Consider the following 137,893-nt stretch of genomic DNA (forward strand, 5'->3'; position numbering starts at 1 on the left):
GAGAGGGGCCAGAAGGGAGAGAGATGGCAGATGAGGGAGATGGGAGAATCTGCAATATGTTAGATGTTACGTTCCACTTAGCCAGGAGAGGGACTGGGGGAGGACAGTGAAGGAGAGGGGGCTGGCATTCATTCATTCATTCATTCATTCAACAAATGTTTACTGAGCCCCTAGCTGCTGGGAATATGAGATGCACAGGGTCTGAAGCCAGGTCTTCTTTGAACTGCTGAAGGGTAATTTCCAGGGGTCCAGGAGCCTGGGTCTGGAGACTGACACCAGAGCCCTAACAGATATCTTTCACCTAATCTTGCTCATAAAGTTCCTGTTTTTGTCTTCAAGAAGGCTCCCTGCTGCCCACACAAAAAGTCTAGATTCCTGCCTTGCATTCAAGGCTCCTAGCAATGTGATGCCAATCTCTTCCTCTCCCCTGCCCTCTTCACCTTCCACCTCCAGGGACACAGAACTCATCCCCATGGACCCAGGTTCCTGGTCTCTGGGTCTGTGAACGCCCACTTCCTCTGCACCCAGGGCTTGCCCCGTCTCTGCCAGGGAAACCTGCCTGTTCAAAATGCCATCTCCTCTAAAAACTTACCTTGGGCTCTCAGCAGCCCTGAGTTCCTGGCACTTGGTCACACCCTTCCTGGTGACAAGCATCTGGCTCCTCGAACGACAACCTCACCTCACCTGGAGGCGGCATCCGGGTCTCACCTGCTCAGTGACTAATGTGTGCTTGCCACCTGTGTGGTGCCAGTTGGAGCTTGTTGAATAATAATCTCTAGGTGAGTGGACTCTTTCCTGTTCTGGCCTCAGAGCCAGCTGGAAGGAGAGAGCAGAGCACCCGGGGTGGCGGGGCAGCGAGGTGCAGTGGGAAGACGTGGAGGGGCCAGGCCAACCCTTTTGTCATCCCAGCTCTGTCACTAGTGTGGCCTTGGATGGGCCATTTCACCTCTACATCTCAGCTTGTTTATCAGCATGATGGGCGAAGTACTCCTGCCTCCCTGGACTGTTAAGGATTAGAATTTAGTCAAGTGCCTACACATGGTAGGTATTCAACAGATCACAGCTATCATTACAGTTAATATATTAAATTCAAAAAGAATGCCAAACGTCCACCAAGGGGTGAGTGGAGAAATAAAATGTGATAGAGCCGTTCAATGGAACATTATGCAGCAACACACAGGAATGGGGGACTGATACAAGCTAAGACATGGATCAGCCTTGAAAACCCTATGCCAAGTGGAAGAAGCCAGTCAAGAGAGATGCCTAGTCTATGGTTCATTTGGCTGTGAAATGTCCAGAATAGGCACATCTCTAGAGGCAGAAAGTAGAGTAGGCATTGCCCGGGGCTGGGGGAGAAGGTGATGATGGCTAATGGGGAAGGGGCTCCCTTGTAGGGTGACGAAAATTTTTAAAAATTGATAGTGATTGTAACAAGTCTGAAATATACTAAAAACTATTGAATTAAATACTTTAAGTGGGTGAATTGTGTGATATGTGCATTTTATCTCAATAGAGATGCCATATATATATATATGAGAGAGAAAGAGAGAGAGAGCGAGAGCGCCTGGATTCCTCAGGAAGCACCAAGAACACATATCCAGAGAGAGTCAGAGATGAGTAAGCGAGGGAAGCAGCCACGTGCACAGCATCCTATTTCTGTCCTGAGAGCCTACCTCCTGTAACCTCTTCCTCAAATGGGACAAACCGCTCTTTCAAAGGAGGAAGGAGGCAACCCATGAATTTCACAAGTTTTCATTTCACTCAGCAACAGGGTCCCAGCCCAACCCTCCTCTCCCCTACCAGCCTCAGCAGAGAGAATGGGGCAAATCTGTCCCCTCCAGAGGCCGCCTGCCCAGTGGAGCGGGCCTTCTCTGGAAGCAGAGGACTCTTCATGTGTTGGAGAGCACCTGCCATTTAAAGGACAGCTGAGTCCAGGCTGGTGTGGCTCAGTTGATAGAATATCATCCCTTGCACTGAAAGGTCATTGGTTTGATCCCTGATCAGGGCACATGCCCAGGTGGCAGGCTTCATCTCAGGTTGGGGTGCATGCAGGAGGCAGTCGATTAATATTCCTCACATCCATGTTTCTCTCTCCCTCTCTCTCCAAAATCAATTAAAAATATCCTATATAATAAAGATGTAATATGCAAATGGTCGTTATGCTGTGAAGTGTAACAACAGACCACATAACGGATCAGCAGGAGGGTGGGGCAGTGAGCTACAAGCAGAGCGGTGGGCGGTGGAGAGCTACAGGAGGGGGCAGGGCAGCAAGCCATGGAGGGGGGAGGGGGGAGGGGGAGAGGGCGGGGGAGCTACAGGAGGGCGGGGCAGAGGGTGGAGAGCTACTGGAGGTCGGCAGCAAGCTACTGGTGAGCTACTGGCATACACAGATTTGTGCGCAGGGCTACTAGTTAAAAAATAAAAGGACAGCTGACAACATGAGTGAGGGACTTTGTGTGACCATCTCTGTCATCAGCGCCAGTTTGCGGATGAGGAAAGTCAGGCTCTGGATGGCACATTTTGTCCAAGATCATCCGACCATCGCGTTGTGCAGCTGCTATTTAAACTCGGATTTGTCTGACTCCTAAGGTCACATTCGTTTTTGCCATTCCCTTTCTTTACGTTCATTCTTATGTAAGATACACATGGTGGTTGTAAAACAGAGCAGGACACAAAGAACTGCTTGAAAAACAAGTCCCGAGGCTCAGAAACGAGGGTGGTGCTTGTGCTGGCATGTGTCTTGCAGAGTCATGCCATTGTGCGTGTGCCAATGGAGAGGATCCCATAGGCTTTTCTATGTCGTCAAAGAGTCCTCAAACCTGTGATGGTAAACGACTGATTACAACCACACCCCATGGCCACATCACACCTCGTTTATCCCCCACCCACCCGCTCTGAGGTCTTCTTCACATACATCTTGGGACACTGTGTCCCCACTCCCTTGCTGTTCCCCCGCTGCTGCCTGAGCAGGGGTCCCAGATGACAGGAGCTGTGGGAGCAGCTCAGGTCAGCAGATGGGAGAATATAAGTGATAATAGAATTCAGGGGGCCCGCTGTTGCCAAAGAGGCACTTTAGAAGTTTCTAGGGAATGACAGCGTAGCCATTAATCATTGATTGTGAATCTACTCTTTAGCCAAAGGTGTTGGCTGCTGGCTTCCCGGGGGCTCTGGACCCTTGCCCCCAAATTCAAAGCTTGGGGCAAGGACTCCAGTTTTTGTTCTGGAGCTCCTTTTGCCAGCCCTCAGCCTCTAAATGTGTTGGGTGTTGGGTGTGACCCGGGCATAGCAGGGACTGCGTGCTCTAATAATCTCTGCGAAGGACCCTTCCCTCCAGCTCTAGGAACAGGCTATGGTCCTTGGCTCGGCCATGGGGTGTCCCCAGGTGAGACATGTCTGTGGCTCCTGGGCTCATGGGAGGTCACTGCCCACAAAGGAGTTGAGTCACTGGCAGGCAGGGTGGTCCCGTGGGCCTGACACCAGGGAGTTGGATTATTTATTTTCTAACTACAGATGTCTGCTCCAAGGCCCCTCCGCGGTGAGTTTTCTGCGAGCAGTGTTACCTCCCAGGCCTGAACGAGGCAGGTACCTGGGAAAGGCTCTGGGCTTCGCAGGTGCCGACCAGTTGAGTGACCTTGAAGAAAACCTTAATTCCGAGCAGCCTTGGTTTCCTTGCCTGTAACGGGGCTTGTGGGGGAGACTAGAGAGAACCTTTGAGAACAAAAGCTAGAGGATCTTGGGCTCTGCCATTGGACTGTCCAAGACCAGCTCCCAGCTCTTCCCCACGCAGGCTCTGGGGTCTAGGTGCCTCCGCTTCTTCACCTGTAAAATGGGAATAGCAATAGGAACACATCATGGAGCTGCAAGAATTGGGTGAGTTCATGAACATGAGGCACTTCAAACCTGGCACACACCCCACCGGGCCCGCAGCAGGTGTGCATGCTACAGATGTTGTCAGTACTGTAACAGCTGTGACTGCAGGGGGGTGGGGGAGAGCAGAGAGAGGTGTGCCCACATTTCACCCCCTGAGGAATGTCACTGCCTTGGTTCAGGATGAAACCAACCTGTGAGCATTTGCTCCAGCTTGTTTCTGCCTAACAAAGCGACACAGATTCTCTTGTATTGTTTATAATGGGAAATCTTCAAAGGAGGAAGAAAGAGAGGAAGAAAGAAAGAGAGAGAGAAAGAAAGGAAAACAGAAAATAAAGGAAGGAAGAGAAGGAGCCTCTTTAACTCCCCCACCACCCTGAGATCTCTGGTCCCTCCCTCCCAGGGTCTGGCTTGCAGAGACTGCAGGGAGACTTGAGCCAGGAGGCCTTGCAGAAGGTTGGGTATTTCTGGGGTGTCATGTTGGGGAAGAGATGGAAGGATGGACGGTTTGAGTCAGAATGCTGTCCCCCTACACCTGGCCAAGAGAGAATGCCCTATTGAGGAGGAAGACCCCGAGCCACCCCGCCCCTCCTCTGGGCCCCCTCAGTCATCTCTCGGAGTCTTCTGGTGGTCTGGCGGAGCTGCCTAGAGATGGTGTGTGTGGCCAGCATGGTGCTGAGACCAACAAGCCTGAAAGTCCAGTCCACTAATAACCATGGCCTCCCGCCTTTCCCATTCACTTCCTCCTGCCTCTGCCAAATGGGAACCAGCGAGTCAGCTGAAATCCATGGGCCCTCACTGAGCAGACACAAACCTCCCTGCTGTGTCTGTGTGAGCCCTATGCCTGGGCCCTTCCCATGGATCCAACCTCCAATCTCGTTGCTGAGCTTCCAGGGGGGTGGGGGGGAGGGGCAGACATAATTCCAGGTGCTCATGACTCGGCTCCTCTTGTGGGGGCTGTGAATTGCCCCATGCAGTGATGCCTACGTAGAACATGCTCAGAAATCTCTTCTCGTGGATGACGGATGCCTTTTCAAGCTCCACCATTTACTAGCACGTGAAATCCGGAGCATCACTTAACCTTTCTGGGCCTCGCTTTCTACAACGGGGATAATATTCAGGAGAGTCTGTTGAGGACCCACCACGTGTCATAGATCACTGCACTACCAGCTTCCCAGTGCATCCTTCTCAAACCCCCTGAGGTTGTCATCCTTAACTAAACTCACAGACGGGCAAGTAGAGCCTGGGAGGTGAGGTGCCCGCCTAGCCAGAGTCCTTTTAATTCCAAGAAGCACGATCTCCAAGCTTCCCGTGTCATCACCTGTCCCAGTCACTTCCAGGGTCCCCGTGGGTGCTCTGTGCCATTTATTCACCCCCCTGGGGATTGTGGTGTGGAGGGTAAGAGGGCAGGCTCTCCACTCATCCTGCCTTTGACCTTTACCTGGCAAGTACCTTAACCGGTCTGAGCCCCATTCTTTTTGTAATTCACGGGTGACAGTGGTATGTGCCTTAGCATTGCTGAGAAGATTAAATGATATGGAGCCCCAGAAACACTTAGCACGCAGAAAGTGCTTCCTGAACACTGGCTGCTGCTGTGATTGTCGTGACATTCCTTCCTGAGATCTCGTTTCGGGGCGCATCTGCTCGGCTATCCAGCTCTCCGTGGCAATCTTAAACAAGGATTGCTTTCTTCCATCACTCCCTCACCTGTGGGACTCCGGAGCATGCTCTTTTAACTGTTAGGTTCCGAGGTGGAAGCCTTGGCTGCCTCTAGGACATGATCGCGTGGGGATGGAGCACCACGGGGAGGCAGGCAAACTCCCTTACCCTGGGGTACATCTTGGGGCACAGGACTCCAGCTCAGTTGGAGATGAGGAATTCCCAATCGCAGGGGAGGAAGGCAGGCATCCCGGACCCTGTCTGCACTGGGGAGGTGAGCCGAAAGTCAATGCCCAAAGCCCTTTTCCTCCGAGACTCCTCAAATTCAGAGGATTAGAGATGGGACCAGGGTCTTAGAGAGGCAAATGAAGAACTTTACTTTTTTTTTAGTGTGGCCCATATCGGAGAAGCTACTTGCTCAACGTTTCACAGTAAGTTGGGAAAGAGATAGAAATCAAACTGAAGCTGGTGTTCTGAAACCTGTGCCGGGGAGGGGGGTGGGGGGCGGAGTGCTGAAGTTCTGCTGCCATCTTGAACTCAAGGACTTCACATCCTAGTGTGGTAAGGCATTGCTTCCCTTTATTCAAATATTCCTAATAAAAAGCAAGAAAAACTCTCTTTTATTAAGCATTTACCAGGTACCAGGCTCCGTACTAAGTGGTGGGTGAATGTTGCCTTGTCCCTCATAAACCTTCTGTTGGGGGGCTGGAGTGGGGGGGTTGTGACAGAAGTGTGGTGTCCAGTCTGTAAGGACTCCTTGGGGTATTAATGTCAAAAAGGGGGCAAGAAGGAGGCATCTGGGCCCCTGGTAACACTCAGCACCTTGATTTGGGCACGGTTATGTGGGTGCACTCTTTCTGTAAAAATTCCCCAAGCAGCTCATCTACTTTACCAGATGCCTATTATATGTCCACAAGTAAAGTTTTAAAACTGTAAAATTAGCCCTAGCCAGTTTGGCTCAGTGGATACAGTATACACCTGCGGACTGAAGAGTGCCGGGTTCAATTCCAGTTAAGGCACCTACCTTGGTTGCAGGCTCCTCCCGGCTCTGACCAGGGCTCTGGCCACATGCAGGAGTCAACCAAAGGATGTGTTTCTCTCACATCAATATTTCTCTGTCTTTCCCCTTCTCTCTTCCACTCTTTCCAAAAATCAAGGAAAAATATCCTCAGGTGAGGATTAAAAAAAGAAAAGTAAAATGAAATAAGAGGACTGTCCTTCATCCAAAATATGGGCTTTCCCATTTCCAACAAGGTGCTAGCTAAGCTCTGTGAAGCTAAGGAACCCCTGGAGTTCCATCCATGGCACCAACACAGAGCAGGAGCACAATCCAGCCAGTGCTCTCTGTGAATTCGGGTCCCAGTTCCAGTCCTAGTTCCCTGACAGCCCCAGGTGCCAGGCACTCTCCTGAGAGATTTACTGGAGCTGATCTCATTAGAGGCAGATTCTGTCATAGCCTCAGCTCCCAGATGAGAAAAGTGACACTCTGGGACTTGCCAATCATTTGCATCACACTACACTTAGGACCCACCCAATGCCTAATGTGGGACTGGGCTGACCCTTGAGACAAAAGGCAGAGTGTGAAACCCCTTGGAACATAAATGCAAACATAAGCCAGACAGTCAGAGTTTCACGGATGCTGAAAACGTTGGCAGCATTGGATGGACTGTCTGGGAGTAATGCAGAATGTCTGGGGGAATCAAAGAAGCAAGGACCTAGGAGTCAGCCGTGCCACTCCTTTCTAGTTGTATGAACTTGGGCAGGTCATTGAACCTCTCTGAGCTTCTGTAGTAGGTGTGTAGACTAGAGATGGCAATACTTATTTCATAGGATGATTATAAAGATTAAGTGGGACAATGAATGTCAGAGTCTTCATAGCAAAGTGTTTGGTCTGTGATGGGCCTTCAAAAATGATATTTCCAGTTTTAAATCAGATACTACTGTGGTCGCTGAAGCCATTGGAATGTCTTTGCTTGGCAATGGAGTGCAAACAAGACTGGGGTGATGGAGCAGGCTGTGGAGAAAAGAGGTAAGTGAGAGGAGGCAGAGGGCAGGCAGCCATGGGGGACAAGGAGCTGGAAGACCTGCCCATAGGCCTGTCTCTGACTTGCTGTGTGATCTTGGGCAACTTGCTCAAACTCTTTGAGGTGCCATTTCCACATCTGTAACACAGGGCTGTTCAAGGGAAAGTGTGTGTAAAGCTCATCATGAGTCTGGCTCTTGGAGGCAGCTGAGCATCCCAACCAGCCAATGATATGATGCCCCTGGCCTGAGCTCCCAGAGGGAGGAGAATGCTGGGGAGGGGTCTACCTCTTCCATCTGCCCCCCCCCCACACACAACCTAGGGTGGACTCAAACTTTAAATCCAAGACCAGGTTCTTGGGCCCCACAATTGGTCAATCCCTCTACTACCACCACCCCATGTCGTTAGATAAGGTGAGGACCTGGTCTGTTGGGTCAGAGAGATAACAGCCAAGACTGTTACCCTGCAATCAGGCCCAGGAGTGACCTTCAGACACTTCTCCATTTGTAGGTCTCCTGGGACATCAGAGGCAGGGAAGGCCTCTTCACCCCGTGGGCTACCTGTCCCTGGTGCCCTGAGGCCTGGAGGGCTGAGCTGGGGTCTGAGGAAGAAATATGACTGCCCAGAGGAATGTCACAGAGTGGTCACCCACCCTGCCAAGGGCACTAGCTCCCGGCAGGGATATCCAGCAGCGCCAGGGCTCGGCACTTGGCCTCTCATTGGACTGCAGTGAATGTGGCTGGAGCTGGGTTCATTAAAGTTTTTATATTTTACTCATCAGAGATGTTTTCGCATTTTTTTTTATTTCCTGGAAAGGTTGTATAAAAGCATTATTTATCTTGACTACTGAATTCTTTAGTGCCCCCTTAAACTTTGCACCTGAGATGAGTGCCTCACTCACTGCCCCCTAGTCCTGACCCTGGTGGTGACAGAGGGCTGGTGGGAGATGAGGATGGGGGTGGGGAGGGTAGCCCCCAGGGTGTCTGAAAGATTCTACATGAAGCTTTTCATGGCATCTGTCCCCTCTTGGCCTGAAGATATGCCTTGAAGTTGGACTAAATGGTGTTTTCTAGATCAGTGATTCTCAATGGACGCAACTTTTCTCCCCAGAGGACATTTGGAAATAGGTGGAGATGTTTTTGATAATCTTGGGGGACAATCAGATTGATGGGGGAAGGTACCCCTGACATCCAGTGAGTAGAGACCAGGGATGCTGCTAAACTTCTATAGTCCCCCCTCCCCAACACACAACAAAGAATTACTTTACTCCAAATAGTAACAGTGCAATTGTTGAGAACCTTGATCTAGATCTATAGCATAGAAGAAAGAGCATAAGTTTTTCACACATTAAAGATGAAAAAAAGGGAAGAGGGAGAATTAGAGTGAGAACCAGAAACAGAGGGAAGCAGGGGAGAAGGGAGGGAGGGGGAGGAGAGAGAGAGAGAGAGAGAGAAATAGAGAGATAGATAGATAGATAGATAGATAGATAGATAGATAGATAGAAGGTGTGGGAGCTAGAGGCACTAGAAATCCCAGATCCCTCACTTTCTGTACACACTTGCAAGGGACTTTCTCTCTCTGAATCTTATTTTTCACACCTGAGAAGTTAGGGTCATCATACATTCTCATGGGAATGAGGAGAAGGTGAGGATTCTGGAATGGGATGCATATGAAGTCCCTGGTTTAGACAAGCAATCAGGAGGTAGGCATCTCCTCCCTCCTTGCCTCCTGGTCCCCCAGCATCCTAGGATGCTCCACTTATTGGCTGGGATATTGACCATAGGATGCTCCACTTATTGGCTGGGATATTGACCAGAAGAAGGCTGCTCCTGGGGTTAGGACTGGGACACTTTAGGGGTGCTAATAGTAAGTACATCTGGGCAGTAGACATTTAGGTTCTTCTCCAGCACATCTGGGTGTTTGAACACCCATATGTGTCAGTGGACCCCCGGAGGCAGGTCCCTGCAGTCCCAGCAGGGAGCAGGTGAGAGAATTGAGCAAATGCCTTATTATCAGCTCCCCTGCCCAGCACCCCAGCCTGGGGCAATCGTTCTGGCCTCTTCCTACTTCCCCAAAAGCCCAATATAAGGACTGCCTCTGGGACCCAGCAAAGACACCAAGAGTGGAGGTCTCTGACACTTGAACGGTGAGTGCTTCCCCAGCTGTCCAGGGAGGAGGGGTCCAAGACTTGAGAGGAAGCAGAAACCTATATGGCAAACACCAAGGAGGCCCGTCCTTAGGACTCTGATGGCCACTATCCTTCTATTCCGTCCTCAGTGTAGTAAAATGGTCCCTGACCCTGAGCAGACCTGCTCCTGCAGGGGCAGGATCTGGGCTAAGTGCCGTCCCAGGGGCCAGTGATGGAGCCTTCAGGTAAAAGGGACTTTTCCTGCTTCTCCAGGTCAGCATGTGTTCTCTGGGGGAGACGGAAGCTCTCTAGTTTGCCTTTTATCAGCTACTCAAACAAACATTGCATCTCTGTTGTGTGACAGGCCGTGCAGACACACAGGACAGCCCCAGGGCGGGAAGTGAAGCTGTGTCCCTGCCACAAAAACCAGTGACCATGAAACTCCCCCTGCTCCTGCTGTTCCTCCTGCTGGGGACAGTTGCTGCTTTTCATCTGAGTAAGTCCTCCCTTCCCTTCTCATCTAGCTTGACCCCTTCTCCTTTTCTGACACCTCTTTGGCTCTCTCTGGGCCAGGCCACAGCTTTTCCTTCTTCAGTGGCCCCAAATCCTCTCAGGTAAGATCTCTCCTGGACTCAGATATGTGACCTGAACATTCTGTCAGGCCTCCTCCTCAAACAAAAACCACCCACTTTCTCAGAGAAGCTTCTTCCTACTCCCAAAAGTCACACCTGTCAGCCAGCACCAGGTGCTCACCCCTTTGTGTGAGTTCTCACCTCACCCAACAGGGAGGAGATCCTTCTGGCCTAGGCTCCAGAAGGAGGCACTAGGAAGGCTTGAGTGGGGCGGTCAGAGCTGTCCGTGGTCCTGGAAGAAGGGAACCCCTGACCTGATGGCAGGTTACCTCTTCTTCCCAGGGAATGATGCCCCCTATCTGGACAGCCAAGAGTCACAGGCAGACCTGAGCCAGGATCTGGAAAGCCCAGGGGAGCAGAAGGGAGAGTCAGTCCTGACTGAGGAGGGGATTCAGTCTGAAAAAGAGCACGTGCAGGTTTCCAGCTACCAAGATGCCTTTGAGGACGACAAGAAGGCCATGGAGTCGCACCCAGGTGCCCTAGACAAGAACTTGCAGTGCCCCAGGGCAGAGGACACAGTGGAAATAAGCGGCAGTCCTGGGTGCAAGACCTGCCGCTACGTGTTGGTGCAGACTCTGCTAACTTTTGCAGACGCTCAGGTAAGAGGCAGGGAGGCTACTGTGGAAGGAGGTCCAGGGGCAGGAGAAGAGAGTGGGTTCCACCTCCTGTTCCCTATTCATTTAGACTAGTGGTTCTCAAAACCTAGTGTGCAGCAGACTCTCCTAGAGGTCTTGTTGAAGCATAGATTTCAGGGTGAGCAAGTCTGGGGTGGGGCCTAAGCGTTTGCATTTAGGACCAAGTGCCAGGTGACGATGATATTGTTGGTCTGGAGACACTACTTTGAGAATCACTGATTTGGACACAAGGGTTTGGTATTAGGTATACTTGTGTTAAACCCCGGCTCCACCCATCATTGGCATGTTACCTGGGCAAGTCACCTCACCTTTTCAAGCTTCAGGATCCTCACTTGTACAATGGAAATATATACTGAGTGGCCAGATTATTATGATCTCTGAATGCATAATAATCTGGCCACTCAGTGTATTTGTATCTCAAATTTGTATCTCTAATTTTGTACCAAAATTATTCTAGACTTTTTCTGGAGATCAACCACCTCTTTGCCCTGAGCTTTCTATCAGCCAGTGCAAAGGGGAAAACTAATCAAGTGCACAGTTTATAGTATCTTTGATATCAAATAAATGAGGTACTCAAGAGAAATACACTGAGTGGCCAGATTATTATGCATTCAGAGATCATAATAATCTGGGCACTCAGTGTATATTAGAGGCCCAGTGCATGAATTCGTGCATGGGTGGGGTCCGGCCAGCCTGGCCAGGGAAAGGAGACATGGGCAGTTGACTGGCCTGCCTGCTGGTCGAACTCTTGGTCGAGGGGAAAATTTGCATGTTAGCCTTTTATTATATAAGATGTACACTGAGTGGCCAGATTATTATGCATTCAGAGATCATAATAATCTGGCCACTCAGTGTATAGTACCAACCTCTTATGTTGTGGTGAGGATTAAATGAGATAATACATGGAAAGCATTTGAAATAGTCCTTGTGTCATTGTAAACGTACAGTAAATGGTGGCTAAGATTATTCTCAGTATTATTATTATTTCCTGCAAGAAGTTCCCAGTGACAGAGCAAGAGGTAGGATTGAAGCAGCAAGGAGATCCCTGATTTCTGACCTGACCAGGGATAGAGAACTCTCCCCTGGAGACTCAGAAACTTGAGAGGAAAAAACCAGTGAATTCCCTATTCCACCTCTTCTTTCTGCAGGGCACCTGCAGGAGGTGCTACAGAGGCAACCTCGTCTCTGTCCATAACCTCAGCATCAACTATCAAATCCAGGCCTTGGCCAGGCTACTTCAGGTCTGGATTGGAGGCGCCATCGGGGGCTGGGTAAGTGAGGGGCCACCTCCCAGGTACAGGAAGCTCTCTCTGGCATCAGGCTTCTTCCAGCACCCAAGTGACCTTCATATGAGAGGCAGTGGGGGAGCTGGTTGGTGCTGGCTAAGGAGAACTGGTGATTGTGCAGCTCTCTTCCCAAGTCCATGTCCAGGGACTTCATGCCTGTGGTATGAAATCTGCCATGGCAGGTGTATTTACCCCAAGGAAATAGGCTATTGTTACAAATCAGGGTTCCTCCCTCGCTCTGCCTTTTCAGCTTCCCCCAGAGCTGGTTGATAAACAGTTACCTGCACACTACTGGAGTCAGGAGATCCTTTACTTTCCCAGTTTGGTCACTTACAAGCTGAATGGCTTGCTCATGTCTAAAATGAGGTCCTTCTATCAGAGTGGTTCTGGAATAGTGGGTGAATAGTGTTATTATATATACTACTCATATGTAACCAAGCAGTATTAGCATCACCTAGTAGCTTGTTAGAGATGCACAGTCTTGTGCCCCATCTGAGACTCCTGAATCAGCATCTGCATTTAAAAAACATCCGCAGGAGACTTGTATTCACAGAAAGTTTGAGAAGCCCGGCTGTGTGAGGCAGAGAGGGATCACTACTCTTCCATTGTGATTGCCTGGGAACCCTGAGGGGTGGGTCTCCTGGATATCTGGCTCTTAGCTGGGTGGGCAGTGCCCAGAAAGGGACACTCAGTGGGCATTTTCTGGAACGTCTAGATCTGTCCGTGTTCCTGGACCTCAGCCTCTGACCCAGCCTAACCCCTCTCTCGTTCTAGTGCTCCGGGTTTCACTGGATTGATGGGAGCAGTGTAAATTTTAATTACTGGGCACATCATCATGGGCATGGCCACTGTGTGTCCCTATGGAGAGGTGAGGAGGACTGGGCACCAGGGCAAAGGGAAGTGGTGGCAAGGTGGACTCTTACACACTGTCCCTTTGAGCTGCCTGAGCACACCTCCTCAAGCTCACAGCTAACCCACAACTGGAGAACCAAAGTCCAGTCTGAGGAGGGCTGTGAAGTAGGGAGAGGAGGTGCCCTGTGTGAGGGCTGCAAGGGAGCTCTGCATCCTCACAGAGGAAGCTTGGCGGGGGGCCTGGGGACTCCTTTCCTTCCTCTGCTACTGAGGTGACAAATGAGAGTAATTGAGGTGAATGAAAGGTGTGGGTGAGGGACAAGGGAGAGATGTGGGAATTAGGAATGGCTGAATGCCAGATGTGAGGGACTCAGGACTATGGCTAAGGCCATATACGCTAGAGAAAGGCTGCCACAATTCCCATCCCAGCTCTGCCACCTGCCCACTGGCATATAGGCAAGTGTCCCCGCTGAGCCTCGGGTACCTCATCTGTGCAGTGGGGATGATGCCAGAACGTCCCTCTGGGAGTCATTGTGAGGAGCCCACAGAAAGCACTCAGCACCCTGTCTTCCTGGGGTGAAAACTTAACAAACACAAGCTATTGGGGGTGTGTGGCAAACATATAATGATAATTGGAGGGCAAGGAGGGCACAGGCCACACTCTGCTCGCAGCTGACCTCACCGTGTTCTCTATTGCTAGGGGGTTACTGGCAACAATCAAGTTGCGCAACACATCTGCCCTTCATCTGCTCCTACTAAGCCAGTGGCTCAGAAGAGATCCTGCCTGGAGTCCCCTCCCTACACCCCTCCTGGCCGCCCCTGGCTCACCCTGGGCACTGGGCTGGACTCCCCGCCTCTCCTGGTCATAAAGCCATGTTTCCCACCGCATTTCCTGACTCTTGATTCTTCATTGCTCATTGGAGGACTCACTGGGGTTGGAAACACTGGGAGCCCTCACTCCTGCAGAGTGGGGCTTTGAGGAAAGTAAAGGATGGCTAGCAGCCCACATGGGTGTGGGAATGGGGGTGGGGTGTAGAGGGGTTGGGCTGCAGCGCCATCTAGGGGCGGAGCCAGGGCTGGGTAGCTCTCCCAAGACCCTTCTCAGACCAGGCTGGGGGATTCCACCCCTTCCCCCACCCACTTGCACTGGGGGAAGTTCTCATTGGGTGGGGACTGGGGAGTAGGGAACTGGCCCTCCTGCTTTGTTTGGATTCAATATAGGGTGCGGGGTGTGGTGGGAGTGGGGTGGCTTTCAAAATGAGGGTGATATCACTCATTCAAGCACTGGAGGACTGTTAAAAATCTAACTGAGTACATTTAAAGATGAAATTGGCTTTATTAATCGATTCATGAATAAGGCAGCATTCCATCCAGCAAATAGAAAGAAGCTCTGAGAAGCTGTAAAAATGGAACGCCTTTATAGGCAGAAGGGAGCAGAAGGAAGGTTCTACCAAAGAATGCATTGCTTCAGGGAAGGTCACCTTTCTTTGGAAGGGGTCTATCAAGAGGATTACCAGCCCTAGCTGGTTTGGCTCAGTGGATAGAGCTTTGGCCTGCATACTGAAGTGTTCTGGGTTCCATTCTGGTCAAGGGCAAGTACCTAGGTTGCAGGCTTCTCCTGAGTCCCAGGATCTGGGCCACGTGCAATGAGGCAACCAATTTATGTGTTTCTCTTACATCAATATTTCTGTCTTTCCCTCTCACTTCCACTCTCTCTAAAACTCCCTGGAAAGTTATCCTTAGATGAGGATGAAAAAGAAAAAAGTAAAAGTAATAAAATAAAAGGACTGGTTTTACTTCCCAAAATATAGGCTTTCCCATTCCAACAAGGTGCTAGCTAAGCTTCGTCTTTAGGGTGGAACTCCTGGCGTTCTGTCCACCGAGCCAGCACAGAGCCGGAGCGCAATCCAGACAGTGCTTATCTGTGGACACAGGTACCAGTTCCAATCCTGACTTCCTGACAGCCCCAGGTCCAAGCCCTGAACTGAGAGCCTTATTGGAGCTGATCTCATTAGAGGCAGATTCTGTCATAGCCTCAGCTCCCAGATGAGAAAAGTGACACTCTGGGACTTGCCATTCATTTGCATCACACTACACTTAGGACCCACCCAATGCCTAATGTGGGACTGGGCTGACCTTTGAGACAAAAGGCAGAGTTTGAAACCCCTTGGAACATAAATGCAAACATAAGCCAGACAGTCAGAGTTTCACGGATGCTGAAAACGTTGGCAGCATTGGATGGACTGATGGGGAGTAATGCAGACTGTCTGGGGGAATCAAAGAAGCAAGGACCTAGGAGTCAGCCGTGCCACTCTTTTCTAGTTGTATGAACTTGGGCAGGTCATTGAACCTCTCTGAGCTTCTGTAGTAGGTGTGTAGACTAGAGACGGCAATACCTATTTTATAGAGTGATTGTAAAGAGTAAGTGGGGTAATAGATGTCACAGCCCTCATGTAGCAAAGTGTTTGATCTGTGATGGACCTTCAAAAATGTTATTTCCAGTTTTAAATCCAACATTACTCTGGTCACTGAAGCCATTGGAATGTCTTTGCCTGAGGTTTGAGTTCTAAGAAGACAGGGGGATGGGGCAGGCTGTAGAGAAGGGAGGTGAGTGAGAGGAGGCAGAGGGCAGGCAGCCATGGGGGACAAGGAGCCGGAAGACCTGCCCATAGGCCTGTCTCTGACTTGCTGTGTGATCTTGGGCAACATGTTCAAGCTCTCTGAGGTGCCGTTTCCACATCTGTAACACAGGGCTGTTCAAGGGAAAGTGTGTGTAAAGCTCATCATGAGTCTGGCTCTTGAGAGCAGCTGAGCATCCCAACCAGCCAATGTTATAATGCCTCTGGCCTGGACCACTGGAGGAGGGATAATGCTGGGGAAGGGTTAGCCCTTTCCTCTCCCCAACTAGGGTGGGCTCAAACTTTAAATCCAAGACCAGGTTTTGGGGCCCCAGAATTGGCCAATCACACCACCACCACCACCCCATGTCAGTAGATAAGCTGAGGATCTGATCTGTTGGGTCAGAGAAATAACAGCAAATTACCTCCTTACCCTGCAATTAGGCCCCGAAGTGACCTCTCAGAGATTTCTCCATTTGTAAGTCGCCTGGGACATCAGAGGCAGGGAAGGTCTTTTCACCCCGTGGGCTACCTGTCCCTGGTGCCCTGAGGACTGGAGGGCTGGGCTGGGGTTGGAGGAAGAAATATGACTGCCCAGAGGAATGTCACAGTGTGGGTCACCCTCCCTGCCAAGGACACTAGCTCCCGGGAGGGATAACCAGCAGCGCCAGGGCTCAGCACTCTTTGGCCTCTCATTGGACTGCGGTGAATGAGGCTGGAGCTGGGTTCATTAAAGTTTTTTTTTAATATTTTTATTGATTTTTCACAGAGAGGAAGGGAGAGGGATAGAGAGCTAGAAACATCGATGAGAGAGAAACATCGACCAGCTGCCTCCTGCACACCCTCTACTGGGGATGTGCCAGAAACCAAGGTACATGCCCTTGACCGGAATCGAACCTGGGACCTTTCAGTCCGCAGGCTGATGCTCTATCCACTGAGCCAAACTGGTTTCGGCCATTAAAGTTTTTATATTTTACTCACCAGAGATGTTTTTGCATTTATTTTTATTTCCTGGAAAGATTGCATAAAAGCATTATTTATCTTGACTACTGAATTCTTTAGTGCCCCCTTAAACTTTGCCCCTGAGATGAGTGCCTCACTCACTGCCCTCTAGTCCTGACCCTGGTGGTGACAGAGGGCTGGTGGGAGATGAGGATGGGGGCGGGGAGGGTAGCCCCCAGGGTCTCTGAAAGATTCTACACGAAGTTTTCATGGCAGCTGTCCCCTCTTGGCCTGAAGATATGCCTTGAAGTTGGACTAAATGGCACTTTCTAGATCAGTGTTTCTCAATGGACACAACTTTTCTCCCCAGAGGACATTTGGAAATAGGTGGCGATGTTTTTGATAATCTTGGGGGACAATCAGATTGATGGGGGAAGGGACCCCTGACATGCAGTGAGTAGAGACCAGGGATGCGGCTAAACTCTCTACAGCCCCCTCCCCAACACACAACAAAGAATTACTTTACTCCAAACTGTAAGTGCAAAGACTGAGAACTGTGATCTAGATCTATAGCATAGAAGAAAGAGCATAAGTTTTTCACACATTAAAGATGTAAAAAGGGGAAGAGGGAGAACTAGAGTGAGAATCAGAAACATTGGGAAGCAGGGGAGAAGGAAGGGAGGAAGGGGGAGAGAGAGAGAGAGAGAGAGAGAGAGAGAGAGAGAGAGAGAGAGAGAGAGAAAGAGAGAGAAGGTGTGGGAGCTAGAGGCACTAGAAATACCAGATCCCCCACTTTCTGTACACACTTGCAAGGGACATTCTTTCTCAGAATCTCATTTTTCACACCTGAGAAGTTAGGGTCATTATACATTCTCATGGGAATGAGGAGAAGGTGAGGATTCTGGAATGGGATGCATATGAAGTCCCTTGTCTAGACAAGCAATCAGGAGGTGAGCACCTCCTCCCTACTTGCCTCATGGTCCTCAAGCATCCTAGGATTCTCTACTTCATTGGCTGGGATATTGACCAGAAGAAGGCTGCTCCTGGGGTTAAGACCGGGGCACTTTAGGGGTGCTAATAGTAAGTACATCTGGGCAGTAGAAATCTGGAGACTTCTCCAGCACACATGGGTGTTTGGACACCCATATGTGTCAGTGGACCCCATGAGGCAGGTCCCTGCAGTCCTGGCAGGAAGCAGATGAAAGAATTGAACAAATGTCTAACGATCAGTTCCCCTGCCCAGCACCCCAGCCTGGGGCAATCGTTCTGGCCTCTTCCACTTCCCCAAAAGCCCAATATAAGGACTGCCTCTGGGACCCAGCAGTCAGAGACACCAAGAATGGAGGTCTGAGATTCTTGAGAGGTGAGTGCTCCCCCAGCTGTTTTGGGAGGAGCGGTCCGAGGCTTGGGTGGAAGCAGAAACCTATATGGCAAACACCAAGGAGGCCCGTCCTTCGGACCCTGATGGCCACTGTCCTTCCACTCTATCCTCAGTGTAGTAAAATGGGCCTAGACCCTAAGCAGACCTGCTCCTGCAGGGGCAGAGTCTGGGCTAAATGCTGTCCCAGGGGTCAGTGATGGAGTCCTTAGGGACCTTTCCTGCTTTTCCAGGTCAGCTGGGCACCAGGGCAAAAGGAAGGGATGGCAAGGTGGATTCTTACACACTGACCCTTTGAGCTGCCTGAGCACATCTCCTCCCCAAACTCACAGCCTCCCCACAACTGGAGAACCAACGTCCTGACTGTGAGGAGGGTTGTGAAGTAAGGAGAGGGGGTGCCCTGTGTGAGGGCTGCAAGGGAGCTCTGCATTCTCATAGATGAAACTCGGCTGGGGGTGCCTGGGGACTCCTTTCCTTCCTTTGCTACTGAGGTGACAAATGAGAGTAGCTGAGGAGAATGAAAGGTGTGAATGAGGGACAGGGAGAGATGTGCAAATTAGGAATGGCTGAATGCCGGACTTGAAGGACTCAGGACTATGGCTAAGGCCATACACGCTAGAGAGAGGCTGCCACAATTCCCATCCCAGCTCTGCCACCTGCCCACTGGCATACAGGCAAGTGGTTTCCCCGCTGAGCCTCGGGTTCCTCATCTGTGCAGTGGGGGGAATGCCAGCACCTCCTTCTGGGAGTGATTGTGAGGATTAGCCAGGAGCCCACAGAAAGCACTCAGCACCCTGTCTTCCTGGGGTGAAAACTCAACAAACACAAGCTATTGGGTGGGTGTGTGGCAAACATATCATGACAATTGAAGGACAAGGGGGGCACGGGCCACACTCTGCTGGCAGCTGACATCACTGTGCTCTCTACTGCCAGGGAGTCATTGGCGACAATCATGTTGTGAAAGATGTCTGCCCTTCCTCTGCTCCATCTAAGCCAGTGGCTTGGAAGCGATCCTGCCTGGAGCCCCCTCCCTACACCCTTCCTGCCCCCCCCCCCTGGGAACTGGGCTGGACTCCCAGCCTCTCCTGGTCATAAAACCATGTTTCCCACCACATTTCCTGACTCTTGATTCTTCATTGCTCATTGGAGGACTCCCTGGGGTCGGAAATCCTGGAAGCCCTCACTCCTGCAAGGGTGGGGTGGGGTGGAGGGCTTTGAGGAAAGTAAAGAATGGCCAGCAGCCCACTGGGGTGTGGGAATGGGGTTGGGGCGCTGAGGGGTTGTGCTGCAGCGCCACCTAGGTGCAGATCCAGGGCTGGGTGGCTCTCCCAAAACCTTTCTCAGCCCAGGCTGAGGTATTCCACCTCTTCCCTCCCCCACACACCACAACACCCCTGCCGTTCTGGGGGAAGTTCTCATTGGGTGGGGACTGGGGAGTGGGGAACTGGCCCTCCTGCTTTGTTTGGATTCTGTATAGCGTGCGGGGTGGGGTGGGAGTGGGGCGGCTTTCCAAAATGAGGGTGATATCACTGATTCAAGCACTGGAGGACTGTTAAAAATCTGAGTACATTTAAAGATGAAATTGGCTTTAACATCGATTCATGAATCAGACAGCACCCCATCCAGCAAATAGAAAGAAACTCTGAGAAGCTGTAAAAATGGAAGGCGTTTATAGGCAGAAGGGAGCAGAGGAAGGTTCTACCAAAGAATGCATTGCTTCAGGGAAGGTCACCTATCTTTGGAAGGGGTCTATCAAGAGGATTACCAGCCCTAGCTGGTTTGTCTCAGTGGATAGAGCACTGGCCTGAGGACTGAAGTGTCCCGGGTTGGATTCAGGTCAAGGGCAGGTACCATGGTGGCAGGCTCCTTCCGAGTCGCAGGACCCTGGACACATGCGGAAGTCAACCAATAAATCTGTTCCTGTCTCATCAATATTTCTCTCTGTCTTTCCCTCTCACTTCCACTCTCTCTAAAACTCCCTGGAAAATTATCCTCGGGTGAGGATGAAAAATAAAAAAGTAAAAGTAATGAAATAAGAGGACACACCTTACATGCCAAAATATGGGCTTTCCCATCCCAACAAGGTGCTAGCTAAGCTCTGTGAAGCTAAGCTCCATCTTTAGGGTGGAACCCCTGGAATGGCTGTCCACTGAGCCAGCACAGAGCGGGAGCGCAATCCAGACAGTGCTTATCTGTGGACACAGGTACCAGTTCCAGTCCTGACTTCCTGACAGCCCCAGGTCCAAGCCCTGAACTGAGAGCCTTATTGGAGCTGATCTCATTAGAGGCAGATTCTGTTATAGCCTCAGCTCCCAGATGAGAAAAGTGACACTCTGGGACTTGCCATTCATTTGCATCACACTACACTTAGGACCCACCCAATGCCTAATGTGGGACTGGGCTGACCTTTGAGACAAAAGACAAAGTGTGAAACCCCTTGGAACATAAATGCAAACATAAGCCAGACAGAGTTTCACGGATGCTGAAAACGTTGGCAGCATTGGATGGACTGATGGGGAGTAATGCAGACTGTCTGGGGGAATCAAAGAAGCAAGGACCTAGAAGTCAGCCGTGCCACTCCTTTCTAGTTGTATGAACTTGGGCAGGTCATTGAACCTCTCTGAGCTTCTGTAGTAGGTGTGTAGACTAGAGACGGCAATACCTATTTTGTAGGGTGATTGTAAAGATTAAGTGGGGTAATAGATGTCACAGCCCTCATGTAGCAAAGTGTTTGATCTGTGATGGGCCTTCAAAAATGTTATTTCCTGTTTTAAATCCAACATTACTCTGGTTACTGAAGCCATTGGAATGTCTTTGCTTGGGGTTTGAGTTCTAAGAAGACAGGGGGAGGGGCAGGCTGTAGAGAAGGGAGGTGAGTGAGAGGAGGCAGAGGGCAGGCAGCCATGGGGGACAAGGAGCTGGAAGACCTGCCATTAGGCCTGTCTCTGACTTGCTGTGTGATGTTGGGCAACATGTTCAAGCTCTCTGAGGTGCCGTTTCCACATCTGTAACACAGGGCTGTTCAAGGGAAAGTGTGTGTAAAGCTCATCATGAGTCTGGCTCTTGAGAGCAGCTGAACATCCCAACCAGCCAATGATATGATGCTTCTGGCCTGGGCTCCCAGAGGGAGGAGAATGCTGGGGAGGGGTCTACCTCTTCCATCTGCACCCCCACCCAACCTAGGGTGGACTCAAACTTTAAATCCAAGACCAGGTTCTTGGGCCCCACAATTGGTCAATCCCTCTACTACCACTACCCCATGTCGTTAGATAAGGTGAGGACCTGGTCTGTTGGGTCAGAGAGATAACAGCCAAGACTGTTACCCTGCAATCAGGCCCAGGAGTGACCTCTCAGACACTTCTCCATTTGTAGGTCGCTTGGGACAGCAGAGGCAGGGAAGGCCTTTTCACCCTCTGGGCTACCTGCCCCTGGTGCCCTCAGGCCTGGAGGGCTGTGCTGGGGTCTGAGGAAGAAATATGACTGCCCAGGGGGAATGTCACAGCATGGGTCACCCACCCTGTCAAGGGCACTAGCTCCCGGCAGGGATATCCAGCAACGCCAGGGCTCGACACTTGTTGGCCTCTCATTGGACTGCGGTGAATGAGGCTGGATCTGGATTGATTAAAGTTTTTATATTTTACTCATCAGAGATGTTTTCGCATTTATTTTTCTTTCCTGGAAAGATTGTATAAAAGCATTTTTATCTTGACTACTGAATTCTTTAGTGCCCCCTTAAACTTTGCCCCCGAGATGAGTGTCTCACTCACTGTCCCCCACTCTTGACCCTGGTGGTGACAGAGGGCTGGTGGGAGATGAGGATGGGGGGTAGGAAGGGTGGCCCCCAGGGTGTCTGAAAGATTCTACATGAAACTTTTCATGACAGCTGTCTCCTATTTGCTTGAAGATATGCCTTGAAGTTGGAGTAAATGGCATTTTCTAGATCAGTGATTCTCAATGGAGGCAGCTTTGCTCCCCAGAGGACATTTGGAAATAGGTGGCGATGTTTTTTATAATCTTGGGAGACAATCAGATTGATGGGGGAAGGTACCCCTGACATCTAGTGAATACAGACCAGGGATGCTGCTAAACTCTCTACAGCCCCCTCCCCAACACACAACAAAGAATTACTTTACTCCAAATAGTAACAGTGCAAAGGTTAAGAACCTTGATCTAGATCTATTGCATAGAAGAAAGAGCATAAGTTTTTCACACATTAAAGATGAAAAAAGAGGAAGAGGTAGAACTAGAGTGAGAAAGACAAAAAGAGGGGGGGATGGGAGAAGGGAGAAAGGAGAGAGAGAAAGAGGTGATAGATAGATAGATAGATAGATAGATAGATAGATAGATAGATAGAATGTTTGGGAGCCAAAGGGACTAGAAATTCCATTCCCCCCACTTCCTGTGCACACTTGCAAGGGACTTTCCCTCTCAGAATCTCATTTTTCACACCTGTGAAGTTAGGGTCATCATACATTTTCATGGGAATGAAAAGATGAAGATTCTGGGATGGGATGCATATGATGTCCCTGGTCTAGACAAGCAATCAGGAGGTGGGCACCTCCTACCATCATGGTCCTCAGCATCCTAGGATGCTCCACTTATTGGCTGGGATATTGACCAGAAGAAGGCTGCTCTTGGGGTTAAGACTGGGTCACTTTAGAGGTGCTAATAGTAAGTACATCTGGGCAGTACACATCTGGGGACTTCTCCAGCACACATGGGTGTTTGGACACCCATATGTGTCAGTGGACCCCAGGAGGCAGGTCCCTGCAGTCCCAGCAGGGAGCAGGTGAGAGAATTGAGCAAATGCCTTATTATCAGTTCCCCTGCCCAGCACCCCAGACTGGGGCAATCATCCTGGCCTCTTCCCACTTCCCCAAAAGCCCAATATAAGAACTGCCTCTGGGACCCAGTAGTCAGAGACACCAAGAGTGAAGACTTCAGACTCTTGAGAGGTGAGTGCTCCCCCAGCTTCCCAGGGAGGAGGGGTCAAATTCTTGAGAGGAAGCAGAAGCCTATATGGCAAACACTTCGGACCTTGATGGCAACTATTCTTGCACTTTGTCCTGACTCTGAGCAGACCTGTTCCTGTAGGGGCCAGTGATGGAGCCCTCAGGTAAAAGGGACTTTTCCTGCTTCTCCAGGTCAGCTTCTGTTCACTGGGGGAGAAGCAAGCTCTCTGTTTTGCCCTTTAATCAGCTGCTCCAACAAACATTGCATCTCTGTTGTGTGACAGGGGCTGTGCAGACACAGTGAGCAGACCCACAACCTGAAGTGAATCTGTGTCCCTGCCACAAGAACCAGTGATTATGAAACTCCACCTGTTCCTGCTGCTCCTCCTGCTGGGGACAGTTGCTGCTCTTCATGTGGGTAAGTCCTCCATACCCTCCTCATCCAGCTTGACCCCTTCTCCTTTCCTGGCACCCCTTTGGCTCTCTGGGCCAGGCCACAGCTTTTCCTTCTGCAGTGGTCCCAGATCCCCTCAGGTAAGATCTTTCATGGACTCAGACATGTGACTTGAACATTCTGTCAGTCCTCCTCCTCAAGCAAACACTACCCACCTTCTCAGAGGTGTTTCTTTCTACCCCTAAAATACACACCTGTCAGCCAGTGCCCGGTGCTCTCCCCTTTGTGTGAGTTCTCACCTCACCCAAAAGGGAGGAGATCCTTCTGGCCTAGGCTCCAGAAGGAGGCACTAGGAAGGCTTGAGTGGGGCTGTTGGAGCTGTCCATGGTCCTGGAAGAAGGGAGCCCCTGACCTGATGGCAGGTTACCTCTTCTTCCCAGGTAATGATGCCCCCAATCTGGACAGCCAAGAGTCACAGGCAGACCTGAGCCAGGATCTGGAAGGCTCAGGGGAACAGGAGGGAGAGCTGGTCCTGACTGAGGAGGCGATTCAGTCTGAAGGAGAGCAGGTGGAGGCTTCCAGCTGCCAAGATGCCTTTGAGGACGACAAGAAGGCCATGGAGTCGCACCCAGGTGCCCTAGACAAGAACTTTCAGTGCCCCAGGGCAGAGGACACAGTGGAAATAAGCGGCAGTCCTGGGTGCAAGTTCTGCCGCTACAAGTTGGTGCAGACTCCCCGTGTATTTGCAGTCGCTCGGGTAAGTGGCAGGGAGACTACTATGGAAGGAGGCTCAGGAGCAGGAGAAGAGAGTGGGTTCCACCTCCTGTTCCTTATTCATTTAGACTAGTGGTTCTCAAACCTTAGTGTGCAGCAGACTCTCCTAGAGGTCTTGTTGAAGCATAGATTTCAGGGTGAGCAAGTCTGGGGTGGGGCCCAAGAGTTTGCATTTAAGACCAAATGCCAGGTGATGATGATATTGTTGGTCTGGGGACAATACTTTGAGACTCACTGATTTGGACAAAAGGCTTTGGTATTCGATATACCTGTGTTAAACCCTGGCTCCACCCATCATTGGCATGTTACCTGGGCAAGTTACTTTACCTTTATAGCTTCAGGTTCCTCACTTGTACCATGGAGATTATATAGTACCAACATCTTAGGTTTGGTGAGGATTAAATGAGGTAATACATGGAAAGTCCTCAAGTCATTGTAAACTCCCAGTAAACAGTGGCTAAGATTATTTTCAGTATTATTATTATTTTCTGCAAGAAGTTCCCGATGACAGATAAAGGAGCAAGAGGTAGGATTGAAGGAGCAAGTAGATCCCTGATTTCTGACCTGAACAGGGATGCAGAACTCTCCCCTGGAGACTCAGAAACTTGAGGGGGAAAAAACCAGTGAATTCTCTATTCCACCTCTTCTTTCTGCAGGAAACCTGCAGGAGGTGCTACAGTGGCAACCTCGTCTCTATCCACAACCTCAGTGTCAACAATAAACTCCACTGCTTGTCCAGTCAGCTGAATGAGTTCTGGGTCTGGATTGGAGGAATCATCAGGCCCAAGGTAAGTGAGGGACCAGCTCCCAGGTACAGGAAGTTTTCTCTGGCATTAGGTCTCATTTCAGCAGCCAAGTGACCTCCCTGTGGGAGGCTGGTGCTGGCTAAAGAGAACTAGTGATAGTGTGCATCTCTTCCCAAGTCCATGTTCAGCGATTTGATGCCATAGCAGGTGTGTATATCCCAAGGAAATTGGCTATTATGACAAATCAGGCTTCCTCCCATCTTCTGCCTTCTAAGCTTCCCCAGAGCTGGTTGATAAACAGTTACCAGCACACTGCTGGAGTCAGGAGATCCTTTACTTTCCCAGTTTGGACATTTACAAGCTGAATGGCTTGCTCATGTCTAAAATGGGGTCCTTCTATCAGAGTGGTTCTCGGATAGTGGGTGAATAGTGTTATTATATATACTACTCATATGTAACCAAGCAGTATTAGCATCACCTAGTAGCTTATTAGAAATGCACAGTCTTGTGCCCCATCTGAGACTCCTGAATCAGCATCTGCATTTTAAAAAGATCTGCAGGAGACTTGTATTCACAGAAAGTTTGAGAAGCCCAGCTGTGTGAGGTGGGGGAGGCACCAGTACTCTTCCATTGTGATCACCTGGGAACCCAGAGGGGTGGGTCTCCTGGATATCTGGCTCTTAACTGGGTGGGCAGTGCCCAGAAAGGGACACTCAGTGGGCATTTTCTGGAACCTCTGAATCTGTCTGTGTTCCTGGACCTCAGCCTCTGACCCAGCCTATCCCCTCTCTCGTTCTAGTGTTCCACGTTACAGTGGATTGATGGGACTGCTGTAGATTTTCGTCACTGGGCTCATCAGCGTGGGTGCGGCCACTGTGTGAGCCTATCCACCAGAGGTGAGGGAGACTGGGCACCAGGGCAAAGGCAAGGGATGGCAAGGTGGACTCTTACACACTGTCCCTTTGAGCTGCCTGAGCACATCTCCTCCTCAAACTCACAGCCTCCCCACAACTGGAGAACCAATGTCCTGTCTGTGAGGAGGGTTGAGAAGTAAGGAGAGGGGTGCCCTGTGTGAGGGATGGATGGGGGCTCTCCATCCTCACAGACGAAGCTCTCGCCTGGAAGCCTGGGGGCTCCTTTCCTTCCTCTGCTACTGAGGTGACCAATGAGAGTAGCTGAGGAGAATGAAAGGTATGGATGAGGGACAAGGGAGAGATGTGCGAATTAGGAATGGCTGAATGCCAGACGTGAGGGACTCAGGACTATGGCTAAGGCCATACACGCTAGAGAGAGGCTGCCACAATTCCCATCCCAGCTCTGCCACCTGCCCACTGGCATACAGGCAAGTGATTTCCCTGCTGAGCCTCAGGTACCTCATCTGTGCAGTGGGGATGACGCCAGCAAGTCCCTCTGGGAGTGATTGTGAGGATTAGCCAGGAGCCCACAGAAAGCACTCAGCACCCTGTTTTCCTGGGGTGAACACTCAACAAACACAAGCTATTGGGTGGGTGTGTGGCAAACATATCATGACAATGGGAGGGCAAGGGGGGCACGGGCCACACTCTGTCTGCTGCTGACATCACCGTGTTCTCTACTGCCAGGGGGTCATTGGCGACAAACATGTTGTGAACGACGTCTGCCCTTCATCTGCTCCATCTAAGCCAGTGGCTTGGAAGAGATCCTGCCTGGAGTCCCCTCCCTACACCCCTCCTGTCCGACCCTGGCCCACCCTGGGCACTGGGCTGGACTCCCAGCCTCTCCTGGTCATAAAGCCATGTTTCCCACTGCATTTACTGACTCTTGATTCTTCATTGCTCATTGGAGGACTCCCTGGGGTCAGAAATCCTGGAAGCCCTCACTCCTGCTGGGGTGTGTGTAGGGGGGGTGCCTTTGAGGAAAGTAAAGAATGGCCAGCAGCCCACTGGGGTGTGGGAATGGGGTTGGGGCGCTGAGGGGTTGTGCTGCAGCGCCACCTAGGTGCAGATCCAGGGCTGGGTGGCTCTCCCAAAACCTTTCTCAGCCCAAGCTGGGGTATTCCACCTCTTCCCTCCCCCACACACCACAACACCCCTGCCGTTCTGGGGAAAGTTCTCATTGGGTGGGGACTGGGGAGTGGGGAACTGGCCCTCCTGCTTTGTTTGGATTCAGTATAGGGTGCGGGGTGGGGTGGGAGTGGGGCGGCTTTCCAAAATGAGGGTGATATCACTGATTCAAGCACTGGAGGACTATTAAAAATCTAACTGAGTACGTTTAAAGATGAAATTGGCTTTAACATCGATTCATGAATCAGGCAGCATTCCATCAAGCAAATAGAAAGAAACTCTGAGAAGCTGTAAAAATGGAAGGCGTTTATAGGCAGAAGGGAGCAGAAGGAAGGTTCTTCCAAAGAATGCATTGCTTCAGGGGAGGTCACCTTTCTTTGGAAGGGGTCTATCAAGAGGATTACCAGTCCTAGCTGGTTTGTCTCAGTGGATAGAGCACTGGCCTGCGGACTGAAGTGTCCCGGGTTGGATTCAGGTCAAGGGCAGGTACCATGGTGGCAGGCTCCTTCCGAGTCGCAGGACCCTGGACACATGCGGAAGTCAACCAATGGATCTGTTCCTGTCTCATCAATATTTCTCTCTGTCTTTCCCTCTCACTTCCACTCCCTCTGAAACTTCCTAAAAATTATCCTCGGGTGAGGATAAAAAATAAAAAAGTAAAAGTAATGAAATAAGAGGAAAGGGCTTACATCCCAAAATATGGGCTTCACCATCCCAACGAGGTGAAGATTCAGAGAGGGAAAGTCCCTTGCAAGTGTGCACAAGAGAGAGAAAGAGGTGATAGATAGATAGATAGATAGATAGATAGATAGATAGATAGATAGATGATAGATAGAATATGTGGGAGCCAGAAGGACTAGAAATCCCAGATCCCACACTTCCTGTGAAGCTAAGCTCCATCTTTAGGGCGGAACCCCTGGAATGGCTGTCCACTGTGCCAGCACAGAGCGGGAGCACAATCCAGACAGTGCTTATCTGTGGACACAGGTACCAGTTCCAGTCCTGACTTCCTGACAGCCCCAGGTCCAAGCCCTGAACTGAGAGCCTTATTGGAGCTGATCTCATTAGAGGCAGATTCTGTCATAGCCTCAGCTCCCAGATGAGAAAAGTGACACTCTGGGACTTGCCATTCATTTGCATCACACTGCTCTTAGGACCCACCCAATGCCTAATGTGGGACTGGACTGACCCTTGAGACAAAAGGCAGAGTGTGAAACCCCTTGCAACATAAATGCAAACATAAGCCAGACAGTCGGAGTTTCACGGATGCTGAAAACGTTGGCAGCATCGGATGGACTGATGGGGAGTAATGCAGACTGTCTGGGGGAATCAAAGGAGCAAGGACCTAGGAGTCAGCCGTGTCGCTCCTTTCTAGTTGTATGAACTTGGGCAGGTCATTGAACCTCTCTGAGCTTCTGTAGTAGGTGTGTAGACTAGAGACGGCAATACCTATTTTGTAGGGTGATTGTAAAGATTAAGTGGGGTAACAGATGTCACAGCCCTCATGTAGCAAAGTGTTTGGTCTGTGGTGGGCCTTCAAAAATGTTATTTCCTGTTTTAAATACAACATTACTCTGGTCACTGAAGCCATTGGAATGTCTTTGCTTGGGTTTTGAGTTCTAAGAAGACAGGGGGAGGGGCAGGCTATAGAGAAGGGAGCTGAGTGAGAGGAGGCAGAGCATAGGCAGCCATGTGGGACAAGGAGCTGGAAGATCTGCCATTAGGCCTGTCTCTGACTTGCTGTGTGATGTTGGGCAACATGTTCAAGCTCTCTGAGGTTCCGTTTCCACATCTGTAACACAGGGCTGTTCAAGGGAAAGTGTGTGTAAAGCTCATCATGAGTCTGGCTCTTGGAGGCAGCTGAGCATCCCAACCAGCCAATGATATGAAGCCCCTGGCCTGGGCTCCGACAAGGAGGAGAATGCTGGGGAGGGGTCTACCTCTTCCATCTCCCCCCCACACACCTAGGGTGGACTCAAACTTTAAATCCAAGACCAGGTTCTTGGGCCCCACAATTGGTCAATCCCTCCACTACTACCACCCCATGTCGTTAGATAAGGTGAGGACCTGGTCTGTTGGGTCAGAGAGATAACAGCCAAGACCGTTACCCTGCAATCAGGCCCAGGAGTGACCTCTCAGACACTTCTCCATTTGTAGGTCTCCTGGGACATCAGAGGCAGGGAAGGCCTCTTCACCCCGTGGACTACCTGTCCCTGGTGCCCTGAGGCCTGGAGGGCTGAGCTTGGGTCTGAGGAAGAAATATGACTGCCCAGGGGGAATGTCATAGAGTGGGTCACCCATTCTGCCAAGGGCACTAGCTCCCAGCAGGGATATCCAGCAGCACTAGGGCTCGGCACTTGTTGGCCTCTTTTTGGACTGCAGTGAATGTGGCTGGAGCTGGGTTCATTAAAGTTTTTATATTTTACTCATCAGAGATGTTTCTGCTTTTTTTTTTATTTCCAGGAAATATTGCAAGAAAGCATTTCATTTATCTTGACTACTGAATTCTTTAGTGCCCCCTTAAACTTTGCACCTGAGATGAGTGCCTCACTCACTGCCCCCCAAGTCTTGACCCTGGTGGTGACAGAGGGCTGGTGGGAGATGGGGATGTGGGTGGGGAGGGTTACCCCCAGAGTTTCTGAAATATTTTACATGAAGCTTTTCATGGCAGCTGTCCCCTCTTGGCCTGAAGAAAATGCCTTGAGGTTGGACTAAATGCCATTTTCTAGATCAATGATTCTCAATGGAGGCAACTTTGCTTCCCAAAGGACATTTGGAAATATGTGAAAATGTTTTTGATAATCTTGGGGGACAACCAGATTGATGGGGGAAGGTACCCCTGACATCTAGTGAGTACAGACCAGGGATGCTGCTAAACTCTCTACAGCCCCCTCCCCCAACACACAACAAAGAATTACTTTACTCCAAATAGTAACAGTGCAAAGGTTGAGAACCTTGATCTAGATCTATCGCATAGAAGAAAGAGCATAAGTTTTTCACACATTAAAGATGAAAAAAGAGGAAGAGGGAGAACTATAGTGAGAATGAGAAAGAGAGGGAAGGAGGGGAGTAGGGAGGAAAGGAGGGAGAGAGAAAAAGAGGTAGATAGATAGATAGATAGATAGATAATCGATAGGAGGTTTTGGAGCCAAAACACACACACACACACACACACACACACAAAAAAAAAAAACCCAAGGAATCCCATTTCCCCACTTCCTGTGCACACTTGCAAGGGACTTTCCTTCTTTGAATCTCATTTTTCACACCTGTGAAGTTAGGGTCATCATACATTCTCATGGGAATGAGGAGAAGATGAAGCTACTGGGATGGGATGCATATGAAGTCCCACTCAGTTGTGTGGGACTCCCTTAGCCTTCTCCCTCCTCTCCTGGTGGTGTCCAGCATCCTAGGATGCTCCACTTAATTGGCTGGGATATTGACCAGAAGAAGGCTTCTCCTGGGGTTAGGACTGGGGCACTTTAGGGATGCTAATAGTAAGTACATGTGGGCAGTACACATCTGGGGTCTTCTCCAGCACCACTGGGTGTTTGGACACCCATATGTGTCAGTGGACCCTAGGAGGAGGTCCCTGCAGTCCTGGCAGGGAGCAGGTGAGAGAATTGAGCAAATGCCTTATTATCAGCCCTCCTACCCAGCACCCCAGACTGGGGCAATCATCCTGGCCTCTTCCCACTTCCCCAAAAGCCCAATATAAGAACTTCCTCTGGGACCCAGCAGTCAGAGACACCAAGAGTGAAGGCCTTGTACTCCTGAGAGGTGAGTGCTCACCCAGCTGCCCAGGGAAGAGCGGTCCAAGGCTTGGGAGGAAGCAGAAGGGATATATGGCAAACACCTTGGAGGCCTGTCCTTCGGACCCTGATGGCCACTGTCCTTGCACTTTGTCCTGACCCTGAGCAGACCTGTTCCTGCAGGGGCAGGGTCTGGGCTAAGTGCTGTCTCAGGGCCCAGTGATGAAGCCCTCAGGTAAAAGGGACTTTTCCTGCTTCTCCAGGTCAGCATGTGTTCACTGGGGGAGAAGGAAGCTCTCTAGTTTGCCCTTTAATCAGCTACTCAAAGAAACATTGCATCTCTGTGTGTGACAGGGGCTGTGTGGACACAGAGAGCAGATCCACGGCCTGAAGTGAATCTGTGTCTCTGCCACAAGAACCAGTGACTATGAAACTCCCCCTGCTCCTGCTGCTCCTCCTGCTGGGGACAGTTGCTGCTCTTCATGTGGGTAAGTCCTCTGTTCCCTTCTCATCCAGCTTGACCCCTTCTCCTCTTTCTGGAACCTCTTTGGCTCTCTGGGCCAGGCCACAGTTTTTCCTTCTGCAGTGGCCCCAGCTCCCCTCAGGTAAGATCTCTCCTGGGCTTAGAAATGTGACCTGAACATTCTGTCAGGCCTCCTCCTCAAACAAAAACCACCCACCTTCTCAGAGCAGCTTCTTCCTACCCCTTATACACACCTGTCAGCCAGCACCAGGTGCTCTCCCCTTTGTGTGAGTTCTCTCCTTACCCAACAGGGAGGAGATCCTTCTGGCCTAGACTCCAGAAGGAGGCACTAGGAAGGTTTGAGTGGGGCGATCAGAGCTGTCCGTGGTCCCGGAAGAAGGGAGACCCTGACCTGATGGCAGGTTACCTCTTCTTCCCAGGTAATGATGCCCCCTATCTGGACAGCCAAGAGTCACAGGCAGACATGAGCCAGGATCTGGAAGGCTCAGGGGAACAGGAGGGAGAGTCATGCCTGACTGAGGAGGGGATTCAGTCTGAAGGAGAGCAGGTGGAGGCTTCCAGCTGCCAAGATGCCTTTGAGGACGACGAGAAGGCCATGGAGTCAGACCCAGGTGCCCTAGATGAGAACTTGCAGTGCCCCAGGGCAGAGGACACAGTGGAAATAAGCGGCAGTCCTGGGTGCAAGACCTGCCGCTACGTGTTGGTGCGGAAGTGTAAAAGATTTGCGGCCGCTCGGGTAAGTGGCAGGGAGGCTACTGTGGAAGGAGGTCCAGGGGCAGGAGAAGAGAGTGGGTTCCACCTCCTGTTCCCTATTCATTTAGACTAGTGGTTCTCAAACCCTAGTGTGCAGCAGACTCTCCTAGAGGTCTTGTTGAAGCATAGATTTCAGGGTGAGCAAGTCTGGGGTGGGGCCTAAGAGTTTGCATTTAGGACCAAGGGTAGTGGAACGGGCCCTGACTCTGAGCATATATGTGCAATGGGGATGATGACGATGATGTAGTAACTACATTGTAGTTGGTCTGGAGACAGTACTTTGAGAATCACTGATTTAGACAAAGAGCTTCGGTATGAGATATACCTGTGTTAAACCCTGCCTCCACCTGTCATTCGCATGTTACTTGGGCAAGTCACTTCACCTTTCAGAGCTTCAGGATCTGTACTTGTGCCATGGAGATATAGAGTACCAATCTCTTAGGTTGTGGTGAGGACTAAATGAGGTAATACATGGAAAGCATTTGGAACAGTCCTTGAGTCATTGTGAACTCCCAGTAAACAGTGGCTAAGATTATTCTCAGTATTATTATTTCCTGCATGAAGTTCCTAGTGACAGATAAAGGAGCAAGAAATAGGCTTCAAGGAATAAGTACATCCCTGATTTCTGACCTCACCAGGGATGGAGAGTTCTCTCTTGGAGTCTCAGGAACTTGAGGGGGAAAAAAACGCGCAGTGAATTATCTACCCCACCTCTTCTTTCTGCAGAGAATTTGCAGGAGGTGCTACAACGGCAACCTTGTCTCTATCCACAACAAATGCGTCAACAATCAACTCAGGTCCTTGGCCAGTCAGGTCAACCAACCCCGGGTCTGGATTGGAGGCAAAATTAGGGGCTGGGTAAGTGAGGGGCCACCTCCCAGGTACGGGAAGGTCTCTCTGGCATCAGGCCTCATTCCAACACCCAAGTAACCTTCATGTGGGAGGCAGTGGGGGAGCTGGTTGGTGCTGGCTAAGGAGAACTGGTGATTGTGCAGCTCTCTTCCCAAGTCCATGTCCAGGGACTTCATGCCTGTGGCATGAAATCTGCCATGGCAGGTGTATTTACCCCAAGGAAATAGGCTATTGTTACAAATCAGGGTTCCTCCCTCACTCTGCCTGCTCAGCTTCCCCCAGAGCTGGTTGATAAACAGTTTCCAGCACACCACTGGAGTCAGGAGATCTCTTTCTTGCCCAGCGTGGTCACTTACCAGCTGAATGGATTTCTCATGTCTAGTAAAATGGGGTCCTTCTCTCAGAGTGGTTCTGGGATAGTGGGTGAATAAGTGCTATTATATTTGCTACTCAAGTGTGGTCCATGGACCAAGCAGTATTAGTATCGCCTAGTAGCTTGTTAGGAATGCACAAGCCTTGGGCCCCATCTGAGCCTCCTGAATCAGCATCTGCATTTTACAAACATCCGCAGGAGACTTGTATTCACAGAAAGTTAGAGAAGCCCGGCTGTGTGAGGCGGGGAAGGACCACTGCTCTTCCATTGTGATCGCCTGGGAACCCTGAGGGGTGGGTCTCCTGGATATCTGGCTCTTAGCTGGGTGGGCAGTGCCCAGAAAGGGTCACTCAGTGGGCATTTTCTGGAACCTCTGGATCTGTCTGTGTTCCTAGACCTCAGCCTTTGACCCAGCCTACCCCTCTCTTGTTCTAGTGCTCCAGGTTTCACTGGATTGATGGGAGCAGTGTAAATTTTAGAAACTGGGCTCATCCACGTGGGTGCGGCCGCTGTGTGAGCCTATGCACCAGAGGTGAGGGGGACTGGGCACCAGGGCAAAGGGAAGGGATGGCAGGGTGGACTCTTACACACTGTCCCTTTGAGCTGCCTGAGCACATCTCCTCCTCAAACTCACAGCCTCCCCACAATTGGAGAACCAACGTCCTTTCTGTGAGGTAGGGCTGTGATGTAGGAAGATGGGGTGCCCTGTGTGAGGGCTGGATGGGGGCTCTCCATCCTCACAGACGAAGCTCAGCTGGGGGCCTGGGAGCTCCTTTCCTTCCTCTGCTACTGAGGTGACAAATGAGAGTAATTGAGGTGAATGAAAGGTGTGGGTGAGGGACAAGGGAGAGATGTGCGAATTAGGAATGGCTGAATGCCAGACGTGAGGGACTCAGGACTATGGCTAAGGCCATACACGCTGGAGGAAAGCTGCCACAATTCCCATCCCAGCTCTGCCACCTGCCCACTGGCATACAGGCAAGTGGTTTCCCCGCTGAGCCTCAGGTTCCTCATCTGTGCAGTGGGGATGACGCCAGCACGTCCCTCTGGGAGTCATTGTGAGGATTAGCCAGGAGCCCACAGAAAGCACTCAGCACCCTGTCTTCCTGGGGTGAACACTCAACAAACACAAGCTATTGGGTGGGTGTGTGGCAAACATATCATGACAATGGGAGGGCAAGGGGGGCACGGGCCACACTCTGCTGGCAGCTGACATCACTGTGCTCTCTACTGCTAGGGGGTCAATGGCGACGAACACGTTGCAGAAGACGTCTGCCCTTCATCTGCTCCATCTAAGCCAGTGGCTTGGAAGAGATCCTGCCTGGAGTCCCCTCCCTACACCCCTCCTGTCCGCCCCTGGCCCACCCTGGGCACTGGGCTGGACTCCCTGCCTCTCTTGGTCATAAAGCCATGTTTCCCACTGCATTTCCTGACTCTTGTTTCTTCATTGCTCATTGGAGGACTCCCTGGGGTCAGAAATCCTGGAAGCCCTCACTCCTGGGAGGGGGGGGTACCTTTGAGGAAAGTAAAGAATGGCCAGCAGCCCACAGGGGTGTGGGAATTGGTGTGAGGCACTGAGGGGTTTAGCTCCAGCGCTACCTAGGGGCAGAGCCAGGGCTGGGTGGCTCTCCCAAGACCCTTCTCAGCCCAGGCTGGGGATTCCACCCCTTCCCCACCCCCCACCCCTACCCCGCACCTACTCCCGAACTGGGGGAAGTTCTCATTGGGTCGGGGCTGGGGGTGGGGTGGGGAACTGGCCCTCCTGCTTTGTTTGGATTCAGTATAGGGTGCGGGGTGGGGTGGGAGTGGGGCGGCTTTCCAAATGAGGGTGATATCACTGATTCAAGAACTGGAAGACTGTTCAAAATCTGAGTACATTTAAAGATGAAATTGGCTTTATTCATCGATTCATGAATCAGGCAGCATCCCATCCAGCAAAGAGAAAGAAGCTCTGAGAAGCTGTAAAAATGCAAGGCGTTTATAGGCAAAAGGGAGCAGAAGGAAGGTTCTAGCAAATAATGCATTGCTTCAGGGGAGGTCACCTTTCTTTGGAAGGGGTCTATCAAGAGGATTACCAGCCCTAGCTGGTTTGGCTCAGTGGATAGTGCGTCAGCCCTAGGTCAAGGGCATGTACCTCAGTTGCAGCCTCCATCCCTGTCCCCCAACCCCCACTCCTGTTGGAGAGTGCATGTGTGGGAGGCAACCAACACATCTCTCACATTGATGTTTCTTTCTCTCTTTCTCTCCCCCTCCCTCCACGCTCTCTGTCTCTCTAAAAGAAAGAAAGAAAGAAAGAAAGAAAGAAAGAAAGAAAGAAAGAAAGAAAGAAAGAAAATTAAATTAAATAAGAATTTATGGAAAAATATCCCCAGGTGAGGATTTTTTAAAAAAGAATGACCTCACTAGTGCTGACCAGGCAATTTCAGATTGACTGGTTAAGGGTGACATTTCAGATTGACTGGTTAAGGGTGACATTCCTTGGGGAGGCTGAGACTGCACTAGGTTAGGTATTACTTCTTGGTTTGGGTGGGCTTAGCACAAGTGACCCCATTTGGGGCCTGTTGTTTAACAGTTGTGAGATCCCACCTGCTGTAACCACATGGGAGGGAGGGGAGGGTAGCCTTGTCTAGCCCTGTGCCTTTTTGGCCTGATCCTGCCCCTTACTTTCCATTCTCCCAGCCACGTGTGGGTGAGTCCAAAGGCCCCAACTTCTTCTGATATGTATTCCCCATTCCCAGGAGGGTGGCTCCTGTCCCAATCCTTCTCCCTCTCCCCAAACCCCACCCTCCTTCCCTGGAGGTGCACATTCTCAGGAGGGAGTACCTCCCACCGGGAGAGCCTTGGGGCCAACATCAGGGCATCTGATGGCAGTGTGGGTCCCATTCCAGCTCTCTAGCCCCAGGCCTCTGCTTCTGCCCCCACTTTCTCAGACCCTGGGGACATTGAGAGGGAGGACTGTTGCTATTCTTTGTTCCAGGTGGATTCCTAGGGTCCAGGAAGTCTCTGGAGTTGATGAAGAGGGAAGCTGGACCTGAGACTCGGTTTTTAGAGGGCAGGGAGCCCTGGGTTGTAGTTCTACATGAGGCTCAGGGAGAATGTACAAGTATTTCTGTAGATGTACATGTGCATGTGTGTATATGTATCTTGGTGTGCACATGAGTCATTTTTTAATACCTGTGTATATACATACCTGTGTATGTATACCAGTGTACATGGAAATCTTTATTGGTCAATGTGCACTATCTATGTGTCAGTGTGTTGTTTGAGATGTGAATATTTTATACATCTCTGGGTATTTATGGATAGGCCTATATGTTTGTGTACATCTCTGAATGTGTATGTCTGTGTAGCTTTGCTTCCATACATACCTGAATCTCTGTGTTCATGCATCTGTCATGTACCTGTGTGTCTTTAGTCGGTATGTTTGGGAGTATGTTTACAGGCCAGTGTGTGCCTGAGTACAGCTGTGTACAGGTCTATGTTTGTGTGTGTACGTGTGTGTATCTATCTACAGGCATCTGAGGGGATGTGGAGTTTCAGGAACAAAAAGAACAAAAAGGAACAAAGGACCAGATGTGCTTTGTTTCTAAAGGTGCTGGAGTTGATGGAACAGGACGGGATCGGAGCACCCCCGGGTGCGCGGGTGGTGAAGAAGCAACAGGGACAAACCCCTTGAACGTGACCAGGCCTCTGGCGACAGGATAATGGGCCTTGGCATTGCCAACATTCCTTGTAGTGTTGTTGGGCTCTGCACCCCAGGGAATGCCTCCAGATGGAGACCTGCCCTCTGTAGAGGGGTTTTTCCATCTTCCTTGGATGAAGATGGGGTCAGGAAGCTCCTAATCACAGCATGTTGGTCTCCCCAACAGCATGAAAGGGGAGCTGCCTGGAGGGTCAGCCCCATCCCCCAGGTCCCTGGATTGTGTACTGTTACAAACTAATCCTTGATGCTCTGCTTCTAAAAGAACAGTCAAACCTTGCTGTGGGGGGTGGGGGAGGGGGAGGGAAGGATAAGCAGTAAGGGAAGCTCTGCATAGGTAGCTCAGGGACTGGAATTTCAGCTGATGGCAAACCCCCTTTTATCAGCCTCCACTTTTCTCCTTGATGGGAAATGGGCTCTAGCCAACCCCAGATGCTCAGTATCCTGCCAATCAAGACTAGAGGTAGAGGGAGGGAGGGGAAAGGGTGATGGTGGTGGCTCAGAGCCCTTCAGTCTGAAGCTTGCTCCAGGCAAGTCAGCGTAGATAAGATGTTCCTCAAATATCAAATATTGTTTGTTATTGGGCCTCAACTTCAACCATTATATATTCACTAGAGGCCTGATGCACGAATTCGTGCACGGGTGGGGTCCCTAGGCCTGGCCAGAGGTCAGAGCTGATCTGTGGGGCGACCAGTGGGGTGATTGGGGCTCCCGCTGGCACCCGCCTTGGCCAACCTGGTACTGCCCACTCACCAGCCCTGCCCCCTGCTGCCACCACCACCCGTCGCCTCCTGCAGAGGGAGGCAACTGGCAGGGCGATCGGCAGTGGGGGACGGGGGCTTTGCTGGCACCTGCCTTGGCTGGCTTGGGGCAGCTCCTGCATTGAGCGCCTGCCCCCTGGTGGTCAGTGTGCATCATAGCAACCGCTCATTCTGCTGGTTGGTCAATTTGCATATTAGGCTTTTATTATATAGGACTAGAGGCCCGGTGAGCGAAATTCGTGCACAGAGGGGGGTTGTCCCTCAGCTCAGCCTGTACCCTCTCCAATCTGGGACCCCTCGAGGGATGTCCGACTGCCCAGTGCGATCGGGCCTAAACGGGCAGTCGGACATCCCTCTCACAATCCAGGACTGCTGGCTACCAACTGCTTGCCTGCCTGCCTTCCTGATCACCCCCTAACCACCCTGCTGCCAGCCTGTTTGCCTCCAACTTCCCTCCTCTGCCAGCCTGGTCACTCCTAACTGCCCTCTCCTGCAGGGTTGATCACCTCCAACTGCCCTCCCTTGCAAGCCTGGTCCCTCTCAACTGCCCTCCCTTGTAGGCCAGGTGCCTCCCAACTGCCCTCTCCTGTTGGCCATCTTGTGGTGGCCATCTTGTGTCCACATGGGGGCAGGATCTTTGACCACATGGGGGCAGCTATATTGTGTGTTGCAGTGATGATCAATCTGCATATTACTCTTTTATTAGATAGGATAGAGGCCTGGTACAGGGGTGGGGGCCAGCTGGTTTGCCCTGAAGGGTGTCCCTGATCAGGGTGGTGGCTCCCTTGGGGAGTGGGGCAGCCTGAGTGAGGGGCCTGTGGTGGTTTGCAGGCCTGGCAACCCAAGCGGAGGCCCTGGTATCTGGAATTTATTTTCCTTCTACAATTGAAACTTTGTAGCCTGGAGCGGAGCCAAGCCTGGGGCTCCCTCAGTGGCCAGCAGCCATTTCTGTTGGGGTTATAATTGAAACTTTGTTGCCTTAAGCGGGTGGGCCTGGTCAGGGTGTGCGGAAAGCTTTGTTTCCCCTGTTGCCGGGAGCAACCCTGGCCTGCTCTCTCAAGCTCCATTCTGCCGCCATTTCTGTTTGAATTTGTTTACCTTCTATAATTGAAACTTTGTAGCTTGAGTGGAGGCTTAGGCCTGGCAAGGGCAGGCGGAAAGCTTGGCTTCCTCTATTACCTAGGAAACCTTGCTCTCTGTGGCTGTAGCCATCTTAGTTGGGTTAATTTGCATATTCACTCTGATTGGATGGTGGGTGTGGCTTGTGGGTGTGTCGGAGGTACGGCCAATTTGCATATTTGTCTATTATTAGGTAGGATTCCTTTGGCTGTTTACTGCCTTTTGGTATTGAATAGCTCTTGATTAAAAAGCAAATACTCTTAGGAGAAAAAACTCCTGAGTATGTTATTTATTAACTAGAGGCCTGGTCACGAAATTCGTGCACTGGAGGGGGTCCCTCAGCTCAGCCTGCGCCCTCTTGCAGTCCAGGACCTCTTGACCACAGTCAGACATCCCTTTCCCAGTCTGGGACTCTTGCAGGCCGGGACCCCTTGCTTCTTACCGCTTGCCTGCAGTGGAGGCGTGAGAGGAGGCGGGAGCTGTGCTTGCCAGCCATGAGCCCACTGGTGAGCCTGGCTTCTGGCTGAGCGGCGCTCCCCCTGTGGGTGCGCACTGACCACCAGTGCTCCTGCGTTGAGTGTCTGCCCCCTGGTGGTCAGTGTGCATCATAGCGACTGGTTGTTCCACCGTTTGGTCAATTTGCATATTAGCCTTTTATTATATAGGATACCTCTGGGAGATTGATTGGTAATTTGCCAAGAACAAGGTTTTGTGAGAAGGAGCACAGAAGGGACACATGGAACGGTCAGTGGGCATGGGGGTTGAGGGTGGGGCTAGTTGTGGAGACGAAGAGCCATTGAAAAGGAGATGATGAAGCAGAGAGTGCTGTGTTCACTATTTTCCCTTCATGGGGACCCAGGAAGACCCTATTTCCTGGGATTCCTTGTAGTGTTGTTGGGCTCTGCACCATGCGACTGAGTCTGGCCAGGGCCATGTGGTTGGAAGTGATGCAAGCAACTTCCAGGACTGGCCTTTAATGACCACCTACAGTCAACCCATTCTCACTTTGCTTGCTATGTGCCTCTGATGGTATACTACCCGATGGAGGGGGCTGCCTGACTGACTTTGTCATGTTAAACCTTGAGATTTTGCAGTTTATTTGTTACTGTGGCAAAACTTGGTTTAGCCTAACTGAAACTTAGAGGGAAGAAGGTGCCAACAAATTTCCTAACTTTTCCCCAGGCAGATGTAGCACAGAAGTCAAGATCCCAGACTCTGGAGTCCTAAAGTCCCACTTCCCCTCCATCTTGGATAAAAACTGCTGTTTAAAATTTTAACCCTGATATTCTGGCTTCTGTAAATGTTTGCTTGCTTAAATAATAGGGAAAAATAAGACTACTCCCATTCCAGAGAGGCCATAAACTATGCCCCAGACAGAGTTGTCATTGCTGGTTCCAGGCCAGGCCTTAAGATGTGGTCTCATGGCCCCTTCCCAGCACACAGGACCTCTTTCTCAGAAGGTCCAGAAGTCTCATTCCAAATTTGGAAGACAAAGAGCTGAAAAACATATAAGTAGGAAAGACTTCCTCTATTTTGACCCTAGAATTTGAGAAGCAATATTTCCTCTGGGCCCACTAGCGCCAGTGAAATGAAAAAGACTCCAAATAAATTTGGCTTATTGGTGAAGGCGTCCTTTGATTTACATTATAACACCCCCATTTCAGTTTCTTAACCTTACTAAGCCTTTGTTTCTTCTGTAAAATGCGGGTTGAATTAGACAAACCCTCTAACGTATGTAGCCCATTGCTTGGCCATGGCAAGTTCTCACTAACTGTTAGCTTTTATGCTGAGTAAATAAAGAAGCGATGTAGAGTTAGGAATGAGCATGGGTCCCAGTTCCAATTTCCATATATTGTACGTTTCTTTTTCTATTACACAGGATTAATAACAGAACACAGCAGCCTCACCAGGTTGGTGTGTGATTTATGTTGGTGATTGTGTGGAGGACACCATGAGGCAGCAGAGAGGAGCTTGCTGTTGTTGTTACTGCTGATACACCCCTAAGTCCAGCACACAGAAGTGGCCACTTAGCTCAGCTGTGGGAAGGACAAGGTCAGGCTCACACTCATGAGTTCACACACTTGCTGGCAGGCTCAGGACCACCCAGCCTGGAGGAAAGAGAGGGGTTGGGGGAAAGGGTTCCCTCAGGATATAGCTGTCTGGATCTCCTACTCAGAGAACATCCCTGTGACCCCAGCTTTCTGAGAGCTGGGTGCATGGGGGTGGGAAGGTGGGGTGCCTATGGGCCTCCGGGTGGAGAACACGATGCTGCCTTCCACTGAGGTCTTCTGGCCAGATCTCCAGACACTGCCGATTCCCAAGGCCATCCCTGGGGAGGTGTCATCCCACCTTCCTGAGGATGGGGCTGGGATGAGGCAGAGTGGGGGGAGGGGGAAAGGACCTCATGTGGGAGAATCTTACCCCTTCGCCCCCTGGGGTGGGGGGGTCACTGGGGTGGGGCCTTTGCAAGTGCCCATGGCTTGATCCTCTCAAACTACTCCCAAAGCTGCCTCTCCCCCCATCCCGCCCACCCTGTCCCCTGCACCACTGAGGAGGGGCCGGCCCTCCACCTACAGTTCAGCTCCTTTCTGCTCAGCCCTCAAGGTCATGCCCACACTCCAGCTCCTCCAGAGGTGGTTTGCCCGGAAGCTCTGGAACATACTTCAGGGCTGCTCACTTGCACGAGCCCCTTCTATTACCCAATTGTGTATTATTTTTTTTTAAGATGCCCCAAGAGGTATATACTTCAGGCTTCATCAAACCGAGATCTGCCCTTGAGCTCTGCATGGGAGGGGAAGTGGAGGCAGGGTGGACCTGGCGCCCTCTCACAGCCCTGCCAGTGCCCTGTCTTTCCTCCTTCCCTGAGTGCCAGGGCACTAACCACGAGACAGTCAAACCATGAGACAGTCATTTTCTGTCTCCCACCTCAGTTCGCTGTCAGTAAATAGGAGAGTCAGGCGAGATGGTTTCTAAGACCCTTTAGTTTCTGGCATTAGGAGACTGACCACCTTATCAGGACCCTGTGGGGACAGGCCTGGCTGACCAGCAGCTCGCAGGGCACAGGGGCTCACTGGGGCCTTTTCACCAGCATTTTCGAGGAGGATGCTGACTTCCTGGAGCAGGGCCTCAGGTCCGGGAATCCCCTCCCACCCGGGGTGGCCAAACCGGCTCCTGCAGTGAAGGGCCCAGATGTGTGTGGATACATCTAGAGTCCCGGAGAGAGAACAAGAATGGCCCTGGTGTGGGGACAGAGCTGTGGGGTGAGGTAAGAAAAATTCACTGACAGTCAGTCAGGCCTCCTGTTTCCTTCTCATTTGGGGACCCACCTGAGTCAGAGAAAGAGAACTCACATCAGTCTCACTGGTCTCCCCTCAAATAGGGCCCAAGTTCCCGGGGCGGGGCCAGCCTGGGGCTTACTCTTTATTTTTTTATTTTTATTGATTTCAGAGAGGAATGGAGAGGGAGAGAGAGATAGAAACATCAATGATGAGAGAGAATCATCAATTGGCTGACTCCTGCAGGCCCCTCACTGGGGATCGAGGCAGCAGGCATCAAGCCGGCAACCTGGGCATGTGCCCTTGACCGGAATTGAATCTGGGACCTTTCAGTCCACAGGCTGATGCTCTATCCACTGAGCCAAACTGGGTAGGGCGGGGATTACTCTTTATTAAGCTGAACCTAATCTTGGTCAGGGTGGAGGAGGCTGAAGCAGCAGCGGACACCTGTAGGAGTGCCCTTTCTCTTGTGAGGTGTGGGCAATGGAGACCTGGGTTCAAATCCCAGCTCTCTCGCTGCCTGGCTGTGTAATCTTGGGCAAATGATTCAGTCTCTCTGAGCCTCAGTTTATCTTCAAAATGGGGAACCTAACATCTATGTTATAGGATTATTCTAAGGATTAAATGAGATAGTGTGTGTGAAGTGCCGGGCACTTGGCAGGCACTCATTATTACTATTATTATCTCTATTCTTTGGAAAGGGGAAGACTCAGGTGCTGCTGCCCCGGGGGTCCTGGGAAGCAGGCAGGGCCCAGGCAAGGGGTGAAGGTGAGAGTGAAGTCTCAGTGGGGGGCACTGGGATGCCCAGACGCCTTCCAGCTGTGGCCCCATGGGGTGAGCAGCAGAAAGGAGAGCCCTCCCTCTCCCATCCCCCTTGCCCAGTGGGGTCCTCTGTTGGGAGGTCTGGAGCCCAGCAGTGAGTGTGGGGCCCTGGGTGGAGGCCCTAGTGGCCGATGGAGAAGGCCCCCGAATCAGTGGACTGCTTCTCCTCTGGGGTCTGGTCGCTGGGGAACACTGGGTTGGCCGAGGCAGCGACCTTCAGCGTCGTCTCGTTCACCTGCAGGCAGAAGGCTGGCATGAGGGTGCTCTGACTATGGGCCAGGACCCCACTGGACAGACTCAGCAGTCGGGGCACGCAGCCTGGTCTTTGGGGAGCTACAGCGCATCTGTGTGATCCCAGGACTCCACCCAGGCATCTCAAGGGCAGACAGAACCCAGAGCCAGCCCATAGCAGGATTAGTCCTGCCCCAGAAATGGAGAGGGGACGATGAACGGATGGGGTGGCAACAGCGACCACCCACAGAGCCCCTATGGTTCTCACAGAGCCCCCATGGTTCTCACAGAGCCCCCATGGTTCTCACAGAGCCCGCTCTTGGCCAAATACCCTCTGGTGGGGACCCCCAGTATGCACTGAGGCCCAGTGAACTTCCCTTCAGAAGCCCCTGGAAGGTGAGCCCCTGGGGCTGCTGAGAGTCCCTGGGGCCCAGTGGCCCTCCCTGCCCTGTCTCGATGCCTCTCCTGGGCCTCACTCACCTCCTCAAACTTCTTGGCTTTGTATTGGTCGGCCCCCTTAAGGAAGTTGAGCAGGATGATGTCACAGAGGACAGTCCCCTGGAGGAGGAAAGGAGGAGAGTGGGGCAGGCCCTGAGCTGCCGGGCACTGGGCAGGACTGGCCTGGGGGTGGGGCTGTGTCTGAGTCTCCACCACCACCTTCATGGGGAGGCTCAGGAACCTTGTACCAGGCCAGCCTCCTGCAGATGGGAGGCTGCTGAGGAGGCAGTGAGCTCCCATGACTGCAGGTGACACAGCAGGGCCCCGCTGAGCTGGGAGGTGGTGCAGGAGACTGAAGCACCTGGCAAGAGGCTGGGCTTTCCATTCTAGGCTGAAGCAGGGCTTACCTGGGTTCAGTGCCCTGTCCACACCTGCCAGCAGGGGCCTCACCCTGATTGGCCACCAGTCAGAGCCTGGCGGGGCTGAACTCACCACTCCCACAGAGGTGAAGGCTGCCACGGAGCTGATGATGGTGGGGATGATGTTGAACTTGCCTGCCTGTATGCACAAAGACCAAGGCGAGTGGGCAGAGTCCAGCAGGGCAGGGGTGAGGCCAGAGAGACCTTGGAGCAGCAGGCCCCACCCCTTTATGGTGCAGGTATAGAGACGGGAGTTAAGAGTCTCAGAGCTGGTCAGCAGCAGAACCCTGCCCCTCACCCTTCCCCAGGAGCCTTCTCCGGGCCCAGGGTTGGTCTGAATTTCCTCCCCCGTCCACCCACCTGCCCAGCCTAAGGACTCACGTTCCCGTACACCAGCACGTCGAAGCGGATGCCAAAAGCCTTTAGGAGCGTGCGGTACTCGCTGCCATTCTCCAACTTGTAGTACTTGGCAAACCTGGAGGTCAGAGGCAAAGGTGGGTCCCACTGTGGGCTCCTGCCTGAACCTACGGGGTCCTCTGGAGCCTACGACCGTCACTTACTGCGCAGCCCGTACAGATGGTTTGGTGGGACACCTGCCACGGTCCAACCTGTGTGGTTGGCCAACCCCCTTCACAGGCAGCATCTTGGGGGGCTGGTTAAAAAGACAGCTTCCCCGGCCCCACCCTGAACCCATGGAATCAGCATCCCAGTGGGTGGGGCTCAGGACTCTTCCTTTTAAATAATTTCCCTCAATAATTCTGAGGTGTGCGAACGTTTGAGCCAGGACTCCAGGCTTCCTCAGTTCTACCTGCTTGGGTGGCCCAGGGCCTGGCCTACTCCGCTCTCCGCAGGTTTCTCAGCCTGCCTGGGTTCGAAGCCTGGCTCTGCCGCTTAGCAACTCCCCACTCCTAAGACACAAAGGCTTGGAAGAGTGGGGCTAGACCATCTTCATGAACAGGATCAATTAGGGTCTGGGGGTGGCGGCAGGGAGGTCACAGACCAAGGCTACGTGGTCTGAATTCAAGTTGCACCAGCAGGGGAAGGGGGTGGACCCCAGAAAGGAAGTCGTTTCTAGAAAGATGAGGAGGTCCAAGAACACGACACTCCAAGGAGGCCTCGCAGGAGATTTTAAGGAAGTTTGCAAAAGCAGCGTCAGGCCCGGGCGGGCGGAAGACTGGGGGAAGCCCTCACTGGCTTTCAGGTTGGCCTGAGGCTAAGGATGGCCCATCACCACCTCCACACCCACCGTGGACAGAGCACCAACAAGATGCAAACCCACGAGCATCTCCTCCGTGTCAGGGAGCAGACACCGGTGCCCCAATTTACAGATGAGGAGACTGGCGAGAGGCAACACTGACAGCTCCAAAGGCCCTGCTCTTTTATTTTTTATTTTTTACTGATTTCAGAGAGGAAGGGAGAGAAAGAAGGAAACATCAATGATGACAGCCTGCAAGCTGGGCATGTACCCTGATGAGGAATCAAACCGTGACCTCCTGGTTCACAGGCCAACACGCAACCATTGAGCCACACTGGCTGGGCAAAGGCCCTGCTCTTAACCCGAACCGTCCTGCCTCTGGTGCCCAGGGGCGGCCCCAGCTAGATGCAAGGGGGCTAGACCACAAGGTCCTTCTGCGCTCTGTGCCCTGCCTCCCACCGCTGGAGCATCCAGGCCTGGACGAAGATCACGTGTGGGGAAGAGTCACCGCTGTCTGAGATGTGGCAACGGAAGCCCATGGGCCCTGGGCAGGGGTGGGAGGGCGAGCCGCTGAGGTCTGGGGCAGGGCGGAGGCCGGGACGGCGCCCTGTCCTGAGGTCTGCATTCCCGGCCACAGGCTGCAGCCATGAGAAAGGCTCCGGCATTGCCTCGGAGAGCGAGCGGAAAGCCGGCATCCTGGGCACTGCCTCTCCAAGCGAGGGCTGGCTAAATTTATCTCGGGAAGGAATGTGGAGGGAACAGGGAGGAGAACCAAAGCGGACTTGGCTTTTCTCCAGCACCTGCCTTCCAAGAGGCAGTACGCATGATAAGATCATTATCTCACCCACCACCCACCCTCGGAGGAGGCTTGGCAGGGCCCGGCTCTCTTCTGGGGCAGGAGGGAGAGGGAACCTCGAGCCCGGAAGGAGGGAGGGGACCAGCTGGAGGCCGGGGACCAGCTGCAGAGAGAAGGGCCCAGGAGTCCTGACTTCTGCACGCCAGAGCGGCCGGTGGGGGTCACAGAATGTGGCCCAATCGCGGGGCAGACTGGCTCGGCGATCACGGGGCTGGGTCACCTTCCCTCTTGGCGTGCGGCCGGCCCCTGTGTTCTAGCCCCCGTGCATCTAGTGGGGCCCCACGAGAGTTCTTGCCAAAGAACGTGAAGGGAGGTGCGGTCTGTGACCTCTGGGCCTAGAGGTGACAGAGCGAACCTTCCTCCTCCTCCCTTTCCTCATGGCTAGCTGCTCAAGAGCCAGGGAGAAGTCAGGGCGTAGGGGCGACCCAGTCAATAGGTGGCAGGAGCCCAGACCCTCCCCCCGCCCCCCCGCAAAGGCTCCTGAGCGCCCCGCCCCCACTGGCCCCTAGTGCACTGTGCCGGAGCACATGTTAGCACTGAGATGGGTTGTTTGTGACCGCGGTTAGCAATATTTAACCTCTTGCCAACTCCTGTGATTTTACAGCCAGGAAGCCTGAGTTGGAGGATGAGTTAAAACTGGGGAGTCATTCAAGATAGAATTCCAGAGAGAATTCCAATGATGCTACAGTCCTACGAGGCTAAGAAAGTCCTAGGAGGTCTGGGTGCGGCCCCACGGTTGTCTTTAACTAGCTTTTGACCCCACGCAAGACACTCAACCTCCTGAGCTTTTTGTCTCAACTGAGAAGTGAGAGTGAGGAAGACCAGACGAGACAGTGTCCAGAGAGAGTAATTAAAGCAAGATCAGGTTAGTGCTTAAAGCACGTCCTAAGATCAAGATAAAGTGGACTCCTAACACCTACATTTTCCTTAACTATCACACCTCCTGCCTCCCGGCGATAATGGTATTAGCAACAATAACAGACAACGTATATCGATTGGATGCTTCCTCTGTGCCTGGCATTGTGCTATGTGCTTAATGCCACGTCACTAACTCATTTAATACTCATAGCAACACCAAGGAACTCAGTGCCGTTTCGAGTCCCATTTCCAGAGGAGTCATCAGGATCAGAGAGGTTAAGCCACTTGTCTAAGGTCACAACAGCAATGGTCAAGTGAGCGACGCTGGGATGCAAACTCAGGAGGTCCTGTTCAACCGCCCAGACTCTTAGCCTGCATTTCGGAAGGTTCTTTTTGATGCCTGATTTATGTTCAGTCCTGGCTCATTTTTTCCCATTCTCTAGCTGAGGGCCCCCTTTTGCACTTGCAGGGTGGGGCTCTCCACCCAGAATCCCTGGCTGGGATAGAACAGGAAGGAAGGAGAGCCGTGACTCCCAGATGAGGAGAACTCCCAATCCCTCATCGGAAAAGGGGAAAGGCTGAGCTACACCTGCTCGGGCCCAGATTTCTCCTCAATCCTCTGATTCCTACCTCTCCGGCTTTGGTTTTCTTGGTTGAGAGATGGGGTCAGTGAGAAGGACACCACCGTTCCGCACCTTGGCTTGGAGTACAGGGCCCCTCCCCACCTGGCCCAGTCCACTCCCCTAGCCTCCTCTGCAGAATGCCCTGCTGTGCCCCGCAGGTGCCAGCCACACGACCTGCCTTCCTCTATCTCCTGCACCTGCTTCCTAGATGTAGACTTCTGGGCCTTTGCCCATGCTGTTCCCCTCATCCCCTCCCTCACCCTGCAAACTGCTATTCGTCCGTCAGGGCCCTGCTCAGTGACTTCTGATTCTTTCAAGATTTAAACAGATATTTAGAGCACAGCCACTGTATGCCAGGCACTGTGCTAGGCACTGCTGATACACCGGCAAGCTCTGCTCTCACGAGAGGGAGAGGAATATTAATCGCACCATCCATAAGTAGCTCAAACTGGACTTCAGGGCTGGGAGGGAGAGGAGCACCTTTCTCAGAGCACAGCCCAGGAAGACATTTGACCTCGGCTGGTGGGTCAGGGAAGCCTTCCTGTGAAATAAGTCTAAAGCTGAGGCTGGAGGGTGGAGAGTTGAAAGTAAGAAAGCCCTCAGGCCCTCTCCGGGGAAGGCACAGTGTTTCTGAGGAAGCAGGAAGTGCACTGCCCTGGGAGGATGGAGATGCATGGAAGAGGCAGTGTCTGGTCGTGTGTCTCTTCCCAATTCCACGTGCAGTGATTTCACACTTGCAGCTTGAAACTGTCCACAGTGGAATATTTACACCACAGGAATCGGCAAACGCTACAGATCAAAATGTTTTCTTCCTTTCTCCAGAGAGCTGGTTTCCAGTTTCCCAGCACAGAGGCTGTGAAATGCCTCCGGGCTACCTTTCCTATCTCTGGGAGGATCTGAGGATCTGGGTCTCTCCTATAGTTCCCCCCCCCCCCCACCCCCCACCCGACACACACACACACACACCAGACTACAGTTGATAATTTGGACTTTTGACTGCAAGCCAGCTCCCACGGTCCCTCCTTGCCCAAGGGCCCAGTGCAGGGAATGCTTGCCGGAGGAATAAATGTTTTCAGAGATTCCTGACACCTTTCAGATTGGCCTCCGGGTTTCCTCCCCCTGCCTCTGGCTGCCCCAAATTCTCCCTGCTCTTCAGGTGCAGCTAGTCTACAGGAGTGAACCACAGGCTGTTCTCTCCCAAATAGAAAACATCTGGATCTGGCAGCTGGCTGCCTGGAAAAGGAGGTGCTACTGGTTCCCACCATGGGGAGCCAGCCCCATGGAGGGGGGTTGGGGAAAACGCAGGGACAGCTCTATGTGGAGCCCTAACTCCTGCTAAGCACTATGCTAGAGGCTCTCACACCCATCATTTCATTTGGGCCCCCACAACTCAGTGGGGGAGCTGGTGGCTTAGGGCTTTGAAATGAGCCAGTCTGGCCTTGGATCCAGGTCTTGCCACTCCTTTACATAACCTGGGGCAAATCACGTCACCTCTGTGTCTCCGTTTCCCAAATGTGAAAGGGAGACGATGGCACTAGCTGAGGGTGGATTCAGTGCGGCTGGGGTGAGGGCTGAGCATAGTACGGGGCACTGAGCTTTCAGGACATTATCTAGTGGTCAGCAGGCAACAGTCAGCCTTTCCAGGTCTGCGAGAAGCACAGCTGGGATCAGAACTCGGGCTCCTGGAACCCTAAGCCCCTGCCCACCCTCTGCTGCTTCCTGCATTGCCTGATCCCCTCCAGCGACAGGGAACTCACCACCTATACGAGCAGCCTACTTTCAGCTTTGGGTAGTTGCAACCGCTTCCCCACGCTGAGCTGACATTTGCAGCAGGCGGCAGCCCTAAACGTTGGCTGAATGGAGAAGGGTTTTTATCACGATGTACAAATCCCTTGGGAACTCTCAGACATCTGTTTAGAAACGATCCCATAGAGCGGTGGCAATTCCTTCCCCAAGCAGGGACACGTAACTGTTACAGCAGCAGGGAAAACAGCAACACGCTTTGGAGGATCCGGCTTGGACTTGCGAGGGAAAACTTGGGCCTGGAATTTGGGTTTCTACGTGAAGGAGGTGGTGTTCTCAGCAAAGCTCTCTGCCTGGTGGGGAATCATTCTGCCAGCCGAAATATACTTTTACAGTTGATTTTTCACTGATGGGAAAATGCCTCCTGGCAGACGCGTTGCATGGGGGTTGGGCAGCATCCCTGAGCAAGCTGGGACTCCTCCTGGTAGAGAAGGGCCCAAGCCATATTTATTTACTCATATTCTAAGACCTAATCAACCTCAAAGATAGACATTCTGAAGATGGTTTGTTGTTGATCCTTTAAAAAAAAACAACGTATTATTATTCTTTTATCTTTCACAAGGCAGGGAAAGGTCAATGGGAGCAGGGCTGGAAGATGTACCTGAGAGCCAGGTGACTAGCTGTCTACTCCAGTGAGTACTCTTTTTGGCCTCAGTTTCCTCATCTGCAAAATGGGGGCAACCACACCAGTCCTAGCAGGTATTTGTGGTTGTGACCCAGGCTCTGGAGCCAGGCCTCCCGGATTTGGATTCCGGCTCCAGCATTATTTGCTGTGAGGCCTTGGGCACATACATGAAGCCTCTGAGCTTCCGATTTCCAGCTATTAAATTCTCCCTCTTCACTCGATTAATAATCCACCAAGAGCACTTGCTAAGTCCTGGGCTCACTGGTAAGCGCTCAGGGAGTGTTAGCCAATATTTTCTACCAATAGTGTTGGTCCTTGTGAGGACTCAATAGCCATCAAAGTGACAAAGGGCTGTATAAATTCAAGCTCATGCTAATTACTCCCCCCCCCACCCCCCACTGTACCCTAAAGAAAGTGAAGAGGAAAACAGATCATGGAGAATTGACGCAAACGTGCCCCAGGCAAGAGGGCCTTCAGGTGCTTCTGTGGTGCTGAGGGAGGTGTCTGCTCTAACGCATCTCCACGGCTCCCGGGAGGAGAAAAACCCAGATTGCAGAAGGGATGATCAAAGCCGAGGGCATGCTTCGATTCAGTCTCTGTGGATTGGCCTAAGATCTCGCGGATCTGCACGTTTCCGTGTGGAAGCAGCTCAGCGGCCAAATCTCAGCTTCGTGAAAGCTGCTGTGGGTACATTTCCAACATGGAACACTCACCACAAACTCTTCCAGCAGGAGGAGCAGCGAGCAGCTGAGCGCTAGCAGACACCAGGGGAGGAGAGCCAAGACGGCAGCGACTTTCAGGAGCAACGCTGTCCTAGGGGCCCTCAGGAGTACCAGGAGTCAGACCTTGCTGAGCGCACCGTTTTGCTTCTCTCTCCTCATCCCAGCAGTCACTACCGGGTTTATGTCCTCAAGCTACCCCTCAAGCTGCCTCCTTGTGTGTGTGTGTGTGTGTGTGTGTGTGTGTGTGTGTGTGTGTGTGTGCTAGTAATATGGTGGTGGGAGGTTTGCTAGAAGCAACGGCTATAGGTCAGGTTCCTGGGTCTGAGTCCTAATGAACCTCTTAATTGGGCTCTGTAGTCTTGGGCGAATTTCAAAATCTATCTCCGCCTACTGAGGGGTGCGGGTGGGGTGGGCGGTGCGCTGTCAATCCTGTCAAAAATAGGCGCGAAAGGGCAAGAGGGGCTCTTAACCTGAGGTCCCAGGATAGGCTTTCAAAGGTCTTCAAAGTCTCGGAATTCTATGCCACGTAAATATTCAGAGAAGGAAACAGACCGACCACACTGTGTGGGATGTTGATTTCCTGCAAGGGAGCAGCCAGAGTGAAGCCAGTTTCCAGGCCATTACTTTATCTACCCATTTGTCTCAGGGTTCTCACCCTGAGGATGCATTTACATCCTATTTGTAGAAATAAAGTATCTTTTAACAAAAGAAATTGCCTGCAACGTTGCTCATGGCTATGGATACCTGCACTTTTCTTGGGCAATCAATGGTGCGTGCTTTTGTGCTTTGGTCGGGGGTGTAACAGAGTTAGCGACCTCCAAAAGTTACCAAAGGGCTGTGATTTCACGGAGGAAAGTTGGTAGGCCTGGTACTGGGGACACCAGTGTTCCTCCCTTCCTTCCCCACCCTGCCCTGGGCTGCCTCGGCCTGCTGCCTGGCTGCTGGCTGCTGGGGGGGGGCGTGGCTGGGTCCTAGTTCTCGTCAGGCTGCTGTGTCCTATCTCTGTCTCCGGGTTCCAGTCACGGCTTCCTGCCCTCGCCCCTTCGGACCCCGGCCCCAGCACTGCAGGATCCTTTGTGGTATCCCTGCACCCTGCCCACACTTCAGCAGCACTCCCTGCATTAAACTCTCCTCAAATTACCCAATTTGCATGTGCCATCTGTTTCCTGCTGGGACCCTGACTGATACAGTATTTTTAATTTGTCTTTGTACCATCTCTGCCTATACACTCACACCCACACGCATCTATTCACTGACACACGCACGCACGCGCGCACACACGCATGCACACATTCAGTCACTCGCAGACACATACCCACACTCACCCACAGACACTCACCCTCACTCGCAAACTCACACGCCACACTCACACACGGCCGTGTCAGCTCCCAGCTCTGGGGAGTGGAGTGCTCTGGTCAACACCCTGCTCTGGTGAACCGAGGGCCCCCTGTGTTGCAGGAACTACCCCTGCAGGAACACCAACACTGGGGTGCCGGTCACCCTCGCACCGTTGAACTGGTGACTCTCGCCAGTTCTCATTCTCAGAAATGCTGCCCTTTGCCCACTACCAAGCCGGAGGAACGCACCAACGGCACACTCTCAAGGTACTTGGAAAGAGGCGTCTTAAAAACACCAACTTAAAAAAAACAACAACCCACAAACAAGCTAAAGCAGCCCCCGGAATCTTTAGCCATGCAGAATAGACTTAGGAGTAAAATAAAATCTTGCCAGCAAATTATAGGGAGGTAGAGACAGACGGAAACCGTCAGATCACATAATCAAAGGTAAGGTCAGATGGACAGCACCAGGTACTTTGGGTGGGAGACACGTTTTGGCTCAATACAACAATGGGAGGCCATCCGATGACGGACAGGCCATCTTGCGAAGTGGTCCCTTGTCTAGGGCCGCTTTGCAGAGAGACGGATGTAGGCATTGGGAGCAAATGACCTCTAAGATGCACCCGTGACCTTGGGCACATCACTCCCCCTTTGAAGTTCCTACTTCCTCATCTGTGCAATGACCGCCTCCCTCTAGGTGTCTCCAAGGGGTTTTCAACAGCGAGAGCTTTCTCTAAACCTCGGATTCTGCGGGCGAAGAGCCTCCAAAAAATGGGGGTGGGGTTTGGAAAGGAGCTGCAGAAGTAATTAGTGATGGAAATGCGAGTCTCTAGCTGCCTCTGGATGTCTGAGTTTGCATATTAAACAAGGCTGAGTCTTGGCTGAAGGATTCCATTCCCTCCAGAGCAAAAGGCAACAAACTGTAGGACAGGATGGTAGGACGTGGAACAAAACCTGGCCACTGTCGGAAAGGCAGATGGGTTTGTTTGGGAGACAAAAGTCCAGGCTACGTCCTGTGACCCCCTCCCACCCCCCAAAGCTAGTCGTTCGCCCACACGCACATAGGCGTGCGTTTCTGAGGATTAACACGTGCCCATGTCCCTAGCCTTCCTGGTTGGGGTGGACATCATTCAAGAAAATATGTCTGCATGCAGGCTCCCACGCTTACTGGCTCTGTGACATTGGGAAACATTTAATTAAGTCTGCACGCCTCCCTTTTCTCTCCTATGAAGTGGGGGGACTGTAGCGCCTCCCTGTGGGGCGTGGGGTGGGGAACAATGAACCAGTGCCCAGTATCTTGCCTACCTACAGGGAGCTGGTGGGATTCTCAGGAGCAGCATACCTTGTACCCATCCCAGGAACTGCCCTGCGCCCACGCTGTGGCCCTTTCCCTCCCATCTCAGGATACAGAAAGGAGGCCCTATGTGGGCTCCTAGCTTAGCCTGGGGTGTCCATGGAGTGCCAGCAGCTCGAAGATAGCATGAAGGTGAGTGGGTAGACACCCAAGGGAGTGACTTCAGGGAGCTCGGGCAGAGCCCTCTGCTTGCCAAGGCCATCAGATACTCCCCACACCAGTGCTATTCCTCTGGGAAGTCTTTTAAACCACCAGGATCAAATTGGGCAGCTTCGCCCCCTCATATTCTGGCTGGAGGTCTTTGGTGTGGAGGCCACACCTCTCAGATGGTTCCCCTAGGCCCCCCCGGGATTTATGTTCGCGGGATCCTCAGAGATCTCGGACCTGTCTCTCCGAAGACAAGCTTACCTAGGACCAGTCTGCCTCATGTCCTGCTGTGCCTAGGCGAGGTGTGCATGCATTCGTGTGTGTGTGTGTGTGTGTGTGTGTGTTTATACCACAGCATACTACATTGGAGACAAAGAACTCCAAACCAATTCTTTAAATGAAAGACATTGCTCTAAAACTGTATGACACCACTAGCCGGGGTCTTCCTAATAGTTATACTGTTCATAAGCTTTCCTGCCAAGTAAGTTATTTGGAGGACTGAAGAATTCCCAACGGCCAGAGGGAAGTTATGAAGATGAAAACTTGCAGTTTAGATCATGAGAATTTTATTAATATGTTTCTATTTTAAGCTATCATATGAAATCCTTTGTATTGATTTCAGTGTGATGTACCCGACTGAATAAATATGCCAATTTCTGCGAGGAAGCCAAACAGTATTTTTAAACTACTTTAAAATATGTGTTGTTTCCTATGATTTTTTTTAAAGTTGGGAGTTGATTATGAAAGCACTTTCAAATTTTTTTTTAAATTCTTCTTTCCAGAGATTACACATGCATATGTTAAACGATGAAAGATAAAGCTTAATAGAATGGTACAAAGGATAAAGGTAAGAAAAAAAAAAAGGTGAAATGATTTTTTTTGGGGGGGGCTTATGTATCTCATTATATTGAGAAATACCACTACAACAAAGGAAACTTGAGTAACAATTCTTTGAACATATAGATGTAGTATGTTCTTATAGGGATTTTTCCCTGATCACTGCCTATTTAGCTAATTAGCCTGTTTGGCGTATATCACAGAGTCCTGAGGGCTGTGCCAGAAACGTCAGGATCTTCAAAAATTAAGGGAAAAACAGAACAGAGAGCTAAAGCCTCTCAGACACTAGCTGATAGGATCCTGGAGACAAGGATACCATTGCCCTTTCACGGATGGGAAGTAGGGGGAGGGGAGAAGGGCCAGGGCTTGCTCAAGGGCTTTCAGCTGGTTCCAAGTAGCTTCTCCCCGGTTCTCCTCTTTCCCTGTGTGCAAAGTGGGAGGCGGGAAGGGGGGGGGGGGTCTCTGGTGTCCCAAGGCCTTTGGGAATATCAGTTAGATGCTACTAGAGACTGGCTTGAGTTCTTGTTCGAAAGGCGCTGAGGAACGAACGACCACTGGGGCTGCTACTTGTGCCTCCAGTGACATTTCCTGGTTCTGGACAGAAATACAAATTTCCCGTCTGGGGAAGAGGATACCAGCTATTGCCCTAGCTCTGCGGAGCGAGAACCCTCAGAGAACGCAGGCGCAGAAGAAGGGATGGGGCTGCCTGGGCACGGCCTCAGGGCCAGAGCGGAAAGAACGGAAAAACGAACTCAGAACCACAGAACCCAACACTCCAGGAGACCTTGGCCATCTGGCCTCACCGCCGCCCACCTGCACGGCACGAATCCTTGGCGTGGTCCCTCCCTGCAGCCACGATCTCACAGGATGGCCTGTCTGTCTCTGAGAGCTGCCTGTGGGGAAGTCCTGCCTAATTTTGAACAGAAGCCTGACACATGGGAGCTTTCCTTCCCAATAGGCGTTGGTTCTTCCGATGCAGTTTTTAGCACAGCCCTGGCCTCTTTGCCCGGGTGCCCCAGGGTTACCTGAAGTTGTAGCCTGGGGAGACGCTGCTCTTCTCAGAAACGCTGTCGAGCCGGGTGAAGGAGTATCTGGGGATGCACTGCTCCCAGGCCTTGTCCAGGTCGCACACCCAGCCGATCTTAATGCCCAGGACCCCGCCCTGCAGAAAGGGGGCAGGTGTGAGCTCTCCCGCAGCCCTCAGGGGCCCACCTCATCCGGGTGCGGGTGGGGAGCACCCCCAACAGACACGCGAGTGCTTTGCATTCTTCGGCGGAGGGCGCAGGTGGGGAGGAAGAAAAGGGAGGTGCCACCCCCTGTTGCTCTGTAGGGAAGTATGCAGCTCAGGGTGAGCCCCCGAGGCGCTACCTCCTGCTTTTGGGGTCGTCAGTCCCTCACCTACAACACCCTACAACACGGGAGAAAGTGGCGCAGACCCAATGTTCAGAGCCCCAGGGCCCCTCTGTGTCTGTGTGCAGGTGAGGTGTGAAGACCGGAATGGGAAACGGGGCTTGCGGGGTGGGGGTGGGGGGTGGGGTGGGGTGAGAAGGGTGAGGAGGCAGGACCACTCAGGACAGGTGGCGGCAGGCCTGGGATGCTTCCACCAGGTGGCGCTGCCTCGCTGCTGCTCCGCTCCTCCAGCATCCCCGCCCCACAAAGGGTCCCCAAGTCCGCGCAAGGGTGGGCCGGTCCTCACCGTGCTGGCCAGTTTGGCAAAGTCCTGCCCCGCAAACTTGACCACATCCCCCACCCGCAGGATGGGGCAGAAGGGGGCCTTGTCAGGGTGGAAGCGGCAGGTCTTCATGTCGGCGGCGGTCAGGTTGGGAAGGAGGTTCCCCCTGGGAAGGGAGGAGGAAAGGAGAGAGGCCAGGCTCAGGGTCAAGGTGGAGACAGGCCTCCCCCCACAAGGTTCTCTCCAGCCTTCCCGAGCCTCAGGGCCCTTCCGCGCGCCCAGGCAGGGGACCTCACCTCTGTCCCTGCATCGTTCTCCTGTCACCCTCTGTCCCACCTCAGGGTCGTGAGGACTCATGTCTAATGTCCCCCTCCCAGGCAGGGGTGGGGGAGTGTGTGGGGGGGAGGTGGCTGGCAGAGACACTGGCCCGAGTCCACCTGATACTCAGTGGTCAGGGCTGGTGGGGAGACCTGGCTGGGAGATGGGGATCAGGAGCCCCCGGGAGACGGGGAGAAAGGGGGGAGAACCCCGTGCTGACCGGCATCCCCTCCCCTCTAAGAACGAGGGGTGGGCGCACTGCCTCTTGGCTTCAGGGAGGAGCAAGGACTCACTTCTCAAAGTTGAAGAGGGGGAAGCGGATGCTGTTCTTGATGAAAATAGTGAAGTTCTCGGCTTCCATCATGACAGGCCTGTGTGAGCACAGAAGGAGGGGGCAGGGGAGCAGGGAGCCCTCACCCGGTGGACATCGCCCAACGGGCATGTGGCCAGGGCCTCTCCGGGTGTGAGGGTCAGAGGACGGGAGGGTGGCAGGTGAGCTGAGCTGGGAGGAAGCTGGACACTACACGGGGTGGGTGCCCACAAGACCCCCTGCCAGCTCAGGGGTGCTGGGCCCCCCACAGTGGCACAGGGGAGCCTGGGTGGGGGCCCTCTTCCCGCCCGGCGCAGGCCCTCACCTTTCCACCGTGTCCACCTCGGCAGGGCACCAGCCCTGGATCTCACAGGTGCGGAGCTCGGAGCTGTAGTTCACGCAGCGGCCGGTGAGGATCCCTGCGAGGGTGGGCACAGTGCTGTGTGCTTGTCTGGCCCTTTGCCACGCCCTTCCCCCACCCCACCCCTCCTCATCGGAGACGCCCCCCAGTTATACACACACGCAGGGGTCCTGCAGGCGGACAGAGAGGACAGGCAGGGCAAGGGAGGTCCCTGTGGCACGTCGGCCCCGCAGAGCTCTCTCTCTCCTGGCAAGCCTTGGAGGTGACCGCTCCTCTCACAGGTCCCCAGGCCCCTAGTCACAGCAGGCTCCCCCTTGCCTCTGAGGCTTTGCTGACTGTTCCTTCTGCCTAGAATGCCCCCTTTCAAGCCCCTCTGTCCTTCCATCCCACAGGGCCCAGCTCGAATGGCACCGCCTCTAGGGAGCCATTTGGGACCCATCTCTCTCCTTCCCCTGGCTCCTCCTGGACATCATTCACCACCTCATGGCACGGCTGTCACCCCCATCCCTGGACTGGGAACCCCCCCGGGGTCCTACTACCACTTGGGGTTGTGAGGGGGTGGGGAAGGGGCTCCACTCACCCCCACTCGGGAAGCGCTCAGGCCCGCACTGGCTGTCTGATACACAGCGGTACTTGTCCTCGCTCTGTGGGGAGATGGGTCCATGGGTGGGTGAAGGGCCCTGGGCCAGCCTGGGTGAGCCCCTTGGCACCCACTGCCTCCCCACAGCCGGGGGCCTCTAGGGGGTGGAGGTCGGTCCCAGGACTAGGCTCCAAGGCTGGACCTAGGACCTCTGCTTACACCCACGCCCCTCCCTGCCACCTCTCCCCTCCAGCGTCTTCTTCCTTGACCAGCTTCACCCAGCCTCCCTCCCCCGCCTCACCTCAGGGCAGAACCCTTGCATCTGGTTTTCAGTGACGATCATCTTGGTGATGATGACAAAGACGGAGGTGCCCTTGGGAGAAGAATGGAGAGGAAAAGGCAACAGTGCCATCTCGCTAAGAGATTTGGCCAAGGTCACAGGTTAATAAAGGCAGACGTGGGCTCCAAACCAGGCTCTTCCTACCACCCCCTGGCCCCTCACGCTCCCTCTGCGTGTCAGCCTGATCACAGGACAGGTTGTGGCAGAACAAGAGGATGCCCAGTGCTGACTCAGGAGGCTAACCCCTCTCCCCCAGCCACTGCTCTGGGCCACTGATGCACGGGTTCTCCCCGCCAACCTGCCCAGGTCTGGGCGTCGACACAGCCACCGGCCGTAGGGGGACCATACCTGGGGTGGTGTCACATAATCAGACACATCCATGACTCTGTTGGCGTAGCGTCCAAAGCCCTTCACCTTGGTTACCACGGAGGACTCAATGGATGTGTCCCGCACCTGGTACGCCTTCTCGTGCAAGAAAACCCACCTGAGCAGGGAGCGGGATGGAGAGAAGGGCCCATCAGACAGAGGCCGGAGGGGTCACCTTCCTGCCCACACGGACCACAAGGGCCTGGCAGGGGGGCCTGTATGTGTGTGTGGGGGGGGAGGGAGGCCGGGGGGGGGGGGGCTTCACAGTGAGCCCTGACTTGGCTTAGACCACTGTTCTCCATCCTTCCCCCATTTCCTGCTGAAGGAGCATTTTTAGACTTTCCCCCCTAATTGTCCTCCCTCCATGAAATTTTAATACGATCCGTATCAATTTACATACTATATGTATATTTGCACTTTACACATAAAACGAGACGTTTTTTATTCTTCAGACACCAATTCTCACCCCTTGAGGGTGACATCACCCCGCTGAGAACGCATTATCCTTCCTGCAGGTGACAGAGGCCTCCTCCCCGGCAGGAATCCCGGAGACAGAAGGCCCAGAGGCTCCTGAGCCTCCGACTCTGCATGGAGGCTTTGTGCATGGCCGTATCCTAAGCGCCCGCACACAGCAGGTGTGAATGAACAGGCCGATGAAGATGCTTGGGAACTGGGCACCTGGCAGAGTCTCCATCTGTGCAAGCCTCAGGTGAGAAGGAGGGCGGGGCAGCGGCTGAGCCTCTACCTGGCAGGTGGAAGGAGTTGGGCTGGGAGGGAGGAGCCTCTGATGATCGCATTCCTTGGATTGTGCTGCCACCTAGTGGACATTTACCTGCATTGGCTTCTTCCTCCTGCGTTTCTGTGAGGTGCCCGCCTTTCCGTGAGAAATCACCCACCACAGCCCTCAAGGCCCAAGCCCCGCGGCCTCACTAACCACGCTTCCAGCAGGAGGCGCAGTACCACCTGTCCCTGAGGGCACACGGCGAGGCAGAGGCTGCTGCTACCCGGCCCGTGGCACAGGTGAGAGAACCTCATCCAATGCGCTTGGGAAACGCCGCACACTCCCCGTTTTGGAGAAACGTGGTGACGTCTTGTGGAATCCAGGGGCGTGCTTTTGGGGGCGCTGGATTCGGGTCATTTTCCGGCATGCTCACCAGGGGGGCGCAAGATGAGGGTGAGCGGAAGGAGCGGGAGGCGGTGTAGGGCAGAGAAGACAAATCTGGGGGCTGGGAAGCTGCTCAGGGCAGCGCGTGGGATGACCCGAGGACTTTGTAGCGAGGGGGTTAGGACTCCAAGCCCAGGAGCTTTCTCACCCCGAGAGTGGGCCGGGGGCGGCGGTGGGAGGCCGTGAGCGCCACAGGCCTGGGCAGTCCCTCGGAGAAGCCGGATGCCCACCTCCCCGGGAGGGGTTGGCTCGGGTGGCCTCTGGAATGCCCCGATGCTGGAAGATGCCAGGGGGTGCAGCTCCCGGGGCCCTGCTGGGGGTCAGTCACTTGAGGGATGGGCCCCTGCCCGTCATGCCTCTTTGAACACGGGCTGCCGTTTGCAAGTGGCTGCTTGGTCAGTTTTTGGGGAGAGGGTTCAGAGGAAGCCCCCTGCCAGGCCTCTGTCATGGGCCTGAGTCCTGGGCTCTCTCTTGAGTGGGAGAGGAAGGCGAGGGCGGGGGGGGCCCAGCCAGCGCCCGCAGGTGGCTCCCAACCTGCCACCTGTCTCACGGTCACGGCCCTACAGCCGGCCGCCTCCGGATGAAGCCCGTGCAGAGCCGTCCGCTTGCTTGTAAGACGCTCTGTGAGCACCGCGCCCCTGCGGAAGTCCGGGGAGCCGGCAGCTGAGCTTCCTCGGCGCTTTTCTCTGTTTCCTCTTGGAAGGGAAGTGGGTGTTTGACAAGATCTTTCAAGTTCGTCAAGATCTCATCTCATAGTTGCCATGGGGTACCGCTGCTCGTTGCCTGTTCGTAGCAGGAGGTTCGTCAAGCGTGGCTCACGGAGAAGTCTCTCATCCGCCGTCTCAGGCCCCAGCAGAGGGGAGGGCGCACCTTCCAGAAACCTATCCAAAACGAGCATCCTTGCTCAGGGCTGGGGCCCAGCTCTGCTCCCAGCCCACGGCGGTTGTACTGCTGTGCGCTCAGCTCACCCTCTGGAACCTCAGTGCTTGGCCACGGGATGGAGACATCGCTGAGCGTTGATCTAGTCCCAGTGGTCGGCAGACTCATTAGTCAACAGAGCCAAATGTCAACAGGACAACGATTGAAATCTCTTTGGAGAGCCAAATTTTTTAAACGTAAACTTCTTCTAATGTCGCTTCTTCAAAAATAGTCTCGCCCAGGCCGTGGTATTTTGTGGAAGAGCCACACTCAAGGGGCCCAAGAGCCGCATGTGGCTCGCGAGCCGCAGTTTGCCGACCACGGATCTAGTGAAACGGTTTCCTGACACACCCCCCGCCTTCCATCCCCATTCTTAAAGTTTGGGAGCATTTGCCGGTCGAGAAGCAGAGTTCAGATGGTCAATGCCACACACACTGAGCGGCCAGATTATGATGATCTCTGAACGCATAATAATCTGGCCCCTCAGTGTTGCCTGACCACAGAGTTGGGATTTTAAAATAAGGTTTTTCCATGTATAAGAACTGCATTGTGGGTAGTTAGAAAGAAGCAGAGGACTTACTAGCCAGAGGCTGGGGGCCACTATCTCCTGGTCCCTTGACACATCAAGATTTGCAAGCTTTCCCTTATACATAAGTACACTGAGTGGCCGGATTATTATGCGTTCAGAGATCATAAGAATCTGGCCACTCGGTGTAATCAGCCCAGCATGCTAAGTGCCGTCGGGTGAAGGACTCACCGAGTCCACGACACGGCTTCGTAGTTATCATCACGCCACAAAGAAGGAAACCTGTATGTGGGTTCCAACCCCGGCGGACTGCTCGCAATGGCCTCGCCACAGGGTCTCCAGCTGTGTCCCGGGTCAGGACCTGGCCGCAGCTGGCCCGGAACTGGGTCCTGGTCCTTGTCTGGGGAAAGCATCTCCCAGCGTAGGCGCATCTCCAGAGGCCGGGAGGAGCCATTAACCAACCTCTCCCCTCCCCGCAGCCCCTCCTTCTCCAGCTCCTCCTGGTGCCCAGTGGGGAGGAGCGGCTGCAGCAGATTTCTCCCTGCGAGTTAAATAACAGGCAGGAGAATTTCCGTGGCCCTGTGGGGCCTGCACGTCAGCAGGGCCGCTCGAGAGGCGAGATGCGGGGATGCTTCATTTCCAGAACGGAGGGCGGCGTGGGTCTCTGGAGGCCAGGGCTCAGGCGATGGGGCAGGACCGAGCCTTTCGTTCCTGGCATTGACTCCGAGGCTCTGACTTATTTTTTCTTGTGTTCCTGGTTTATTATTTATAGAGCGGAAGGCGGGTGGCAGCTCCTTGGCAGGTGGGGTGTGCAGGGAGGAGGCCAGGGAGTGGGTGTGAGGAGGGTGTGCTGTGTGTGCCAGAGGACGGGGGTCTCTCCGGGAGGCGTGAGCTGGGCCGAGGGAAAGGGGGAGGCGTGATGGGGGGGGGTGGTCTATGCAGTAATGACAATTACCATCTATTACGGAGTCCCCCAACTCAGGCAACGAATGGACACGAGTTACCTCCCCTCACCATCACTCCCCGGGAGAGGCATTCCTAAACCCATTTTCCAGATACAGCGACTGAGACTTGGAGGCGTGACGTGACCTGTCCGGACCCCACCTCTGGTGTCAGAGGGAGGCTTCTAACCAGGTGTTCCACGTCCCCCAGTCTCCCCATCATAGGGCTGCGGTGAGGGGGAGGGGACACATGAAACCACTGCTCTCTCTAAACCTGTAAGAGGGGGTTCCAGCAGGTCTTCCCGCCCAACGAGGCGCCTCAGGGTGCTTCCTCGGACGAGAGGATGGGGTGGGGACCAAGGAGGTGGAATTCCAGCCCCTTTCTGACCTAGAGCGCCTCCCCATTTGAACGGCCTTGCGTGTTGTGCTTCTACATAAGATCTGAAATGAGGCAGACTCTTCATTTGAAACGAAGCAAAGAGGGTGGCTGTGCAAATAGGATCAGGCCCTGCGGGGGTGCGGGGTGGGGGGTGAGGGGGGAGAGGAACAGGAGGGGGAGAACAGGCCTGCGATGGGGCCAGAGGCACCGTCAGCCACCACAGGTCCTTCCGATGGCCATGGCGGGAGCACCGAAGGGCTGGGATTCCCCTCACCGCTAGTTTGCGAAAACCAGCCTCAGGCCGGGCACTGGCCAGTGTTTACGGGAACTCAGGCCCCAGGGATCTCCTATTCCCTCCTCGGGTCTTCATGGGACCCAGAAAAGAGACTGGCTCTTAGGAAGTCCCACCCCATAGAGGAGACTGGGTTACCCCCTGGGCCCAGGAAGGACAGTGGGAGAAACACCAGGCAGGTCCTGGCCTCTCTGTGCGCCTGGGGTGGGTAAAGAAACCAGTGGTGAAGTGGTGTCAGTCACAGACTGAGGCCAGGGGCGGGGGCGGGGGTGGGAGCACGTGTGGAGACGATTAGGTGGTGTGCTGCTGTGAGTGCTCATGGCACACATGTCCTAGGTAAGGCTGTGCATCTGGTCTACCCCCGACGGGCATACAGTGGAAGAAGCGAGTATTAAGCATTAGCATCACAGCATTACAAATCCTTTCAAATTCTATTCAGCCCAAGTCACAGTCATCTCTCTCCATTGCCCACCTGTTAACACATTTTCCGGCATCCACTCCAATCCCTTGGCATTTCAGCCGCCAGAGTGGTCTTCTCAATTCATATTTCATCATGTCTGTCTATTGCTCTCAATCTCTCTCAATCACTCACACACACACACACACACACACACACACACACACACACACGCTAGAATGTTTCAGTAGCTTCCCTTCCATTCCTCTTTTGTAAAAAGGAAAGACCTGAGGTGTCTGAGGTCTGGGGTCCACCTGGGATCCTGCCCCCACCTTACACCCCCCTCCCCTTGCTCCTCCTGCTCCGGCCATAGAGACCTTTTCTTCCCCCCATTAGCCAGGCCCGTTCCCTTGGCAGAGCTGGGCTTCTCTGCCTTGAACTCTCTCCCTTCCCTGGGTTGCTCCGACTCGTCCTTCAGGTCTGGCTTGAATGCCGCATCTGCAGAACACCTTCCTTAGCTCCCTGACCAAGGCCAATGCCTGCATATGAGCCGCTATCCTACCTAGCACTCTGTGTCTCTTCTTTGAACCCTGGACCCCAGTTGAAATTTTATATTTGTTTGCAGAGACTATCTGATTAATGTCCGTCTCTTGCACTGTAGGCTCCATGAGGGTGAGGACCGTGTCTGCGTTTGCCCACTGTTCCAGCCTCGGTGCACAGTGCCCGGCCTGAACAGACACTCCATCACTTTGTGCTAAATTAATGGAATCAGGAAGTCCTAATGGTGCATGGGCTCATGTGCACAGAGATGGGGCTCAGGCGGGGATTGCGGTGGGGGGGCGGTGGGGGGAGAGCTGGGCTGCAGAGTGCACCCGACGATGCAAATGGAAGGAGCTGCTCTGGGGGGAGCTGTCAGGCTGGGAGATGAATGGGCTTGGATACCAAGACGCCATCTCGTGCTGGCACCAACAGGCCAGGCTCCAGCACCAAGGGGTGGTCGGAGCATCAGACTGAACCGTGATGAGGGACAGACGGGGCAGTGGGGTGCTGAGCAGGCTGGTCCAGGAGCTGGCTGCCTCTACCCACCATCTTCTGCCTGGAGCCAACAGAGCCGGGCCAGGCCGGGAATGTGCTGAGGCAGCTTTGGGCACCCGCCTGGACCAACATACCGTCGTGTGGCTACGTGTAAACAGCCACGGCATCACACGTGCACGTGAACACGAACCTTCAGGAACCAACTTTGAGCCAGGCTCCGGAGATGCCGACGTGAAACATTTGCAAACATCTCACAAAACCTCACGCTTGGAAGGGAGCGTCAAGGCCACTCAATCCGACCCCAGAGCTTGAGTCCCTTCTCTAGTGTCCCTGCGAGCGGCCTTGTCTACAACATCTGCATGACCGGAGCTTCCTGGCTCTCACCAAGCCCACGGAGCCCAAATCCCTTCGTCCCTGTCTTCCCACCTGTCCACGCACACCCTCCCACGGCTGCGACCTACAGCAAGGAGGCCCCTCACCCGCAGCTCCAGCCGCACGCCCCCAGGATGTCTCCTTCCACTCGCTTGAATGGACTCAGGGCAGCCGTCAGTGGCTTGCTGTCTCTCACACACAGACCCATTGTCGCAAAGAGCAGCATGAGCTAGAGACCTGCACACCAGGAAAGTAAACCCTCAGAGTTTTGACCTGTATGTCCTGGGGCCCACCAGTGTGTGTGAAGGACCATGAGAAATGTTTCTTCTCTGGCCATCCTGTGTTCCTTGGCCTTTTGTGCATGTGTGTGTGTGCGCATATGTGTGTGGGTGTGTATGTCTCTGTGTGAGTGTGACTCTATGTGTCTGTGTGAGTGTGACTCTATGTGTCTGTGTGAGTGTGTATGGCTGGGTGTGTTGAGTATGCATGTCTCTGTGAGTATGTGAGTGTGAATGTCTGTGTGTCTGCCTGTGTGTGTGTGAGTGTGTATGTCTGGGTGTGTGTGAATGGGGGGGTGCCTCAAAGAAGTGGGGGCTGAGCGGGGTGTTTAGACCTCGCTGGCTCTTTAAGTATCTCCCAGGATGGGTTATACAGTACAAAGTCAGGAAGAAGTAGGGAATTTACAGTTTCTGACAAAGTGGAGTATTTCTGGCTTCGTGAAGAGGGACACTACACCATATTCAGAAAAGTCACTTTTCTCCTAAAAAACTCTTCCCTGGAATGTTATTGGTGCCTGTGTTCCTCCCTCTCTCCTACAGGAAAGACCCCCCTGCTTTGTCTGACCCTCCAAGCGCAAGGGCTTCCCCCTTTTCTACCTCCTCTCCCGCCGCCCCCCCCTCCCATGCCAGGAGGGGAGCCCTCACTCCAAAGCGAATGCAGTTCTCTCCTTCCCACCTCGAAATCACGCTGTCACCATCTCCCGTGTTTCAGTGTCTTCTGTCCCCTTCTGTCCCCCTATTCTTCTTGAGGCCCCAAAGAGTTGACTGAGGTCAGTGGGAAGATGTGTCAGGGGGTCTGGTCTGCCTGTTCTCTGGTTGAGGGTGGGGATGAGAGAAGGGAGAGAGGAGATGGTCCCCTGGGACCCCTCCTGGTGGAGGGTGGTGCCAGGGCAAGGACTGCCCTCGGGGTGTGTGCCTGCAGACCACTCTCCACCCGTGGGGATTTACTGGGGGGGGAACTCATCTTGCGACCAGATCCCCGATGAGGGCGGCAGAGGCCGGTCCTTGAGACATACCTCCACCAGGCTGTTTCCCCAAGAGAGGAGACGCTGGGGAAGCTGGACAGCACCACGGAGGGGAGAAGGGGGCCAGGACACGGGGCAGCCCTCCCCTCCTGGGACCTGAAGGGCCTCAGACTCACCCCACAAAGTAGGAGATGATGAGAAGCTGGACTGCCCGGTTGATGATGCCAATGGTCCAGCTCTTCACAACCACAGACTTGGTGGTCTCGTAGGTGAAGAAGTCTGACATGCAGTTCATCCTGAGAGAGTGCTCATGGACTGCTCAGAGGGACCCAGTGGTGGCTTCGGGAGGCAGAGGTCCTCAGACCGGGAGATGGGGAGGAAGGAGGCCTGGAGGGGGGCAGTTTAGAGGGGCTTGCGGAATGGGGAGCCTGCTCCTTTAAGTCAGGCAACCCTAGCCCAGAGCCCAGGCTCTCTCTGCTCTTGACACTCTGGGCTTGCCAAGAGTCCAAGGCCAGGGCGGGGGACCCCTTTTTGTTCGTCTCCACTCCACTCCCCTGTGATGTCACAGCAGGGGTGGGGTCTCCAATCCCCGGCTCCTGATTGCCTGCGATCCAGCTGGCGAGGGCCCGCTGGGACTCATGCTTTATCTGCACTCTGGCTACCGTTTCTGTTCCGTTCTCTATGCTGCATCCTCAGCCCAGCTCACCAGCTGCTTTATGCTCTCCTGAAAGCCCCTCACAGTGCCCCATCCCCCAGCCACCTAATAGCCTCCCTGTATGAGTACCCCCTTCACTCCAGTCTTCCTAAGCCACTCAGTTCTGCAGCCAACCCCCCGCCCCCTTCCATAGTTGCCTCTAATAGAATGGGTCAGGGGAGGGGTCTCAAACAGCTCTCTTGTTCTCCCGGGAGGGAGTGAGTAAGAAATCACAGTTCGCATTTCTAACTCAAGTTGGCAGTGGCTGAAGCTCTACCTGTAGAATAGCATTATCAAGTGTTTTTTTTTTTTGTTTTGTTATTGTTTTTATGTTTTTGTTTTACTGTCAGTTTACTTATCTGAATCGTTTGTTAGATTGTATGCTCCCGGAAGGCTGGTGCTGTTTCCATCTTGTTCACTAGTTTCCTAAATCCTAGAACTCTGTTGGCGCTCAATATGTATTTATTTATTTATAAATGTATTTTTATTGAGTTCAGAGGGGAAGGGAGAGGGGAGAGATAGAAAGATAAATGAGATTTAAAAATATATATTTTTATTGTTTTTAGAGAGGAAGGGAGAGGGAGAGAGAGAGAAACATCAATGATGAGAATCATTGATCGGCTGCCTCCTGCACGCCCCCTACTGGGGATGGAGCCTGCAATCTGGGCATGTGCCCTTGACTGGAATCCAACCTGGGACCTTTCAGTGGACTCTATCCACTGAGCCAAACCAGCTAGAGCTCAGTATGTATTTATTGAATCCAGTTGAACAATGTTGCTAGTGCTGCAAAGGCCATTACCCAGAAGGCAAAGCCACGAGTTCAGGGAGCAATGGTGCATACCCTTGGGTCTCGCACCCTGGGATTGAGCCAACAAGCTGGTCTAACTGCTTTAAGACAGATTGTCAGAGAAATCTTGAGTTTGAATATTCTGTCCCCTGTCTTCATGCGGACACATTACCAATCGTTCTGGATGTAGTCATGTGCTTATGACAGGAAAGAACTGGATTGGGTTTGGGGTCTAGTCTCTGGCTTTACTGCCAACTCACTGAGACCCTGGCCCACTCCTCTTTGGGCCTCAGTCTTCCCACTGGCAAAAGGAGGCTGGAGTAGACAAACTCACACGTGTCTTCCAGGTCTGGCCCCCTTTGATTTTCAAGATGCACCCTAGGGCTATGGTTTCCGCACTCTCAGGCTGATGCGGTTTCAAATTAGTTTTGGCTCCAAGGTGAATCTGACGCCAGCACTTGAACTTGACACCAGCCTCTTCCAGGCGATCCATACATTGTGGTTAGAGATGTGAGGTGTTTGGGCGCAGACAGTGAACTCATCTCCAAAAGGATCCAGTCCCATGTGATCCAGGGGAGAGCAGGGCAGTCCCGGCGACACCAACACCCGCATTCTCTTCGCAGCCAGCGGGAGGGGTCATTTCTCTCCACAAGCCAAAGTAGTTCTCTTCTTGTCCCATAGACTTCCTTCCACTCCACAGAAACCACTATTGTGCAGAAGAGAGGGACCCACATCCATCTAACACACGCATCTGTGGAAAGTCCGCTAGAGGGAAAACCACACATTTTCTCTTTAGAACCTAGTCCTTCACTGAAGCAATGTCTGTAATTTTCAAAGAGCCCTACGCGTTCCCATTTCCTCGTCCGACGCCACGCGGATGGGACTTCCTCGCCGCCGGGATGCGCTCAGGGTCCTCCAGATGCGCCGACGCTCTACGTGACCTACGTCTCTCTAGCCAGCTCGTCCTCTCTATGATCTGGAGTCAGCTTCCGGTGGCGGGACGCTGGGCGGCGCACGCGGGAAAAGCTTCCCCCGTGTCCCCCCACCACCCCGTGTCCCCGCCCCCTCCCCCGCGTCCCTCAGCGCGCCCACCGCCCGCACCGGGGCCGTCGCGAGGCCTGCTGCTAGAGGAGGTGGGTGGTCGCCGTCCCCGTGCCCCAGGAGGGTCGAGTCCTGCTCCCCCGCGGAACACTCCAGATGGGCCGTTCCGCGTTCGAATCCGCGGGCAGCGGGCGAGTCCACTTGGTGGGGAGGGGGGGAACCCGGGTCTGGGGCCGCGACGCGGTGGGCACGCCAGCAGTTGCTGGGAGGGGAACCCTGCATCCTGAGCTGGGTTTGGGCGCGGGCGAAGTGCGGGTTCCGGCTGGCCCTGGGGTACCGCTGCTCGTTGCCATGGCGCCCGGCGGAGCGCCCAGAGCCTGTGTCTGGTTGGGGTGTAAGCGCTACTCCAGGCCCAGTTCTCTGGTCCCGGGCTGGGTCTGGCCCCTCGAGGTCTGCGGAGCCCACCGGAAGGCTCCCAGGCTGAGAAAGATCCTCGACATCGCAGGCACAGCCATGGGTTGCCACCTGGCCGCATCCCTGGGCAGAGTGAGGTGTTGCCTTCCATGCTCAGGTGTCTCCCTCTTGAATTCAGATTTCCAACCTGCTGAGTGAGGATCTGCACACCTACCCAGGATTTGGGGCCCAGCTCCCAGTTGAGGCCAAAAGGGGCAGTTAGCATGGCGGAAACACTGGAGTTCAACGACATCTATCAGGAGGTGAAAGGCTCCATGGTAAGAAGGGCTTGCGCTTTTGATAGAGGTGGGGAAGCGGGAGCGGAGCAGACTTTCTGCCCATTCGCAAGAGCTTGCTTGGATCGTGTTGCTACTTTGGAAAAGGAGTCAGAGTGTCATGTACTTGGTGTTGCCCCAACAAAAGGTGCCAGTGAGAAAGTTCACCAGTTACAGGGTCTCAGAGTTTGAAGGGACCATGCCTGCTGTTCAATCCAGAATTCTGAAACTGAGGACCTGCAAGGGTTCTGGATGCCAGAGCCAGGATTAGAATCCGGGTTTCCAGGCTTCTTGTCCCTTTTGTGCTGGCCCCCACCACTTCAGCTGTTGCTTCTGGATTGATAACTGGCCAGCCTAGAATGATGCATTTGGACCCATTTTTTCCAACAGAATGATGGTCGGCTGAGGTTGAGCCGCCAGGGCATCATCTTCAAGAACAGTAAGACGGGCAAAGTGGACAACATCCAGGCTGGGGAGTTGACGGAAGGCATCTGGCGCCGTGTGGCTCTGGGCCATGGACTTAAACTGCTCACAAAGAACGGCCATGTCTACAAGTATGACGGCTTCCGAGAATCGGTGAGGTGTCCTCTTGCCACAAACCCCCCCTTTTATGGTGCCATCTTGTTTCATTTTAATCTTCTAGAGAGAGTCGGGTCTCCTTCCTGTGGTAGCCAGGCAGTTGCTGGTTTGAGCTCCGTAGAGCAGGGCCATTGAGGCCACCACGCAATTAGTGTTCAGCTCTGGGTGTCAGAGTCTGGAGTGTCTTTGTGCCTTGACTTCCTGAAGATTTTCTGCCATTTTTGTTTTTTGTTTTCTGCTTGTTGCCTTTATCCAGCTACAGAGTCTTAGTTTGATGCGTTAGTTCAAGTTTTGTTTTTCCATTTTGAACTGCCTGAGTTGAAGACTTTGCTTCATTTTAATGTTCACTTTCATTAAAGCGATATCTGCACAAAGATAGCACTGTGAGGCCCATAACCACGAGCTGTCAGTTCCTTACGCTACTCTTCCCCTCCCAGAGATCCAGTCCCCAGAAACAACCTCTTACAGTGTTTTATAGCTGAGATTCTAAATCAGCATGGATTTCTGATAAAAGGTATATTGGGGCAATTTCTCAGAAATAGATAATTCCAGAATGTTCCAGCTTGTGTTAAGACCATCAGTGTTACTGGGATTGTTCTCTCCGCTCCACCCACAGGAGTTTGAGAAACTCTCTGATTTCTTCAAAACTCACTATCGCCTTGAGCTAATGGAGAAGGACCTATGTGTGAAGGGCTGGAACTGGGGAACGGTGAAGTTTGGTGGTGAGTCCTGGGCCAGGCTGAGGTTTGGGGAGATGGTAGGATGAAGGGTGGGAGCCTTTAACTAGTTTCACTCTTTCTGTCACTGTCTCTGATTTCCTCTCATGTATTTATCAAGGACCACTGTGCCCGGTCTTGTGGGTACAGTGTGAACAGAGTAGCGTTGTCCTCAGGGGACTTGTGTCTGGTGGGCACGTGGTTTATGCAGACTCGAGGGGAGGAGCTGTGGCTTGATAGCCCTTTCCCCACAGGGCAGCTGCTTTCCTTTGACATTGGCGACCAGCCGGTCTTCGAGATACCCCTCAGCAACGTGTCCCAGTGCACCACAGGCAAGAATGAGGTGACACTGGAGTTCCACCAGAACGATGACGCAGAGGTCTCGCTCATGGAGGTGCGCTTCTACGTGCCTCCCACCCAAGAGGATGGCGTGGACCCTGTTGAGGTGAGGCCTCCCCTGGTCACCTTGGGGGCAGATGCTGCTGAGCAGGCCTGGCTGGCCTGGGAGCGGGACCTGCTGCTCCATTACCAGTGTGTGCTTTCGCAGGCCTTTGCCCAGAACGTGCTGTCTAAGGCGGACGTGATCCAGGCCACGGGAGACGCCATCTGTATCTTCCGGGAGCTGCAGTGTCTGACTCCCCGAGGACGCTACGACATTAGGATCTACCCCACGTTTCTGCATCTGCACGGCAAGACCTTCGACTACAAGATCCCCTACACCACGGTGCTGCGCCTCTTTTTGCTACCCCACAAGGACCAGCGCCAGATGTTCTTTGTGGTGAGCAGGAATCACTGGGAGTGGATTGGCCCGGTTTGTGCCCAAGTCTGGCAGGTGGATTTCACTGGGGTTTAGTTAATCAGCAAGTTCTCGTGGGGCTTCGACTGGTGCTAAGCCGTGTTGGCTCTTCCTTACCAGATCAGCCTGGATCCCCCCATCAAGCAAGGCCAGACCCGTTACCACTTCCTGATCCTCCTCTTCTCCAAGGATGAGGACATCTCCTTGACTCTCAACATGAACGAGTGAGTGCTCCTTCATGCCTGCCCCTGACTGCAGGAGATGGGTGCGCATTAGGAGGCAGCTGTGCTCCTGATCTCATCTTCCTCTGTTTGTAGGGAAGAGGTAGAGAAGCGCTTTGAGGGGCGGCTCACCAAGAACATGTCGGGATCCCTCTATGAGATGGTCAGCCGGGTCATGAAGGCCCTGGTGAACCGCAAGATCACAGTTCCGGGCAACTTCCAAGGGTGAGCATGCAGGCCCCGGGTCCTGGGCTGCGGGGATGGGCTGTGCCAGGTCTCCTTGGTGAGCCCTTCCTGGGATGGGAGCGCAGCTTCTCAGAGGCCTGGTTGGGTCATATCTTGATGGTGTCAGTCACCTTCACTAGAGCAGCTTTGTGCGGTTCACTCACTTGAGGGCCTGAGCAGATGTACTCCCGAGAGATGTACTCTGTGGCTCTGTGCAACCTGCTGCCTCAGGCACTGACGGGGCTCCCTGTGCCCTCCACCAGGCACTCCGGGGCCCAGTGCATCACCTGCTCCTACAAGGCGAGCTCAGGGCTGCTGTACCCGCTGGAGCGGGGCTTCATCTACGTCCACAAGCCACCGGTGCACATCCGCTTTGATGAGATCTCCTTCGTCAACTTCGCCCGTGGCACCACCACCACACGCTCCTTTGACTTTGAAATTGAGACCAAGCAGGGCACTCAGTATACCTTCAGCAGCATTGAGAGGTGAGAGCCACTGCCAGTCACTTCCTGGGTATCCTGGTCCTTACCCAGCCTTGACTGGGAGGCCTGGGACCCCCCCTGTTGGCCTGTGACTCGTCCCTGACTTCATGCCTTGAGCAGAGTTTTTCTTTTGCTTCCCTGGGATTTGGTTCTTCTCCTTGAAGTGCTCAGCCTTTGGAAGCCTCTGCATTGTGTTTTGTTTTTTTTTTTCTGTTCTTAACAATATTGTTTCCCATATTACTAAAGCTCTTGTTCAGTACTAGCCCTCTCCTCCTCCACTCCCCCCATGATGGAAATGCTATCTTTCCCTTTCCTGGAATGAGCTCGGTGCCCGAGAATACAGCAGCTAATGTTTATCGAGTGCTTTCTGTTTCACACTTAATCCTCATAACAACAGAGAAGTATGAAATATAGACCAGTTGAAAGATGACATCCCCTCCCCTGGCATCCTCCCCCCTACTCGGTGCACCCCTCCCCACCTTTCCTTTCTCAGAACTCTTGAGAGTTGTACAGGTTCCTCTTTCAAGACTAGTGTCAGACTCTTTCCTGCTGTCTTCCGAGGGTCTCTGAGCTGCTGGGTTGGATAACATGGTCAAGAGCTCCAGGCCCCATGGTCTGTCCCGGCCCATGGTGTCCGAACAGCGTGTAGTCCTCTTCTCGTTGGCCCTGCCTGTCTGGTAACTGTGCATCTCCCCCCACAGGGAGGAGTATGGGAAGCTGTTTGATTTTGTCAATGCAAAAAAACTCAACATCAAAAACCGAGGACTGAAAGAGGTACCGCTGTGTGTGGAGAGGCTGAGCCCCTCCCGTTCTTTCTGTGGTGGGGAAAGGGGCAGGGATTCTTCCAGCTTTTTTTCACTCTCCCTTCTCTTCTTACCTTGTAGAAGAAAGAGGTGCGTGTGACCCTTCCCCCTCCTGATGCAGGTTTCCTCGCATGACCTTAGTTCAGTCTCTGCCGCCCCCAGGAGCCCCCAGTGGGGCTGGGAGAGGGAGGAGCTTGGACTAACCCAGTTGGCAGGAAGTTTTCGGGGCACAGGCCCTGCACGCTGGCTGTGTGTGGACAATTCAGCCCCAGCTGGGGCTGTTGCTCTGATCTTACAGGCATGGGGGCGTGCTTTTGAGTGTGCAGGGCTTCTGGCACCTGGGCGAGTGGCCCTTACTCCCACCTCTTCCCTGCCTAGGGCATGAACCCAAGCTACGATGACTATGCTGACTCTGATGAAGATCAGCACGATGCCTACTTGGAGCGGATGAAGGAGGAGGGCAAGATCCGGGAAGAGAATGCCAACGACAGCAGCGATGACTCGGGAGAAGAAACCGGTGGGCTAGCCTGGGCAGTGCCGGGGCGTGGGGCTGTCAGACTCTTCCAGCCAGAGCCGGGTGTCTGGGTCAGGGGAGGGGATTTCCATGGGGCAAAACTGAGGAGCCCTGTGTTCCTTTTCAGATGAGTCTTTCAACCCAGGTGAAGAGGAGGAGGACGTGGCAGAGGAGTGAGTTTTGGGTCCACCTCATGGGGGTGGCTTGTGAGCTTAAAAGGACCAGAGATTTCTGGCCATTTCTTGTGTCCCCAGCATAAGCTACTGATTCAAGGTAGAAAATGACCTTCAATGAGGTGATAGATGGAGATGATGCTTTGAAAATGGTCAAGTGTAGCCCTAGCTGGTTTGGCTCAGTGGATAGAGTGGTCCCGGGTTCAATTTCGGTCAAGGGCATATGCCCGGGTTGTGGGCTCGGTCCCCAGTAGGGGATGTGCAGAAGGCAGCTGATCAATGATTCTCTCTTCTCATTGATGTTTCTCTCCCTCTCTCTGAAATCAATAAAAATATATTTAAAAAGAAGAAGAAGAAGAAAAGAAAATTGTCAAGTGGAAATGCAAGGCACGTTGTGAAGCCAGAAAAGTGTAGTGGGAGAGGCTGTGCTGAGACTCAGCCAGTGCTCCCACTTACCAGCCAGGAGTCCTTAGGTCATTGAATCTCAGCTTTTCCACCTGTGAAGTGGCAGTAATGCCCCCATATTGATCAAGACTTTTGATTGCCAGTGTCAGAAATGTTACAAACTGACTATAGCATGAAAGGGAATTTTGTGAGTTCTTATAAATGGAGAGGCCAAGGGATAAGATTGGCTTCAGGCACCTGGATCAAGTTGCTCAGAAGCTGTGGGAAATGTGTTTCTATTCCTTCTGATTTCCATATTTTTATTGATTTCAGAGAGGAAGGGAGAGGGAGAGATAGATCAATGATGAGAAAGAATCATTGATCAGCTGCCTCCTGCATGCCCTTTACTGGGGATCGAGCCCACAACCCAGGCATGTGCCCTTGACCGGAATCGAACCTGTGACCCTTCAGTCTGCAGGCCAATGCTCTATCCAGTGAGCCAAACCAGCTAGGGCTGATTTCCTTATTTTAGATAGGTTTGTTTGCCCCGGGCAGTGCCAAGTGACCCTCAGAAGCTCTGGGCAGGCTTAGTTCACCTGGTTTAACACCAGGAGTACCTCTGCTCTGAGGCAGCAGTGAGCAGGGTGGTTACGTGGCCCTTCTGAACCTGAGTTTTGAGCATGTGCTCTGATGGGCCAGAACTAGGCCATGCACCCACCCTTAGTGCCTGCGGTTGGGTGAGCCTGTCCTGAATGGCGGCACAGTGGTTCCCAACAGAAAATGGGGACTCTTAATCCAGAAGAATTGGAATGAACATTGGGGAGAAATAGAAAAGAAAGTCTACAGGAGCCCACTACCCGTGCTTGCCACATGCTTGTTCATAGAGAGTCATTGAGAAAAGGCTCATGAAAACGCCTTGAAAACTTCAGCACCAGGCAAGTATAGGTGGTTCTCTCTTCTGCAGCATTCTGTGTGTATCAGATAGGACTGTTAATTACATGAGTATGTACAGGGTTAGGCCGGAGCTGGTTTCCCCCACTTTTTCTAGTAATTATCTCTTTACTAGAAAGACTACAGGGTCGATTAAGATGAGTAGCTCAAAGGAAGTGGTGAAGTGGACTTGGGGCATGTTGATGAGACAGAATTCCTGTCCTCAGGAGTTTGGGGATGGAGTGGGACTTGGGTTAGGCTGTGACCAACGAGAGCAGCTGAAGCCCATGTGCTTTCCTTTGATTGAGTCACCAGATAGCCCATTGCTGTGGCTGGGCCTGGAGAGGTGGTGGTGGAAGCCACCTCAGCGAAGGGGAGGAAGCAGAGCTGGAGATGGTGGTGGAGGCTGTGTGGTCCTCCTCCCCTTCCCCTTTCTCAGCAGGTGTCTCTGGACTTATGTTCTTCCTGATCTGGGGCCATGGGGGTCCGTCCTCCCTCCCTGAGTCTCAGCCCCACTCTCCTTGGCAGGTTTGACAGCAACGCCTCTGCCAGCTCCTCCAGTAACGAAGGTGACAGTGACCGGGATGAGAAGAAAAGGAAACAGCTTAAAAAGGCCAAGATGGCCAAGGATCGCAAGAGCCGCAAGAAGCCTATGGAGGTGCGGCCCCTCTTCTGAATGGGAGGGTGCTGGGTGGCCGTTCTCTGACTTCTGTCACCACCAGTGGGGCCTGCCGGTTAGTTCTCCGGGGGCTGCTTTTTGTAGCCCGTGATGTCAGCCTCGAGGAGTATCTTGGAAATGTTCCTCTCTGGTCCTTAACATAATTAGCTTCTGGGATATCTGAATAGGAAACAGGCTTTACTTGTTCCAGGAGACCACAGGAAGGGGCCCCTAATGAGCTGGGCACTGGGGTGCAGAGGGAAGGAAGACATGGTCCCCGTCCTTAGGGAGCTCTCTGTAGTTTGATGCTGTTTAGTCCTTTCTCCATTTTGTCCCCAGGGAGGTGGCCCAAATAATTTCTTTGGGAGAATGTAGGGGTCTGTGGGATATAGGTGGCTGAAGGCATTGGGTGGTTATGCAGGTGAAGAAGGGCAAAGACCCCAATGCCCCCAAGAGGCCCATGTCTGCCTATATGCTGTGGCTCAATGCCAGCCGAGAGAAGATCAAGTCCGACCATCCCGGCATCAGTATCACTGATCTTTCCAAGAAGGCAGGCGAGATCTGGAAGGCAATGTCCAAAGAGAAGAAAGAGGTGAGTAGCCGCAGAGATGAGGGGTGGTGAATCTTGTAATTGAGAGAGGGGGCAGGGGCCATTGGCAGAACTTTTCTGTAAGGGTTTTGCCTGCATCAGGGAAGGAATCTCATTCTCTGTTCTCTCTCTACCCCCCCTCCCACGGTGTGTGTGTGTGTGTGTGTGTGTGTGTGTGTGTGTGTGTCAGGAGTGGGATCGCAAAGCTGAGGATGCCAGGAGGGACTATGAAAAAGCCATGAAAGAATATGAAGGGGGAAGGGGTGAGTCTTCTAAGAGGTGAGTGTTGGGAACAGAATGGCCCAGTAACTGCTTTTTTAGGCAAATATTTTTGCAGGTCCAAGTTGAGAATTAGGTGTTAAAGGTAATAGAGATGCCTCTGACTGCACTATGGCAGTGCTTCTCCAATCTGGGTGGGCAGTTGCCCAAGTATGGGTAACGTGCTAGGGAATTCGTCATCACTGGATAAACAAGGCCCATTTTCCTAAAGGGTCAATTTTCTATGAAGGTATGGGATATGTAAATACATGTTATTATAGATATCATTCATGTGAATTAGTTTTTAAAGATAAAGCAAGAGGTGTCAAATAGGTATAAATAAGTTTTCCCTGCACCCAGGTTATGACCCCTAAGTCTTCTGCTTTTCCTTGGGGCTGACATGGCTGGCTGTTGACGATTATAGTGCATACGGCTGGGACCTAGAGAGGCCCTGTTAGAGCTGGGGGGAGGTTTGCCCTTGATGAGCCTGAAGGCCTAGCCCCTCTGCCCTCTTGCTAATGTAGGGACAAGTCAAAGAAGAAGAAGAAAGTAAAGGTAAAGATGGAAAAGAAGTCAACTCCCTCTAGGGGCTCATCATCCAAGTCCTCATCAAGGCAGCTCAGTGAGAGCTTCAAGAGCAAAGAGTTTGTGTCCAGTGATGAGAGCTCTTCAGGAGAGAACAAGAGCAAAAAGAAGAGAAGGCGGAGTGAGGTGCGGCGGGAGTTTGGGGGCGGGGGGCCTGGCAGGGTGAGGGGCATCTGAGTTCGGGGTGGGAGGTGGCAGATGTTTCTGGGCTGAGGTTTGTGGTTGGTCCATCAGAGTAATGGGGTGGAGTGGATAGGTGGGATTCTGGCGTTCTGAAGGCTGGTGTTGGAGTTTAGGGATGGGGATAGGGAATGGGGGCCCTTCACCATTGAGAAGTGCTAGGAGGGCTACTGGGATTCTACCTTTCCCCTTAAGAGACATTGGTTTTTCAGGACTCTGAAGAAGAGGAACTAGCCAGCACTCCCCCCAGCTCAGAAGACTCTGCGTCCGGATCTGATGAGTAGAGAGGAGGAAAATTCTCTCTCCTTGGGCTTGTCCTGTCACCGCCCCAGCCTCCCCACCCACTTTTTTGTACCAGTTTCTCATACAAAATGTAGCCTCTGCCATCGGAACAAGCTCTCCTGGGGGGGTGCACTTCACTGGGACAGCGGGAGGTGTCTTACTCCCCTGCTGCTTCACAAGGATGGCTCTTTATTGGGGAGAGATTGGGTGGGAGGCAGGGCAGTGCCGGGTTCAAACCCTTGTCCTCCTTTCCCGACCTTAGGGATATAGCTGCTTGTCCTGTTCAAGTTGCTGCCACAGGGGTCATGTGAGGTCAGGCCTGTAGCTCCTAAGTGGGGCCTATTTCTACTTTTATTTTGTATTTCTGGTCTGTGAGAAAAATCATTTAATAAAGGGAACTGACTTTGGAAACCATGTCCTTATGCCTTCTCTGTAGCCCTGTTGTATTGCTCTCACTGTTGTTTACCACACCACTCTGACTGGGCAGGGCCCTGCTGGCCACCCGGGAATCAGGTCTTCAGGTACATCCTGTTCTGTTCCCGGCTGGACAAGCATTGGTTTTCACCCTCTTCTGCCGGGATGGGCCACCGGAGAGTCTAGAAATGAGAGCTGATCTGATTAGGAAGCCTCTCTCACAGTTCCACTCCATTAGCCAAGCTGAGGGGAGGCGGCTACTGGCTCCATCCTTAATCACCTAGGAGGCAAGGGTCTTCCAAGCTTCAGTTAATGGAATCAGGATTGACTGGCCTCTGCCACCAGGAGAGTGGAAACCTGAGCCTGGACAGTTGGATAAGCGGGGTGGGGGTGGGGTTACGGTCTGATGGGGTGCAGGAAAGGTGTGGAATACCGGTGGAGCTTGGGAGGAAAAGGGGTGCACCAAATTATGAGGTCGGAAGAATTTGTATCTAGGGGGCGGGTGTAACAGGAGATTAGTGAGGAAAATAGAGCTTCCAGTCTTCCTCAGGGTGGCTCTCAATCTGAATTTATACGCCACGTGGGATGGCCACGTGGCATAGGCGCCCAGGTGTTCCCACAGAAGCCTCCCGGCGGCCAGTGGTTCCCTTCTTCCTCGCCGTGACTCTATGGTGCTGCAATCAGTTCAGGCCGCGGGGCCCGAGCCTCGCGCCGTCCCCTTAAGTTTCCTCTCTAGGCTGTCATCTCGGTGGCCATTTTGCCCAAACGCTATTAGCGGCTGAATTGCGTCAGTTTCACCCGGGTCGGGTCCTGGGGCGGGTCCCTCATTTGCGAGGCTCATGAATAATTGAGTGCCGGGGCTGCGCCTGTTTGCATACGGTCAGGCGAGTTCGGCACGGGCTTTCCGCTGCGGGTTTCCATTGGCTCATGGATATTCATGAGGCGCTCCGGGGGCGTGGGCCTGGGCGGGGCCGGGGGCGGGGCCCCGCGGCGGCTCGTTCTGGCTGGGTTGGCGGTGACGGCGGCTGCAGCGGCGGCGGTGGCGGAGAGTGGCGTCGGGGCGCCCAGCCCGAGCCGAGCGGAGCCGGATCCCGGGGGAGCGCGTGAGTGCGCGGGGGCAGGCGGGAGGGCGAAGGAGGGGGCGGGGTCCAGGGTTGGGGGCGGGGGAGAGGCATGGAAGGAGTGGGCGCTTTCCAGCTAGGATCTTAGGTTGAGGTGGAGTTGGGGGGCGGGGGGGGGGGGAGCGGTGAGCAGGAAAGTTTGCAGGGGCCAGGGGCGCGGAGGAAGCGACGGGCACGTGAGAGCGGGCCCGTGTGCGCGGGGGCGGAGGGTGCACGGCCTGTAGCTCGTGCTGGCTGAGCCAGAAGAAAGGGGGGAAGGGGCGAGGACTTGAGGCGGGGCCGGGGGGGGTAGGCGGAGCTGTTAGAGGGGGCCCCTCCCTCCCCCTTCTCCCAGATCCGCGCTAGCCCCCTCCCCCCGGATCCCTCGGCACGCCCCCAGCCACCCCAGTCCGCCCCCACCCAGTCTGTGTCCTCAGCCCCTCGTCTTTTCGCCGGCTGCTTCACGTCCCGCGCACTGGTCTTCCGCTTCTGCTGCCCCCGCCCCCGCCGCCCCCCTCCTCTCCTCCGCCTCCTCCTCCTCTTCGGCTGCTGCCGTCCCCTCTGTCCCCAGCTTTCCCACTGGGCCTCTCCAGACCGCCCCTCACCCTGGCTGTTCCGTCTTCCGCTGGCCCTCCCTCCTCCAGCAGTTTCTGTGCTATCCCTGCCGACCTCTCTGGGTCCGGATCCGGGCAGCGATCCTAGGGTCCATAGGGGCGACCCCGCTGGCGCCGAAGTCTCTTTGGGCCTCTCCCCAGCCCTTGTGGCAGCCCCTGATGCCTGCGGTGGGGAGTGCTCAGAGCCGCTGTGATTCTGCAGCGAGGGCTTTGGCACCTGGGTTCCCTGCCCGGGGCCTTGGAGCTGCTGTGGGATCTCCTCGGTTGGGAAAGCCGAGCCCCCACTTCCTTGCTGCGCGCTCATACTGCAGAGGTGTCCGTCAGGCCCCCAGGTTGAAAGAGTTTTTCGGTTCTGGGCCAGTTTGTCGCCATTTCTAATCACCCACACCATGTTCCTTGTAATAACGTTCAAGGACAAGGAAACAATCATGTGTTTTAATTTTATTTTTCCTATCATGTGCCCCTCCCTCGTGCGCACTTGGCCTGGCTCTGCACAGTTATTCACCCACCCAGAGTGAGCAGTGCACCGTGCTAGTTGGCTGACCAAGGGAATTGACCGTCTTGGGTTTCTCTCTACCCTCCTCTCTCTACTCCCTTCCATCTTTGAAACAAGCTGGGGCAGGGTCAAAGGTGAGGGGTGGGTGGGTTTTTGCAAATGTTGGGCATTAGAGGGCCCTTCTTTGGATTTGGCGCTGTCTTCCCTGACTAGGAGTGGGTGACTCTGAGGAAGGCTGTGTGCCCATTGCAGTTTGGAGGGGGGTTAAATTTTCCTCGGGGGGCTCTGTGCATACCATGTGCTAGGAACTAGAGGGAGGAGCACTCTGTCCCCCAGGCTGGAGAGCCTGGGGTGGGGGGAGGGTGTTGTGGGTGGGATGGTGCTTCAGGAGCCGGGATGAGAACTGAGGAGGTGGTGGAGTGTCTGAAGAACAGGTGACAGGACTGGGCCCTGTGGGAGTGAAGGAGTGGTCTGGGGAGAGGAGGAGGTGGTTAGCAAAGGATGGTAGCTCATCGGCGACACTGAATGGAATTGTATTCATAATGGCCAACATTTATTGGGCACTTACTATGTGCTAGGCATTATGCTCAGCAGTTTGCATGCATCTTTTCCCATAAGTCTTCCAACAGTCACACTAACTCCACTTTTTAAAAAAATATATATTTTATTGATTTTTTTTTACAGAGAGGAAGAGAGAGGGATAGAGAGTTAGAAACATCGATGAGAGAGAAACATCGATCAGCTGCCTCTTGCACACCCCCTACTGGGGATGTGCCCGAAACCAAGGCACATGCCCTTGACCAGAATCGAACCTGGGACCCTTGAGTCCGAAGGCCGACGCTCTATCCATTGAGCCAAACCGGTCTCGGCCTAACTCCACTTTTCAACTAGGGAAACCGAGGCTTAGAGAAGTAAGCACTGTGCCTGAGGGCACACAGCTAGAAAGTGGTAGACCCACCCAGCATTGAATCAGATCCCGATCTCCCTGCTGGTACAGGCTTAGAGGAGGGACACCCGATGACTTCTATAGGGCTGTGTCACTTGGTTTAAAATTTTCTTCTGCCCCTCAAAACCCCTCAGGCCAATCCTAGGCCAGTGAGGGCCACCCAAGTACCACCAGTGCTTAGGCTGTGGCTGTCCTACCCTGACTGTCCTAGAAGGGGAAGCCCCAGGGAGTCTTTCCCCCCCAGGCCACCCCACCGCCGGATGTTCTCAAGCCCTGTCCCATTCTCCCAGCCCAGCCTGGGCCGGCTCCTCCTTCCTCTTGGCGCGGCTCTGGAAATCCAGTGGGAGGCCATTGCTATGGCAACAGGACTAGGCCCTGGCTTTTACCTCATCAAATTCCGTACTGAAGCCAAAGCAATTGAGAAATTAAAGAAAAAAATGTATTCCAGATGTTTACTTCTTATTCCTTATTTTTCCGTGTTTGGATGAGACTGCTCTGAGGGAGGCGGGAGTGGGGCAGGGATGTGGAAGGAGGGAGGAGGAAGGGGGGAGAGGGAACCACTCCCAGCTGCCGGAGGGAGGGAGGGAAGGAGGGTGAGCGGGAAAGGGAAGGCAGGCTGTGGGGTGGAGCCCCAGGTTGGGGAGGAGCGGGTTTTTCCCGTCTCCCATGAAGTGATTCACGAAGAGGCTTCAGACTCTGGTCTGCCCTCTTGCTCTGCCCCTGGGTAGATACCTCGAGCAGGCTGCTGCACCCAAGGGTGCCCTGGGAACAGTAAGTGGGGTGTCTTGGAGAGCTCAGCAGGGGAGGGAAGAGTAGGTAGCTCCCTGAAACTCCAGGACTTTGGGGTTAGGAGACCAGAGTTAGAGAATGATCTGGGAAGAGTTGAGGATACACTGCTGGGGACCTCCCTTGACCTCCCACCCGCTCTGAGGTTCCCTCTTCCTGTCCCACACTCTGCCTCCGCCAGAAGTAGCAGGCTTCCCTTGGCCAAGCCTCCTGCCAACACCCAGCCCTCTCCTCCTCGCTCTTGTTTCCTGGGGCTTTGGCTGCCCCCGCTCACACCCTCCGCTTCTCAATTCTCATGCAGGTTCTGCCGAATGTGATGAAAGTGTCTGTTCTCAGGGAAGGCACAGCCATGGCTTCCCCACCACCCCGGGAGATGGAGGAGGAGCTGGTATCTGCTGGCTCTGAGCCAGGTAGGTGCCTGTGGGTACAGGGTGGAGCCGGGTGGCTGGGAGGACAGAGAGGGGTGGAGGCTGAACTCCCATTCTGTCTTGGAAGGGGTGGGGGAGTGATGATTCTGTTGAGGTGGGAGGGAGGAGTGCAGGATGAGCTTGAAAGGTTCTCAGTTCCTGGCGAGACCCTTTAGAACAGTTAAGAGGACTTAGATCTATAGCAGATAAGAACACGCTAACCTTCAAAACGATGTTGGTAAAGAGTGTTTTGAGAGGAGGAGGCTGAGGTCTAGATGAGAAATGACGTGTACCTACAGGGATTTGAACCCAGGCCTCCTGGCTCCTGTCTAGACTCCTTTCTTAGGCCGAGCCGAATGAGTGGATGATAGAGGGCGATGGCAATGAGTAATTCCAAGGTCTTTTATTTGGCTTTGGAATGCCTTATATAGAAGGTAGGTTCCGGATCTTGTTTTTTTTTTCCCCTGTAGCAGATTTACTTCTGTGTGGGTTAGGTCAATAGTAAGTTTGCATTCCTCATCACACACCTTGGGAGGTGGCCTGGGTGTGTACTGGGGGAGGGACAGCCAGGAGGCAGAGCAGGAGGCTCAGCTGGGATAAAAGGTTTGCTGTGAATGGTAGGATGGTAGAGTGTCATGTAAGAGGACAGGACTAGATTGGAGAAAGGTTGGGCTGAGTGCTCGATATGGGTAGGTAGCATTCATTGATTGGCTCCTTTGCTCATTCATTCATTCGTTTAATAAGAACGTGTTAGATGCAGAGTAGGATACAGGGAGAATTAAGGTGTCAGCTGGACCCTTAAATAGCTTTAGCTTATAGGAGGGATTGAATAAACATTTTGAGAATTTGAAGACAAAAGGTTCTTCTGGGATATGTATGGTAAATCAAGGAAGGCTTCATGGAAGAGGTGACATTTGGCTTGTGCCTTGAAGGTTGTCAACATTTTGAGTTCAGTAGGGTGGGAGATGAAGAAGTCTACGTCCCGGTTCTTCTGACAGCCTCCCCAACCAACCTGTTCCTTTCGGTAGGTGACCCTCGGGCCAAACCTCCTGTCAAGCCCAAACCCCGGGCCCTGCCTGCCAAGCCAGCCCTGCCTGCCAAGCCCAGCCTGCTGGTGTCCGTTGGGCCGCGGCCGCCCCGGGGTCCTCTGGCTGAGCTGCCTTCTGCCCGGAAGATGAACATGCTGGCAGGACCCCAGCCCTATGGTGGCAGCAGGCGTCCCCTTCCCTTTGCACCAAGACCACCGGCCGAGACGTCTCCTGGAGGAGAAGCCACCCAAGAGGCTGGGAAAGAGGAGGCCGGGAAAGAAGAGATGCCTCCGTTGACACCCCCGGCTCGCTGTGCGGCCCCAGGGGGTGTGCGGAAGGCCCCCGCCCCCTTCCGTCCAGCCTCTGAGCGCTTTGCAGCCACCACCGTGGAAGAGATTCTGGCCAAGATGGAGCAGCCGCGGAAGGAGGTCCCCACCAGCTCTGACCGCCTCTGGGGCTCCCGCCTCACCTTTAACCACGATGGTAGCTCAAAATACGGCCCCAGGACCTATGGGGTGGCTACCGCTCCTGCGGATGAGGATGGTGGGACCCTCTCCAGGGAATGGTCCCAGGAGGGGCCTGCGAAGTCTCCCACAGAGTGCCCTGAAGAGCACAGCCAGACCCCCGAGGAGAGGTGAGGGGCTCGGGAGGCTGTTGCATTAGGAGGATGAAGTAGGCGGCCCCCTCTGGGACTCTGACCTTAGGTCCGTTGTGTGCTGGGAGTGCAGGCAGGCTCCGGTCTACGTTACAAAGCTTTCGCCAGCAGACGGTGTTATGACTAGATTCTCTTGACAGTTATAATTTTCTTTACGGAGTTGATGGGCATTTATGGAGAGTTCAGATGCACAGTATGGAAGTTTCTTTTTAATGCCAAGAGCTGAACTTAGCCTTGTTTAATCCACAGCCGTTCTGTTTTAGGGAAGGGGATATTAATGTTAGAGATGAGGAAACAGATTCAAAAGGGACTTACCTGGTTCTTCAGCAACTAAGACAGAGCCGGGGTTTGAATGCGTGTCTATTTCCAAAGCACGTGCCCTTCACTGCTGGCTCCTGCTGTGTGCGGAGCAGTGTACCCGGTGCTGGTGTGTGACGAGAAGGGCACGGTCTGCCCGCAGGAGCCTGATGGGAGAGATAAGATGGGAACACACCTCGATGCCAGGCCAGCTAGTGTCACTGAGCAGTGATTACGGCCGGGCTGGGGACGGTTGCCTGTAACACACTTCTCCAGAGTTGTGCCAGTGTAGAGAAGGCTGGCCAGGAGGTGCCTCTTGGGGTGGTGGGCACAGGGGCTTGGAGGAAGAGGCCGAGGGATCTCAAGTGCCACCCCCAGGACAAGGGAGAGCCTGCTTGAGGCACTGTTGGCCTCCTGGGCCCTTGGTGCCGCTGCTGGGCCCAGAGGCTCCCCTCCCCTTCCTGCTGCCGTGAAGGGCAGGGCTGCTGTGGTCTGTGCTGAGCCCAGTGCGGAAGGCCTCTGCCCAGAGGCCTTCCCGACCCTGCCCTCCAGCCCTGCCCTTTTCTCACCTGAAAGTACCTGGAGGGCAGGGCTCTGGATTAACCCTTCTTTGTCCCAGGCCAGGGCTCCCAGGCTGGGTTCAGCCCTCTATCCTCCCCTCCCTGGTTCCAAGCAGAGCTTCAGAGGAACAACTTCAGCCTTGGAAAATCACTCTGCCCCCACTCCCTCCCCCTGCGCTCCTTCAAGAAGTATTGGCAGGGCAGCCAGGCCAGCTGTACTCTCCCTGGCTGGAGGAGAACATTAACCCTGTAGGGACTGGGGGGGAGGAGTTTACCTTCTAGGGAATCCCTGGGGAGTGTGGGCTTCCAGGATGGGTTTTCTAAAGGGACTAGGGGAATTTAACCCTGGGTAGAGAGGGCGGGAATAGGCACTATCTCCTGGGCCATTTTCTCCATGGGAACTGGGTAGCTTCTCTGTCCCCAGTGGTCCCAGGCAGGGCTCAGGAGGAAATGCCTGGGGCGGTTAACTTTGGGTGCTGCTATAGCTCTGTCCTGGGCTTCTTAACTCTGTCCTGCATTTTCTGTCTTTTCTCTCTCCCAGGAGCCCCCCTTTGGACCGGGCCTTCAATGGGGACCTGGCTCAGCCGGCCAGCTCTGAGCCACCTACCGACGTGAGTTATCCTCCGTTATGACCTGGACTCAGTATTTTAAAGCTGGAAGGGTCACCTGAGATCATCTGCTCTCTCTCTTTCTGGTTCTGTTGGGGATACTGAGGGTCATGGAGGAGGGGATTTTGCCCAGGGGCTGGCCCTGGGACTCAAGATTTCTTGACTCCCAGGCCAGTGCTCTTGATCAAGTGTGGTTCAGGCCATGAGGCTGCTCGTTATAAGGAATAATTATCCATTGTAACTGCCCGTCAGTCACGCACCTACTGTGTGCTGGGCATGTGCCAGGAACGCTTGACTAGCTTAATCCTTGTGATCACTGTAGCTAGTGCGCCCTGTTAGTCACACATGAGAGGCTCACCGAGGTTAAGTAACTTACCCAGGGGCTGAGGCAGGCTCTGAATTGTCTGACTCGAGTGCTCTCCTGGAAGGACTCGGTACCTTCCTGGCAAGGAAGCCAGGCTGTCCGGATCGCAGGGAGAGGGGAGGAGCGGGGTGGTGGTGAGGATTGAGAGGTGATGACGGATCGCGTGGTGATGAACCTCGCAGGCCACTGGGAGGACCGTGGCTTGAGTGGGGGGTTTGGAGGAGAGTTGTAAAGAGTCACCGTGTGCTCTTGGTTGCAGGGAGCTAAGAGCAGCAGCAGGGCCAGTTGGGGGCTGTTTGAGGAATCCAGGGGTGAGGTGATGGGTCCTGGAGGTAGCCTGTGGTGAGATGGTGAGAAGTGGTCTCGCTGGGTGGAATTTGAAGGTCAGTTTGGGCACAGGGTTTGCAGATAGATTGACGGCAGATAGAGGGGCACACAGAGTCAAGGATGGCGCCAGGGCTTTTGGCCTTAGCAACCGGAAGGACCAGGTTACCATTTCGTGAGAGGGGACTTGAAGGGTGAAGTGGGAAGGGAGGAGATGGCAGGAGTTTGCTTCTGGATTAGTTGAGTTTGAGATGTCTTTTAGACATCCACGTGGAAATATCGAGTGGGCAGTGGGCTATTTGAGTCTGGAGCTCCAGGGGCTCGTAGTTAAGACCGGCTGAGATCACCAGGGGAGTGGGTGAGCCTCTGGAGGGAAGAGGACTGAGGCCCAGCCCAGCCCAGCCGAGGAGAGGATGGAGCAGCAGACAGGTGGGAGGAAAGCTGGCGAGAGTGGAGTCCTGGAGGCTGTAGGAAGCCAGCTTTCATGATGGGAAGAGGAAGACAGGAGGAGGGAGGAGGGAGGAGGGTGGGTCAGCCAGCAGATGCTGCTTGCAGGTCAAGGAAGGTGCACTGAGAATGGGACTTAGCTACAAGGAGACATCGTGACCTCGACCAGAGCAGTTAGGTGGCAGGTGCAGGAAGCAGCCTGTTTGGGGCTACAGTAAATGGAGACAAGGTGTTCAGGAAAGTGAGCGGTAGCAAGAGAGAGAGGTGAGGGCAAGAGTGTTTTTCTTTTTTTAGGGTGGGAGAAATGAGAGCAGTTTGTGCTGATGGAAATGATCCAGGAGAGGGGGAAAATCAGTGACGTAGGGGAGAGGGGAGGGGTTGGCCTTAGCCCTGAGCAAGGACAGTTCACTCTCTGAGATCCCGTCAGGTAGCAGGGTGTGGGCGTGCAATGCCGTGGCCTCTGTGTTCTCAGGGAAGCAAGGTCCGCAGCTGAGAGGATGGGAGCAGATGTCTGAAGTTTGAAAGCATTGCCTCCCATCACCCCACAGCTTCCATTCTTTATAAGTCCTGTCCCGAGAGGCCACATGCACGAATCTTATTTACTCCTCTTCTAAGTCTGCAAGGGGGACATTGTGGCCACTAGCCCTAATGGACAGAAGGGGAGGCTGAGGCTCAGAGAAGTCAAGTGACCACCATATGGAAGGGCCTACAGCTTACGAGAGGTGGTGCGGGTGACTCTGTGCCTGAAGCCCGAGGCCTGCCTGCTTCCGTCGGCAGCGCTGGGACCTGGGGGTGCACCGAGCAGGGTGGGCAGCTCCACATCCCAAGCTGCTCCTGGGAGCTGTGCTGGGCTCAGAGTCCTGCTCTGAAGCAGAACTCCCACATGCACGGATGGTCAGATTTCCTAATTTCCTTTTCCCTTTATGAAGCCAGAGTTCTTGACCATGAGCCATGGACTCTTAGGAGATCCTTCGATGAGCTTTGGGATAGGTGGGTGGGAGTGTCTGAACCACCGGAAGTGTGGGTCATACTATGTGAATAGGGCTCTGTGTGTTTTCTGGGGAGAGGGTCTAAAGGAGGGGGCTGAGAACCTTAAGAAGTCCTAATACTTGGGGCCTTTCTCAGCTGTGCTGAGAGCCCCCAGTTTTCTGCTCCTGTCTGTGGAGTGAGGGGTGAAGAAGCAGCTGACCTGTGGTCCTTATGGGGTTGGCAGGGGTCTCCTCCTCCTACCAGAAGGTGAGTGAGGGCTCTCAACCTTTCTCTTGCAGGTTTCCAAGCCCTGGGTCCCCTCAAGTCCAGGCCCCACCGCAGAGAATGGAGGGTTCACCAGCCCAGGCCTCCCTGCTGAAGCCTCAGGCCCAGCCCCTGGGTCTCCCCAACTTCACTCACCCCACCAGAGCTCTCCCCGCCACTCTCATCTTCCAGAGGCCCAGAGTCCTGCCGCTCCCGGGCCTGCTCCCTGCCTCCCTGCGACTCCAGCATCCCCAGTTGTCCTGCCAGATGAGGGCGCCTGCCATGCCCCTGGCCCAGGGCTCCCTGCTTTGGGAGCCCCAGATGCCCCCAGACCCAGTAGCCCTCCCGTGGAAAAGGTCTCGGGGAGCCACAGCCCAGAGCAGCTTCCAGCCACCTCACCCCGGCCCCCGATGGAGGGGGGTGAGTTGCTTGATCCCGATCGGACGTTCCCATCTGGTGAGGAGGTGGCCAGGGGTGGCGCAGAGCTCCGCCCCGCCGGCATGGGTCAGCGCCGGTTTTCTGAAGGTGTGCTCCGGCTGCCGGACCAAGAGCAGAAGCTGGGCGGCTCGCTGGCTGACCTGCTTCAAACCCAGGGGGGCCAGTCAGCCCTGGAGCGTCCCTTTGGGTGTGGGACAGAGTCCAACTGGAGCTTGTCACAGTCCTTTGAATGGACCTTCCCCACGCGGCCTTCAGGTCTAGGGGTGTGGCGGCTGGACTCCCCGCCCCCCTCCCCCATCACTGAAGCCAGTGAGGCCGCAGAGGCTGAGGCTGCATCGGCGGAGGCTGCGGCTGCGGAGGCGGAGGCTGTGGCTGCGGAGGCTGGGGCCACTGCGGCTGGTGACGCTGCATCCAGTGGGGAGGGAGTGTTCCAGCAGGGGCGAGGGGTCTGGTCAGCTCCAGAGGGACCAGGAAGGCCTGGTTCTTGGGTGCAGACAGATGATTCGGGCATCTCCCCAAACCAAAAGGGTGATGGGGAGAGTCCGCCTCCATCCCCAGCTGATCCCATCAAGCCTCTGCCAACAACGGGGGGCCCGCCTGAACCGGCCTTGCTACAGGCAGAGGAGAGGTGTGAGGAGCGGGAGCCCCTGGGCGGACAAGAGTCCCCACTGCCTCTGGCCACCAGGGAGGCCGCCCTGTCCGTCCTGGAGCCGGTCCTGGGGCAGCGGCAGCCAGCACCCCCCGACCAGCCCTGTGTCCTCTTTGCTGACACCCCTGACCCTGGGAAGGCACTGCCTGCTGAGGAGGAGGCTGTGACCCTGGCCCGGGCTGAGACTACCCAACCGAGGACCGAGGCCCAGGACCCCTGTAGGGCGTCCCCCGAGCCTGCAGGTCCTGCAAGCAGCTCCCGCTGGCTGGATGACCTCCTGGCTTCGCCACCCCCCAGTGCTGGCGGTGCCCGGCGGGGAGCTGGACCTGAGCTGAAGGACACACAGACCCCAAGTGCCTGCTCTGAGGTGAGGATGGGCTCAGGGAAGCCGGGGGCCTCGGGATGGAAACCAGGGCTTCAGGGCTTTGCTCTTTCTCAGTGGACTTTGTCTAGAGCCGTGGTCGGCAAACTGCGGCTCGCGAGCCACATGCGGCTCTTTGGCCCCTCGAGTATGGCTCTTCCACAAAATACCACGGCCTGGGCGAGCCTATTTTGAAGAAGTGGCGTTAGAAGAAGTTTAAGTTTAAGAAATTTGGCTCTCAAAAGAAATTTCAATAGTTGTACTCTTGATATTTGGCTCTGTTGACTAATGAGTTTGCCGACCACTGGTCTAGAGCCTGGGGTACAGCTATGAGCAGGGCACCTATGGAGGTACCCCTCACAGCTGTGCAGCCTGGCAAAGATGTTGGCAGGGGCTATGGATGGTGCTTGGAGTTTAGAGCTTGTACCAGTTCCAGCATCCACTAGCTGAGTGGTTTTGGGAATGTGCCCTAACCTCTAAATGTCAGAGTCCTTTCATAATAGCATTAGGGTTGTACTGCAGGTAAAGTGAGATGTGCAACACGCTCCGTGCTTGGCATATACCGAGTGTTCAAGCCTTTATTAGGACTAGTATTGTGAAAGGCTACAGAGTGTGGCCACTTAGAGCGTGGGTGCCGGAACCTGATGGCCTGGGTTCATCTCCGGCTCTGTTATTTGCCCAGGTGTGACCTTGAGCAAGTTACTGTCCTGCCTGTGCCTCTGTTTGTGCAGCTGTAACATGGGGATAACAGTCATGAACTCTACCTAAGAGGGTCATTGTAAAGACTAAATGAGCTATGATACCTATAAAGTACTGACAGTAGCACCTGGCTCATCATGAGTACTTAGTACATCATGAGTTTGTTTCTCTCTCTCTCTCTTGATTCCCAGGGACTCCTCGGCTGGGCTCAGAATTATTGCCATTGAGCTCAAGACCTGCCTTGTAGACAGGCAGCCGAGGTCCAGAGCTGGGGAGCCTTGTGCTAGAGTACCCAGTGAGTTGTTGGCTGGGCTTGGGCCCAGTGCCCTTTCTCCTTCCACACTTCCTCTCATTTTAAAGGCTGGGGTCCAGGTGGCTTTTGAAATGTATTTTTCTAGCCCAGCCTGGCCTGGTAGGGGCGGGACTGCAAGGAAGGAGGAGCCAGGGGCCTTTTGAGGGAGGTGGTGGAAGAGGAGGAGCAGGAAGGAGTTAAGACCCAGCTCGTTCCTGCAGTAGGTGTGTCTGTCCCGGGATGTGGGTGACTCAACTGGCTTCTGGGCGGGGCCACCAGAGCTGCAGCTGCTCTAGAGGGAGTAGGGCCCCGGGTGAGCCCAGAGCCAGAGCCGTCTGCCCGACAGGTCCTGGCGAAGGGGAGCGGCCCAGCCCTGCCTTCCCAGCTGCCCCGGGGTGGGTGCTGGGGCCAGGGGCCATGGCCCAGCTTGGGGATGGGGAGCACAGCATGTCTGTCTTGGAGAGGCTGTTGGCCAACGCAGCCCTGCGGGATGAGGCCGGCCGGCTGCACAGCCCTGAGGCCAGGGCTCACCCGCCCTCAGGAGTGAGTCAGGGAGTTCGGGTGTGGAGCCCTGGCTGGGTGTTTTGCCTGTGTCAGAGGCTGTCCCTCCTGTCTCCCCCCCGGGGGCCAGGGGCGAGGGATGGCTGGGAGGTCTTCTGGGGGAGGGCTGGGCAGTGGGTGCTTTCCTTAGGGAGGGAGGGCTGGGAACTTCTAGGACTAGCCGGGCTGGGGTGGTGGTGGAATCTCGCAGTGGAAAGGAGGTTGTGAAGGGGCTTTGGGTCGTGTCCTTTCATAAAGAAAGTGTGCCCCACACCCTGTGAAGACCACACCAGGGCTGCCTCTCCCCTGGCTGGTAGCCAAGTGTTGCCCAAGGGCTGTAAACATGACCTTAGGGTCATCGATTGAGTACCCATTGCTGAGTGCTCTTTTCAAGCCAGTGCTATGCTGAGGACTTGGCTTAAATGGTCTTGTTTAATCCTCCCTAACCTCCCAAGCAGTAGGAGTTATCCCTGTTTAAGGACGAGGACCATGAGGCCCAGAGTGGTTAAGTGATTTGCCCAAGGTCACACAGCTGGCATACAAACCCAGGCTTTTTGTTGCCAAAGTGTGGCGCACGCGCTCGGGCACCAGACAGCGCTGACTCCCATGCTGGATGGACTCTCAGCATTGTTTCTTTGTTTCTCTTTTCTGATTCCCAGGGACTCCTCGGCTGGGCCCGGAAAGACCTGCAGAGTGAATTTGGGATTGCCGCAGACACACAGTCCGGCAGTTTTAGCCCTTCCAGCTGGTCCCAAGACACTTCTCAGGACTATGGCCTTAGGGGAACGAGCCCTAGAGGGGACCCAGGCCTTGGAGAGAGGAGCTGGCCCAGCAAGAGTGGGCAAGGAGCAGGGGAAGGGAGCGCCAGGGAGTGGGCCAGCAGGTGTGGCATCGTTGGCCACGAGGAGGTGGAGGTCCGTGAGGAGGTGGAGGTCGGCAGCCCGCATGGGAGCGGGGGGCTCCCAGCCCAGGACCGGGTGATTGGAAAGCCGGCCCCGCTGGGCCCCCAGCAGAGCCAAGAGCCGGATGTTCAGGACTGGGAGTTCAGAAAGAGGGATTCCCAGGGCACGTACTCCAGCCGGGATGTGGAACTCCAGGACCAGGAATTCGGGAAGAGAGATTTGCTGCGTTCTTACAGCAGTCAGGATGCGAGCCTTCAGGACTGGGAGTTTGGGAAGAGAGAGTCTCTGGGGGCCTATGCCAGCCAGGAAGTGGAGGACGTGAGGAAGAAGGACCACCTGGGCCAGTACAGCAGCCAGGATGCCGACGAGCAGGACCAGGAGTTTGGGAAGAGAGATTCGTCGCTTGGCATCTTTGGCAGCCAGGGTGCTGAGCAGCCGGACCTGGATTTCGGGAAGAGCGCCTGGATGAGGGACTACAGCAGCCGTGGCAGCACCACGGCCCTCGGCCCCCAGGACCGAGGCTTCGGGGTGAGAGCCCTGAGCACCGCGTTCAGTCCCGAGGAAGCCCAGCAGCAGGATGAGGAGTTTGAGAAGACTCTGAGTGGAGGAGACGGCCTGGGCGAGGCCAGCGGGGACGCAGGCCAGCCAGAGGAGAGAGAGTTGGGGGGCTTGTTCAGCCCCAGCAGCCCCCAGAACCAGGATGGAGCCCTGGGACCGAGAGCCCAGAGTAGCTGGCAGGACAGCGGTGCCAGCCAGGAGGTTGGAGGGCTGCACAGGAGACAGCAGGCAGGGGACCAGAGCCCAGGCGATGCCGACCCGGAAGACAGGGAAGTGGGGCAGCGAGGCTGGGCTGGCGACTTCAGCCTAGGTGTGGTCTCCCAGCCAGAGGCGGCCTTCAGCCCAGGGCAGCGAGACTGGAGTGGTGACTTCTGCGTGGAGGCTACCGAGAGGAGCCATCATTTTGGGATCATTGGCCATGACCGAGTGGGCAGTGCTGGCCCGAGTCCTTCCGGCAAGATGGGAGGTGGCCACTTTGTGTCTCCGGAGAAGACCTCGACTGGGTCCGTGGACTGGGCCGACCAGCTGGGCCTCAGGAACTTGGAAGTGTCCAGTTGTGTGGGTTCTGGCATCTCGAGTGAGGCCAGGGAGGGTGCCGTGGGACAGACCGGCTGGTCGGATAACCTGCGGTTGAGAGATGTGGACCTGGCTAGCCATTTGGAGGCTGGGGGTTCTGAGAAGCCCAGGGAGATGGGAGTTGGGGAGAAGGACTGGACTTCTGATGTCGGGGTGAGGGGCAGAGATTTGGCTGGGGTGGGGGAGGCAGAAGGCCACAGCCAGGCCAGAGAGAGTGGCGTGGGGCAGACCAACTGGTCAGGTGTGGAGGCCGGAGACTTCCTTAAATCAAGGGAGCGTGGAGTGGGACAGGCAAGCTGGACACCGGACCTGGGGCTCAGGAACATGGCCGTGGGGCCAGATAGCAGCTCCAGGGAGCTTGGGGTGGGCCAGGTGGACTGGGGTGACAGTCTGGGCCTGAGGAATTTGGAGGTGCCATGTGACCTAGAGACTGGAGGTTCTCGGGAGCCACGAGGATGTGGAGTGGGGCAGATGGACTGGACCCAGGACTTGGGGCTCCGGAATGTGGAGGTCTCCGGGACTCCGAGTGAAGCCAGGGAGCATGGGGTGGGAGAAGTTAGCCAGTGTCCAGAGCTAGGCCTCAGGGACACCGGTATGTTGTGCCCTGGCCAGGAGGCCAGAGACCCAGACCCCATGGAGGCCAGGGAGCTGGGGGTTGGCGAGATGAGTGGACCAGAGACCCAGGGCGAAGATGACTCCTCGCTTTCCTTGGAGACCTGCTCTGAAGACCCCGGAATGGAGATGGGAGAAGCCCCGGGCTTCGGAGCCAGGTAAGGGAACACCATCCCGGTGTGCGAGGAGAGGTGTGCCGGATGCCTGAAAAGTTGCAACCTGTCTGAATGGTGACTGTGATGTTGGAGGTGTTACTACTTTTGCAGCCCACGTTTTCGGCTTCCTTGGTGACGTCATATTGTGGCTGCTGGAGGAGATGGTACCTGTCCCACCTCTGGAGACTCCCACTGAGCACAGTGGCTGTTCCCCAGGCCTCTCAGCTCTAAAGCCACAGGTGCTCCTGGGCCAGGGACCACAGTGCTTTCGTGGGCATAGGAAAGACTCTGTCTTCTTGGCCTTGGCCACTCCAAGTCGGGAGTGGAGTGGACAGTGGCACATTGTCTCTCAGGAAGTTAGAACGTGGTGCTTCTTGTCTGCCCCGTTTTAAGGCCCAGAAGAAGCAATAATTTAAGAACCCAAAGGACATTGGAACCTGACTCTTGGCCTCCCTGCAGATTGGCTGAAAAAGAACTTTGTCAAGGAACACGTTGGTAGTTTTGTGAGCCAGCCACAGTCTGTCTCAGGAACTTTTATGTGCTAAAGCCAACTGAGGTGATTTCCCATCTGGAAAGAGTGCAAAAAGGCATTGCATCTCTTTTTTAATTATCTTATTGGCACTGTTACAGATGTCCCCCTTCTCCCCTCCTTTGCCCAGCTCCACCCAGCTCCGCCACCCCTCCCTTGGCCTTCACCACTCTATTGTCTGTGTCCGTGGGCTGTGCATATATGTTCTTTGGCTACTCTCGTCACCTTCTTCTATCCAGGTCTCCCCACACCTTGCCTCCCCCCGCCCCCGCCAAGCTCCCCACCCCAACACATCACATCTCTGTTAAAATTTCCATCTACTGAGATTTGGTTTCATTGTCTTGACTGAGTAGAATGCTTGACCTTTCCCAACCCTGGAGCTTCTCACCAGCCATGGTATGAAGGGAAGGGAGGTGTGGGGCTGATGGTAGTGGGAGGGGGGCAGGAGGGACCAGGAAGGCGTCCTCAAACTATGGCCCGCAGGCTACATGCGGGTGTTTTTGCTGGGCCACATGCGGGTGTTTATGCCGTTTTGTTTTTTTACTTCAAAATAAGGTATGTGCAGTGTGCATAGGAATTTGTTCATAGTTTTTTTTTTAAACTATAGTCCGGCCCTCCAACGGTCTGAGGGACAGTGAACTGGCCCCCTGTTTAAAAAGTTTGAGGACCCCTGGTCTAGAGGGAGGGAATGGGGGAGGTGTTGGAAGGGTTGGGAAGGCATTAGGGACTGAGGAGGAAGAGGGGGAGAGGAAAGGACAGATTGCCTTCCGCATGCACCCCAACTGCCCTGGGGATTGGCCCTGCAACCCAGGTAGGTACACACCCTTGACCGGGAATTGAAACCGAAACCCTTTTGTGCTCAGACGGATTCTCTAACCACCGGGCAACACTGGCCAGGGCTACACCCCCCTTTTTTTTTTTTTTGGCAAATGGGGCCAGGCTGATGCCCAGGGGCTGAGGCTGTAGAGGGAGATGGAGGAGCGTGGGGAGGTGGTGAAGGCTGCAGGGATGGGGCTCCTGGGTCCTGGACATCTCTGAGCCTCTCTTTCTGACGTGGGACTCAGGAAGCCTCAGCATTCCTGATGCCGGCAGCATGTGGGCGCCCGTGGTTGCTCTGATTGGTTTTCGGGGGGACTCAGGACTCTGCAGTCCCCCAGGGCCCTGCGTGCACACCTGACCTCATTGATCCTCACAGCTGCAGGTGAAGCAGGGGCGATCATTACCCCTCCAGTTTGCAGGAGAATAGGGGTGTGAAGGTCACAGAGTCAGAGTGTGTCTTTCCTACGTCTCTAAATGCCGTCAGGTGCAGCCACTGGGTTGGGGACTCAGACTACGCAGCAGTGGGGCCCACCACCCTCCACCTTTCCCCTCCAGTTGGGGTGGCTCTTAAGAAGGGAAAGAGGGAATATCTTCCCCTTTGTTTAGGATGGAGGGAGAGGCGGGCCTGGTGGGAGCTGGTGAGGGGACTGGGCTGTGGGGACCAGGAGGTTAGTGGCAGAGAAGCAGGGAGTCCTCGGCTGTCTGAGCTTTGGTCTCCGTCACGATGTGCGGCTGTTACAGGTTTGGGAAGTGCTGGGTACTCCGTGGCCCTGCCGGAGCCTTAGCGTGCATGTGTATTAGCAAGTATCCACCCGCTAAAGCCTCAAAGCTGAAGAAGAAGGAACCATGTTTACCTTTCTCTAGCGGCAGTTTTCACCGCAGGAATTTTTAAAACGTGCAATGCCTGACTTTTTAGGGGCACTGACCTCCTTCCCTTTAGATTGTCAGATAAAACGTGACAATAGCCAACACAACAATAGCCGTCCAGTGTAGTGTGAATGAATCAACATTAGACCTGTTTTGTGTGTGTGTGTTTTTTTAATCCTCACCCAAGGGTATTTTTCCCATTGTTGTTTCTTTTTAAGAGAGTAGAAGAGAGAGAGGGAGGGAAGGAGAGAGAGAGAGAAACATCTCTGTGAGAGAGACACATAGATTGCCTTCCGCATGCACCCCAACTGCCCTGGGGATTGGCCCTGCAACCCAGGTAGGTACACACCCTTGACCGGGAATTGAAACCGAAACCCTTTCGTGCTCAGACTGATTCTCTAACCACCGGGCAACACTGGCCAGGGCTACACCTTTTTTTTTTTTTTTTGGCAAAAAATATATTTCCGGTGTGCTGCCAAATTTTGGTAATTAGTTTATGTGTGCCATGAGGTGAAAAAGGTTGAAAATCACTGTTCTAACACAATGTTTCCCAAACTTCACTAGTATCCAAGGGCCTCTCTAGCTCTGAGCAGCTGGTTTAGAGAAATTCTACGCTCTGGAAAGTTACTCTTTAAAGGAAAAATTGGAGGTTCCCATGGTAATGAGAAGTCCTTGAAGGTAGTTCAGTCCTTGGGCCCCTCTGCCAGGTTTGGGTCTGGATTCTGCTACCGTCTCCGTGACCTTGGGTGAGTTCCTTCTCAGCGCCTCCGATTCCTGGGCTGTGAAGTGGGAGTAATTGACTCCCAGGACTCACCGGGTGTTGGCATTCACATGTGGGAAGGGATAGATCTGTCTGGCACGTGGTAAGCCCCGGAGAAGTGCTTGCTACCTGCAGTTGTACCTGTTTTGCAGATTTGGGTGGATGTGTCCATAAAGTGAGGCCGTTGGGGACATTTTTTGTCACCATTCCTGTGTGGGACAAAGGTTCCCTCACAGCGGTCGTTGGCTGGAATGCTGCCTGGCAAACTGTGACATGAAAAGACCGGTGTCGGGGTGGGGGATGGGAGTGGGGGTGGAGGTGGGGGTGGGGGTGGGCAGACAGTTGGGACTGCTCGGGCCCCCCCTCTGTGTCCAGGGCCACCTTGTCCTGGGGGGAGTGGCGCTCCTGGGTCCCTCAAGAGCTGGTGCATTGCCCCCTCCCCTCTCTGGCCTCCTGGTCATCTCCTGCCCCTCCCCCTGCGCCTGTGGAAACCTGCAGTTATTTTGGGCTCTTCTTAGAATCTGAGAGAACCCTCAGAGATCACTCACTCCATGGGTGGGTAAACTGAGGCCCAGGGAGGCAGTGTGGCTGGCACAAGGACACCTAGCCTGGGACCGTGGGCTCCTTCATGTTCCCTTGGGCCCCAGCCTTGGGGTCATCTCTCTGCATGCTCTTCCTGTCTCTGGGTCAAGACCAGCTGCTTCCCCTTTACACACATCATTCCAGCCCAAGCCCTGACCCCCTCAGAGTCTTGGAGCCTAAAACGCTGGAAGCTGCTTTTTCCAGATCTACTACATACCATTCCCGGGATTGCACCTGGAGTGTGGGTGGGTCCAGCCCTCAGGAGACTCAGAATCCCCATGGGGCAAAGGGTACAGAGGGTATAAGATAAGCCAAGTTCTGAGGCCAGGAACCTGTGTTGAGGATGATGATGCTTATCCTAAAAATTTATCAAATGTTAGCTATGTGCTGGGCACACATTTCTGCCAACAAACCCAGCAAAGTCTAGGTACTTCTGTTATCCCCATTTTACAGACGAAGACACTGAGGCTCAGAGTAGGCCGGTAACATTGCCAAGGCCACAGGCATAGTAGGGGATGGGACCCAAGTGTGCCCTGGAGTGGCAGTGCTCGGCACAGCCTGTCTCCATTTCCTGCCAAGAAGGGGCTCAGGTTATAGGTGTCCTGGGTGCTCAAGAGGAAGGAAGCTTCTCTGGAGATGCCAGCCACACTGCCTTCTCTGGGGTTTGGGCAGGCCGGCAGAGATGGTCCCACTGCATCCCCCGCCCTCCCCTCCCATGGCATCCCCCAGGGCTGCCCTCTGCCCACCTGGTGAGGGGCCAGGTCTCGCTCTGGATGTGGGTCTTTCTTTTTTTAAAAATGATTGGTTTTTAGAGAGAGAGGAAGGGAGAGGGAGAGAAACTTCAATGTGAGAGCAGAACATCTACTGGCTGCCTTCCGGGGATCGAGCCCACAACCCAGGCATATGCCCTGACCAGGAATTGAACTAGCAACCTTTCAGTGCACAGGACGACGCCCAACCAACTGAGCCACACCAGCCAGGGCTGCCTTTGGGTCTTTCCATCTACCCATCACTGTTTCACATCCCCTCAGCTCTTCCTCAGCCTGCTCTCTGCCCTACCCCGGAGAGCTTGGGGCAGGGTCTCCTCAGCCTGGGAGGGGTGCTGTTGCCACCTCCTCCTACCCCAGCCTCCTGATTTGAAGCAGCAGGGTGAGCTGGCTTTGGCCCCCATCCAGGCTGCTGCACTTCTGCGGCGGCCTCCTCCGCCTCCCTCCCCGCCAGACCGCTTTAATTTCCATCTGTCAGCAGCTTGTGGAAGGACAGACTGACACACGTCCTTTCCAGCCCTCCCGCTTCGGTCTTGGAACTGAATCACCTGCCTCACTCTCCACCCCTCCAGTCCATGGGGAACTCAAGGCCTGGCTCCCGCCAGTCTTTGCCACGCCTGTGCATGGTGCGAGTGTGTGCGTGTGCATGTTGGTGTGGCTCTGCTGGCAGGAGTGACACACGACGTGCACACCGTCCTGCCTGAGGTGTGCTGCAAGTGGGTCGGGGTGTCTGTGTGTGGGGGGTGGCAGCTGGACAACACACGAGCTCCTGTGTGAGGTGGTGAGAGTGCACGTGTGCTGTGCATATGTGTTTGTGCTGTGTTTTGAGGGAGCAGCAGGCAGAAGACACGTAAGCTACATTGAGATGCAAGCTTCGCCTGCACTCAGCAAACATTTGCTTAGTTCTGCTCCTGACCAGGCCCCGGGCCAGGGGCGGAGGGAACAAAGGCAAAAGGGGCTCATCATTGCCCTTGCATAGCTCACAGCCTGGCAGTGGGGACAAAGCCTCAGCCTCGGAGGCAGGGGCTGGCCCGGGGGAGCCCTGGGCTTGCACGGCCGAGGAAGGGTGGAGGCTGGGGGAGGGGAGCAGGCCAGCTTCGGTGGAGGAATTAAGCTGCAGGGAGAGTGAGTGGAGGGGTGGTGGGGGAAGCTTTCCCTGTGGCGGGCGAGGGAGCAGGGCCTGGCATGCTCTGTGAGGCGGGCACAGGGAGGGGTGACATGGGCAGGGGCACGGAAGAGGCTGTGCGGCTCATCCCAAGGCGAGCGTGTGCCCAAGCAGGTGCCCCTGGGAGGGCCGCTCGGACAGCTTCGGCCACATGGGTGGCAGGAGTAGCAATAGCCGCTGTTCATCGGGCACACGCTGAGTGCCAGGCGGTGGACTCGTGCTCCAGGTTCTCATTTCATTCCCCCAACAACACGATCAACTTAGAAGCGTTTGTAGGTGAAGGGACTCGCCCAAAGTCCCGTAAGCAGAGGATCCAGGGTCTGAACCTGCCAGGCTGGCCCAGCTCATCCCTTCCGTGCTGTGTTGTGTGTGGTCTTGACCGTGCCTTTCGGGAGGGAGCAGGAGACAGAACCTGTGAAGGGGCTTTGGGGGAGGGAGACGTGACCGCACAGTGACCTTGTTCTCTGGCCCGGCTCCTTTGCAGCCCCGGCAGCGGCTGCCTGGCCCGCTCCCCACCCTCCGCCTCCCAGGGCCTGCTGGAGGAGATGCTGGCCGTCAGCAGCTCCAAGGCAGCGGCCCGGAGGGAGTCGGCAGCTTCCGCTTCGGGCCTGCGGACCCTGTTGGAAGAGGAAGGAACCACAGCAGGTGCCGATCGAGGGGAGCCCCTGGAGCCCGGCAGGGACCGTCTGCCCTCCTGGAGGCCCCAGCCCGATGGTGAAGCCAGCCGGACAGAAGAGGTGGACGGCACCTGGGGCCCTGCAGGGGCCGGGCTGGGCGAGCAGGGTCCGATGCACCCCCCTCGGCGATCCTCCCAAGGCCCTCCCCCCAGCTCTCCCAGTCAGGACTTCTCCTTCATCGAGGTCAGTGGAGGGTGAGCCCAGGGCAGTGGATGGGCTATTGGGGAGGGTTGGGGGTGGTGGAGCCAGAGCCTGGTCCCTGGGGCTCCTCCAGCGGCTCAGAGCCCTGAGCCGTCTCAATCCAGGGTGGTGGGTGAAGAGTGGGGGGTGAGTCATATGAACAGGGATCTGCTCACAGCGGCTGCTTTCGAAGGGCTCATGTGGGATGGGGCAGGACCACGGGACGGCGATGGCAGTGGTGTTGCCGTTGTCCCAAGCAGGACACCGAGATCCTCGACAGTGCCGTGTATCGAAGCCGTGCCAACCTGGGGCGCAAGCGTGGGCACCGGGCCCCGGCCATCCGGCCCGGCGGTACCCTGGGCCTGTCAGAGGCGGCAGACTCGGATGCACGCCTGTTCCAGGACTCTACGGGTAGGGCCAGTGAGTTCTTTGATGTCTGTGTCGATGTGGGGGTGAGCCGGGTGGTGGGGGCCTGGGTTTGCTCTCTGCTGAGCCCTCCTTGGGCCCTTGCAGAGCCACGAGCTTCTCGGGTGCCGTCTTCAGACGAGGAGGTGGTGGAGGAGCCTCAGAACCGCAGGACACGGATGTCCTTGGGCACCAAGGGGCTGAAAGTCAACCTCTTTCCTGGCCTGAGCCCGTCAGCCCTGAAGGTACCATTCAGTGACTCAGCAAACACATCTGGCCCCTTGAATCCAGCCTTTCTTTTCCCCATCATCTATTCATTCCCCCATCTCTTTCCCATTCCTCCTCTCACTCTGCTCTCCATGAGCGCCCTGCCTGACCCCGCGCTCGCTGTGTGTTAAGTGTAATGGAAGGAGGAACCTCGTGAGGTAGTGGGGGACACAGCCATGTCCATAGTTCTAGTGAATGGAGAAATTTAGGAGTCACAGGGAGGTGGAGATAAGAGCTGGGCCTGTTCAAAGAGGGAAGTTATTTCATAAAGTGGGGTGCTGTGGGGTAGGAGGGTAGATTGGGAAGGCCTCCTGTAGCATTTGCTTTTAGCTTTGAGGCATGCATAGGAGTTGGGAGGCCTTGCAGGCAGAGGGAACAAAGAGCAAAAGCTGGACGTCACCCCTGGCTTTGTCCAGCTTAGTTAGCCTGAACTCAACAGTATCTCCGCTCAGAGAAGTGTGTCGTTAAGTGACTTCCCACCCATCTGGGTAAAAGGACGGCAGCGGGGTTTGAGTCTGGCTGGGGGGACTGCCTGGCTTCTCTCAGTGCTCTTGCCTGTCCCGCTGACATCTGTCTGCACTGGACTTGTCTCTCAGGCCAAGTTGCGCCCCCGGAACCGCTCGGCTGAGGAGGGGGAGCTGGTGGACAGCAAGTCGAGCCAGAAGGAGTCTGCGTTCCAGCGCTCCAAGTCCTGCAAGGTCCCAGGGCTGGGGAAGCCCCTCGCCTTACCTCCGAAGCCAGAGAAATCCTCAGGGTGGGTGACCTGAACTCGGGGCATTGACTGAAACCCCACTCTATGTAGAGGAAAACCGAAGCCCGGGGAGGAGGTCGACGTGCCCCCAAATTAACTGTATTAAGTGGGTGGCAGAGTTCCCGTCTCTGCAGCCAGGCCCTGGGCTGCCTCTTCTGATTGGGGTGGGGGTTTTCTATTCCTGCCTCTCCTCGTTCTGTTCAGCTTTCCTCGGGTTGCTTTGTGACCTTTGCCTTCTGCCTTCTAGGTCAGAAGGATCATCGCCCAGTTGGCTACAAGCCCTGAAGCTGAAGAAGAAGAAGGTCTGAGAAGTCACTGAGGTGAGGGCAGGTCCCTGGGCTCGGGCCTGGCTGGGGTTAGGGAATGGGGTTCAGGGGTGAGCAGCGAATGCCCTGGAGGATGCGGGAAGTTCCCCTTTGCTCTCCATTCCCCTTTCTCTGCCAGCCTGAAAACAGGCAGACGGAACCAAGTTCCAGAGACTTGGGGGGTCCCTCGGCTTCCCCTCAGTTTTGCCCACAGAACAAAGTGTTGTCGTCTGGCCTTTAATGGACGAGGAGTGCTTCTATCCCGGCCTTCCTCCCTGGGCCAAGGATGGTCCCCGGGCCCTGTGGCTGAGTGTGCTCCCCAGCCCTCTGGTCTGGGACCCCAGGGCACTCACCAGGGACCTTCCTTACAACTAGGCTGTGTGGGGAGAGCCGCAATGGGCAGGAAGGAAGCCGAAGCATCTCCTCTACCCGCCACGGTCGGCTCCATGAGCTCTTCTCTTCCCTCCCGGTGCAGGTCCTTCCCATCTGGCAGTCCCAAGCAATGCCCGTTCCTGTGGGGTCCCTGCGAGGAGATGGCTGGAGCCCCTTCTCCCCACATGTCCCAGGCTGTAGCCTCTGTCCCCCTCTGCCTCTGTCTGAGGAGCATCTGGGGAGGCACATTTATGCACTTTGTATCACCTTTCCAACTTCCCTCCACACCTTCCCTCTCGGCCTGGATTCCGTCATTAGTGGTCCAAGGTTCTGGTCCTCCCTCCGTGTACCCCCCTCCCTTTCTGCTTCCTCCTCCAGCCTCCCTTGGGTTTTGTTTTGATACCAATTTATAACATTTTTTATAAAAGCCTTTGATTTTGTAATGGATGGAACTCAGCCCCACCCCAGGTCTCCCTCTGCCCTGCCAGGTGCCCCATAGAGACCAATAACATTTTGCCACTTGAAACAATAAAGTTTTTTTGGAATTGGTGCTGCCCAGTTGTGGTATGTGGTCATGGTGCCCCCGTATCCCTATCCAAGGCTGCCGGTGGGAAATGCTGGTTCTAGCCCTGACCCATCAGGAGCTCACTCTGCTATTGAACGTGTCACTACTGTTGCACTCCTGGGCTTGGTGTACCCGAGACGGGTGTATTGGTTCTAAAAGGCTGGTAGCTGATTCAAACAACCCCCAAATCTCAGTAGCTTAACATACAAAGCTTTATTTTCCATAAATAAACTGCTCAGTCCTGGAAGGTTGGTGGTGGGGACACTGCCTTAAAGTCATTCAGAGCCCAGGCTCCTTCCCTGTTGTGGCTCAGCCAGATACCTGCAGAGGCCTTGGAGCCCTGCACAGCATCCAATGGAGAGAGCATGCTGTAGGAGACCCACATTCCACTGGCCAGAATTCAATTCATGACCCCTGCTAATTACAGGGGAGACTGGAAAATGTGGTTTAGCTCTGTGGCCAGAGAGAGAGCGAAAGAAAACTGGATATTGGTGACAATTCACCCTTCTCACCAGCGGGTTGATTTCTCTAAAGCAGGCGTCCTCAAACTACGGCCCGCGGGCCATATGCGGGTGTTTTTGCCGTTTTGGTTTTTTTACTTCAAAATAAGATATGTGCAGTGTGCATAGGAATTTGTTCATAGTTTTTTTTTAAACTATAGTCCGGCCCTCCAACGGTCTGAGGGACAGTGAACTGGCCCCCTGTTTAAAAAGTTTGAGGACCCCTGCTCTAAAGGATCATTTTAGCCTTTCAGCCCATGCATTCTAGGATGTCTCTTCGATTCTGGCCTTCCCCACCCAAGCGCCTGGCTCTTGGCATCCTACTGTCTCTAAGCCTAGCTCTCTGTAATTCTGGGTTCTTCACAGTACTGGGGTGCTTATGAAAATGCACATTCCTGGGCCCACCCCACAATTCCAATGCAGTAGGTGAGCCAGGAGCCTGCATTTTGGGGAAACCCCCGAGGTGGAGGAGAAAGAAAGGCAGGGGGCTTCAAACGGGGGCACCTCTCGGTGGGTCTGCCATGCAGCCCTTGTGCCAGCCTTGCCAGGGCCCAGCAGAGCCGAGCTGGCACGAGCTTTGTTCTGTTCTCTCCCACCACCCTCCCCTGTAGGCGTAGCACTGGCAGGAACTCAAGCCAAACACTTAAGACTCATTAGTGGGGCAAATGGAGCCTGGGCTGGTCCCAGTGCCTGGGCTCTGCCGGGAGGGAGAAGAGACGGGCCCCCTTCCAGGGAAGGCAGAGCCGGATCTGGTGAGTGGGTGGGGGTGTCCCACTCTCCTTCTGTCTGAGGAATGGGAGGCAGGGAGAGAGGAGAGCAACATAAAGGCAGGTGGATACCAGCAAACCGGGGAAGTCATATGATTCCTATCATGCAGCCATTTCTCAGACTGCCTGGCTTCTTGGGAGTGACCTCAGAGGGGCAGGGTTTGGTTTTTTGGACCTGAATTTGGATTTGGAAATGGGAAAGTCCCTTGGATGCCTGTATTGGGGACTACTGGGGGCAGTCAAGCAAACTAATCAATTTTGGTCAAAGGTGCTTTGAAAGCCGTTTCTGAAGAGTTAAACGAGCTCAGGAAGAGGGGTTAGAACATGTGCACAGGCCACTTGGAAGACAACTCAACTTGTTTGTAAAGGAATCAGACCTTTCCTACCGGTTAGAAAGCTGAGGGGTCCCTTCCCAGGGTTTCTGTTGGGAATGCTCAACCCCATTACCATTAGAAATGACTCCACGGTCTCTCCCCTATTCCTTGCCTCTGATGCCCTCACCAAGAGGCCGTCCGGGTCTGAATTGGGTACTAGACAAAGGAGGGAGCCCAGGGAACAGTCCCAGGTTCCCTGCGATCCCAAACTGGCATTGGTGTTTGGGGTGGGTTGAGCCTGATAGCAAGCCGGCCCTTGCCCATGGCCCTTGGTATTTGGGTGGTAGTGGTGGGGTGCTGTGGGAAGTCTGACGGTTTGCTGCCCACCGTTAGCACTTTCTCCAGCATCCTGTTCCCCAACGGTGGTCCAGCCATCTGCCGGGTTCACAGCCCGTCCCTGAGAGGGTTAGAGACAGGCTCTGGTGTAGGAGTGGCCCTCGGGGACCCTCTCTGAGCGCCAGCTTTCAAAGAGGGTAGTAATAGAATACAGTAGTCCCCACTTATCCGCAGGGGATACGTTCCGAGACCCCAGTGAATGCCAGAGACCACAGGTAGTACCAAACCCGGTGTATATGTGCTGTTTTTTTCCATACATACCTGTGAAGAAGTTTAATTCACAAATTAGGCACAGTCAGAGAGTAACAATAACAACAAAATAAGACAAGTGTAACAATACACTGAAATACAAGTTGTGTGAAGGTGGTGGGTGCTTTCGCTTTAAGGAAGCACGTATGGCCTCTCTCTGGCAAACCCAGATTGCCAGATCACCACTCTTGCGCTCCGGGCCCATTATTAAGTAAAACCAGGGTGACCTGAGCACAAGCACTGCGACACCGGGACAGTCCGCGTGACAACCGGGATGGCGGCTCAGTGACTAACGGGCGGGGAGCACAGACCGCGAGGAGACCCTGTCCGAAGGGGTGGCTCACATGGCACCTGAGAGGCAGCAGGTCGGTGCGAGATTTCACCACGCTGCTCCGAATGGCGTGCAACGGAAAGCTTATCCATTGTTCACTTACGGAATTTTCCATTTGTTCTTTTCAGACTGTGGTTGCCATGGAAAGGGAAACTGCAGATGCGGGGGGACCACCATCTGCTTTACGAACCCTTTGAGTCTAAATGATGGTGAACGACCTTAACCTGGGACACAGCAAGTGGCCCTGTCCGGTCCGGTCCGGTCTGGTCTTTCCCTTGAGGGTGTGGTGGGAACAGAGGACCACGTTGGGTTTTCTGGACTCCGAGGCCCCTGGCCGAAGCAGGCGGCAGTGGCCTGGAAGCTGGGGAACAGGATTTTCTAGGGCTGATTTGCCTCCGGGCCTCACTGAGTCAGCAGTGCGTCCTCACCTGGGACAAGCCCGTTGGCCCTGCAGCCGCTGCCCTGGCTCCCGCCCCTGCCCTGCCAGCCAGGAGAGCCCCAACCACCACCGGGAAGAGCGCTGGCAGGTTCGGAGCGCACCACCCACTCCTGGGACCGTGCCAGGCCCTGGTGGCGGGAGCCTCCTGGGAGCGCAATGATAACGTTGGTTTTAACCGCTGCCCAAGGAACGACGCCAATCACACTTTTATTTATAAGCACTCGGTCTCCAAGGGGCCAGACACCCCATTCATGCATTTCTTTTTTTAAAACCAAGTTTGTTGAAATTTTTTCCTGAGACAAAAGCAAAACATATTCATCACAGACCGTTTAGAAAACACAGGGAAGTAAAATAAAGAGAAGAAATGGCCAGTTCTCCCTCCAGGGAGCAGATCTGTGCCTTTCCCTCCACCCCCCACGCCCCCACGCCCCCACGTACCCTAACACGGTGTACCATTGGCTTCCCCACTCCCAGGCTCCAAGGCCCTTCCTTCACCTTCATAACTTGTTTCCTAAGCCCGTTCTAGGAACCACGTCTACCTCTGCAACTTACCCAATAAACGTTCTCTTAGAGAAAAAAAAAAAAAAAGAAATTGCCTGTAACCTCACCATTCAGATATACTCTAACAGTTTTTAAAAGAATACTTTTTTATTTTAGAGGACATTTAGATGTGCAGAAAAGTTGTAAAAATAGTTGGAGGCATTACCCTAAGCCCACAGCCATGAAGGTTACTATCGTTACTATCGTACCTAGTATGCTACACTGTCACAACTCATGGAGCAATATTGACATGTTAATGTAGGTATTTTTAATATATTTGTATTTATTTCAGAGAGGAAAGGGAAGGGGGAGGGAGAGAGAGAGAGAAACACCAGTGATGAGAGAGAATCATTGATTGGCTGCTCCTGCACACCCCCTACCCGGGGATCAAGCCTGCAACCCAGGCATGTGCCCTGACCTGGAATCGAACCGTCGCCTCTTGGTTCATACTAGCAGGTCTACACTCAACAGCTGGGCCACACCGGCTGGGCAACACGTTAATACTCATTACAGTCCATACTTCAGTCACGCATTTCTTCGTTTATTTTTTTCACCTAACAATCCCTTTTCTAGGATCGCATTCAGGATCCCATGTTACATTCAGTCATCACGTCTCCTTAGGCTCCTGCAGACTGACATTTTCTCTGGCCTTCCTTGTTTTTGGTGACTTTGACAGTTTTGGGGAGGACTGATCTGGTATTTTGTAGAACGTCCTTCAGTGTGAGTCGGATGTTTTTCTTGTGATTAGGCAGGGGTTAGGGGTTTTCAGGAGGTGGAAGTCAAGTGCCATTCTTTTATCAAAGGTACGTGCTATCAATACGACTTCTCGCCGTTCGTTTAACCTGGGTCAGCTGGCCGAGGACGCCGACTCCTTGGCAGGTGCCTCCTCTGTCGTGTTCCTCTTTCCCCTTTCCGCGCCGTCCTCCTTGGAAGGGAGTCGCTGACTGGCACGTCCATGGATTTGCTTCTGGTCTCAGCCTTTCCCCTTCGCCCTGAAAACGAAAGCAGAATCCCATGGGCACTTGCTGATTCTTGGCACCTATGCATCTTGCCAAGAGCTGGGGTCTGGGTATTAACCTCGCCACTTGTACTTGCGTAGTTTCTGGAGGTTTTCGCACACAGGCGCCTATTGCCATTGTCCACAGGGCTGCCCCTTGGTTTCATCAAGCAGCGACTCCATGCCAGCCCTGTGCAGAGCGCGTCCCAGGTGTTACGCATCCACGCAGACCAGGGGTGGAGATGCGGCTGCTCTCCTCGTGATGTGGGTGAGAAATCTGATTTGTGGACGTGGAGAGCGTCGCCCTGAGTCACACGGCTTGCGAGTGGCAGAGCCGTAATTCAAACCTCGCTCTGTGATCCCAGAGCTCAGCCCTACACCGTGCTTCCCCGGGCTGGTGAAGAGCCGTCACAGAGAAGGGAGGCTCAGCATGCAGGCTCGGAGGTGTGAGTCCGCGCTTGCATTTATGAGCTGTGTGGCCTTGGGTAAGTGACTTCACATCTCTGCGCCTTAGCTTTGTTAGCTGTTCAGTGGGGACAGTAACATGATCTTCTTCTTAGGGCTGTTGTGACGATGAAATGACTTGAAATGATGCTGGGCTCAGGGTAGGCAGTCAACGAGGGTTATCATTATTGTTATTACTGTGCTATTTTTAAAAATATGTAGTTTTATTGGTTTTAGAGAGAGGTAGGGAGAGGGATAGAAACATCAATGAGAGAGAAATGTGATTGGCTGCATGCCTCCCACTGGGCATGTGCCCTGATGGGGAATTGAACTGTGACCTCCTGGTTCATGGCTCGATGCTCAACCATTGAGCCACACCAGCCGGGCTTACTATGCTATTTTTCACGTTCCCATCGTCCCCCAGAGAAAGCACTGCCTGCTCTGGGCCGCAGTGTCCCCACCTGCCCTGGGTGCTGAAGCCGAACAGGAGCTTTTAACCCTTTTTGTATCATGGACCCTTTGGGCAGGCTGGTGAAATAAAATGGGTAGAATAACTTAATCAAATAGAAACCCCACACATCTGTGGCGTGTTCACTTATTAACGCATTGAACAAGGCACAGTGGTAGGTCTGACCACCACAGCGTTTTGAGGTAGGCATGTTAATGTTTTGAGAATTCTGCAATGAGACAGGAGATGCTGGTCATTACTCTTAGTGACAAGGACTTAGGGACTCCTCATTCCACCGTGGTTGATGCGTTCCAGTCACAGATTCCTGAACATTTCCCCCTCCAAGCTCACAGAAGGCTGAGTGCTTACCACGGGCCCCAGACGAAGAGCCGAGTGGAGGAAGCCCGGGTCCCTTCCAGCTCTCACACCCGAGTTTGGAGTCGGATCCTCGGGCGTCCTGGGGTGGGGCAGGGAGCCCTGTGCCCCGAGGAGGTTGACCCCAGGACGGACGTGCCCAGGGCCTTTCCGTCGGCCCGGCCTTCCCGGATTGCTCTGTTCTGGGTGTTTCAGAGAAACGGCTGGCAGCTCCACACAGAGCCTTTGCCCTGGCTGATCAATGCTGGCTCTGGAGAGCTATCGATCCAGTCTTCTGTTTTTCAGAAACAACCAGCCTTTCTCTCATTAACCCCTGCCAGCCTGGCCCTAAAGAGGATGCCTTCCGTGCTCCAGGCTCAGCGCTGGGCAAGGCCGATGTGCGGGCAAGGACAGCGTCCGTGGGCCCAGGGCACCCACCACGGGCCAGGAGCTATGCAGGGCCCTCTCGCTTCCGTGTTCGGCTCGTTAATCCGCTGGCAGCAAAGGAGCTGCGCTTCAAGCCCCAAGTCTGTCCGAGCTTCACATGCTGTGCTCTCCTCAGGGTACCAGCGCCTCTACACCCGCTGCCCTACACAGGTGAGTGTGGCGTCTTTTCCAGCCCCAGATGCACTCATATGTCCCTGTCCCAACACACACACACACACACACACACACACACCCCACACACACACACACACACACCCCAACACACACACACACCCCAACACACACACACACCACCAACACACACACACACACCAACACACACACACACACCCCAACACACACACACACACACACACACACACCCCAACACACACACACACAACACACACACATACCCCAACACACACACACACACGCACACACACACACACAAACCCAACACACACACACACACACACCCAACACACACACACACCAACACACACACACACCCCAACACACACACACACACACACACACCAACACACACACAACCCAACACACACACACACACACACACACACACACACACGCACGCGTGCACGCACACACGCACACCCCCCCTCAGATTCACAGACAGGTCAGGGCTGCTTTCACCAACCCGAGAAGGAGCCATTTCAGCCCCTGGCAGCCATCGCTCACTACCCACATCTTTGGCTCACGTGTTGCCTTCCCCGGGCTTCTGTTTGGCATACACAGTCTCTTAGGCAGTGCTAATTTTTTGGACCTTGAAGCCTTTCTTAGCGTTTCTGGAGTGAGCAGGACAGAGGCACGGAAGGAGAAGCTAGGGGTGTGCGGGCCGGGGACCCCGACAGGGCTAAGCCGAGGCACTCAGCAGACTGCTCGATGCAATTCAAGGGAGCAGACAGTTTATCCGGCCATCTGTCACTCATGCTGGGACGTGGAGATGACTCAGGCGCAGCCTCTGGGTCCAGGTCTGGGTAGGGAGGCCCCTGCAGGACATAAACCGACACACGGCATCACAGACATCAGCACACAGGCACAGCGTCAGAGTGTTGCAGCAACCAGCTGACTTGGGATCCTCAAGGGAAATATCCACCGGGTAGCAAGGCCCGGAGGCGGAGCTGGTCAGAGGGTGGGGGGAAAGGCACCCCGGTGCGGTGAGGGGTCAGCTTGGGCAAAGGCCAGGTGTGAAAATGGGTGACATTCTGATGATGGGAGTTACTCCAGCTGCCACAACGAATACCACAGGCTGGGGGCTTAAACAACAGATTTTATTTTCTCACCTTTCTGGGAGGCGGCAGTCCAAGGTCAAGGTGTCAGCAGGGTGGGTTTCCTCTGAGGCCTCTCTCCGTGGCTGGTTATGGCTGCCTTCCCCCTGTGTCCTCAGAGGGCCTTCCTCTGTGTACATCAGTGCCCAATCTCCAACCCCCTCTTCTTTATAAAGACGCTGGGCGTACTGGATGAGGGCCCACCCATATGACCCCATTTTAACGTACTCACCTCTTGAAGACCCTACTCCAAATACAGTCACAGTCTGATGTAGTGGGGGTAGGACTTCAACATAGGAATTGGGGGGCGGGGGGTCACAGTTCAGCCATAACGGGGGTTGACTGTGGAAGAGGGGAGACACGGGCCTGGGTGGGACAGTGGGGCGGGGCGCACGAATTAGGAAAGGCCTTGACTGGGGCTTCACCTGTTAGGGCTCACAGGTTCTGGCACCTGCTCTGGCCTGGGGGTGGGGTGGGGAGGAGGGGTGGGGAGGGCAATGGAAAGTGAAAGCATCTCCTGCCCCCAGGCTCCGGGTCTCCTGGGAGTGCTGTGATCTCAGGCCTGCCCACCGCCTTCTGCCCTGCCCTGTGGGAGCCCTGCCCAGCTGGGGGTGCAGACACTTACCAAGTAGGAAACCTTCCTGCTTTGCAGAAACTCCCGTCTGGCCGGGCCTGATTGGACAAGACCTCACTAAAGCGTGCACCTCTCGGCCGCCCGCAGGCAAAGGAGCCCTTTCTGCCCGGGAAGGCTTTTGCCCCCTGCGTGTCTGAGGAACCGGGCCCCGCAGTGGTGCCCACGTCCCGCACTGGGGGTCAGGAGGGCCCTCCAGCGCTCTGCTTCCTGCTTTCCTCCCCCAGAAAGTGAGGGGTCAGAATAAAGTTGCTAAGGGCCTGGCCCTTCGGGCACTGACTTCAGGATCCTGAAACTGAGAAGGAAGTGGGGGGCGGAAGGGCCAGAAAAGGCAGTGGAACCGAGTCCCCCACGTCCACCCACCGGCCAGGATGCGGAGAGCCGGGGTTTGCTTTCCCAGGGCATGGCCAGCCGGTGGGGGCAGGGTGGGGGTGGGCGGCTCGGCTCGATGATTCTTTCAAAAAGTCTTTATTGACCTAGTGTGTCCAGGCCATGGGTTTTAAGTGCAGCGCTTGATGGAGTTCTGAGTATGATGCATTTGTGTAACCACCGCTGGGATCCAGATATAGAACAGAGTGGAGCTCCGGCGGGGGAGGGGGTTCCCTCCCTCATTCGCCTCTGCGCCCCACCCCCAGGTAGCCACCGCACAGACCATCCATTAGCTGGTATGTCCTTGACCGTCAGGTAAATGGAATCATGCCACATGCACTCCGTGGTGTCTGGCTTCTTGGCTCATTGTTAAGCCTGAGAGGTCCTCCCAGTGGATTCTGCAGGAAAGGGGGAGCCCCCCCCCCACCCCCGAGAGAGGCTCTTCCACGTGTGTCCTGAGCCTGCTCCTCCCCGACACAGTCCTCCGCCCATCAAGGTGCCCCTGTCCTTGAATCTGGGTGGGCTTGTGACCGCTTTGACCACGGGGCAGCTGAGGAGTGACGCTGTGGGGCGTCCCAGGCTGAGGCACGAAAAGGGGGGCAGCTTCGGCCCTGTTTGCTGGGACACTGGTGCTTGGAACCCTGGGTACAAGGCAAGAGGTCTCACCGCCCCAAGGCTGCGTGTTGTGATGTGAGGAAGCCACGCTGCGTGGGGGGGCCGCACGAGGTGCTCCGTCCTTTGTCTGACTCTGAGCCTACGCAGCCCAGGCGCCCAACATGGGAATGAACCGGCCCCAGGAGACCCCAGCCCCCGGCTGTCAGGTCATCCTGGCCTTCAGGTCTTCCCAGGCGAGGCCCCAGGCATCACGGAACGGGGATAAGTCATCCCTGGCCATCCCTTTACCAAATGCCTGCTCCACAGAATGCAGACCCATGAGAAAGTGGCTGTTTTAAGCTGCTGAGTTTGGGGGGGACCTGTCAGCCCAGTAACCACTGGAACACCGGGTGCAAGTGGCTGGGCTCAGGGGGGCCAACGTTAGCTTTCTCACATCTGCATTTGGGGGCCCACTGGCCGCTTCACAGCCCTGCCTCCACCTCATCCCCTGCTTTTTGCTTCTGACCTGCTCTTTTTGGTTTTAGGCCAGTGAATTAATTGTCTGCCTCCCCCCTGCAAAAGCAAAAGCATGTGGGTCCTCCCCCACATTGTTGCCTCCCTATGGAGACCCCAGAGGAGGGGACATGTGGGATATTCGAGGAGTCCAGTCAGCCCCTAGCAGGTGCAAGGAAACCGCACAGCACAGCCCCAGGCACTCAGTGCTCAAGCAGTGTGTGTATCGAGAGCGTCATCAGCCCCCTGTCACCGCAGGTGTCCTCTCTGTGACCTCTGGGTGGGGACGCCACGCAGGGAGCAGGACTTGGGCACCTGGCTCTTGGAACTCTTTTCCGAGGACCCAGCTCCTGGCCCACTCTGACTATGAAATGTCATCCTTCACCTGTATGGACGGAGATTAGAGTACAGCAGCGAAAATGACAGATCCAGCCTCGTGGCTCTCCCACCTACCGGCTGTGTGACAAGGGAGAAGGGGCCTGAGCTCTCTGAGCCTCGGTCCCCAATTCTGTAAAAAGGGCATAATAATAAATAGTCCTGGCTTTGTCCAGGGTGCTGCAGTGAAGACAAAAAAGTAGGATAATAATACCTAGCCAGCATTTACTTAGTCCATAGTAAGCCGTCAAGAAATGTTAGCCAAACAAAACAAACCAAACTGGGGAGGAGGGGAGCTGATGTGAGAGGCATTATTATTGAATTTTTTGCAGATGAAGGAAAGGGCTGAGGTCATGGAGCTAATAGGCGGAAGAGACGTGGTGCCAATTTGGGTCTGTCTGCTGCCAAAGCTCATGCTCCTTCCGCTCCGTCTCTTTGTCTTCAGAGCAGGTGCCTGTGGGTCTGGAGCCCATGCATGACCTTGCAGAGCTCCGTGCCCTGCCCAGGCTCACATGTTAGTTTCCTTGGGGCACGGCGGTAGCCCTCTGTAGAGCATCCTCTGGCCTCAGAGAGCCTCAAAGAGCTGCAGTAGCCCCCGAAGAACCCTCTGGGCCTGGGGTTGCAATGCAACTGCTCTGCCTTCCAGAAAGCTCTGTTTTTTATTTTTATTTTTAATTTTTTTTTTTTTTTTGCTGTGAACTAGATTGGATGCAGAGACTTGGAAACTGCCCTTGTCTCAAGCCGGTGTCCAAGGAAGACTCTGATTTATTTTATTATTTTAACAGCTTTATTGAGATGAGTTTCATATACTGTGCAAATCACCCATGTAAGTGTGCAATTCAATGGCTTTTAGTCATAGTCACAGAGTGGTGCGACTCTCACCACAATCAATTTTAGAACACTTTCATCACCGTCCAGACACCCTGCACGCCTTGGCCATACTATTCCACCCTCCCCCGACCCTCAGCCCCAGGCAACCACTAACCTCCTTTCTGTCTCTATAGCTCTGCCTATTCTAGATGTTTCATATCATCGGAATCATATGATACGTGGTCCTTTGTGTCTGGCTTCTTTCCCTTAGTGTGTTTTCAAGGTTCCTCCATGTTGTAGTGTATATGTTTATTGCCAAATACTATTCCTTGTATGACTATACCACGTTGTGTTTGGTAAGCTCTTGGGTTGCTTTCATTTTTTGTTTGTTATGAGTACTATTTTTTTTTAACATTTGTGTACATGTGTTGTGTGGACATAGATTTTCATTTCTGTTGGGCATATAACGAGGAGTGGAATTGCTGGGTCATAGGTTAACTTCATGTTTAACCTTCTGAGAAACTTCCGGGCTCTTTTCCCAGAAGTCGCACCACTTTTCACTCCCACCAGCAGTGTGTGAGGGTTCTGACTTCTCCACAGCCTCCCCACACCTGACTTTTTTTTTTTTAAAAATATATTTTATTGATTTTTTTACGGATAGAGAGTTAGAAACATCGATGAGAGAGAAACATCGGTCAGCTGCCTCTTGCACACCCCCTACTGGGGATGTGCCCGCAACCAAGGTACATGCCCTTGACCGGAATCGAACCCGGGACCTTTCAGTCCGCAGGCAGACGCTCTATCCACTGAGCCAAACCGGTTTCGGCTTTTTTTTTTTTTTTTTGTTGTTGTTAGTCCTCACCAGAGGATATTTTCCCATTGACTTTTAGAGGGAGTGGAAGGGAAGGGGAGAGACACACACACAAACATCAATGTGAGAGAGACACATTGACTGGTTGCCACACTCATGCCCCCTCACCCCACCTGATCAGGGCTGGGGATGGAGCCTACAACTGAGCTACATGCTCTTGACCGGAATCGAACCCATGACCCTTCAGTCTGCAGGCTGATGCTCTAGCTACTGAACCAAATTGGCTAGGGCAACACCTGACTTTTTAATTCTAGCCATCAAAAAGGGCATGATGTGGCGTGTCTTCAGTTTTCCTTTCATTTGTGTGTTGGCCTTTGTATATCTTCTTTGGAGAAGTGCCTACTCTGACCCTTTTCTGATGTGTCTTTTTATTATTGAGTTGTGAGAGGTCTTTATATATTCTCGATACAACCCCTTATCCTGGTTTGTTGATAAGAATTTTTGTTTTTGCTATTCAGTTTTTTTTAAAAAAATATTTTTTATTGATTTCAGAGAGGAAGGGAGAGAGATAGAAACATCAATGATGAGAGAGAATCACCAATTGGCTGCTTCCTGCACGCCCCCCACTGGGGGGGGGGGGGGCGGGATCGAGCCCACAACCTGGGCATTTGCCCTTGACTGGGATCATATCCGGGACCCTTTAGTCCGTAGGCCGATGCTCTATCCACTCAGCAAAACTGTTAAAAAAAACAAAAAAAAACTTTATTGTCAAAAGTATTACGTATATCCCCTTTCCCCCGCCATTGACCTCTCCCAGCCCGCCCCCACCCCCTACCCCAGGCCTTCACAACCCTATTGTCTGTGTCCACGGGTTATTCATATATGCATATAAGTTCTTTGGTTGATCTCTTCCCATCCACCCACCCACCCTCCCCCACCTCCCCTCTTCGAATCCATAGTCTGTTCCATGCTTCTATGTCTCTGGATCTATTTTGTTCATCAGTTTATTTCTGTTTGTAAGAATCTGTAGGAAAGGCCATTTCATAACTTCCCTGTTCCCGTGTTTATTGGCTGGAGAACAGTGTCAGATACAAAACGTTGGCTCATCTGTGAGGCAGAGCTGACACCCTTGGAAACAGCTCACATGCATTCCTGGTGCTGGTGAAACAGACAGGACCCTCCTGTTTCCCTGTCCCCTCATTTTTCTTTTCTTGAGTTTTGCCTAAGACAGTGGGTGTCAAGTGCCATAGCATGGAGTCGCATATCAGAGCCACCTGTGGGACTCGAAACCCTCACAGCCTCACCTGCCCTAGGAGTGGAGTGCTCTCCTCCCCCACTTTCATTTTGGGAACCATCCCTCACAGCGACACTTTGAGGGTAACCATGGCATGGCACTAAGTGGCCCCTGGAGGGCAGAAGTGCTGATCCCCAGACAAGGAAACAAAAAATAAAAATAGCCCAGCGGCGTGGCTCAGTGGTTGAGCATCGACCTATGAACCAGGAGGTCAGGGCACATGCCCAGGTTGTGGGCTCGTTCCCCAGTATGGGGCATGCAGGAGGCAGCCAATCAATGATTTTCTCTCATCACTGATGTTTCTATCTTTCTGTCCCTCTCCCTTCCTCTCTGAAATCAATAATAATAATAATAATAATAATAATAATATATATATTATTATTTTATTTATATATAAATAAAATAGAAGTACTATATGATTCAGCAGCCCCATTTGTGGGACTATAGTGAAAGCATTAGAATCAGGATCATGAATAGCTATCTACACTCCCATTTCATTGCAGCCTTATTCACAATAGCCAAGATATGGAAGCAACCTAAGTGTCCATTGACAGAGGAATTGATCAAGAAAATTTGGTTATACATACAACGAAATATTATTTATCCAGAAAAAAGAAGGAAATTCTGCTATTTGCAACAACATGGGTGGATCTGGAGGACATTATGTTAAGTGAAATACACCAGACACAGAAGGACAAATACATACTCATGGTCTTGCTTATATGTGGAATCTAAGTAGTCAACCATACAAAGCAGAGAGGGGAAGGGTAGTTGTCAGGTGCTTGGGGGAGGAGAAATGGAGAGGTCTTGGTCAAGGGGCACAAAATTAGGCTAAATCCTGGAGATCTGTAGTGATAATGCCTACAGTGAACAGTACTGTATTGTATATTTGAAACTGTGCTAAGAGGGTAGATCTTGTGTTGTGTTCTCATCACACACACACACACACACACACACACACACACAAATAACGAGGGCAAGAGGAAACTTTTGGAGGTGATGGATATATTATGGCATAGTGTAGGCTGTGGCGATGGTCTCATGGATATATATATATATATATATATATATATATATATATACTTATCTCCACACTCATCAAGTTGTATACATTAAACACGTACAGCATTTTGTATGCCAATCACCCCTCAATAAAGTAGTTTTAAAAAAAGAAAGAAAGAGCATTCCCTTCTTGTAGGCAGAAGCCGGGTGAAGGGGTCAGATTGTTCACCGGCTGAGGCCAACGGTGTAATGTGGTGCCACACCATCATGGCCTGGGGAGGGACAGGGCATCGTTTTTGTTGTTAATCCTCACCCGGGGATATTTTTTCCATTGATTTTTAGAGTGAGTGGAAGGGAGGGGGTGAGACAGAGAGAGAAACATTGATGTGAGAGTGACACATCGATTAATTGCCTCCCACAACCTCCCAGACCAGGGCTGGGGATCGAGCCAGCAACTGAGGTATGTGCCTTTGACCGGAATCGAACCCGGGACCCTTCAGTTCACAGGCTGACGCTCTACCCACTGAGTCAAACTGGGTAGGGCAACAGTGGCATTGTTTTGTCTCCAAGAAGGAGCTCAGCAGCATCTTTGAATGTTCATTAAGCTCTAATGTTGAGCCAAGCACCGTGCTAAGCATTTTATGTTCCTTATCTCCTTAAATCCTCGCCCTAACCTTATGGGTCAGACCAGTAGTCGGCAAACTCATTAGTCAACAGAGCCAAATATCAACAGTACAACGATTGAAATTTCTTTTGAGAGCCACATTTTTTAAACTTGAACTTCTTCTAACGCCACTTCTTCAAAATAGACTCGCCCAGGCCGTGGTATTTTGTGGAAGAGCCACACTTCAAGGGGCCAAAGAGCCGTATGTGGCTCACGAGCCACAGTTTGCCGACCACGGGGTTAGACACAGTTCATCCCTGTGTCCCAAGGGAAGACATTGAGCCCAGATAGATTAGCTTGCCAACTGTCACCCAGCTAGCAGGTGGCCGAGCTGGGATTCAAACCCAGGCTGCGTGTCTTTAACACCTGCACTTTTAAATTCCTCCGTCTTGATGCCCAGGGCATCGGGCTCTTGAATCCAAATCATATTGATCTTCCTTTTCACATCATCATTTCCCATAGAAATTTGCAGGGGAGGCAGCTGAGGGTGGAAGAAAGAGCTCTGAGCGTGGATGTAGGAAGCTGACATCGAGAAGTACTCCATCCAGCATGCACCGGTTCTGTGGGACTTTGGCCCATTACATCATGTTTCTCTAAATTTCCTCACCATACAATGGAGATAAAACACCCACGTCACAGGGTTATTGTGAAGGGTCTGAGGTTATGGCTGTGGGAATGATTTACTAGTATAAACTCGAAGGTTTGAGACGTCAGGGGCTGTTATTCTTATTACATTGTTCGCTTCATTCAGGTCAAATCCTGTAATTAGCAGCCCCGAACCTAGATAACAAGAGTTCCGAGTCGTGGCCAAGAAGTTCAGGGTTGGCTCAGTTCTTCTGAGCAATATTTAAGACAATAGCAACGGGGCACCACCCCCAGTGCTGGGTTTGGGAGTTTCTATATTTGGTTAATCACAGAATCCTGGCCGCCCCTCCCCACTTCCCAACCACCAGCCTGGATGTGGGTCCCTTTGCCTTCACCCCGCTCCCTCCCACTCCCCCTGCACCGGCTGTGTGTTTACCTGCTGCTGCTCCTTCGCAGAGACTGAATGTATTTACCGAATGTCCACGCACTCACTGGTTGGGTTGAGGAAATGTAAGCGGCAATGACAGGGGTTTCTTCTAGGTTGAGGCAGTGAAGAGCCCACTTTCCGCATTGCACCTCCCCTTTCTCCTGTGGGCGGTCACCCTCCCGAGAGGGAGGAAGGCACTTGATTCTGTCTGTCATGAGCCAGAAAAAAGTCTTCATTGTGATCAGCCGCTGAGATTTGGGGTTTCATCTGTTAAGCAATGAAGCCTAGCGTTGCCCAGACAAAGATATTTCCTGCTCTCAGTCTGCACAAGAGGGGAAGAAGAAAGACCCCCTTCTAGGCAGAGCAGCATGAGTGAGGACAGAGATGGCGCGGGACTGGGGGAAGGAGAAAACTGGTGTGGGTGGACCGGAGGTTCCTTGCTCACGGGCCGTAGCGGCGCAGGTCACAGCGCTGAGTCCTGGTCTGCCGCTGACTGGCCGCGTGCCTTGGAAGTATTGCTCTCTCTGAGCCTTGGTTTCGTAACTGTAAATTGCAGACAATAACAGCGCCCAGACCTTGGAGTTGTTGTGAAGACTGAACAAGGGCTTAGCTCAGTGACTAAAGTAGGGCAAGCGCCTGATAAAGATTAGCCATGTTAAATATCAGTCACTGTTATGATAACGGAGGACTTGGAAACTGATTTCAGACCAAAAAAAAAAAAAGTGCTTTCTATTTTTACAGTAATCTGAAGCCTAAGATGGTAAAGAGGAGAAGACAAGGAATAGGGTTTTCTGAGGGAACCTGGAACTAATTCATCCACCCTGCATTTCATCCGTCCATCAGTCTGTCCATCGTCCATTCATCCATCCATCCAACAGACTAAAACATTAAAAAAAAATAAGCGTCATTCTCTAAAGCTGTGAGGGAGTCTCTAACCAATAGGGAGAGAGGGCCTGAAACGCTGGGGTTATTGGAGAAGCCTTGCATGGTCCTGCAGCCTCCTTAATAGGAGCTAGAAAAAATAGAAAAGTCAGGAAGGGAGTCAAGGCCAATGACGTCTTGGTAGGAAAGGCAGGGACAGGAAACCGGCATCAAGGCCAAGTGCCTCTCCATGGGGCGGGTCCTCCCTGCTACAAGGAGCTTGGTGGGGATGGGAGGGGGACCTCCATCCCAGAGCACTGGAGTCCAGGCTCGCTGGCTAGCAGTCCACTGGGACTGGCCTGGCGCGGGGAGAGCAGGATGGCGGAAAGCCAGGCTCTGGTTCACGAAGTGAAGTCTCTGTGATTGGTTCAGGAGTGGGGATGTGATCAAATTGCTCCAATGGGATTCGATTTGTAAACTTTTGTTTGAACTGTTGGGGAATAGGATTTCTCTTGTCACTGGACCCCCAGCTGGGAAGATATGGGCCTAGAGCTTTCTACTGGAAAGTACAGGGAGAAAGTTCGTCTAAGAGTGAAGCTAACACAGCAAAACAGAGTGCCGAGAGAAGGACCGAGACCCTGTGCTGATGTCATTGTGTGTGAGCCCCTGGATCTACCCATTCCTGAAGGCTGACTGAAATGTCCAGTTATGTGAGAGTCCTGGTTCTCCCGAAAGCCTCCTTGGCCCTCTGAACACCATCCGATGGGGGACTCTTACGGCCAGGATGCATTTTCACTCTCCACTCTTCCTCTCGGTCCACAATGGGTAACTAACTCTGCACCAGCTTATGAACTGGGGTCCAGAGGTAGGAAAAAAAAAAAAAAGAAGAATAGAACTTGAGCCTTATCCTCAGAGAGGGTGACAAATATAACTGGGACAGCTCAGTGTAAGATGTACTGAGATACAATAACACTGTCATGGGAACTAACTGGAGAAAGGCAGGCTGAATCTCAGAGGGAGAAGGGTGGTACGTGAGTGCGGCTACTGAGAGGAGGAAATATTAATTTCAGTCGGTATTTCCTGAGCATCTACTCTATGCCACATGCTGTGCTAGGCACTGGGGATGTGGTGGTGATTACAAACAGACATGGGGCCTGACCTCAAGGAGCTGGTAGTCTGGTGGGAATGGGGACACCATGCTTCTCAGAAAAACCTATGGAAGCAGGACAGGGCCTGGTGCTATGACAACAAATAACCAAGGGACTAGACTTGGCTTTGGATCTAGGGGCCGCTTTTCTGAAGGCGAAGTGCTTGAATAGAGCAGGAGGAGCTGTGGGCAGAGCAGGAATTTCCTGGGACAAATGGACCGTGGGAATGGGAAGCATCCTTGGAGGAAGGGAACAGCATCTGCGAAGGTTCTGTGCTGGGAAGGAACAAGGTAACCAAAAAAAAAAAAAAACACAAAAAACAAAAAAACAAAAAACAAAAAACCCACAACGGAATATTTGGCTGTTTAACTGTGAACTTAGGACCCAGGATCCTTAGCTCCATGGCTTCTCCACCCAGATAGTTCTTAAATCACCCAGGGTATCGTTTTTCTTACTTACTATAAAACGGGGTAACAATACCCACTTTGCAGGCTTGTTGAGGGGATTAACCCTTTGCACTCGCTTGCTTTTTTCTCGATTCCTTTATTCTCATGCTAACCGTGTCGAGTCACACTCGACATCCGAGTGCAAAAGGTTAAAGGAGATGATGTGCTAAAGGGCCTGGCAGAGAGAAGGTGGTTATCAACAACAATGATTACTAATGGCTTCCTCCCCCTCAGGTTCCATTGTCCCTGGTGGAGAGTGATTTAGGCTGTCATTTGGTTCCCAGAGTTTTACTTCCCTTCTCCCTCCTCCCTGTCCACCAACTCCCCATAGCCCGTTCCCACTGGCTCCTCCAGGTGGCCAAGCAATGGGTCAGGCAGCGAGGAGAGAGGCAGGGGCGTTCCGGGCTGAACTGTGTCCCCTCACTGCCAAATTCACGCTAGAGTCCTAACCACCCTCCCCCCCCTCCCCCCGGGACCTCAGAATGTGGCCTTCGGAGATCCGGTCTGTAAAGAGGTAATACATTTCCATGAGGCTTTAAGGGTGGGCCTTACCCCATAAGACTGGTGTCCTAAAGGAAGAGGTCACTGGATACAGACAAGTCAGAGGGAGGCCCATGTGAAGACACAGGGAGAAGGCAGCCATCCACAAGCCAAGGAGAGAGGCCTCCGGAGGAACCCACCCTGCAGACGCCTTGATCTTGGACTTCTCGCCGCTGGAACTGCTGGAAAAGAAATGTCTGTCGTTTAAGTGCCCCCCCACCGTCCGTGGTATTTGTTGTGGCAGCCGGAGCAAACGAATACAGCGCGATGGTGAGAGAAACTGAGAAGCCCCTCCTGCAGCCCCCTGAGAAGAGCCATTACTCTCCTCCCCTGGGGCACAGGTGATAGAAGAAGACAGAGGGAGAGAGAAACAGAGGCCCCCGGAGCAAAGGGACTTCGCTGTCCTCATCCTCCTGCTCCTTTCACCTGAACTGGGATGTGGGTGAGGGAAGTGTGAGATCCCGCAAACCAAGTTGGAGTCAGCCTTCCTGGGTTCTCACGTCCTGACTCCACCCCTTCCTGGCTGTGTGGCGTTGGGAAAGTTACTTACCCTCTCTGTGCTTCGCCTTCCTCATCGCTAAAATGGAAACCACAGGTGTACCTACCCCCTGTGTTTTTGTGGAGACTGGACGAGTGTTCAGAACCGCGCCTGGCACAGAGTGAATGCTGCGGAGGTGCTAGAGAGCATTGGGATTGCTTTCCTCTCAGCCTCACTCTTAACGTGGAGGAAGGTTCCTGACCACATGAGGTTAGGCTAAGGCTGAAGTTGGACATTTCATGGCGTTTGAAGACATTGGACATGAAAGAATCCCGACCTGTTAGTTGAATTATTAACTTAGTTCAAATCCTACTTCCGCCAGGCACTCGGGGAAATCACGTGACCTCTGGGTGTTGGTTGTTTTTCTATGAAATGGCTCAGCTGATCTCCAAGCCCCGCCTGCCCCAGGGAGTGATCGTACAACACAGAGGAGATAGCAACTGTGACATTGCCTTGTGGCACGCAAGCCTGGTGTCGGTGTGGATGCACAGCCCCGAAGACTCACTCTGCAATCTGCAATCCACAGCTAGTGTCTGAGACACATAATTCTCACTTAGTCTTTACAACAAGTCTGTGCGCTGAGCCCTGTAATTCCCATTTTACAGATGAGAAAACTGAGCACAGAGAGGTTAAGTGACTTGGCCAGGATGACCAGTAAACCCCAGAGTGGGCTTTGCATCCCTGAGTGGGTGATGGGTACCCCTACACTGTCCCAGGGCAGTGCTGGCCAGTGCAATTTTCCATGATGAGGAGGGGTGTTCTAGCTGCCCTGCCCAGTACAGCAGCCCTGCTGAGCCCTCGAAATGTGGCCCGTGTGACAGAGGCACCGACATTTTAATCTAACTTAAATTTAATTAGTTAAAATTTGAATTTAAATATCTGCCTTTGGCTCAAGGCTAGTGTATTGGCTGGCACAGCATTAGGCTGGACGGAGAAAACCGGGCAGGGGCGGGGCGCGGGGTCGGGGTGGGGGGTCCTCTAACCCTCACGGCTACTAAGCCAGGTTGCCTGGACTCCAACTCGCTGCTCCTGGCTTTCACCCCAGGCTTCAAGCCAGTCCTGGCTCTTCCCTGCGGGCCCTATGGAGGAAGGCTGCCCATTCCCGAGAGGGGACAGGGGTCGGAGGGCTTTCCCACGGAAGGGACCAGATCTCCTGTGTCCCCTGGAGGTAGGTGGCCGTGGAGGTTGAGCGCCCCTCCCAGCTCCCTCTGCCCCCTCCCCAGGTCCCCAGTCCTCACAAACTGCCAGCTCTGCGCTCAGCTTCCCCAGCAGGAGCGCGCCTGCCTTCCCTGTCTGAGACGCAAGCCGAGCTGGCCAGCGCTCAAGGCTTAATTAGCTGAAATAACTGGGAATAAGAATCTTTAAAATGATAGTGGTTAAAGCTTAGGCTCTGATTATGCAGCCGCCTGGCACGAGCATGCCCCTGCCAGGTGGGCGGTGCCAAGTCGGCCAGCCTGAGCGGGAGGACTGGAGCATGCCCCGTGGAACCCTCTGCCCGCCTCGCCATCCTCCGCGTGCGACGGGGACCAGACCCATAGAGCCGGCTGGTTCTGAGGAGACAGGCAGAGGCCTTGCAACCCTCAAATTCTCCCAAAGAACCGGGGCCCCACGGCTGCCACACACCAGGGCACACTGGCCATCGCTGCTGAGTGATCTCCTGGCACTTCCTGTCTGGAAAATGGGGAGCACTCACCTGTCAGGTTGTCCTGGAGGCTCACGTGAGTGTGTGCGCGACTCTTGGCCCAAGGCTGGCACTGCGGATCCTCAGCAAAGATTTCTTTCTCTCGTTGCTTTTCTTTTTCCCACCGAATCTTCGAAAACGTTCGCAGTGAAGGATGAGAGGGAAGGACTTGGTCAGGAGGCTGGAAGGAGCTGATGTCCCAGACACAATTTTCTCCCTCAGTCCCTACCCACACGTCCCCTGAGGGGTGTGGGACACAAGGGCTAGGAGGCTTTGGAGCAGGCGTCCTCAAACTACGGCCCGCGGGCCACATGCGGGTGTTTTTGCCGTTTTGTTTTTTTTACTTCAAAATAAGATATGTGCAGTGTGCATAGGAATTTGTTCATCGTTTTTTTTTTTAAACTATAGTCCGGCCCTCCAACGGTCTGAGGGACAGTGAACTGGCCCCCTGTTTAAAAAGTTTGAGGACCCCTGCTTTTGAGGGTTAGGACCAGAGCAGAAGAGGGAGCGAGCAGGAACCCTTGCAAGGCCGGTCTGTTGTGTTCTCCCCTAAAATCCCAAGCCAGGGAGAGGCCTCCGAAGCCTAGAGGTTACTTTTCATAACAGAACGATTAGGCCCAGCCACAGGAAATGGATATTGTCGCCCTGTGACTCCTGTGTGTCCCGGACCACAGCTTTTTCTTTTAGGTCAAAAGGTGGTCGAATGTGGGCAAGCCGTAAGATTAAAAAAAAAAGGCCACTCCGCTCGACTTGAATTACTCTGTGTTAAGCAATGTGCTGCTCTATGCATCTACGTAAGGACATTAGAAAACAAAGCATAAATGTTTTAATAATGAGATTTAAACAGGCCTTCAAAGCACAACAGGAGAGAGGCTGTCAGGCAGCGTGTAACTCCTTGCCAAGTAATTTGTAAGAAAATGATCGGTGTAGGTGCTGGGAGGAGGGAGCCGTGTTCCAGAGTGTGTGGGGTGAGGGGCTGGTTAGCGGAAGGAGATGGGGAAGTTGTGTCTGGAAGGATGTTACCAGCTTAAATCGGCAGAGAGGGGTCAGAGTGAAGCCCTTGGCAGAGCGCTGGGACCCCAACTTCTGCCTGGAAGGGACCCATGTCCTTGGCCTGAGCAAATCACACGGCCCAGGCAGATGTCAGGGAGCGGCAGTAGTATTTTTGAACAACAAAACGACGACACTTCCTCAGTGCAGTTTTTTCCGTAAAGGAAGAGTAAGGGGGCTCGGGAACCAGGTAGATAGCAGGGAGCGAGGTGGGAGGATACAACCATGAGTCGCCCAACCTGTAGCCTGACTGCTTCACGTTGTGTGACCTTTCCCTAAGGACCAGCCCTTCGGGAGAGCATGCAGGTCGAAAGTTTGTCCCCAGGGGTGCTAACTCTTTGGTTTTTCTGTATTTTCACGCAAGGATATGGGCCCCAGTGATATCCACAGGGAAGCCCCAGAGAGGGAAGAGAACAGGCTCGGCCTGGGTCAGAGGTCAGACGGTACGCGCTCGGGTCCACCAGAGCCCTCGCAAGGCTGGGACAAGAGGCAGACGGGCCTGAGAAGATCTCAAGTGGCCCCCGAGAGGACTCTGATGCCATCCCTAAAGCGAGAAGCAGAAAATAGATACTGGGGTTCACTTACACCTTCTGCCACACCCTGTTCCCATGAATGACACCCCTATTCATTCCGTTCCAGCAAGCGAGAAACCTAAGAGACACCCCGGCATCTCCTTTTCCCTGGCACCTGTACCCAATCTAAAAGTACCTCTGACATGGAGTCACTTTTCTCTGTTTTGACCACCACACTCTCAATCAAAGCTCCTATCGTTTCTCGGGGCGACTAATGTCTCCTAATTGAACGCCTGTCCTCCTTCCTATCCGTTCTCCACACACAGCCAGTGTGGCTTTTCTGGAACACCGCCTGGATTTTGTCACCGTGCCCTGTTCACTAAAACCCTTCCCCGGCTTCCCATTGCTTGGAGGAGGAAGACAAAACTCCTCCAGGTGGCCCGCAGCGTGCTGTGGGGCCCAGCCCCAGCCTCCTCCTGGCACACAGTCCCCACTGTCCTCGGTTCCAGCCGTACCCGCTTCCCTTCGGCCTTGGCTCCCCCAGCTCCAGGCCGCCGCGGGACCTTTGCACGCGCTCTGCCCGGTGCTCGCTCTCCTTGGTTGTCATCCTTTCCCCCACCCGCCTTCTCATCTTGAAGCTCTCGGAGGGGGTTACCGTTTTCTCAGGGAAGTTTCCTTGATTTTCTGGATGCACATAGGATAAGGACAAACCCTTATCCTATATGTATCCAGAGCTGGATTCACCAATAGGCAGACTCAGTATGTGTTTTTTTTTTTTTTTTTTTTTATGTCAGGCCATTATCGAAACAGAGTCAGTCCTAACTTTTCAAAATAATTTCAAAAAAGTCATGATGGGAAAGGGACAACTTTTGGGGGATTTTATTACTTATTTTTCTATTCCGTTTATTTTAAATTGATTATGGAGGGGGTTGCAATCTTTTCACTACTTAGAGCCCCAAAGAGTCAGACTCTGAAACTCTGGCTGGTTATATAACTCTCCTTGGAATATTTTCCACAGTTGCAGCTTTACTTTTTTTTTAAAAAAAGTATTTTATTGATTTTTTACAGAGAGGAAGGGAGAGGGATAGAGAGTTAGAAACATTGATCAGCCGCCTCCTGCACACCTCCCACTGGGGATGTGCCCGCAACCAAGGTACATGCCCTTGACTGGAATCGAACCTGGGACCCGTCAGTCCACAGGCCAACGCTCTATCCACTGAGCCAAACCAGTTAGGGCGCAGCTTTACTTTTGATGTCACCAGTTAGCACATGTCATTTTTATGTCATTAGAAATGCATTCACAAGGCTCTCCTTCTTTTGAAGGCGGAGGCCTACGTAGTATTTTAATTCGTCTTTGAACTTAGCACAGGGTCCCCCACAAAGGAGAAATGCGACCAGTATTCTGTAAGTGGGCGAGTCCCAGGAGCCTGGAGCCCCAGCCCTGGCTGGGACACTAATTGGTTTTGTTCACTGGCCCCTACCTCTTCCTGCTGAAGTGTACCTGCCTAGTCAGAGCAGCTGGTGCCTGAGAAATAGAAAGGTGTCTTACCAGAGAGAGAAGGTAGAAAAGAGAAAAAGCACACAACACATTTTAAAGGAGATAATTCGTTAAATCTCTATGTGGCCTTTAGGATCCCAGGGCTAAGGTTAGAATATCTTGGACAGTTATGAATAAAGAATATGTGTACATTCACATTTATTGCTTGGGCCCATTCATCTGTGTGCCCACCATTTTTTTATGCTAAAATTGATGGATGTAGTGTGAGAGATTTCATTACAAAGTTCATTGAGATACAAGGTGCAGATAAATTCTCAATGAGTCTTGAATGGTGAATGAGGGTAAGCTGAGTGGAGGCTGGGGTTGCTGTTATGAGAGCAGCCACAAGGGGGCGCCGAGTGCTCAGCAATGAGATTATTGTTTCCAGGGTCTTGACTGTCAACTTTTTCTTATCAATTGTCAGTTCATTTTTTTTTTTTTTAAAGAAAGATTCATTGGTCTCCTTCTAGTCCATAATTTCCTTTAATAAAACAGAGTTCCATTTTCCCTTTCAGGTGTGTCTTTACAGAATGACATGCGTGAGGAAGAGTCGTGAATAATACCGGGGATGTTCCAGTGTCTCGTTTTTTCCTCCTGTACCACCCAAACAGAAAAATGACAGGAACATTTCCTGTATCAGTGTCATAATATAGTGTTGGATGATTACAGTGCAATGTAACCACATTTCAGGAGTGAATACACAGCTCAAAACACTGAGCTGGGTGTGGCGGCCTAGTGCTTGACTGAAGGAGATTGGGGACCCAAGCTGTTAGGGTGAGCTCTCTTCGCTAAGGATTCTTAGCACAGCCCTACAGCTGAAAGATTCCGGGATGGGCAATTCCAGATGTCAAGGGAACCTAGAGAGGATGGAGAGGTCTGGCTTACTGGGGTCCCCTTGGGGACTCAGCTTGTGGGGTGTCTGCCCCCAAGGCAAGGCCTGGAAGCCAGCCCTGGGAATGGGGCTCAGGAAGGTCAAGGCTGAATACCAGATTGTCTCCACCAGAGGGCAGCATTGCCCAGCGGTCAGAAGCATAGCAGCCACCAGTGAGCCCAGGATATACCTCAGGAGGCAGCTCTGGGCTTCTGTCTGGCAGGGACCGGGATGGGTAGTGATGGTGGTGGTGGTGGTGGTGGTGATGGTGGTATGGGTGGTGGTGGTGGGGGTGGTGGTGGTGGGGGTGGTGGTGGTGTTGGTGGTGGTGGTGGTGGGGGTGGTGGTGATGGTGGTGGTGCTGGTGGTGGTGATGGTGGTGGGGGTGGTGATGTTGGTGGTGGTGATGGTGGTGGTGGTGGTGTTGTGGGTGGTGGAGGTGTTGGTGGTGATGGTGATGGTGGTGGTGGTGGTGATGGGGGTGATGGTGGTGGTGGTGGTGGTAGTGATGGTGGTGGGGGTGGTGGTGGTGGTGGGTGGGGGAGGTGGTGGTGGGTGGTGGTGATGGTGGTGGTGGTGGGGGTGGTGGTAGTGGTGGGGGTGGTGGTGGGGGTGGTGGTGTTGGTGGTGGGGGTGGTGGTGGTGGTAGTGGTGGGGGTGGTGGTGGTTGGGGGTGATGGTGGTGTTGGTGGTGGTGGTGATGGTGGTGGGTGGTGGTGGGGGTGGTGATGGTGGTGGTGGTGGTGGTGGTGATGGTGGTGGTGGTGGTTGTGGTGGTGGTGGTGGGGGTGGTGGTGATGGTGGTGGGGGTGGGTGGTGTTGGTGGTGGGTGGTGGGGGTGGTGGTGGTGGTGGTGTGATGGTGGTGTTGGTGGTGGGGGTGGGTGGTGGTGGTGGTGGTGGTGGTGATGGTGGTGGGGGTGGTGATGGTGGTGGTGGGGTGATGGTGGTGGTGGTGGTGATGGTGGTGGGTGGTGGAGGTGTTGGTGGTGGGGGTGATGGTGGTGGTGGTGGTGGGGGTGATGGTGGTGGTAGTGGTGAGGGTGATGGTGGTGGTGGTGGTGGTGGTGGTGGTGATGGTGATGAGGATGATTGTGGTGAGGGTGGTGGAGGTGATGGTGGTGGTGGTGGTGATGGTGGTGAGGGTGATTGTGGTGATGATGGTGGTGGTGGTGGGGGTGGTGGTGGTGGTGGTGATGGTGGTGGGGGTGAGGTGGGGGTGAGTGGTGATGGTGGTGGTGGTGGTGGTGGTGATGGTGGTGGTGGGGGTGGTGGTGATGGTGGTGGGGGTGATGGTGGTGGTGGTGGGGGTGATGGTGGTAGGGGTGATGGTGGGGGTGATGGTGATGGTGGTGGGGGTGATGGTGATGGTGGTGGGGGTGATGGTGGTGGTGGTGGTGGTGGTGATGGTGGTGGGGGTGGTGGTGGTGGTGGGGGTGATGGTGGTGGTGGGGGTGATGGTGATGGTGGTGGGGTTGATGGTGATGGTGGTGGGGGTGATGGTGGTGTTGGTGGTTGGGGGTGATGGTGGTGGTGGTGGTGGTGGTGGTGGTGGGGGTGGTCCAGTGCTTATTTTCATCTCCCCAAGCACGCCGAGGCCCTGAGTAGTCACAGAAGTCACCTGCCTCATGCTTTCCTGGCAATGGCAGGTACCCATACAGAGGCAGCTACGTGACTATCCCACTGGCTGCTATCAAAGTCGTAGGCAGGTAGAGCAGGCACCTTTCATCCCTCAAGGAACTTAAGAAATTTAAAAATGCTTCTACTAAGCATTGTCCCATGTTTTACACCGAACTACTACCAAACCTCGGCTCCTCACCTTACTTTTGCTTTCTGCTTTTATTTTTATTTTTCTACTTCTGCTTTCTGCGCGCGCCTCACTGGAGCCTCCTTTCACCTGACCACTGCAGTTCCCCCGAACCCAGGCCCTGATGGGGCACCACGTGTGCTGCACCAGCACGGCCAAGGGTGAACCTGAGAGGGGGCGGTGAAGGATTGAGACAAGACAGACAAGAGAATGAAAGCTGGGTCTCGGGGGAACGCTGCCTCTCTGATGGAGAGACAGCGACATGGACGGCAAGCCGTGTCTTTATTTTATAGCAGATGCCACGAGGCAAAGTAAGGGCGTGGTCAAGATGTTCACAACATTCTCGTGGGTTTCGATCCTACTCAATGACATGCACCTGATCAAGCTTTGTTTACTTGCAGCCTCTATCATTTAGGCACATGGGGCCACGTGTTCAGACCATAGGTTCAAGCTTACAACTGTAGCTGTTGGCTATAATTGTACTGGCAGGTCTCCGCCCTCCAAGCTGGGACTTGCACGTGGTCATGAGAGGACTGTGCCCTCTCATTAGTCCGAGGCTTGAACCTGTCCAAACACTGTAGCTGCTCTCCACAAGAAACTAAGATAAAAAGTGTCATTAAAAAAGAAGAAGAAGAAAAAAAAGGCTTCATGAATTGTTCAGCATCATCTGTGGTGTAAGATTCAGACCCTGGAACCAGCCAGCCTAGGTTAGAATCCCACTTCTAATACTTAGAAATTAGGGTCTTAGACAAATTTCTTTTCTTTTTTTTTAAAAAAATGTTTAAATTTCTTTATTGATTAAGGTATTACATATTTGTCCTCACCCCCCCATTCCCATTCCACACCCCTCCCCACGCATGCCCCCACTGGTTAGGCTCATATGTATGCACACAAGTCCTTTGGTTGATCTCTCCCCTTTATCCCCACCCTCCCCTACCCTCCCTCTGAGGCCCGACAGTCTGATCCATGCCTCCTTTAGACAAATTTCTTTTTTTCCCCACTTTTTTTTATTTAGGTATTATATGTGTACATATCTTACCATTGTCCTCCCCCACCCCACACCCATACATGCCCTCACCCCCCAGAGTTTTGTGTCCATTGGTTATGCTTATATGGATGCATACAAGTCCTTCGGTTGATCTCTTATCTCCCCCCACCTCTCCCTAAACTTCCCCCTGTAATTTGACAGTCTGTTTGATGCTTTACTGTCTCTGTATCTATCTTTTTGTTCATCACTTTATAATGTTCTTTATTATCCATAAATGAGTGAGATCATGTGGTATTTTTCTTTCATTGACTGGCTTATTTCACTTAGCATGATGTTCTCCAATTCCATCCAGGTTGCTGCAAATGATGAGAATTCCTTCTTTTTTATGGCAGCATAGTATTCCATTGTGTAGATGTACCACAGTTTTCTGATCTAGTCATCTGCTGATGGGCACCTAGGCTGTTTCCAAATCTTAGCTATTGTAAATTGTGCTGCTATGAACATAGGGGTGCATATATCCTTTCTGATTGGTGTTCCTAGTTTCTTCGGACATATTCCCAGGAGTGGGATTACTGGGTCAAATGGTAGACAAATTTCTTAATGTCTTTGTGCCTCAGTTTCTTCATCTGAAAAGTGAAAATTATCATTCCCATTTATCGTACTCAAACCTCCACCCCATAGGGTTATCGTGGGGACTAAATGAGCTATTGTTAGAGGCAATTTTTTTCTGAGCAATTGCCCTGTGCCAGGCACAGACCTGTCTTTTTCTCCTAATTCTGACCACCGCTGCTTGTTTTTACCCCCATTTTCTAGTCAATGAAACCAAAGCTTGGAGCGGGACAGTAGCAGAACCAGGCTGTGAAACCTGATGTTTTGTTGGTTGACTCTTATAATCATCGCAGAGCATGCTGGTCCTGGAAATCATCTTTGAGCTATTGTCGCCCTGTGACTCCTGTGAGTCCCGGACCACAGCTCTAGTTTGTTCCTCATTCGAACTCCTGGTGCAGACAGGCCATTCATAGTTGGGCTAATGCTGTAGTGCAGGAGAGAACAGGCTCCCCGTGTGTGGGTGTGTGTGGGGTTCTCTGACGTCCCCCTTCTGTGACGTGCCAGCAGGTCCCATTTGCTTGCAGAAGCAACCCAGAGAGTATATCCTGGCTCCCAGGCTTCTGGAATCAAAGTCATGGGTTCAAATCCTCCCCATGTTACTTGTAAGTCCCATGGTCCTGAGCCAGTGATATAACTTTCTGAACCTCAGTTTATTCATCTGTAAAATGGGAATTATACCAAGTGATTTCCTGAGAATTTTAGGAGAATTTTTTTTTTTTAATTTTGATGAGAATTACACTGGGGAAAAGCTCTTCAGTGTGGCTTGTGCAGTGCTGATAAACTTGACCTACCAGGGTGGTCAGGGTGTGATAAGCATTGCCTGTTACGAGTAATTGTGTGTTTATTTGGCAGTCTAGCTGAGGGACACGAGAAAGCACATCCCTCCTGGATTCTATCTTGTCACAAAAAAGTCCAAGTCTTCCCCTTCATAAAGTTCCGGACAACTGCATTTGTTTCCTATTGGGCCTCTCCATTCCTGCCCTCCCTCAACGATGCCTCCAGGGTGAACATCTTTTTTTTTTTTTTAAAAATATATTTTATTGATTTTTTACAGAGAGGAAGAGAGAGAGGGATAGAGAGTTAGAAACATCGACGAGAGAGAAACATCGATCAGCTGCCTCCTGCACACCCCCTACTGGGGATGTGCCCGCAACCAAGGTACATGCCCTTGACCGGAATCGAACCTGGGACCCTTTAGTCCGCAGGCCGACGCTCTATCCACTGAGCCAAACCGGCTTCGGCCAGGGTGAACATCTTAAAGCTTAGATCTGACCCTTTAGCTCAGGGCTGCACAGTAGGGATATATTGAGAACTATCTATGTATATATATATATTTTCTAGTTGTCACACTAAAAAAGTGAAAGAAACAGGTAAAAATTCATTTTAATAATAATTTTACTTACCCCATATATCCAAAGTATATTTTGGCATGTAATCAATAAATCCAAATTAACACATATAAACAGGATAAACCTATCTAATATACATATAATTAAATTTATTGGGATGACATTAGTCGAAATGGCCATATAGATTTCAGGTGTGGGTTGCTATATTATAAGGTCTGTGTTTTGTACCGTATGCCCACCACCCAAAGTCAAACCTCCTGTCACCAGATATTAGGACCCCGCCCCCCCTGGCGACCACCACACTGCTGTTTGTGTTCATGAGTTTCAGTTTTATGTCCCACCTATGAGTGAAATCATGTGGTTCTTAGCTTTTTCTGACTGACTTATTTCACTTTGCATAATATTCTCAAGGTCCATCCATGTCGTTGCAAATGGCAGTATTTCATCCTTTCTTATGGCTGAGTAGGATTCCATTGTATGTTTGTACCACATCTTTATCCAGTCCTCTATCGCAGGACATTTTGGTTGTTTCCATGTCTTGGCCACCGTGAATAATGCTGCAATGAACACAGGGGTGCATATATCTTTGTGGATACATGATTTTGAGTTTTTTCGGGTATATTCCCAGGAGAGGGATTGCTGGGTCCTATGGAAACTCTATTCTTAATTTTTTGAGGAATCGGCAGACTGATTTCCATAATGGTTATACCAATGCACATTCCCACCAGCAATTAATGTTTTTTTCTACAACCTCTCCAATACTTGCTATTGGTTGCCTTATTGATAATGGCCACTCTAACAGGTGTGAGGTAGCATCTCATTGAAGTCTTGATTTGCATTTCCCTAATCTTTTCATATATCTACTGGCTGTTTGTATGTCTTCTTGGGAGAGGTGTCTGTTCAGGTCCTCTGCCCACTTTTTGATTGGGTTGTTTGTTTGGTGTTGAGTTTTACGAGTTCTTTATATATTTTTGGAAATTAAATCTTTGTTAGAGTTACTGTTTGCAAATACCATCTCCCATCTGGTTGGCTGCCTCTTTGTTTTGTTGTCAGTTTCTTTTGCTGTGCAGAAGCTTTTTAGTTTGATATAGTCCCATTCATTTATTTTTGCCTTTATTTCCCTTGCCTTTGGGGTCAGGTTAATAAAATGTTCTCTATGACCAAGGTCCCTAAGTTTGGTACTTATATTTTCTCCTATGTAACTTATTGTTTCAGTTATTATATTTAGGTCTTTGATCCATTTCGAATTAACCTTTGTACATGGGGACAAACTGTAATCCAGTTTCATTCATTTGCATGTGGCTTTCCCGTTTTCCCAGCACCATTCATTGAAGAGACTATCTTTACTCCACCCCGTGTTTTTGGCTCCTTTATCGAAAATTATATGTTCATGTACATGTGGTTTTCTAGCTGGGCTCTCTATTCATCTGTGTATCTGTTTCTCTGCCAATACCATGTTGTTTTGATTATCGTAGCTCTGTAATGTAATTTGAAGTCAGGTAGCATGATACCTCCAGCTTTGTTCCTTTTTCCTCAGGATTGCTTTGGCTATTCAGGACCTTTTGTGGTTCCATACAAATCTGATGATTTCTTGGTCTATTTTTTTTTTAAATGACATTGGGATTTTGATTTGGATTGCATTAAATCTGTATATTGCTTTGGGTAATAAGGCCATTTTTAACTATGTTGATTTCTTCCAATCCATGAACACAGGATATTTTCCCATTTTTGTTGTGTCTTTTTCAATTTCTTTTAATAGTGCTTTGTAATTTTCAATATATAGGTCTTTCATGCTCTTTGTTAAGTTTATTCCTAAGTATTTTATTTTATTTTGCAATTGCAAAAGAATTGTTTTTTTTCCATTTTTTTCTTAAGTTTTGTTATTAGTATACAGGAAGGCAACTTTACCTCTACTGTCTTGTCGAATCCTCCTATGAACCCTATAAGGTAGATACTATAATGACTCCCATTATACAGATGAGAAAACTAAGGCTTGAAATGATTTTGCTCATTGCCATGGCAACGTGACTTCTGAGTGGTAGCCCTGTGCTCTGAACCACTCTGCTCTGTTGAAGGTCATGCTTTTGAATGAGCAGTGATGCCCCCAGTTGGAATGGGCCTGGGCTGCCAGGCTCAGGAGTGAGCGCCTGGTCAATAGAGTTATTCAAGAGACTTCCAGGGGACCCTGAGGCTGGGGGGCAATAGAGGAGATTTCTGTGCTGAGCTGGGGTGAGGAGGCAGGCTGACGATCCTCTTTGCAGTTGTGAGGGTCTAGGATGTGGTCCCATTCCAGGGAGGGTGTGCTCTGTGCAGCCTGGATAGCAGTGTGTCTCCAGTACCTGCTCCGGCCCCAGGTGGGGGCCTTGGCTTCCTCCCTCAGCAGTGCAGGGCTGGCTTTCCCCAAGCTCCTGTGGCCCGGACAGCTTCTGTGCCGATTGCGTTGGTCTTCTCCCCTGGAGGGCCCAGACTCACATCCTCCCATTGTCAGCACTGATACAGTACCTCATTAATTTAGGCTCACTCTGAAGACTCACTGTAAATATTTTTGGAAACACCATGTTGCTCTCTTGAAGGCTGGTAGGGCAGGGTGTGAGTGGGGCCAGGATCCTGTCTGCCTCTTCCTGACCTCCTTCCGGCCTCTGCTCGGTTTCCTGTCCTGGCGGCCTCCTGCTGAAGCCGCTCCTCCCAGCCTAACAAAGGCCAGAGCTCCACAGAGAATGGCTTCCTCTGGTCTGGCCTCTGGGGATGCGATGGGAAGACATAGTGGTGCAGGCGACATAGAGTGCTTGATTGGATGGGGACACCTGCATGGATTCCCTTTCCCTCCTTCGGCCTCACTTTCCAATAAAGTCAATTGTGGAACAGATGGGTGGCTGCAACCTTTACGTGTGCAAATGCCACCCTGTTGGCTTTCCTGTCCTCCCCCCACCGAAGGGTTGTCACTTTGCAAGGACTCTGTTTGTCTAGCCCCACTCCATTTATTAAATAATCATGAACTCATCTCAGTTTTGATTCATCACAGGCATCCTGAGCAGCATGGAGTAACCAGAGTCTCCACATCCAGTTGTGAAAATCCAAGCTGGAAAATCAAGCTGGAGATCCAAGCGGGCACTTGACATTTAGACAGCGTGAGCTCATTAGGTTTTATGAAATGCTGAGGCTGGCCCATGCTCCCCCACCCTCCTTACTCTCCGACCTCAGCTTGAGAGTCAGTGGTCTCAGTGAACTTTAGGAATCTTTCCTATTCTAAGTCATAGGAACTAGCCCCATCCAGGTGTTCCTAAAGAAAGCTCTGCCTGCTTCTGAGGTTACAGAGATCTGGTCCTGCTGCCTACAGCCACGTGGTCTCACGCATTTATTATAGGCCTACTAGGGGCCCAGTGCACGAATTTGTGCACCTTGAAAGGAACTGTGGGCTGCGAGGCTGAGGTAGGCACAGGGGCAGGTCTCAGCCCATCCTCTGTGCCCCTGCCTGGCCCCTCCAGCCGCAGGCCCCCCCCATCTCTTGTCTGCCGGCAGCCCCACTTCCACTGCCACTGCTTGCACCTGCTGATGGTGGAGCGATTGGGGCTGGCGCTGTCAGCGGGTACAAGCAGTGGTTGCTGCCCCTATTGCCCCTTAGGAGCAGGGGGAGGTGGAGAAGACCTCAGGGGCGATCAGGGCCGGCAGCCACCGCTTGCGCCCGCTGATGGCGCCGAGTGATTGTGACTAGCGCTGGGCACTGGCAGCAGGTACAAGTGGCAGCTCTGGCATTCACTGCAGGTCTGAGGGGGGCCGGTGCTGGCAGTGGGTGTGAGTGGTGGCTCCAACGCCGGTAGCGGGTGCCAGCGGGGCGGGTGCTGGCAGCAGGTATGAGTGCCTGGTGGGACCAGTGGCGCACAGGAGCAAAGAATTTTCAGTAACCACTAGAGGCTCGCCTTGATGACAGTGACCAGTGCCCTGCCTTGGTCTGGCGCCCCTGGTCACTTGCTCCACCATCCCGCTGCGGCCAACACCCGCCATGTTCCGCACACACCCTCTGGTGGTCAGCGCATGTCATAGCGACCAGTTGTTTGGTTGTTCGGTTGTTCCGATTGTTCCGCTGTTCTGTCTATTTGCATATTATATAGGGTTTTATTATATAGGATTATGTACACGGTGCTGTGCTAAGTAATAGGGTGGGGGTGGGTAATGGTGAGTGAGGGCATGAGAGGGGTACATTCCAGACTCCCGTGGTTCACAGTCCAATAAACAACGGGTTAGATGGAGCTGAGGCTGTGTGGAGAGAACAGATCCAGTCCAATCCTACCATCACCGACCTGCTCCTCCAAGAGTTCATTTGCCTCTCTTTTGTTTTAATTTTTTAAAAAATATATATTTTATTGATTTTTTACAGAGAGGAAAGGAGAGGGATAGAGAGTTAGAAACATCGATCAGCTGCCTCCTGCACACCCCCCACTGGGATGTGCCCGCAACCAAGGTACATGCCCTTGACGGGAATCGAACCTGGGGCCCTTCAGTCCATAGGCCGACGCTCTACCCACTGAGCCAAATGCGTTAGGGCTGCCTCCCTCTTTTGACCTTTTTAGTAAGAAATCCACTTCTCCAACCACTTCTGGGAGCCACTGCCTCAGTTCCCAGAATCACACAAAGCTAGCCCTGCTGTCAATGTCCTCATGTACAGATAGGGAAACTGAGGCTCAGAGAAGGACCTGACTAGGTGACACAGCAAAGCTAGGATGCCAGCGACTCCCAAGAGGCCTCCATTCCGGTGGTCTACTCCGTCTGCAGCACCCCCTTTCCTCTGATTGTCTGCGTCTTTATCCAGTCTAACTTTCTGTCACTGAGTTCAAGGCGTGTACTATTTTGTCTCTTCTCCACCTCTGGAATGGACGTGCAGATCAGGGCCACGGACTGAATTGCTCACACAATTCATTCTGCGTGTGCCCAGTGCCTCCAAAGGGGTCTGACGCAGAGTAGCTGCTCAATAAACATTTGCTCATTGATTGAATTAGTAGCCAAGATGGAATTGGCTCCCAGGCCAGCGGGTTTCTCTGCATTTGCTGTCTGCAAAGCTCAGGGAGGTCTAAGTGTTGGGAGGATGGATGGCCTGGGAGTTTGGAGCACCAAATGGCGGGGGCGGGGGAGGGTGGGGGGGTGTTGGAGGGGAGAAGGAGCTGCGGAGGGGGGTCTGCTTTAATTGTCAGAAGGCAGCTGGCCATTTGTTTTTGGTCAGATAAGCTGCCAAAATTGGACTTGTGAGTGTGTGAGTGTGTGAGGCTGGGCTGGGGCGGGGAGCCGAATCCCAGAGCGGGCTGGGCAGCCCCTGTTCCCGAGGCCCCGCCCTCCCCTTTCCCTCTGATGGCTCGGCCAGCTGTTAGGGACACAGCTGCCTCTTGGGGAGGGAGAAAAGGGCCCTGTTGCCCCGGGTGAGTTCTGAAGCTTCAGAGTTCAAAGCAAACCTGAGGAGTGAGGGGGCTGGAGCGGAGAGCAGGGAGGCAGGAGGTGAGAAGTCAGCGAGGGGCAGGGAAAGGCAGGCTTCCTCTTTGAAGTCCTCCACCCAGAGCGTGGGGCAAGGCCTGGCGAGGTTCCTACGTTTCCCCCTCATCCCAGGCCCTTAGAGAGATCCAATTAGCCACCCTTTCCTGTCTTCCAAGGAGGATGTTTATCCAGATCCCGGGCCCACCACACACTTGCTACGTAAATAGTGCACCCAAAGCACACACGCGCCCCATGCACACACAAGTCCCATATGCTCACAGGGGACCCCTCGACACACACCAGCCCCGCACAGCCACACAGCCAGGGCACAGGGTCAAGCTAGTCTCTGCTCTCTAGGCCAGGAATCCGGGGGTGGGTGGGGGTGGGGGTGGGGGTGGAGGAGGGTTATTGATTCAACGACTCCAGAGGTCCCCCAGCAGTCTGGGCTCTTCTCTACAGGCCGATCTGGGAGAAGTTCATCTCAGGCTCGTCACAGTATCCTAAGAAAGCACCCAGGAGAGACAGAAGTCCCCCAGAAAAACCCGTTCGGCCTCTCCAGGACAGGCCAGCCCGGGGACACGGCCTTAGCTGCTGGTTTGCCAGGTGGCTCAGGCTAGATTATTTGGTGTCAATTTAACAAAAGAAGGTGCCCTTGTTATGAAGGAGAACAGCTCCAGGTGAAGACCAGCCTCTCCCATCCTTTTCCTGAGTGTGTTCCTATGGCTACAATTTACCAGGCACCAAATTGA

The 137,893-nt window shown here is 53.3% G+C and overlaps 6 protein-coding genes across 13 annotated transcripts; 5 read left to right on the forward strand and 1 right to left on the reverse strand.

The window, feature by feature from the left end:
• The first annotated feature begins 10,112 nt into the window (after window positions 1-10,112).
• Window positions 10,113-13,912, forward strand: LOC103302278 (proteoglycan 3-like). Its single transcript, XM_008159315.3, has 5 exons — window positions 10,113-10,173; window positions 10,592-10,908; window positions 12,093-12,215; window positions 13,005-13,098; window positions 13,783-13,912. Exons 1-5 carry the CDS (start codon window positions 10,113-10,115, stop codon window positions 13,839-13,841), a joined length of 654 nt encoding a protein of 217 aa, XP_008157537.2. The 3' UTR covers window positions 13,842-13,912.
• Window positions 13,913-23,329: 9,417 nt separating this feature from the next.
• LOC103302328 (proteoglycan 3-like) lies at window positions 23,330-26,546 on the forward strand. The gene is made up of 5 exons (XM_054725696.1): window positions 23,330-23,390; window positions 23,807-24,123; window positions 24,797-24,928; window positions 25,686-25,782; window positions 26,488-26,546. The coding sequence occupies exons 1-5, from the start codon at window positions 23,330-23,332 to the stop codon at window positions 26,544-26,546; spliced, it is 666 nt and encodes a 221-aa protein (XP_054581671.1).
• Window positions 26,547-31,107: 4,561 nt separating this feature from the next.
• Window positions 31,108-34,438, forward strand: LOC103302327 (proteoglycan 3-like). The gene is made up of 5 exons (XM_008159389.3): window positions 31,108-31,168; window positions 31,584-31,900; window positions 32,644-32,775; window positions 33,578-33,674; window positions 34,380-34,438. The coding sequence occupies exons 1-5, from the start codon at window positions 31,108-31,110 to the stop codon at window positions 34,436-34,438; spliced, it is 666 nt and encodes a 221-aa protein (XP_008157611.1).
• An 8,352-nt stretch (window positions 34,439-42,790) lies between these two features.
• P2RX3 (purinergic receptor P2X 3) lies at window positions 42,791-65,774 on the reverse strand. The gene is made up of 12 exons (XM_008159313.3): window positions 65,656-65,774; window positions 58,194-58,329; window positions 57,807-57,878; window positions 57,506-57,569; window positions 56,890-56,983; window positions 56,548-56,625; window positions 55,961-56,102; window positions 55,290-55,426; window positions 44,289-44,382; window positions 43,981-44,046; window positions 43,531-43,608; window positions 42,791-43,054 (listed from the first exon to the last, which is right to left on the reverse strand). The coding sequence occupies exons 1-12, from the start codon at window positions 65,772-65,774 to the stop codon at window positions 42,941-42,943; spliced, it is 1,194 nt and encodes a 397-aa protein (XP_008157535.1). The 3' UTR covers window positions 42,791-42,940.
• Window positions 65,775-67,997: 2,223 nt separating this feature from the next.
• SSRP1 (structure specific recognition protein 1) lies at window positions 67,998-77,518 on the forward strand. 2 transcript variants are annotated; one of them, XM_008159312.3, is made up of 17 exons: window positions 67,998-68,093; window positions 68,594-68,732; window positions 69,120-69,305; window positions 69,925-70,030; window positions 70,279-70,469; window positions 70,572-70,802; window positions 70,941-71,044; window positions 71,138-71,266; window positions 71,530-71,751; window positions 72,450-72,522; window positions 72,930-73,068; window positions 73,193-73,238; window positions 75,081-75,210; window positions 75,632-75,802; window positions 75,990-76,078; window positions 76,582-76,768; window positions 77,035-77,518. In XM_008159312.3, the coding sequence occupies exons 2-17, from the start codon at window positions 68,679-68,681 to the stop codon at window positions 77,104-77,106; spliced, it is 2,130 nt and encodes a 709-aa protein (XP_008157534.1). In that variant the 5' UTR covers window positions 67,998-68,093; window positions 68,594-68,678; the 3' UTR covers window positions 77,107-77,518. The 2 variants fall into 2 exon arrangements, with proteins under 2 accessions (XP_008157534.1, XP_054581303.1); XM_054725328.1 differs by lacking the exon at window positions 67,998-68,093 and adding an exon at window positions 68,381-68,395.
• Window positions 77,519-78,539: 1,021 nt separating this feature from the next.
• Window positions 78,540-102,161, forward strand: TNKS1BP1 (tankyrase 1 binding protein 1). 7 transcript variants are annotated; one of them, XM_028136186.2, is made up of 12 exons: window positions 78,540-78,621; window positions 81,762-81,870; window positions 82,896-83,529; window positions 84,949-85,018; window positions 87,419-88,837; window positions 91,022-93,168; window positions 99,139-99,514; window positions 99,769-99,931; window positions 100,025-100,161; window positions 100,780-100,937; window positions 101,182-101,254; window positions 101,715-102,161. In XM_028136186.2, exons 2-11 carry the CDS (start codon window positions 81,777-81,779, stop codon window positions 101,240-101,242), a joined length of 5,259 nt encoding a protein of 1,752 aa, XP_027991987.2. In that variant the 5' UTR covers window positions 78,540-78,621; window positions 81,762-81,776; the 3' UTR covers window positions 101,243-101,254; window positions 101,715-102,161. The 7 variants fall into 7 exon arrangements, with proteins under 7 accessions (XP_027991987.2, XP_027991990.2, XP_027991989.2 ...); XM_028136189.2 differs by having other exon boundaries at window positions 99,769-99,922; XM_028136188.2 differs by having other exon boundaries at window positions 99,772-99,931.
• The last annotated feature ends 35,732 nt before the right edge of the window (window positions 102,162-137,893 follow it).

This window comes from Eptesicus fuscus, chromosome 13 (assembly GCF_027574615.1).
Source record: "Eptesicus fuscus isolate TK198812 chromosome 13, DD_ASM_mEF_20220401, whole genome shotgun sequence".
Classification (NCBI taxonomy): domain Eukaryota; kingdom Metazoa; phylum Chordata; class Mammalia; order Chiroptera; family Vespertilionidae; genus Eptesicus; species Eptesicus fuscus.

Bases quoted from the DNA above. Each gene is read 5' to 3' on its own strand.
- LOC103302278 (XM_008159315.3), top strand. From the start codon at position 10,113: ATGAAACTCCCCCTGCTCCTGCTGTTCCTCCTGCTGGGGACAGTTGCT. The intron at 12,216-13,004 runs GTAAGTGAGGGG...CTCTCGTTCTAG, and splicing joins GAGGCGCCATCGGGGGCTGG to TGCTCCGGGTTTCACTGGAT. The intron at 13,099-13,782 runs GTGAGGAGGACT...CTCTATTGCTAG, and splicing joins CTGTGTGTCCCTATGGAGAG to GGGGTTACTGGCAACAATCA.
- LOC103302328 (XM_054725696.1), top strand. From the start codon at position 23,330: ATGAAACTCCACCTGTTCCTGCTGCTCCTCCTGCTGGGGACAGTTGCT. The intron at 24,124-24,796 runs GTAAGTGGCAGG...TTCTTTCTGCAG, and splicing joins GTGTATTTGCAGTCGCTCGG to GAAACCTGCAGGAGGTGCTA. The intron at 25,783-26,487 runs GTGAGGGAGACT...CTCTACTGCCAG, and splicing joins TGTGAGCCTATCCACCAGAG to GGGGTCATTGGCGACAAACA.
- LOC103302327 (XM_008159389.3), top strand. From the start codon at position 31,108: ATGAAACTCCCCCTGCTCCTGCTGCTCCTCCTGCTGGGGACAGTTGCT. The intron at 31,901-32,643 runs GTAAGTGGCAGG...TTCTTTCTGCAG, and splicing joins AAAGATTTGCGGCCGCTCGG to AGAATTTGCAGGAGGTGCTA. The intron at 33,675-34,379 runs GTGAGGGGGACT...CTCTACTGCTAG, and splicing joins TGTGAGCCTATGCACCAGAG to GGGGTCAATGGCGACGAACA.
- P2RX3 (XM_008159313.3), bottom strand. From the start codon at position 65,774: ATGAACTGCATGTCAGACTTCTTCACCTACGAGACCACCAAGTCTGTG. The intron at 56,984-57,505 runs GTGAGTGGAGCC...CCACCCTCGCAG, and splicing joins TGAGCGCTTCCCGAGTGGGG to GGATCCTCACCGGCCGCTGC. The intron at 44,383-55,289 runs GTAACCCTGGGG...TCTGACCTCCAG, and splicing joins TCCCCAGGCTACAACTTCAG to GTTTGCCAAGTACTACAAGT.
- SSRP1 (XM_008159312.3), top strand. From the start codon at position 68,679: ATGGCGGAAACACTGGAGTTCAACGACATCTATCAGGAGGTGAAAGGC. The intron at 71,045-71,137 runs GTGAGTGCTCCT...CTCTGTTTGTAG, and splicing joins TTGACTCTCAACATGAACGA to GGAAGAGGTAGAGAAGCGCT. The intron at 71,267-71,529 runs GTGAGCATGCAG...GCCCTCCACCAG, and splicing joins GTTCCGGGCAACTTCCAAGG to GCACTCCGGGGCCCAGTGCA.
- TNKS1BP1 (XM_028136186.2), top strand. From the start codon at position 81,777: ATGAAAGTGTCTGTTCTCAGGGAAGGCACAGCCATGGCTTCCCCACCA. The intron at 85,019-87,418 runs GTGAGTTATCCT...TTTCTCTTGCAG, and splicing joins GCTCTGAGCCACCTACCGAC to GTTTCCAAGCCCTGGGTCCC. The intron at 100,162-100,779 runs GTACCATTCAGT...CTTGTCTCTCAG, and splicing joins TGAGCCCGTCAGCCCTGAAG to GCCAAGTTGCGCCCCCGGAA.